Source organism: Hemicordylus capensis, chromosome 1, assembly GCF_027244095.1.
Source record: "Hemicordylus capensis ecotype Gifberg chromosome 1, rHemCap1.1.pri, whole genome shotgun sequence".
Classification (NCBI taxonomy): Eukaryota; Metazoa; Chordata; class Lepidosauria; order Squamata; family Cordylidae; genus Hemicordylus; species Hemicordylus capensis.
This window is the reverse complement of record NC_069657.1, coordinates 375,497,160-375,641,338: the sequence shown is the minus strand read 5'-3', so window position 1 is coordinate 375,641,338 and position 144,179 is coordinate 375,497,160. Positions and strand designations below refer to the sequence as shown.

At 43.7% G+C, this 144,179-nt stretch overlaps 1 long non-coding RNA gene across 1 annotated transcript; it reads left to right on the top strand.

The window, feature by feature from the left end:
- The first annotated feature begins 72,530 nt into the window (after positions 1-72,530).
- Positions 72,531-142,912, top strand: LOC128340990 (uncharacterized). The gene is made up of 4 exons (XR_008314130.1): positions 72,531-72,697; positions 139,465-139,562; positions 140,889-141,014; positions 142,719-142,912. It is a non-coding gene; the product is annotated as an uncharacterized LOC128340990 (long non-coding RNA).
- The last annotated feature ends 1,267 nt before the right edge of the window (positions 142,913-144,179 follow it).

Sequence of the window (144,179 nt, the reverse complement as noted above, 5' to 3'; positions counted from 1 at the left end):
TTACCACCACACACACACACACACACACACACACAAACTGGGCTTGCAGGTCTGAAAGCATTTCTCATGTAACAAACAATAACCATGCCCTCTCTCTCCACTTGTTGCTAGTTCATGTCCAGAAGAGATTATTATGGGTTTAGAAAAAAGTATTTACATCTCTAGCACTTAAGCATTGCAGTGTTTTTCGCGTTCTTAAGTCATTTTTGTCTAAATGTGACGTGGATTGTAATGCAGTGAACTGGGAAAATATAGCTTGTTCATTGCTTCATAATTCAGTGACAGTCCAGAGTTTGTGTCTCTCATTCTCCATTGAGAGTTTTATAATAAGAGAGTTTCCCCACATGTTCTGACAAATTAACCAATTTCTCCAGGATTTTTAAATTTTCTGGTAATCTGGGCGAGGGCTGGAACCCAGCTATAAAACGGCATGCTTCTGCCTTTCGCAGTTTGGTCAGTGAGTGAGTGAGTGTCAGTCAGTCAGTGACTGAGGCTCAAGAAGCTTTATACACATGGTGCAGTGGGGAAATGACTTGACTAGCAAGCCAGAGGTTGCTGGTTCTAATCCCCGCTGGTATGTTTCCCAGATGCTGGGAAATACCTGTATCGGGCAGCAGCAATATAGGAAGATGCTGAAAGCATCATCTCATACTGCTCTGGAGATGGCAATGATAAATGGTGTCTGAAGGATGCATACTGGTTACCTTGGATGTAGTGTCACTGTATTCCAACATTCCTTTGGATGAAGCTAGGATTACTATTCAAAACTTTTTGGACAAACGGGACAACATGGACCATCTCTCTTTCTTTATTATGGAAATGGCAGTTATTGTTTTGGAAGAAAGTTTTTTTAGGTTTAATGAACAATTTTACCTTCAACAGAAGGGGGTTGCTATGGGTAATACAATGGCTCCCAGCTTTGCTTGTCTCTTTATGTCCGAATTAGAAGAAGTCACTATTTTATCTTGAGAGTGCAATCCTTTTTTTGAGTATATAATTTTTTATAAACACTTTATTGACTTTTTTATTTTATTTTTAAAGACTGCAGCAAACTTACTGAATTTGATAAATGGATTAATTCGATTCATTCTTCCATCAAATTTAGTTTGGCTTCAGATCCTTACAGAATATCATTTTTGGACACTTACATCAGTATAGGATGTGACAGGTCCATTTTTTCCCAACTTTTTCGTAAACCAATGGATAAGAACATGTTGCTCCACTATGATTCTTAGCACCCTGACCATTTGCGCAAAGGACTTCCGTATGGTCAATTCTTACATTTAAAGAGAAATGCCACTCATGGCTCTGATTTTGAAAAAGAGGCAGAAAAATTTATGGAACATCTATTAAACAGAGGCTATCCAAGACAAGTGGTTGCTGCAGCCAAAAAGAAAGCATGCAGAAAAAGGAGGAGACAGCTGTTGGAAGAGAGACCTCATAATAATAAAAAAATGAACCGCCTTATATGGTCCTCAGACTTTACACCTCTGAGTTTTAAGATCAAAAATATTATCCGCCAGGAATGACGTATTGTTAAAGATATTCCGGGGTGTTCGTTACCACCAATTTTTGCTTTTAGGAGAACAAAAAACATCAGCGACCATCTTGTTAAAGCAGATATATGTGTTACCCCATCACTGCCTGTGACTCCAACAGGGTTTTAACGTTGTGGCCATTGTGCCGCTTGTTCTTTGGCTATGGAAATCAATGAAGTATACATTTCCAGGGAGAAACAAATGTCCAAGCTATTATTCTTTGCCAATTGTTGCAGTAAAAATATCATTTACATGATCACGTGTCCCTGTGGTTTAAAATATGTGGGTAAAAGCAATCGGGCAGTTAGGACTAGAATCCTTGAACATCTCTCTAGAATTAAACATGATTTCGGAAGCACCTCTTACTGAACATTTCAGGAGTTTCCAACATTCCCCTGAAGATATCAGGTTCAGTGTAATTTATAAATACCAACCAAAGAAATTTGGGCATGAGAATGTTGAACAATTATTGTTAAGAATGGAATCCACTTTTATATACAGATTGAATACAATTATCCCGTCTGGGCTTAATTTGGCATGTGACATGTCAGTGTTTTTGTAATTCTTTCATTTTGTTATCTTATTTATGTAATTAGCTGTTGAAGGTCGGCTGTACACATCAGCTTTATTGAGAGGAATTTGGTTGAGATCTACCATCCGTATATAGGAGGTTTAGGTTTTATAATTGGGGGAAAGGTGCTTACATTAAATGTGCAGATGTATTTGACAGTATTTGAAGGAATTTACTTCAGACTTGCTATTGTAGATAGTGGTTTCCGTATCTTATATGGTAAACTGTTTATGCCGCTTTAGCAGCATTACATGTCAATAATTTGAAAAGCAAAAAAGCTGCATTTTTTAATGAATAGACTGCCTCAGCAGCCTTAGCAGCATGACATGTCAACAATTCTAAAAGCAAGATAAAGCTGCATTCCTTTGGAATATGGTGATATTGTACAGCTGGTGCTTAAACGCTCACATTCATTTTTTGTAGATCTAATTGGAGGTGGCCTTATCTGGTATGGAGCATCTTTATTGGTGCTGGGCTATATATCTTCAAGCCCTTGGGGCTGGATAGTTAGTACGGTAAGCTTTTTTCCCCTCAACAAGGTATAGGAGGAAAGGCTGCCTCCATAAAGATTTGGTTGTTGAGCTATTGCTGTTTGAGCTCAGGAAGGAGGAAAAGTGGTATGTATTGGTTTGTGCATAAGGGGGAAGATGTTATTCATATTATTACGGTTATCTATGTAAGTTGTCGGGCAGGAGATTTGTTAGCGTTTGTTTTATTTTTACAGATTATTTCAGTTCTCTGAGGAAGGACTATCCGAAATGGGCTCAAGAATCCCGGGCTAGCCTATAAGGACTCTTTTCATCTTGGCAAGACTTTACTCTTATACACAGAAGAAGTTTCTGTCCAATTCACTGAGATGCTGTATTCTTTACATATGCATGTGCGGATACTACCTGCAAGATCATGGTCATTGTTACTCAATTAAGGATTCTTTACCATTGCAAGACTTTTTTTCAATCATTTTTGTTACAGATTTTTTCTCTATACGGATAAGAACAACATTTTTTCACATACTCGTGTTGCTTTTTCTAATACATATATGTTCAGGTTGAATTTGTACCTATCTTTAACAATGACTTTTGTCCAATTTGTTGAGATGCAATAACTTTGTCACATGTATGTGCAGATACTATTTGCATGATAATTGTTATTGTTATCCATTCATTCTAGACTATTATTATAGCATCTTCAGTTACAGACAAAACGGAAATATGTGTTTTGTTTATTACCTCCACATATATCCTTAGATCTTTAGATGTAGCACAGTTTGTGCTTTTGCAATTATTGGTAACTTTTTCATGGCCCCTCTGTTTCTACATTTTGCACGGTTCTTTTTTTGTTTTTCCTGTTGATTTGGCATAAATACCTATATCAGGCAGCAGTGATATAGGAAGATGCTGAAAGCATCGTCTCATACTGCGCTGGAGATAGCAATGGTAAACCCCTCCTGTATTCTACCAATGACAACTACAGGGCTCTGTGGTCGCCAGGAGTCAAATCAACACCAACCCGACGGCACATTTTACCTTTTACACGCAAAATTGGGAAACTTGTGACAGAAGTTTAAACATAGACAAGCTAGTATTAACCAAGAGAGACAGAGGCAGAGTGAGTCCATGGTGTCTTCTTCCACACTGTTAGGCAGTCCGACCAGGCCATGGCCAGCACTATGGATGAAACCACATTCAGTGTTTATCAAGGAGCCTTTCCAGACTGCCAGCTTTAGTATGGGAGGAAGTGGAGTCCTGAAGACTTAGGATGAGAGTAGTCAAAGCAGAAATAAATGGAAATAAACATTTTCAGGCATAATTAGGAGCAAAGCTAGGGCTGTTCATAGTCCTCTATGTTATGAACAGAGGCGTAACTATAGGGGGGGCAGGGGGGGCACATGCCCCGGGCGCCATCTTTTCTGGTCACATGGGGGGCGCCGCCATGACAAAAATTGTTTTAAAAATTTGTTTTTAAATTTCTTGTTAATACAAATGTTTCCTGCTCAGTGCAGCAGCGCTGCAGCAGTCAAGGGAGCGCGTCGGCGCCCCCTCCCCCACGAGCAGTCCCTTCCGCGCCCCCCGCGCCCCCCCCCATTGCTTTGCTGGCGCCTGGCGGCCAGTCAGTGGCCTGGCTTGGCGGCGGCGGTGGGCGCTTGTGAGGAAAAACCTAAGTATAATGTAGTATGTGGGGGGGGCGGGGGGGCGCCATTTCAGTGCTTGCCCCGGGCGCCGTTTTCCCTAGTTACGCCTCTGGTTATGAAGTTTGACTCTGGTTCCTTGTGTTCTTTCAAAGCAGGTTATGTTAATACTGCATGTCCTCCCTGCCATCTTTCAAGTCCATTTTTGGCCAATGGGGTTGCAGAGGAAGCCAGTACCCCACCTCCTCCTTTCTATTCAAGTGTGCAGGTAGAGAAGGAGCAGGTATGTTCATGTGTGGTGGAGACCCTGCATTCTTTTAAAGTTTTGCTATTTTTTAAAAAATCATACATGTTTGACGAATTTATTTAAACAATTAAATTGCCTTGGGTCTTGTGCAAGGCTGTCACCAGTGTTTCCTCTAAAAGGGATTCCCAGATATTGTTGACTACAACTCCCATAATCCACAAGCAAAGGCTATTGCAGCTAGGGATGCTGGGAGATGTAGTCAACAGCATTTGGGAATCCCTCTTAGAGGGAACGCTGGCTGCCCCCTGTCTCTATTGCGAGCTACAAGGTATTTTAACATTGAGTTCAATGGAAAATTAGAAAAAAATCATAAGTTGGGAAGGGCTGCCCATGCAGCCATGAAAACAGGCACAGTTGTAGCACAGGATAGTGGAACTCAGTGAACTAAATTTGAAGCTGATTGGTCAATTGGTTGGTTTTTAATAATTGTTTTAGGCAGGAAGGGTATTTCACTTCTTTTGTTTTTTATTTCCCTGTTGATCTTGCACAAGACTGCAATCAGCCCCCAGGTAGCAGCCTTGCACAACATCAATGGGGGAATTAAAAAGTAAAGGGAAGCAACTTCCCTGTCTAAAAAAATATGATTAAAATCCAACCGATTGATCCATTGGCTTCAAATTTAAATCTACATAAGTTTTCTTTGTATGTATGAGGAAAGCAGCTATAAAACATTTGACAAGAAGATTTTGAACAAGCTAATTGTGTGAGCCTGCATCGCTTGTGAATGTTCCTGCAAATTCATTTCACTGCATCACTAGGCCTACATTCCTGAACTGCTGTATTCTACTATTGCAGATGCAGATTGTTTCTCCAGCTTCCTCACCTGCGCAAACCCTGAAGGTACCTTTTCCTTATCAATCCTGGACTCTGTTGTTCCCTGTATGCCCACTGCAGCATGGCTCAGATCCCACCACCACCTTTGTTCATTCATTCATTCATTCATTCATTTATTATTTTACATTCCGCTCTTCCTCCAAGGAGCCCAGAGTGGTGTACTACATACTTAGGTTTCTCCTCACAACAACCCTGTGAAGTAGGTTAGGCTGAGAGAGAAGTGACTGGCCCAGAGTCACCCAGCTAGTCTTATGGCTGAATGGGGATTTGAACTTGGGTCTCCCCAGTCCTAGTCCAGCACTCTAACCATTACACCACGCTGGCTCTGTTCTTGTCCACCGCAGGAGAACCTGCTCTTCCCTGGAAACAATGGAGCTCCTATTCCTGCAATTATCTCCTCACTATACAGAACGTTGATTTTTACTCCTGCAAAGCAGGCGGCTATATTGTTTCATTGCCTGGGACCTGAAGGCCAAGGAATACATAATCATTTGCCTTTTCCTGCCATCTTGGAAGGGGATGCCAACCCTTATGAAGTTGCTCTTCAAGTCTTAGATTATCATTTCCACTCACTTTTAATGTGATTGCTGAATGTTACAAGTTGTATTCTAGATCCCAACTGCCTGGTGAATCTATCAATCAGTATGTCACAGTAAACAGTTTGTGTAAACTGTGAGTTTGCCAACTTTACTGATGAAATGATCAGGGATCAGATTGCTATGGAAACAAACTGCTCCAAACTGTATGAAAAACTGCTACTGGAAAGGAAACCTACCTTGGATAAAGTTATAGAGATGCTAGGAGGGTGGAAAATGCTCTTCAATGTGCCAAGTTGCTATGTGTGGTTCTTCAAATCCAACCTCCTGAAATACAGGATGTTCAGTCTAAATCCTTCCAAACCAAATCTTCTCATATGGCACTGCCCCAGAAAGTGGAAGCACAAGCAAGGAGGAGCTACCAATGCAACCAATGCAGAGAGACTGCATAGAAAGCCAATTTTGCTCACTATCCTGCATGGAAGGTCACTTGCAACAGGTGCAAAAATGGGTAAATATGATGAGGATGAGACAGATGAACCACTTCCTGACCACATTTTAAGTGTGACGGAATCAGAGCCTGCTTCTCCACATTGTCAAGTTAAATTAATGGCCATGAACTGTGAATGCTGAGTGGTTCTGGTTCTCCATACACTATCATTTCCCATTTGATTTTCAAGGAACTCCTTACTACATCAGATCTTCATCTGCAGCCTTCAGACATCCACCCATGAGGATATGGAGGTTTTCCTATTGCCATAAATGAATACTTCACTGCTATCTTGGAATACAAAGGACATAATGCAGAAGGAAAAGTGTATGTGTCACAAAAATGAGTCTCAATACTGGGCTGGAAACATCAGAAAGATCTACAGATATTGTTAGACCCAAATAGCACAATATTACAGATGATGAAGCATCCATATGATTACTGGTTTCTCAGACATTTTTGCTGATATTCCTGGCACTGCCATTCAGATGAAGGCAAATGCAATTCCTGTAAAACACAAAGACAGGAACATACCCATATCATTGCTCCAACCACTTAAAGAGGAGCTCTTAAGACTACAGGATGCTGACATCATGGAGCCTGTTGATTCATCAGAATATGTCTCTCCTATTGTTCTTGTGCAGAAATCAAACAGTACACTTCGAATGTGTGTAGATTTAAGAGATGTGAACTCCAACATGGAGTCATCCATTAGCCAATATCAATGAAATGCTGCTTACTCTGAAAAAGTCCACAACTTTGGACTTGTTTTTGGCCTATCATCAAATTCCTCTGCTCAAGAGTTATCTCAAATACACAGCCTTCAATATTCCAGAGGGTCTTTTTCAGTACAAAAAGATTGCCCTTTGTATTAGCCTCTGCAGCTTCAGTATTTCAACAAATGATGAATACAATTTTTGGGACTATGGATGTCATCACTTACCTTTAGGATGAAATTTTAGAGTATGGCAAAACCATTGAGGAGTGTGATGCTAAACTGACAGACTGATGCTAAACTGACAGTCTTACCAACAACACGGACTTCCTATCTCTGCGGAGAAATGTCAGTTTTGTACATATTTGGTAATGTACTTGCGACACACAATATCTGAGTGGCATACATCCCAAAACTGACTTGGTGAAACCTATTTGTAAAGCACCAGAGACACACAACATGGATGCACTTCAATCATTTTTGGGACTCTGTATTACTCTAAATGTGTTAGACAATTTGCCTCCAAAGTTGCTCCATTGCATCTTCTTTTTTAAAAAGAATGTAGCATTTAACTGGGATGCATCTTGCAAGGCTAGTTTTCAGACTATCAAATTGGCCATTGCTGAAAGCCCTGCTCTCACTTCCTTTGGCACCAACAGGCACATGATTGTAACCACTGATGCTTCTGAATATGGTTTGGGTGCTGTCTAGACCCAGCAAAAAGGGGACAGGGAAGTTACAGTTGCCTTTGCTTCCAGAAGATGTATTCTGTCATTGAAAAAGAAGCTCTAGCATGTTTCTGGGCAGTGAGGCACTTCAGGACTTACTTGTGGGGCAGAAAATTCACTTTACAGTCAGACCAGTTCCATTCAGAAGTCAGACTTCTGAATGGAAAGCAGCCTTCAGTGCTGATCAAGTGCATACGGAACTTAAACCGTACATAAATAATAGATGGCCATGCAAAAACAAGGTATCTGAACTAGACAGGGGGAGTGCATCCCTTTTGGTTCTGCTGGACGTCTCATCAATACCATTGACCATGGTATCCTTCTGGGCTGCCTCTCGAGTATGGGAGTCAGAGATACTGTGTTGCAGTGGTTCGGGTCCTTTCTTGGAGTGAGGGTCCAGAAGGTGGTGCTGGGGGACTACTGCTCGGCTCCATTTGGCCTGTGGGGTCCCGCAGGGTTTGGTCTTGTCCCCCATGCTGTTTAACATCTACATAAAACCACTGGGAGAGGTCATCCGGGGACTTGGACTGAGTTGTCAGCAATATGCGGATGGCACTCAGCTCTATCTCTCCTTGTCACCTGATCCTAGGGAGGCAGTGGATGTCCTGAATCGGGGGCTGGAGGCCGTGATGGGTCGGATGTGGGCTAATAAACTGAAATGGAATCCAGACAAGACAGAGGTAATGTTGGTCAGTAGGAAAGCCAATCAGGATGAGGAGTTTTTACCGGTTCTGGATGGAGTTGCACTCCCCTTGAAAGAGCAAGTATGCAGCTTGGGGGTACTACTGGACCCAGCTCTGCTTTTGGAAGCTCAGGTGGAGGCGATGGCCAGGGGTGTCTTTGCACAGCTTCAGCTAGTGTGCCAGCTGCATCCCTCTGTCGAGAAGGCAGATCTGGCCACAGTTACCCATGCCTTAGTCACGTCACACCTGGATTACTGTAATGCGCTCTATGTGGGGCTGCCCTTGAAGAATATCCATAAATTGCTGCTAGTGCAAAACGCGGCAGCTAGGGCTTTATCCAGAGCTGCCCGATGGGAGCACATCACACTCATTCTGAAAGAGTTGCAGTGGCTGCCTGTTCGTTTCTGGGTCCAAATCAAGGTGCTGGTTCTGACCTTTAAAGCCCTTAACGGTTTGGGCCCAGGGTATGGACCGCCTGCTCCCAAGGGTTGCTGCCCACTTGATGAGGTCATCTGAGGAGGCTCTGCTCCGGGTGACGACAATGAGGGAGGCTCGGCTGTTGTGCACTCGGGACAGGGCCTTCTCTGTTGCTGCCCCCAGACTTTGGAATGCTCTCCAAGTGGCCATTCGCTCCTTGGACTCCATCACAGTTTTTAGAACACTTATTAAATCTTGGCTTTTTATCCAGGCTTTTACATGATTGTTTTCTATTGCTACATCTATGTGTCTTTATCCTTGTATAGTTTTTATGCTTGTATTTTATAGATTCTTAATTAGATTTGTTTTATATGTTTAGCTTAATCGTTTTACTGTCATTTTATTGTATGTTTTTTTTAATTTTTGTAAACCGCTTTGAGAGTGTTTTTAATGAAAGGCGGTATATAAATTCAACAATAAAATAAATAAATAAAATAATTATTCAAACATACATGCACATAGCGAGTGAGCTGTCTCTTCTCAATCGGGCTGTGGTTGAACCAAGGTTCAGGCAGAGGCTCAGTGCTGAATTGGTTCAGGCAAGGTCCAGTGGGGGGTGGGGAGCGGTGAGCAGGATCTTTCAAAATGAGGGGTCCTTACCTTGCTCTTCAGTGCCCCATACAGCTTCCTGTTGCTATAGAGAGACACCCCCCCATCACCTGTGTGTGGCGCTGGCATGTACATGGGATCTGTACAGTGGTCCCTCGACTTACGAAGCACTCGACATCCGAAGATTTCGACATACGAACGACAAAAAATACCGGAAGTCATTGCCGGTTTAGATGCAGCTTCCTCGACCTACGAATTTTTAGATGCGGTTTCCTCGACTTACGAGTGTTTCCGGACCTCCGTGGATGCGCTTTTCGACTTACGAAAATTCTGACCTACGAATGTGCGTTCGGATCGGATTATCTTCGTAAGTCGAGGGACCACTGTATATGCACGGATGCCATGTGCATGGTCAGCAGCACTGTGCCATGTGTGTGTTACTGCTGCATGCAGGTTCTTGGGGAAAATGCTGTCACAGCAGGAAGCTGAATTGGGTGGCGGAGAGCAGGTAAAGACTGGCCCTCCTCCATCCCGTTCACCGCTCCTCACACTAGCAGCACTGAACCTGTGCACGGTCCTCAGTTTGTGCACATCCCTTCTTCTCAATGAGCTCGTGCTGAGGACTGATTGTTTGGTGGTGCCAACCTCCTTACAAGCAAAAATGATCAAAATTGCCCACGAAAGTCACCTGGGCATGAGCTTGACTCAAAGGCAAATCAGAGTAAGTTTCTGGTGGCCAGGTATGAACAAACACATTGGAACTGTATGGCTTGTGCTGTATGTGACAAATCACAGAAGACATTTACCACTTCCTTGACTTCAGTAGAGTATCCCAATGGTCCCTGAGAAAAATTTGCTCTGGATATAATGGGGCCTTTTCATAACCAACCCACAAAAAAGAGATATGTTATAGTGTTGGTGGATGGCCTGAAGTTTCATTCCAGGTGGCCAGAAGTCTCATTTGCTGACAACATTATCACACACAAGGTGATCCAGTTCATGGCTGCAGTTTTTGCTAGAGAAGTTCTTCCTAAAGAACTTGTGACAGACAATGGGACACAACTTACCTCATTTGACATGGAGCAATAATTGCATAACCTTGGAATAAAACATAAGACTCTTTCCTTTTACCATGCTCAAGGGAATGGTTTAGTGGAAAGAATGAACAGATTCGTGAAATAAAGTTTACAACTGGCTACTACATAACAACAACCCTGGAAAGAGGCAATCTGAGAAAGTCTATTTACTTATTGAATTACTCTTCACTCTACCACTGGAAAATCACCTTTTGGATTGCTGAGAGGACACAAAGCTACCTCCAAGCTTACTCAGTGAAAACTTGCTCAGGGCCATCTCACCCTGAGGATGTAGAGATTCATGACTGGGTTAGGAAGAAGCAACAAAAATTAATAATAAACTGTATGTAGACCAGAAACAGGGTGAGAAACACTGAACATTTTAGGTGGGGGACTTTCTTCGAGTACCGCTGCCTTATAAAGTGACAAAGGGATGTTCCTGATGTTCTGGACCAAAACAAATAATCAAAATCTGAGGAGATTCTGTCATATTGTATGTTCGGGGCGAAAGGAACAGTTCAAGACTTTCCAGCATGCATACTACAAGTTAAGAGGGAAGGAAGTCTAATATCAAGAGATGAACTGAAGAGGAATTTGATCTTGCCTCTATTTTTGATCTCATAGATGAGGCTGATGAAAGTGATGGACATGGAAAATCCTCAGTTCCAGAAGAATAAACAGCTCCTGTACAAGAGAACCCAGGACTTAGGAGAAGTGTGCGTGTCAGAAGACCACCTAAAAGACTTCAAGATTTGTTATAAAGGGGAAGAATGTGTTTGTTATAAAGGGGAAGAATGTGTTGTAATCTATCTAGTTATCTTTTGTGTTGTTTGGATGTTTGTCCCAATGGGGATAATGGGTCAGGGTGGATTCAAGTGTGGTGGTGGTTTCAGAAAGAACAAGTTCTAGTAAGAACTAATCAGCCTACTTTCCTTTCACTGTCTCTACAACTGGACTAAATTTGGTTCAAATCAAGGTTCACAAGTTAGATCTCTTGCACCTCAAATGTTCATGCATCCACCATCTTGGTTCAGGGTGGATGACATTATTACAAACTATACCATTGAGGTGTCCCTGTGTGTCACTCACTACAACTGTATCAAATTTGGTTCAAATGGGTTAGACAGTCCTCAAATTAGTGCACTTGCACCTCAAAGGTTCACATGTCCACCATCTTGGATCAAGATGGATGACATCATCACAAACTACACCATTGGGACATCTCTATGTGTCCATACAGCTGTAGAAAATTTGGTTAAAATCAGTCAGACTGTCCACAAGTTATTGCACTTGCGCCTCAAAGGTTTATGTGTCCACCATCTTGAAGTGGGTTGGATGACATTGTCATAACCTATGCCGTTGAGGCAGGCGTGGCTTGTGAATGGGCCTCCGGGGGTGTGGCAGGCAGGTTCTTTAAGGTAAATGTAGCCAGTGCTCCATGCTGCCCAGCAGCCCTCGCCGTGGGGAATCTCCTCCGCCACTCACCTGGCTCCCGCCGCAGTGCACACGCAGAAGGCTTCCTAAAGACTTTTGCAGACGGCAGGGAAGGGGGCGGGAGGACATCCCCCTGCCACCCGCCCGTTTCTAGAGAGCGAGCGGTTGGATCTGGGGTGAGATTTAAGGGGGCGGCAGGGGGCTTCAAGGGGGCGGCAGCAGCAGGATCTTCAAGGAGGCTTCTAGGGGGCGGCAGGGAAGTATCCTGCCGCCCGATTTTTTTTACCACGGAGGAGCCATCGTCGTCGATTGAAGCGGGTGGCAAGGGATCCTACCGCCGGGATTTTTACAATAATTACGGCGCCAAAGGTGGAAAGCGTGGGAGAGGTAAGTAAAGCCCCCCTGCCCTTAATGGAACCCCCCACCCCAGTGCCGGACCGCAGCTCCGCGGTTCCGTGCACACCCCTATTGAGGTGCCCCTATGTGTCCCTACAACTGTACCCGATTTGGTTCATATTGGTCCAGGGGCATTGCGAAGTTGATGGGGGGACACACGGACACACACACACACACGCACACACACACACACTGCTGGGTGATCTCATAAGCCTACTGGAAAGTAGGCTAAAAAGGGAGGAAAAGAAGGAGAAAATGGTGTTGTCATGGAATAAACCTTTAGTTAAATCTATATAAGTTTTCTTTGTGTGCAGGAGGGAAGCAGCTATAAAACAGATTCCTTTCTCTACACTTTTCACAACTATTTATGTCTCACTCCCTTGCAAGAGAGGGAGATTTGTGAGGGCAGGAGGGAAGCCCCATCCCCATTTTGAAAGGGGTGTCTATCATTTCAAAGGCAAATGCTGAGTGGAGGAGAGGAGTATCTGCAAAGTTAAACATCCTGGCTGACATGATAAGGAAATTACTCAAAGTAGTCCATTGACATTTAAAAGTGATGTCACCTCACCAGCATGACCACACTGACCCATGCCAACATGAGAACAGGACTGCCTTAAATGGGCTCACTGGGATGGGACAGATCCACTTGGAGAGTGCTGGGTGTGGGTGAGCGGCAAATACCTAGTGCGGGGTGACGGTAGGAGGGGGTGGGAGGTTAGGGGCTGCATGCAGCACTGTAACCAAACCAGATGTGGTGCAATGACATTGGTCACTTGCAGCAGCCTCCAGGGTGCAAGAATCCACAAAACATGAGCAGAGCAGGGACCAGGGGTGGCACCCAAACACCAGTAGCCAGAAGACATTAGGGACTGGCTCAATCTCGAACTGGTCCAACATCGAATTGGCCTGACTCAAGCTGGACCGGGCCTAGTTCAGCTCAAAGTCGAGGTGGACCCAATGGGCCGGGCCGGGGCCAGTTCAAGTTCATTGGTGTTTTTTAAAAAGAAAAAAAATGCAGACTTACTGCCATTGCCAGGCTCCGAGGGTGCTGTTGCAGCCACTTGGGTCTCCTGAAGTCCCCCCCTTCCCGCTGCCACCCCCAGTCATTTTCTGCCCATTACAGGCCTCTCTGTGGTGTTGGTGGCCATTTTGGAGGCCACGGTGCATACTCAATGGCCATATGCATGACTGGGTCATGACCCAGGCCATACAAATGGTCACTGGACATGCGCAACAGCCTCCAAAATGGCCACTGTCACCACAGAGAGGCCCATAATGGGCCAAAAAATGACCAGGGTTGGTGGGGAGGGGGGATATCAGGATACCCCCTCACATGGCCACAACAGTACCCCAGCAATGGGGGATATGCCCACCATTTTTGTTCTTAATTTTTTTTATCCCCAAACCCATTTGGACGGGTCCGGCTCTAGTGTGCTTAGAACTGGACTGGACCCAGTTCAGTTCGAGTCTGGTTCTTCCTGAACTGAATTGGGTTTTCAGGGTTTGTGCACACTCCTAGAAGACATTTGTCACCCCACCCCCACAGCTCAATTGTACCCCTGCTGGGGGGGGGGGAGAGATCACCAAAATTGTCCCTCACATGTGATTGAAATACTATATTAAATAATTCAATGTGATTAAACTGTGGAATAACAGTGCACAAGTTGCAGAGGGACACATGTGTGCACATGATCCTCTTCAACATGATTCCAAGGAGTCAGAGGATGTATATCATCTAAAGTAGTCCCTTGTGTTGTTAAGAAATCATTTTAAATTAGAAATACAGGAAATACTTTGCAGTCATTTAAAACAGAAAGTGGCACCACCAGTAAACCATTAAGATTATGAGGTGTATGCCGATGACATAGTAAGTGGGAAAATATGTAATAATAGTTGAATGTATAATATTGCAATACAATATTTTGCAAAGAGAAAATTAACTTTTCTCTGACTTCTTGCATGAAAACAAAAAATCAAGCAAGGTCATTTGGTTTTCCTTTATGAAAATAAGACTGACTTGAGAAGACATTATCATCTTAGCAGGTGTAATAACACTCTGTGTTTGTTTTTAGGGATATGATTGATGTGTCATACATTTTGCGAAAACCTCAAGCCATTTCCCCATCTGACTTCCTCAGCATGACGAATATGAGAAAGCGCTAAGCACTGAAGGGTTAGGCAGGTGGTTAAGATGAATTCTGTAGGCCAACCTCTTAGCTGTGGCTTTATTGACTCTCTCCTCCACAAGAGGACTGAACTATTTTCTGAGGAGTTGTTTTCAGAATAGAAGGCTTGCTGTATTGAAAAATGGCTGTATATGCCATGATGTTTGGATACTTCCCCTCCTGGTCTTCTTTCTATATGAGACTCTGGGACTGCTTCTCAAGCCCAGTGAAATAAATTTGCTATTTCACTGAAATGGTTAGCACAGATCTTATAGCACCTTTACATAAAACAGTGCTTCTCAAATGGGTCCCCAGATGTTGTTGGACTACAACTCCTATTATCCCCAGGCACAGTGCTGAAGGCCATTGTGCCTGGGAATGCTGGGAGTTGTAGTTCAACATCTGGGCACTTTCCAGATTAAGCGATATAACAGAGTTTCTTCATGTCTTCCAAGTGTGCTTCCATACTGCCTGTGTGTCATCACAGTCTGTGCTCTTTCAGTAAGGTGCTGTTCACATTTCCAATGCCTTCTTTCAGGTTTTATTGCTGCGTTACAGTCCTATAACATTGCATGTGTGGCACAAAAAATTAGCTGCATTTTCCCGTTGTAGGAGTTTTACGCAAGGTAGAAAAGACTGCTCCCCCCGCTGGTGGCTTTGCGCAACAAACAGCTTCCACCCTTTATTTATGTTTTGAATGTGACCTGCCAAGCTGAAGCATTTTTATAAAAATATTTGTATACTGACCAAAATGGTGGGTGGTTTACAACAAAACAATAAAAACAACAAGTAAAACGGTTAAAACACTACAACAATTTAAAATTTAAGACAACGTTAAAACTATTAAAAATCATCAAACTATTAAAGGGTATCTAATTAAAAGCCTGGGTGAACAAATGTGTCTTCACTGCCTTTTAAAAAGTTGTAATGGATGGGGAGGCTCTAATTTCAGCAGGGAGTGTGTTCCCAAGTCTCGGGGCAGCAATGGAGAATGCCCGTCCCCGAGTAGCCACCAGATGAGCCAGTGGCAACTGCAGCTGGCTCCTCTGCAGCTGCAGCGAGAAATCTTTTACCACAGATATAGCGGGTAATCTGGAAAGCACCCTGGGGACCCAAATTTGAGAAGCCCTGCCTTGAAATGTGAAGTGAAAGCTTTCTGATGATTTCCTCAACTTAACACGCAAGCCTATTAAGCTTCACTGACTGGATGCAATTTTGGTTCTGTGTTTCATGAATATCTCTGCAGTCATGTGGAGTGAAGTGATTTGATGAAGTGAAGTGTGGCATCACATGGTCTAAATACATGGGAATGTAAAATAATCAGTCTTTGCATTCTGGTATGATCTGTTGGACCACCAGTCATTCTGGTGTTTGCCTGTGTGATCTGGTTATTTCTTTATTAGTCTTACTCTTTCTTCAGAGAATCCAGAGTGGCTTATCTAAGGCTCCCAGGGAATCTCCGATCCAGGCACAGCCCAGGGTGCAATGTGCATAGGGTGAGGAGCGATGGTATATAAAAATGAGAATGCACTGGAGTGAGGCAAGGTTCATTCTAAACATGGTTTCCTACTGCACTAGCAGAGAGTTGCAGCCTGTCCCCTTCCACAAGCATCCCTTTACTCCAGAATTTTCTAATGAAAGGAAAGGAAGGAAGATGGAAGGGAAAGTGGGCATGTATAGAAAAAGACAGACAGACTGGGAGATAAGGAAAATAACAAGGGAATGAAAGAAGGAAGGAAGGTAAAAATGAGAAAGACGGAAAGGAGCAAGAAAAATGGAGGAACCTTGCAAAGAATGGGAGAAAGGGAAGACTCGGATTTTATCTATCTATCTATCTATCTATCTATCTATCTATCTATCTATCTATTTATTTATTTATTTGATTTCTATACCACCCTTCCAAAAATGGCTCAGGGAGGTTTACACAGAGAAATAACAAACAAATAAGATGGATCCCTATCCCCAAAGGGCTCACAATCTAAAAAGAAATATAAGATAGATACCAGCAACAGTCACTGAAGGTACTGTGCTGGGGGTGGATAGGGCCAGTTAATATGTGCTTTATTGACTACAGAAAACCCTTCAATTGTGTCGACCATGTCAAGTTGTGGAATATCCTTAGGAACATGGGCATCCCAGAACACCTCATTGTTCTCATGAGAAACCTATGCACAGGAAAGGAGGCTGTACAAACGGAACATGGTGAAAGAGACTGGTTCCAGATTGGCAAAGGAGTAAGACAAGGCTGTATACTTTCTCCTAATTTATTCAATTTATATGCTGAATATATACTGAGAGAAGCTGGATTGGAAGAAGATGAGCGTGGTTTTAAAGTTGGAGGAAGAAACATCAATAACCTGCGCTACACTGATGACACCACTCTGATACCTGAGAATGTGGATGATCTGCAAGCTCTAGTAATGAAAGTCAAGGAGCACAGTGAAAAAATGGGACAACAATTAGCTGTAAAGAAGACTAAACTAATGATATGGTACAGAAACCAGCCTCAGAATTGACAATGAAGATATTGAAGTGGTGGATAGCTTCTGCCTTTTAGGATAGACCATCAACAGCAAAGGATCCAGCAGTCAAGAAATACCCCGCAGACTAGCACTTGGTAGGGTTGCAATGAAGACCTTGGAAAGGATATCTAGATGCCGTGATGTGTCTACACCTACAAAGATTAGAATCGTTTAGACAATGAATGTACCACTGAGAGTACTTAAAAGCCGTTGAAGATAGATCATCCTGGAAAGAATCTATCTTTGTGGTCCCTAACAGTTGATACTGACTTAATCAATCAATCAATCAATCAATCAATCAATTAATTGCCTTTCACTAGTATAACTTCCCTCAACACATATGCATGCAGAAAAAGATAGCATTATATTATGAAATGTGGGTACCTAGCACCCTCTGGTGGACTGATATCACAATTATTGGAGATTCTGATAAAACAAAATGAATCATTTCAATGATTTATTCATTTTCAGTGTTATGTTTTTATTATTCAGAGTTTAAAAGAGAACAAAACTTTTTGAGAATTGATTGATTGATTGATTGATTGATTGATTGATTAAGTGCCGTTAAGTCAGTGTCAACAATTAGCGACCACATAGATAGATTCTCTCCAGGATTATCTGTCTTCAATTTGGCCTTTTAGGTCTCTCAGTGGTGCATTCATTGCTGTTGTAATCGAGTCCATCCATCTTGCTGCTGGTTGTCCTCTTCTCTTTCCTTCAACTTTCCCCAGCAATATAGACTTCTCAAGGGAGCTGGGTCTTTGCATAATGTGCCCAAGGTATGATACTTTGAGCCTGGTCATGTGTGCCTCGAGTGAAAATTCTGGATTGATTTGTTTTATGAACCATTAGTTTGTTTTCCTGGCTGTCCATGGTACCCTCAAAAGTCTCATAGCCAAAACTTATATTATGATTGAAGGCAATGAATTATTTTTACATTTCCCCTGATACTTATAGAGACAATAATAGAATCAGAGAGTTGCTGGCGGGGTGGGGGGCTGTCATTTAGGCCATCTAGTCCAGCCTCCTCAGGATCTGCAAAGCATCTCCCAGAAATGTTGTTCCTCAAACACTTTAGATTTACCTTGAAATTCCTCAGAAGTTTTGCCTGAGGAAAAAACTCTCACAATTTGCTTTGAATTTTGCTTCAGGAACCATTTTGCAACAACCTCGGGATGTACCAAACTCCTGGAGCAAGTCCACTAGATCATGCTATTTTCTTGCAAAAATCCCCTTCTGTTCAGCCACTGCATCTCCAAATATTTTCAAAGACCAGTTCTGAAAAGGCCATTACTTTGGGGGGGGAAATAGACTGCAAACTGGCTTTATATGTACAGGCTGATATCCAGCTGAGTGTTGGGAGGGCAGAGCAGGAGCTGCGCCCTCACAGCAAGGGCCACTACGAGCTCAGCCAAAGACTTGTTGAAAAGCAGAGCCCGCTGCAGGGGGAGCAATTTCTGTTGTTCTCCCCTCCCTCCAAAAGTGTTCTTCAGCTTCCATGAATCCCTGAGAGTCACACAGTACTCAGGGACATATTCTTGGAAGTCAAAGAGCACTTTTTGAGGGAGGGGAAAGCAGTGGAAATCACCCCCTCCCCCTGTGGACACACCCTGCTCTGCCTTTCTAATGCTGCGCTGGATGCCAACCAGGGTCTGGATAAAACTGATTCTAACCTGAGTCATGCTACCCACCCTTTGAACTAACTGATATTCTCCCTTCCTGTTGGCCATCCTCCTACACACACACACACACACACACACACACACACACACACACACACCTAAAATGGCCTTTTTCTGGCACAAACAATGTATGGCTTTGTTAGTTCTTTAAAGCTGGAGCTCATAGGAACATAGGAAGCTGCCATATACTGAATCAGACCATAGGTCCATCTTGCTCAGTATTGTCTACACAGACTGGCCATGGCTTCTCCAAGGCTGCAGGCAGGGATCTCTCTAAGCCCTATCTTGGAGAAGCCAGGGAGGGAACTTTGAACCTAGATGCTCTTCCCACAGTGGCTCCATCCCCTAAGAGGAATATCTTACAGAGCTCACACTTCTAGTCTCCCTTTCATATGCAACCAGGGCAGACCCTGCTTAGCTAAGAGGACAAGTCATGCTTGCTACCACAAGAACAGCTCTCTTCCCTAATTTTAGAAGCCTCTGGATCTAGCTGCATAAACCAGAATTTTCATTTCTGAAAGGAAAGGAAAAGAAAGGAAGAAGAAAGAAAAACATTTCAGCAGCAGATGGAAAATTGCACCTTCTGTTCATCCTCCCATGAAGCTGGGGGAAGCAGGCAGTAGGATTGTGGACCAGTTCTAAGGTGCAGCACCGCAGCATATTCAGGAGTCTCTCCATGGGTAGCCCACAGAGGAAGGCAAAATGGTGCCGCACTGCTTTTCCTCTTCTTCTTCGTCTTCTCCTCCTTCCTTCATTTTCTGTTAGGAAGGGGGAGAGATTTGAAAGGAGGAAGGAAATGGAGCAGGTGGTTTTAACGGAGAAAGAAGAGCACTGGGTGCTTTGCTTCATGGACCAGCAGTGCCATAAACTGCAAGGGCCTTGCATGCCAGATCTTAGGCCAGCAAGTGGGTTGCAGTGCATTTGGTGTAGATGCATAGCCCCTTTTGTTTCAAACATTTTAAGGAACATATTGTCAGAGCAACAGGAGAGAACAGAAGATATGTTAAAACCTTCTGGTATTTAAAAAAGTCAACAGCCAGTAGGTGGCAGGCAACACCACAAGAAGACCAAGGCCTGGATCATAGGGGCCTGTACATTGGATTTCTCTTCACCTAATTACTGTACCGTTGAGGCTGATCACTTGATTAAAGAGACAGAGGGGACTTCTACCTCTGATCAGAACTATTGCTTCTTCTGAGGGTGAAAGCATTTTTTAAAGTGAGCCCAGGTCCTGCTGCAGAACTACAGGGAGGCTTCTGGTGTAGGAATGGGGAGAGGTTTTGCCCTTTCTCTGTCAGAAGAAATGGGGCATGCACAGCCTCCTGGGCTGCACTAGACCAGAGGCAGGCAACCTAGGCTCTCCATGTGTTGTAGAACTACAGTTCCCATCAGCCCCAGCAAGGCTGCCTACCCCTGCACTAGGCCCTCCTCACCCTCTTCACAGTCGTCCAACATTCTCCAACCTAGCAATGAAGGGGGTGGTGTCCCTCTCTCTCTCCCCTCCCTTTCACTGGATCAGAGCCTTTCCTTCATGGGGATGCAGAGTGCACTCCAACTCCGAGGAGGGAGAAATCTGTGATGCAGTGTGAGGCCAGACATTTTTCTCTGGCTGTACTACAGCATTGCCATCAGAATGCAAAGCAGAGTTTTAGCACTACCTCACGTTCTTCACATCCATCTGAACCAATGAGGGGATTGTGTTTACTCCCTCAGCATTGCCTCATAAATAGACTGCCTCAAGGTCTGCATCCTGGGACAGCCTGTCTGTGCGGCAAGAAGGGGACAACATTTCTCATTTTAAAAGGTATTGCAAAAGCAATTTTGGCGTCCATGATCCACTCTGGGGTCCGGAGTGGAATGATATAATCCCCACTCTGCTCAATTCAATCAATTAATTACAACCATAGGCCATACAGAGAACATACAAAGATTAAAACAAGATTAAAAGCAAAATATGCCAGCACTCCCCACTCTACTCAAATTCAACAAAACTCATCCTTTTGATGGCTCTGATATGAAGTGGTGATTTGCAGGTGCAAATTAACTCTTCCCTTGCCAATCCCCTGTCTTTCTGATACTTATTCCACCCGCTTTCCCCACCACGTGGTTCTGGACCCATATTTCAGAGGTGAATATGGATTGGGAACTTCGGCAGAGGTAAAAGTAGCTGGGGGGACTTCAAGGGAAACCAGCTGGAAGGAAAAAATATTAAGCACTCTCTCTTCCCGCTGGTATGTTTCCCAGACTATGGGAAACATCTATATCGGGCAGCAGTGATACAGGGAAATGCTGAAAGGCATCATCTCATACTGCATGGGAGGAGGAAATGGTAAACCCCTCCTGTATTCTACCAAAGAAAACCACAGGGCTCTGTGGGCTCCAGGAGTCGACACTGACTCAGCGGCACACTTTACTTTACTTCCCAGACTCCTTTTCTGCTGTAAAACATTTTTCTTCTTCCTGAGCTAGATTCTTGGGAGCTAGATTCTTAGACTGCTGGCCGCTGCTTCTTATCTGTCTGCATAAGCTTTTTAGCTGTGGTGTTTGTTTTACACATTTTACTGCAAACTGCTTTGAGAATGCTTGTGTGAACAAGTGGTAAATAAATACATCCGTACGGAAACAGTGGAATACACATGACTCCTTGACACAGACAGATGCATCTACAGCCAAGCACAGGGGGATCATTGCTCTGGAACCACCACCTCCCTCCCTCCCTCCTTCCCTCTCCTATGTAAACTGCTTTGAGAACATATTGTTTAAAAACATAACAATAACAATATACTGTGGTATGTAAAGCCACTTAAACTGTGAGTAGGGAAGGAAGGAGAAATAGGGCTATTCATACATGATGTAGTAAGTGAATACAGGTGTCTGTATGTGTGTACACCAGTGCAGCTATAATTGAAGGGTACAAATGTCCCAGGGCCCCCTGAAAAACTGGGCAGGGGGACTGGATGACAGCTTGCTCTTTGCAGTTCTTCTGCAGCAAAGATACTGGCGGAGGCTAAGAAAGTTACGGGGGGCGGGATTTTCACTTCTTGTCCCAGGGCCCACTGAAACCTTGCTACATCCCTATGTGAAAAGGGCTGTGTCTGGCATATACTGCCGACCTCCATGCTAAAATATGTAACTTATCCCTACGATCAGGCTCTGTACCAGAGGACTAGAAAGTAGCCAATGTAATTCTGATTTTCAAAATGGGATCCAGGGGGGAATCTGGGAAATTACCAGACTTAAGTTAAGTTACCTTAACATCTCTGCCAGGAAAATTGATGGAAAGCATTCTCAGAGATAAAATTGTCAAGCACATAGAAGAACAGGCCCTGCTGAAGGAGATCAAGCACAGCTTCTGCAAAGGTAAATCTTGCCTCACCAACTTTTTGCAGTTTTCTGAGAGTGTCAACAGGTGTGTGGATAAAGGTGATCCAGTTGTTGATATAGTCTACTTGGACTTTCAAAATGTTTTCGACAGAGTTCTTCATCAAAGACTCTTGAGAAAACTTAGAGAAAACATGGGATAAGGGGACAGGGTCATGTTTGGATTGGTAACAGGGTTACCAGGGAGCTGTACTGGGACCAGTGCCTTTTAATTTATTCATAAATGATCTGGAAGCTGGGGTAAACATCAAGGTGGCCAAATTTGCAGATGACACCAAACTATTTAGGGTAGCGAAATCCAAAGGAGATTGCAATGAGCTCCAAAAGGGTCTCTCCATACTGGGGGAGTGGGCAACAAAATGGCAGATGCAGTTCAATGTTAGCAAGAGTCAAACGATGCATATTGGGGCAAAAAATCCCAACTTCACATATACGCTGATGGGATCTGAGCTGTCAGTGACTAACCAGAAGAGCGGTTTTGGGATCATGTTGAATGTGTCAATACAATGTGTGGCAGCTGTGAAAAAGGCCAATTCCATGTTCATAATCATTAGGAAGGGGATTGAAAATAAAACTGCTAATATCATAATGCCCTTATACAAATCTATGTTGTGGCCACATTTGGAGTACTGTTTACAGTTCTGCTCACCATACCTTAAAAAGGACACTATAGAACTGGGGAATGTGCGGAAGAAGGCAACCAAGATGATCAGGGACCTAGAGCACCTTACTTACGAGGTAAGGCTACAACACCTGGGGCTTTTTAGTTTAGAAAAAAGATGATTGAAGGGTGACATGTTAGAGGTCTATAAAACTATGCATAGTGTGGAGAGAGAGATTTTTTTCTCCCTCTCGCATAACATTAGAACCAGGGGTCATCACATGAAACTTATTGTCAAGAAATTTAGGACTGAAACAAGGAAGTACTTTTTCACACAACACATAATTGTAAACTGTCTAGAGATGCAAGTTTTGGGTGGTACAGAGATATGTTAATAAAATAAAATAAATAAATAAAACAATCAGTCTATGGAATTATCTGCCACAATACGTAGTGGCACCCAACAGCTTAGATGGATGGCCAGCCAACAACTTGGATGGTTTTAAGAGGGGTTTAGATAAATTCATGGAGGACAGATCTATCAATGGCTACTAGTCTGAAGGCTATAGAGTGGTGTTTCTCAACCACCGGTCTGCAGTTGTTGAACTACAACTCTCATCATCCCTAGCATGATTGATGCTAGGGTTCTCTCTCAACCCTGTCTAGTTGCTCTAGGAAGAGAAAATGCACACAGAAGGTTCCAAGTTCCCTTTCTGGCATCTCCAGGCTGAGAGAGACTCCTGCCTGTAACCTTGGAGAAGCCACTGCCAGTCTGTGTATACTGAGCTGGATGGACCAATGGTCTGACTCAGTAGAAGGCAGCTTCCTATGTCCCTAAAGTCCAGAAATCTTTGTTTTGAGTATGTTTAGAGTGTTGGACTAGGACTGGGAAGACCCAAGTTCAAATCCCCATTCAGCCATGAAGCTCACTGGCTGACTCTGGGCCAGTCATGTATCTCTCAGCCTAACCTACCTCACAGGGCCATTGTGAGGATAAACAGGTATAGAAATCTGAAACTTAAACTTGAAACCCCTTTACTAACTGCTGGTCCAGGAAACTGAGCATGAAGAATGTACCGGTCCTTGACTCCAAAAACATTGAGAAACACTTATATAGGGCACCTCCAGCATCAGAGGCAAGATGCCTCTGAATACCAGTTGCATGGGGAATAGCAGGAGAGAGGGCATGCCCTCAGCTCTTGCCTGTGGACTTCTCAGGGGCATCTGATGGGCCCCTGTGTGAAACAGGATGCTGGACTAGATAGGCCTTGGGCCTGATCCAGCAGGGCTATTATGTTTATCTTTGGAACAGCCAAAATATAAGATGCAAGTCTGCACAGTTCAGAAACATTCATTCTGCAGATCTACCACATATGGATGCAGGATGAGATGTTCAAAGACTCTTCAGATGTTAAGAAGAGACATGCATTGGCAGATTTGTTATTAAAAACAGGAAAAAAGGAATATCGGCATTTCAAACTAGCAGGAAAGGGTGGCCAAGGGTCAACTAGCAATATGTTATAGTAGAAATCCAGGTAAAGTAGGAAAGGTGCCAAGCTCTTTAATATAGTGAAGGAAGATCCTGTGACAGCCGGAGATGGAAGAAACACTTTAGCAGCTCCTATAAATCAGCTAAACTTCTTATGTGTCTGTTGGCTACCCCTAAACCTTTATACAAAATGCTGAATCCCACTGCTTGAAGACCATTTGCTGGAAAGTGCTGGCTTCTTTGCCTGGGTAGCAGAAGAAGGAAGACATCTTGTCTGTCGATCACATTACAGCGCTGGGAGGAACCATGCCAAGAGCTGAACCTGGAAAAGAGCAGCAGATTTCCAAAGGTTACAGAAAAGTCCAGGATGAGTAAATATAGTAAATGAGATTAAATGTTCGATGGATGTCAAAAAGCGGGGGAGACAAAGTAGTAGTGGTGTGGGGTGAATGTGCCCTATGGGACCATTCTGTCATTGCAACTTTATTGTACATAGTAAGGCTGGACTGAATGTTCTCGTAAACATTCATATCCACAGTATTCGCTAATTTGAGTAGACACTGATTATAAATCCATACCTGTTTTAAAAACACTTTTAGGCAGGGAGAAATCCATCTCAATTAGACCCTGTTCCAACACAGGGAAAATAAATACAGCTTTCAGCTGCCAGAATTGAACCATAGTAGACTGTAATGCTATGACCAGATTTCAAAGAATGGCTAATGTTTAGAGCAATAGAGTCTAGCTGCCCCAGATCATCGACCAATCCCTTTTGTATCATCGTCTTTCTCAGTTTAAAAGAAGAGTCTTGGGCTGCCTTGGGACATAATATTGGTCTGTGGTTTGCAAATCAGAAGAGATGCCTTGGGAATGCATGTTCCCATCTTACATATCCACCTTCATTTAGAAATATTTTCCCTCCCCTCCCCTCCCTTCCCTCCATGGTGTTAACCATGACACTGTCTACAGATGGTGAGAAGGTCTACAAATCAACTGTAAAGCTGCACATTCAGAATTACTTGGATTACACCAGCACCATGACAAGTACTTAACTTTTCCAATCAGTAGCAGCTGGGTTAGCTGAACTAATCAGTCATTAAAGTAGATTTTTTAAAAAACCAGGAGTTTTTAGTCCAGGAGTAGCTGGACTATTCAATCATTAAAGTAATTGCTTTAAAATATTCATATTATATAATTTCAGTTGGGTTTTTATTTATAACAGCTAGACTTGCAAGCACCAAATAATGTTTTGTGTGCACCACAGGGCAAGGGCCATTTCTACCTCTCCTCCCTTCAGTCTGCAGTCCTCTGTGTACTCTGAAAATATGTCCCTGAGGGTCCCACTGCCCTCAGGGACATATTTTCAGGAAGCACAAAGGGCTGCAGAGGGAAATGAGAATCAGGGGGAATTGTGTCTCCCCTACTGCATGCACAAAATGTTATTCAATATGCATATTGTTAGGCAGGATGTCAGTCACTTATTTTTAAAGCTTTCAGTCATAGAGTTTCTTTAAAAATAATCTGGTTTCAAAGGAAATCTAAATTTAATTTTAAAAAATAGGTTAAAAGCCTACCATTATAGTCTCTTTAAGCTAAATCACAACCATCTATCTAACACTATCTAGACGGCTTTTCAGTGGAGGAAAATCATAGGAGAAAATTATCTGACTTCTGAAATTAAGCATGATAAGTCATGTATTGTAATTATTATTTTGGGCTTCCTTCTAGTCACAGGGACTATCAAGCCATCAGAGGTGCTAAAATCGAGCAGATGCCATCCTGAATTTCACAAGGATCATTTGCTGAGCCTGTATGGCTGAATTTATACTCATGTTTTATGCTTTCTCACTTTCTGAGTTTTCATTCCTTTCCATCTCATAGAGAAACTATTTCTCTCAATAATTACCAGAATATTTGGTAATGGCTTGGGCCCTGGGTATTTAAGAGAATGTCTTCTTTGTCATGAACCCCACCACCCATTGAGATCATCAGGAGAGGTCCGTCTGCAGTTGCCACTGGTTCGTCTGGTAGCCAGACATGGGGATGGTCCTTCTCCACTGCTGATGTGGCTTTTAATTAAATACTTTTTAAATAATTGCTTTAAAATTTTAAATTGTTATAATGTTTTAAATTTTTTGCTGTCATTTATTTTAACTAATGTTTTAAATTTTTAAAATGTTAAATTTTTTCTATTGTCATTTATTTGTTTTAACTAATGTTTTAACTCTTCTGTTGTCATTTATTTTGTTTTGTTGTAAACCTCCCAGAGACATACGTTTTGGGTGGTATAAAAATGTGTTAAATAAAATAAAATAAAATAAATAAAATTTAGCAGTTGGTAATGAAAAACTCTGGACACCTTGCCTTCAAGTAAATGACCTTGTTCAGTATTCTTACACATGCACAGAGCGAGCCAAACAGAAATATATCTTTTGTCTCCGAACAGATATAATTCTGCTGTGCAAAAGGTATATGAATTGAATGACCAAAAGTTTTATATTATGCTCCTAGCCTATACAAAGAGTCAGTTTAGTTGTGAGCCCAAATGTTATAGCAGTATGCATACCTGTTCAGGAAATATGTGAATTTCAAACCTGAAAACATGATCTAAATAACTGAAATGTGTATTTTTTCTTGAAGACTTCAATAATGATGTAAATCAATGACATATACTGCCTTAATTGAAACCCATTCATTCTGCATCCAAGTCAGTAGAGAGTGGAATTTTTGTTGATGCTTGCACTCTAAAAGCCCCACTTCCCAGAATGGAAACCACAGGGGAGTTGAAAAGAGTTTTCTGTTATTTGTACAGCCTAGAGGCAACTACAATTCAAATATAATTTATGACACCTGGTTGCACATGCAACTCTCTGACATGCATGCATGGTAAAACCTTGCTGGATCAGGATAAGAACATAAGGACAGCCCTGCTGGATCAGCATCCTGTTTCACACAGTGGCCCACCAGATGCCTCTGGGGAGCCCACAGGCAAGAGATATGTGCATGCCCTCGTGCCTGCTTTTGTTCCCCTGCAACTGGTATTGAGAGGCATCGTGCCTCTGAGGCTGGAGGTGGCCCACAGCCACCATATTAGTAGCCACTGATAGACTTGTCTTCAATGAATCATGATAGACCTGCTCTCCATTATAGACCTGTCCTCCACGGATCATCCAGTTACAAGTATATGCAGACCTGGGAATGGCTTTTACACAACAGTCATGTTGGAACCAGTAATCGGTCATATGGTGTGCATTTGCTCAAAGGGGATACTGAGTTTTCAAAAACTTTTCAATAAACTAGACAAGATATTTCCAGCATTTCTAAAACAATCTTATAAATATATACACATGAAAGCTGAATAACCTGAGATGCAAAGCCTCCTCCTACACATTTTAGGGAAGTAAAAGGGTTTAGATAAATGTGTATGATGCATATTTTTTCCTAGCACTTATATATTCAAACCGTAAGAAGAAAATGTTGACAGAGTGACTAAGCAACCTGTCATGAGTTGGTGGAAAACAAATCTTGAATTTTATTCAAGTTATTTATGGATCCACTGTAGTGCTATGCGGTAAAGTCCATGAAAGAAGAAATATAGAATTGGCTCCATTTATATTCCATGGGAATGGTCCCAACTGTAAATCTTGAAAATGAACAGGTTGATTGACCAAGGTGGCACAAAGTATGGAGAAACTGAGCTGTTCCCACAAGCAAATGTCAGCAGGCATGATTCACTAGCGATGGGGTTACCCTGTCTTAACCACTAATTGATGAGGTGCCAGCACACACCTTGTGAATATGACCTTGCCTGTGTCCCAGAAAACACTTCCTGGAAATTCAACAGCCACATTGTAGGTCAATTACAGAGCAACGCATAAATAATGGTCACCATAAATGTGTTTTGCTATTTACAGTCAATGATATTTCCCCCCGCAAATGATAAATCCAGTCATTCCAGTCAACGGCATCTTTGTTACTCGGCGACCAAGGTCCGAAATGAAATAAGTGTAGTCATGTAATGCAGTGTAATAAAATGCCCTAAATATAATGCTATTAATCATACATAAATACAGGACTTCAGACCTGCTGACTGAAAAAAATGCCTTTTCAGCAGCATGAGTGTGGCTTTTGTTGACTAAAATGTTGTTGTTCCCTAAGCCAAAAATGGACTAGTGTTGCCATTTTGAAAGCTGTGCTATTAAATGAGCTAACAGAGTGACAAGACGCAGGCTCAGCATCAGGAACTGAGGTGGCTCCTAAGGGCCCAGGGCTCTCAGAAGGGCCCACTATTGAATCCTGAGATCATTTCTATGCCCACAGTCTTTGTGTGGTGGCAGCGATGTGACCCTATTGCAGAGTCTAATCTGGAAAGTGCCCAATAGAATATAATCCCAGTAAAAAGTAGGAAAGGCAAGTAGTTTTTAAATAGCCTGTGCTAATCAACATGATCCCATGAAAAGAGGTTGCATGTGATGGTCTTGCTTTGTTCATGTACGGCAGTTAAACGGTCATATGAGCCAATAAGAGTCAGTATCGTGTCGTGGTCAGAGTATCAGATGAGGACCAGAAAGTCCTGGGTTCAATCCCCACTCAGCCATGAAGTTTACTAGGCGTCTTTGGACCAATCACCTCTCTCAGCCTGACCTACCTCATAGGTAGCTTACCTTGTTATGAAGATAAGATGGGAGTACCTACCTCCATTTGCTGGAGGAAGGGTAGGATAAAAATGCCAATAATAGTAATAGAGCTACGTAAGTACAAGTAACCAAGTACCATAGGCAACATCATCATGCCCCACTGTGACAAAACTGCACAAGGATGCATGGATGCAAGGTGAGAGCTCAAAAGGTTTGGGGAAGTTACAAGAAGAAATTGTGAACTATATTTGTCAGTAAGCATAGTAACTATCCTGAAACTCATTGTTTAACTTTCACTTTATTTATGGAGCCGACCTTTTATTTTCATTGTAATAATATAAAACAACCATGTATAAAAATTAGGGAAGGAGTGTGAGTATCTGAAATGTCTCAGAGACTTTGGTCATGAATGTAATATATCTTGCATTTTTTTTCATATGAGCTGTATCAGAGGTTGGAGATCCTGTTAATAGCTTATATATGGTGAACCACAAGCTGAGACATGGGACCACTATTGTGCAAAGGAAGTACCATGCCACCAGGTGTATGTTCATATGCAGAAAGTTACCTGGTTTCCATTTTCCTTTCAGGAGGAGTTAGGAAGTAATGTTTACTGTATGGAGACACCAGAGGGCACTGTCTAGTTGCAAAATGATTTTTTTTTTAAAGCTCCACACTTCTTTCCTTTTTTATCAGTAAGTATCTAAACACTGCAGAGCAACAAAATTGTAAGAGATGAAAATGAGCTAAGCTGTACACATATGTAACCTTTTTTGTCACACTGTGTTTTACTTTTGTTAAATGGAATGTAGCTACATTGAATCAAGGTTTAAATTTAGCTGTATTTAGAATGAAAGCCCGCCCCCCTCCCCCCCCCCCCCACACTTGAAGGTTATAACAACCTGTTCCTTAAATATCACAACATTGCAAGACTTTGGTACATTTTGAAATGGTGTCATCCAAGAGTCCCTGCATTAATTTTTCTTCTTTGGAACTGTGAAACATTGGTGCTTAAAGTGAGCTGAGCTGGTCTTGTGGTAGCAAGCATGAATTGTCCCCTTTGTTAAGCAGGGTCCACACTGGTTTGTATTTGAATGGGAGACTACATGTGAGCACTTGAGATAGCCCCCTTAGGGGATGGGGCCACTCTGGGAAGAGCATCTGTATACTTGCATGCAGAAGGTTCCAAGTCCCTTCCCTGGCATCTCCAAGGTAAGACGGAGAGAGACTCCTGCCTACAACCTTGGAGAAGCTGCTTCCAGTCTGTGTAGACAATACTGAACTTGATGGACCAACGGTCTGACTCAGTATATGGTTGTTTCCTATGTTCCTGTGTTCCTAGAGTGCATAACAGAAGAGTTCATCCTTCTTTATCATCTTTTCCAAGGATACTCAGATTACACCTAAGTATGTTTACTCACTAGTAGATTCTAGTTTCAATTAGACTTATTCCCAAATAAGTGTGCTTGGGATTGCAAACAGGCACAGCTCACATTACTTGGGAGCAAGCCCCATTAAACTCCAGGGCCTTCTGGGTAAAGATGTATAGGATAGGATAGGATAGGATAGGATAGGATAGGATAGGATAGGATAGGATTGGGTTGGATGCAATGTGTTTGACCCTTCCCAGTAAAGAACAAAATCAATGGAATGTTGAAGATGCAGTTATCTTCAGTGATCACAGATTTCCTGAGGGAGGGACCTAGGGAAACCAAATCCTCCTGAAAAACTTGGTGTCACCTCATTCATTCAACACAAGCTCCAAGGCTCATGACCTTTGGGATATTACCTTCTTCATAAATGAAGCCACAATGAAACATTGTATTGGGAAGGTCATAACTATGAATATAAGAACAGTCCAAGCTGGGAAGAACATTCTTGACCAACAAAGCCCCGCATCTCACCTTAAGCATTGCTTACCAAATAAGAATGACTCAGTTTGCCAATGACTCAGTTAAGCCCTACCCCAGATTTATTTTCAAATAAGCAAACAAACAAAATCCCTCTCTTTCCCAGAATGCATTCTCTTTCCTGAAGTCAGGTCATAGCATCTGGACTGCTTGCATCAGGCCTAGATTAAAAAAGAAAAGAAAAGAAAAAAAAATCACCAAACCCACAACTGGATAGAAATCAGGGGTATTTGCTCATCAGGACAGGCTCTATTCCTTAAGATGCTGGACGAGGAAGTAACTAAATTCATTTTTAAATTATTGGGAGTCTAAGAGATAGCCACCTAATGGCGCAGCGGAGAAATACTTGACTAACAAGCAAAAGGTTGCCCATTCGAATCCCTGCTGGTACTATATCAGGCAGCAGTGATATAGGATGAAGCTGAAAGGCATCATCTCATACTGCATGGGTGGAGGCAATGGTAAACCCCTCCTGTAAATAAAACCACAGGGTACTGTGGGTGCCAGGAGTCAAAATCGACTTGACGGCACACTTTACTTTAAGAGATAGTAATGTATTTCATGGATCCAGGAAGAGATAGCTAGTACAAACTGATAGATTTTATTGAAACAGGCCCAATACAAACTTGAAATAAAGAGGCCTACAAGAATTTTGCATTACTCTCTGGCGAGATTCAGCCTCTAGAGAGAAGCAGATCAATTGATAACAATCTAAAAACAACAACAACCCAGTTTCTGGCACATATTACCACAAACATAGAAGCAGAATTCTTACAGGAGATTTATAACCATTACACGGTCCTCACCCTGGCTTCATGCACTGCAATAGTTCCCTGCTCAAAAGAGGGACACTTGTGTGTACTTGTAGCACTGCTATAAAGATCACTCCCTGAGCATTCCCCTTACTTGTTTCTAAAGACTCTTCTCTATATTGTTTCTAAAGACTCTCCACCGGTTATGGTTGCTGCCTCCTCCAGTTATGGCTTGTCTGGTGGTGACCCAGGACCGGGCTTTCTCTGTGGCTGCCTTGCGGCTTTGGAATATGCTCCCCGCTGAAATAAGAGCACCTTCTTCTCTGTTTGTTTTCAGGAAGACCCTCAAGGCTCAGCTGTTCTCGCAGGCTTTTAATTTGAATTAATTTTAATAATTTGTTTTAATAACTGTTCTATGCTGTTGTTTTTAATTTTGTTTTGTGGATTCTAACCTGTGACTCTTATATTGTTTTTAAATTTTGTACACCACCTAGAGAGAGAGAAAGAGAGAGAGAGAGATCAGGCGGTATAAAAATAGGCGGAGTCGCGAGCTGGGATCAGGAAAGGGAAGTCTTCCCACATCCCAGTGTGCCCTGCACAAGCAGTGGAGTGGCTGCTCTCAGTAGAGCAGCTGTTCTGATCTTGCAGCCACTCCTTCTCTCTGGTTCATTGCCCAAAATGGAGGTGGTCCAGGGGGAAACCCAGCTACCCGGTGGTGATTATACACACAATTGTCTGCCAAGGTAGAACGAACAGACAGTTTATTCTACCTCAGTAAAACATTGGGTAGAAAAGGCGGGTTACCCAGGGTTGGAGCAGCCTGGAGTGAAGGACTACGGGTGCTCCAGATGATATGAGCTGTCTGGGGAAACCCCAGCAACCTCACGTCATGAGAATAGCCTCAGTGTCTGTCAAGCACTGTGGCAATTTCTTTTGAGGTATCTAACTAGATTATCTGTGGACTACTAGGGAATGGAATTTCCAAATGTTAACATCTGTGATGTGTAAAGTTGCTGAGTAAGATTACGGTAAAATGGCAAACGTATGGATGTGGTAAAAATGGAGGAGAAGGGTTACATGAAACTGCGAGCTTCAGAGAGTCTTGAATGCAAGTTCTTCTGGGAGATGGGATATAACTGTCCCTTGGGCCACCATCTTTCCCATAGCTCAAGTAGCTACACTGGCCCTATGCTTTGCTCCATGTTTCCATCCCCATGATTGGTCACTGTCCTCCCCTTCTCCTTTATAACCTTTCCTTACTATCTGTCTATGCATCCAAGTGCTTCCAGTGCATTGTGTCCATATTCATGTCCAGCTCCACTCTTCTCCACTCATGTCTCAGCAACACTCCATATTCATGTCCAGCTCCCTGCCTCTTTTGGATCTCTTCCTGCTCTGAGCCCTGCCAGTCCCCTGCCTTCCTGGACTGCCTTCACAGAATAATAATATTTGTTATATCACAGGAAATTTCTGCTTCAGACAATTGTGAACTTTGTGAAGTTCCCTTACTAAATTTGTATTAGTTATTTTAATGTGGGGCAAAGCAGTTGCTTTAAGTTAGTTTCATGTTCCTTTTTGTATATAGTTGTTGTTAGTGATATCCAGGCAGGAGCTAGAAGAGACTTGTTCTGTTTATAATAAAGTTCCAAACCCTTTTATACTGGGTGCTTGTGGATTCATTGCCATATTAATATTTAAGTGCTTAAAAAAACAAGTACACACATAAAATTAACAATTACAAGACTCTGTCCAAAGGCTTACATGCTAAGTAAACAGAGAGATATGGGAAAGGAAGGAAGAAGGGGTAAGAAAAGACACATAGCCTTGATCTTTCTGTCTGACCACAAACCTGTATAACTCCCCAACAAGATATCTTGGCATCATCCTTTTGCCCACAAGAAGAACCTGGTATTGTTGTCGATCCCTACTGTCTGATCTTGAAATATCCCACCCTTCAAAAATTTAGATCCTCCCTGAAAGATTCTGATCCTGCAGAGAAGTTCCAGATTCACTCAAGGCATTATATACTTTCCCATTCTAGTGTCATAGTTGAGGAGCACTGAAAGAGACACAAAAGAGAACAACACAAAACAGAACAAGCAGATAATGACCAACATCCAGACTGATGATGTGCTAGCAACACCATGGGGCTATTCTTGCGATCATAAAAATCAGGCTAGGAAAATCCTAGCCCGATTTTTGTGATCGTAAGAACCACCGGGCTTGCAGCCGAGACCAGTGGTTCTGGAGCGGCTAACCCGCTCCTGTAGCCCGCCCCTTAGCCTGGGTTTGCGGAGCGAGCGCTCCGCAAACCCGGGCTATCTGCTTGTGAGTAGCCACGGCGCGGCTCCATGCAGCAGCTACTCATGAGTAGACCCCCAGCCAGGAGGTTTAAAAGCAGCCTCCTGGCTCAGGGGTCTCCCCAGTATGCCCTGCGCACTCGCGCAGGGCATACTGGAGCTTCCGGGGGGCCGCGCGGCCCCTGAGCTCCCCAGCCCCCGCTGGCTCCGTCACAGAGCCGGCCATCATGTGGGCAGCTGATCCAGAGGAACCCCTCCCTCTTCCTTGTCCACCCAGGCTGCATCCCAGCAAGCTTCGGTCCTCTCACATCACCAGACTATTGGCAAAATGTCAGCATGCTAGTGAAGCTGCAACCATTGCCCGTGATTTTAGAGAGGGCATACTCAGCATGATTGTGCCTCTTCAGCAGTGTCCGCCTGCCCCTGGCAGGGCAAAGACACTTTAACAATTACCTCACAGCGCTCTTAGAATGTTTCAAAGAAGATTGGAAACCATTTTTGTTGTATTTAAAGAACTATTTTCCTACCATGGACTATACAGCAGGGTTTGAAATTTCGTAAAAATTGCAGGTTGGGTAGACTAACTGTGTTTGTAAGGGTTTAAATTTATGTTTTGAATTATTATTATAGCAAGGGTAAATTTTATAGCTGATGATTCACGAAGAGATGTGTGCGGGAAGTCCACTTTTGTTTATTTGTTAATGATAATATTACTATTGTTAAAATCAATAAAAATTGAATTTAGGATTAATTACCTCACAGCGCTCACACCATTGTCTTCTGCAGTTGGGGATGAAGGGTGTTGTAGCCCCTCTCTTCCCTCCCCTGTGAAGAGAGGCTTGGGCTCCTCTCTTCCCACTTGCACTGGGGGAATTTAATTTTTTTTAACCAGCAATGGCCATTTGTGACACACCCACACTAGCCCATTCTCCAGAAGATATTCCATGAGATGCATGACCCCCCCCCATTTCTCCAGGGGCTTCTATCCTCCCCCAGACCCCCATCCCTATCTTATGCATGAGTGCTTATGGATAGATGGCCAGGATGAGACTGCTAGGAAGAGGGTAAGATTACTTAGGATTTGCCCCTTCAATATTTTGTTGCATTGCTCTATTTTTTGTACAAGTTGGTAGAGGGAGGGAGCCCAGTCCCTTCCCCTGGGTGCAAGCACGCTTGGTCTCAGCCAAACCTAATGAGAAGAACCATCCATCTTGATCAGGATTAAATCGCATCAGGAATTCTTCTTACGTGATGAAGACTGATCCTGCTCTGGAGCGGACCACTCTCTCATGAGAGTTCCTCACCATAGAGACACACATGCAGGCTGGAGAGCTTTTACTGCCAGGCCTGGTTGACCATTCCACCAAAGCCCTGGGAAGGGTCTCTCAGCAATATCCCTCCTGGTCCCTATGACTGCTGGGAACCAAGAATATAAACACCCATTAAAAGAGTCTGGTCTCCCTGAAACACATCTCTATGCTTGGTTTTGCTGCTCGAGGTCATCGTTCAAATCCATGGGTGTCCCATCCCAGAGTGCCCCATGGTGGCTGGTTTGCATTCACTGCAGTGTCAGGTCCAGCTAGTACTGATTATCCTGGCCCATAGAAGTCATCCCCAGTCTCACTTTGTTTGCATATCCAGCCTGGAACTGCTCAAACACCTGAAGCAGCCCAGACCACCTTTAAGTCCAGAAGGGTTGGGTGGAAGGTGGAAGATGTGGAGTATGAGTTCTATTGTTAACCAGTTCTATTGTGGAGCCCCACAATAGTGCGGGGCCCCTAGAATTGGAAGGTTACCTCATGAGTGTGCAGTCAAATGGAGAGCTGAAACATATTAGCGTTTCTGTTTTCTCTCGTGGACTGGCACTCTCATGAGGAGGCTAACCCCCTGACTGGCAAGCTGGCTCGAGGAAGAGAGTGTATTGGGTTTTTCTCACTGCTTTGCTTGGGTCTGCAAGCCTAGTGGAACCCTTGGTTACAGTGAACCAAAGTGAACCAGTGAACCAATGACTGCTTTATTATACATATACTCTCCTAGAAAGTCAATAAGATCTGTTCCCGGAGTACCAGACAAGCGGCCCTGGCCCTTCTGTGGTCTGGCAACTGGTGTCTTCCCCCAGGATCCCCTTGGTCTGCCCCCCCTCCACAACTTTGTGTACAGTAAGGTCAAAAAAACCACACCACATAGATAAGATGTGAGAGCCCCAGGAATTGGGCTAGATCAGGTCAATAAAAGGGCTTCTTGCATGCGGGTCTATTCTCCTTTTATTTAAAGTGTACTATCTCCAATGCTGTTGTGTCCCTTTAAATGTTGGAACTGTAGGGAGGCAGCAACAGGAAGAGCAAGTGGATGGCAGAGGGCGGGGAATCAGCTCTGAGAGGCGACCAGTCAGAAACGTGGCCATCCTAGAACTGACACATTTATGGGCTTCTCTGAGCCAGCCTCTCTATGGTAATGTGAGGACCTCATGCCTAAAACCTAGGTTGTGGTGGCTGGCAGAATTCGGACAATGCTTCCTTCTAACTGGGGGTGTGCATGGTCCAGTGGGCCCCCGGTCCGGCATGGGGGGGGACTGTTTCTTTAAGCGGGGTGGGAGTAGTACTTACCCCCCCCACCGCTCTTCCCCCTCCGGCGCTGGTCCATTTAAACATCTTCTTGGGGCGGCAGAGTTCCTCCCTGCCGCCCCTGCCCCTGTCGTTGTTTGTAAAGGCTTTAAAGAGACAAGCGCTAGCGGCGCGCATGCTCCCTCCTCAGCGTGCGCGCTCGTCTCTGACACTGCTGCGCGCACACTGCATACGTCACGGCACGCGTGCGTCAGCGTCAGAGATGAGCGCGCACACCGAGGAGGGCACATGCGCACCACTAGCGCTCGTCTCTTTAAAGCCTTTACAAACAACGACGGGGGCAGGGGCAGCAGGGAGGAACTCTGCTGCCCCAAGAAGATGTTTAAACGGACCTGCGCTGGAGGGGGAAGAGTGGCGGGGGGGGTAAGTACTACCACCACCCCGCTTAAAGAAACAGTCCCCCGCCCATCCGGACTGCCGGACCTCCGGACCGGTCCGGCGGTCTTTTCTATTGTGCTGGACCAAAACCGTGCACACTCCTACTTCTAACCTCAGGTTTCAGCAGCAAAACTCACTACAAACTGAGGGTTCAAATTCAAATTCATGGTTGGGTGACAAAACCGTGGCTTCATGCTTTCAGACAATCACAAACTCAAGCCTCTGGCCCGTTTACTTCTGATTTGGCATTATGTCCAAATGGGGACCTAACAGACAGTCAGGAACAACTTAATCTTCCTGTTCCTTCATATTCTGGACTTTCAGACAGAAAAACTATTCCCATCTCTCAGGCCAATAAACAGCCTTCCCTAGCAATTCAGATCTGAGATTCTTCACCAGACCAAATCCTGTTTCCTGGCATGTGTGTAAATCTGTTGTGCAGAGACTCCAGAAGAGAAACACCAATGACTAATGATGGGATTGTATGGCATCCTAGTTCCTCCTAGTACAAAGGAATAAGTTACTTTTGCACAGTAGCTCATAGGACAGGGTGGTAAATAGGTTTACATCTCTATATTTCTTTCTAACTGGATTGTGGTTGGGCTGTTAGTAACCACAACAGGAAAAATCACATTTGTCTCTGAAATCAATAGTCTCAGAAAGTCTAACAAGATTTATATAAAAGAGAATGTAGACTATTCTTTTGCATTTCACATTTTCATGTTTACATGCAAGTAGTCATCGAAGAGAGAATGTACTGTTCCAGTAAAAAGAAGAGCTAACAGAAAGCAGAAGAGATATTTGTATCCTCCACTGAAAAACAAGGATTCTTTGGCAGTTTGGAATAATGTTCCACTTGTTTGTAGGTGTCTGTAATAAATTCACGGACTACATAATTTGTCCATGCTGTTTAGTTTTGGGCAGTTTATTCTGACTAACAGGAAGTAACAAATGTTGTAATTGAAGAGTAATGGCTTACACATAAGGAGACTTTGAGTCAATCAGAATCCAGGAAAGCCAAACATTACTTCTCACAAGAAAAGCTAATAATGTAGGGAACTAGTTCCCTAGTAGGGCTGTACTCAGTGGATCAGTCAGCCCTTTGTGCATATCCTGTTTTATTAGTACTTCAAAAGGCTTCTTTCTTTGTTAGCACACAACTGAAACTTAGACACAGGGCCTTTTTGGAGGGTGGGGGCGGGGGGGGGTGGCCCCATCATTCTTCCATGGCCAGATTTTGGATGTGCTGTTCTTCTTCCTTTGATTTCTCACATTGAAACTGAGGCTATTCCTATGAGTTAGCATGTTTGATCCCAACGAATCACATGCTACCAGTGCAAAAAATACCCACGGTATTTAGGAGAGTGTCTTCTTCTGCACGATCCCCATCGTCCACTGCATTCGTCAGAGGAGGCCCATCTGTGGCTACCTTCAAGTCGTTTGGTGGCCACTCAGGGACGGGCCTTCTCAGTTGTCACTCTGAGACTTTAGCATGTGCTTCCTGCTGAAGCACATGGAAATCCAGATGTGTTTCTGTGGCCACATCTGGATTTCCAATTTCTTTGTAGTGTAGCTTAAATTGTACATCACACAGTATACTTTCCTCCAATTAGCCAAATAATATACATTTAAACCAAGCACTGGATTTTGTCCCCCTTTTGGGTTATTCATCTTCCTGTTTTCACAACTGCAACAAATGTATTATACAAAGAAATATTCTAATATGTTATGATGAGCAATGTATTACCACTCAAGTACTGATGGAGATACCAAACAAAAATGACTTCCAGATATGATAACAATAAAGATTTCCTTTGAAGTCAGGGTAACAAGGTCATATTGCTATGCTGCAGATCAGAAGTTGAAAAGAAATGCTGAGCAACATTTCCATTTGTAATGGAAAATGGTATAAAGTTTTGCAAGTTCAGGTCCATTTGGAGATTGTAACATTGTGTTGATAAATGAGGAATGATTCTAATGTTTACCTTAAGTTCCCGTTACCATGTGTTACTAGACCTACAGAATATAATCTATAAGCAGGAAATATGAGAATTGTATAATACTTACAAATGGTAGAAGATAGAGTGTGATTCACACACTGTGTAAGGAGGACCACATGCATTTATGCCAGCTGTGTTCCATTGCATCATTAGGAAGTAAATCTGAAAAATCTATATATTGCATGTGCTTTTAATACCCATCAAAGGTACCATGTGGATCTTTAGGTGCATCTTATTAAGCTCCATAAGAACTTTTTAAAAAAGTAACTGTTAGAGAAAGAATTGGCCTGATTTCCAACATGGATTATAAAGCCAATTAAAAACCTTAAACTTAGGCAGCAGAATTGCTCAGGGTTGAACGACTAGACATTATGGGAGCCACATGGCTGTCTTCAGAACCAGCAGCCCCACTTCCCCACCTCTTTTCTCCCCTGGAGGTGTGTTGTAAAATAAAATGCATCAAGTGACATCACCGTGTTTCATGTTTCCTCACCCCCTTGAGCTAATTAAGTGGAACGGGGGTGGGAAACTCAAAGTGTACTGATGTCACCACACATTTGGTTTTCCTACACACTACTGGGGAGAGACGAGAAGGCAGTACAAGGCTTCTGTGTTTGGCAGCCACCAGATATAAGCCTGTGATGGAAGAAAGAATGCTGAAAAGACTGTGGACTAATTTGGTCCTTTTTTCTTGTATGATGGGAGGACCCGCGAGCTCAAAAGTGCTAGTGGATACTCCCATCATAGATAGAAACAAGACCATGTATGAAAAATATGAGGAATTAATGAGCTTTGTAATTAGAAAATATCCCAAACTAATACTATTGCAAATTGTTGAGGATGAGAACCTTATGGATTCCTGTAAAAAAATGTTCCTAAAAATACTAATAGAGGCCAAGTTAGCTGGCGCATCCACATGAAAACAAACCTCTTCTCCAGCAAATAGTGAATGGATCAATAAAAACAGTGATGCTGCTACCTCCCAAATGAAGGAATTTAATGTATGATGTCTAGTTTCCATTGTCTGCATTCGCACGTAACACAAAACCGGAGGTGAAGGGGCCACAGGTTTCAATTTGTGTATGTCCGAATATGGACCACTACAGTTCCAGCAGAAAATAGACCCATGGTTTCCCTCCCTAGACTCTGATTTGTACCTTCAGTTTGTAGTGAGGTTCACTTGCTGGACAGCTGGTTTAGTGATGCCAGCGTTTCATCCGAACACTGCACCATGGACAGCCTGTTCTGCAACTGGAGTTAAGAGAAGAAGCTCCTCCCTCACCCCAGCTGCTATTGGCTGCCAGGGCTGTCCTTCAGTCAAGAAGGAAGCCCCAGCAGCCAGTTCCCCTGCCTCTCTTCAGTCAGCAAGATTGCAGAGAGGGAGCTCTCCATGACGTCCGAATTTGGATGGGAGAGTGGGAGGAGTGGAATGGAACTGCAGTTCTGCATTATGTGCAAATGCGACCACTGTACACATTTCTGGAATCCACTGACAAGAAAGAATTAAGACCAAGTCCATACCAGAACATCTCATTGCTATAATGTTGGTGAACTTTTACTATATACTCAAATGCGTTTGGTATATACCATGTCATGTTCTTATTATTGTGGGGGGAGAATAAGTGTGTGTGTGTGTGTGTGTGTGTGTGTGTGTGTGTGTGTGTGTGTGTTTTAAAGCAGATTTCAAATGATCTGGTCCAGGAGAAATCATGGCCAAAAGCACTCAAAACACACTCAACCACACAAACTCAGAAGAATATGGCAGACAGAGTATACGGAAGACCAGGGATGGTTAGTTTAGCCGAGAATGGAACGAAAATAAAATGGCTATTGGTAAACTTGAAATAAGCACATGTGTTGATGGTACTGTGCAAGAGGGCAGTACTGGAACTACTGATTTCTTCTGTGATCACACACTGCCTGTACCTTCCATTATTCCCAATGGAAGTAGCACATGACATGTGATTGCACAAGCAGGCAGTAGTTCTTGTACTGCCCTCTGGTGCAGCACTATCATTGCATGTTAGAGCCCTGCAGCAGCATGGGAGGCTCTGCAATGCCCACATTATGATGTGGAACACATAAGCCAGTGGGGGGCGGGGGGTTGGTAAAAGGTACAAATTTACACCACTTCTCTGTCCCCTTTTTTTGTGACAGAGCAATGATGACAGAATGAAGAAATTGCAAGTTTTTTGTGGGTCCAATCCAGACTAGGACTAAATCCCTTTGGAATTATGAATACGGAAAATATTTATATGCTGCTTTTTCAACAGAAGTTCCCAAAGCGGTCTACATAGTTAGACATAAATACATAAAATTGCTCCCTGTCCCCAGAGGGCTCACAATCTAAAAAAAGAAGCATAAGATAGACACCAGCAACAGCCACTGGAGGGATGTTGTGCTGGAGCTGGATAGGACCAGTTGCTCTCACCTTGCTCAATAAACAGAATCTCCACTAAAAAGGTGTGTCTTTGCTCATTTAGCAGGATGGGACTAATGTTTATTTCAACACTGCTTAGTCATGACTAATTTAACCTGGATTCTTTCCCTGTGTGCCAGGTAGTTTGGTAGTCTGTATGAACTAGCATCCCTTTAGAAGGACTGTTTTTTTGTAGTTCACTTCTGTTTGTATGCAATTGCCAAACAGCAGCTTTTAAAGTGGGTATTTTATGTACCCACAGAGTGCTAAAGCAATTGAATCCCAATTGCACAAAGAAATGTACAATTGCACAAAGAAATGTACAGCAGCTATAATTGCTTCTTAATAGTTTACAAGAGACTATAAAATAGTCTTTTCATGGGTTTATAGTTTTATAATATTGGCTAGGACAACATATTTCTCTTTCGCAAACCAACTTTGAAGCCTGACTCCAGAGTTCACTAACTAAGTGTGTGGGGAAACGTCTATTTCTGTACTGCAATAAAACATCAGCAGAGATTTGTAGTAACAAATAATAAGACAAAAGAGCTCCATGTTCCAAGTCTGTGCATTAATCAGCTGTAATAGTTTTGTGAAGACTGAAAGAGAATGGGTCTTCTGTGTTCTTGCTCTCTTTGGTCAAACTGGTATGCTTTTCAGTGTTGGCCTATGGCAAACTATTTAATAGGGCTGTACACGGGCTGAATTATCAGTCCAATCCCGATAATGACCCAGGACATTCTTGCATCCTGCACATGATAGATTGCAACAAGCTGATAATCAGTATCAGGAGAGGGGAGGGGGAATTACTTTTTAATGATGGTAGCAAGTGTGAATCGTCCCCTTTACTAAGCAGGGTCCACCCTTAGTTGCATTTGAATGGGAGACTACATATGAGCACTGTAAGATATTCCCCTTAGGGGATGGGACTGTTCTAGGAAGACGACCTGCATGCTTGCATGCAGAAGATTCCAAGTCCTGTCCCCCTTGACCCATCCCCCTTGACCCATCCCCCCCTCCAAGTCAGGGCTGACAGAGTTTCCTGCCTGCAACCTTAGAGAAGCTTCTGCCAGTCTGTGTAGACAGTACTGAGCTAGATGGACCAATGGTCTGACTTGGTATATGGCAGCTTCCTATGTCCCTATGTCCAGTTTCTCTGAAGGAATCGGCTACTGTCTGGCTAGCCAGTGGTGGCCTTTCAAATTGTTGCCTTCCCTTCCCTAGTTTCACCCTATAATGTACAAAGAAAAGGAGCAATGTCATGATGTTTAAGCACTGTCATTCCTCACAATACATTTCAGACTGGCTATATCATATGTCAACAGATAATCCTCCCCATAGCATCTACTGTCCTCCAAGTGGACTCATGCCATCCTGTGTTTTGGACACTGCTTCTCTGATGCAGAATTTACATTGGTACTGAATGGTACTGGGTGTGAGAGAACAAGGGAAAGGATAATTCTTAGTATATAATGGAGAAAAAGAATATTTGCAGGCATGGTGCAGTCAGAACGTTGCACTTTTCATCTTCTGAGATGCAAGAAGTACAACTTAGTTACACAAATTAATAACAAAGATTTGGCAATAGGAATCTTTACACCATCCATTGTGTATTCAGTTGATGCTGCACAATGTCTTCATAGGTGTTTGTTCAACTTCTTGGAAGGAACATTTATTCCCATGATTGTTGGTCTTTCAAGTAAGTACTGTCCTGAAGAGTCTGACAGAGTTTGATCCAGGGGCGTATCTAGGGGTAGGGCAGGCAGGGCACGTGCCCTGGGCGCCACTTGAAGGGGGGCACAATTTTGTAAAATTAATTTTTTTAAAAAAAAATGGCTGCCAAAAACAAAATGGCCACCGTGCATGCTCAAATAGCCTCTGTGAGGCCCTAGGTCATGCCAGGCCTTGCAGAGGCCATTTCAGCATGCGCTGTGGCCATTTTGTTTTCAGTGGCCATTTTTTTAAAAAGATTTTTTAAAATGGCCACTGCACATGCTCAAATGGTCCCTGTGAGGCCCTAGAGGCCAGTGGGGGAGGAGGAACCTTTGCAAACCCCCCAGCCTTTAGGAAGCCCCCTGAAGTGGCCACAGGTAAAAATAATAATAATATATAATATAAGTCACTGTACACATATTCAGATTGGCACTATGTACAGAGAATCAGGGCTTGTGAATACTGAGCTGATGCTTATGAGCTAGGATTGTATTCATTTGCTCTTACTTTGCTTCTTGTGATAAGTGAGTTAAATGTGATGTCTTGCTAATATGGCTATTAATGGTGAATTTGTCTTTGAATCAGTGTGAAATCCTTAATATTAAGGCCCACTGGGAGTTTCTTGCTCTCTTTCTCTCATTTTAACTGTCTTTCTGAAAGACTAGAATATATTCCAAGCAGTGACACAGTTTACTCTGCATATCCTTTAATTGTTTACAGAGTATCTGGGAAAAGTCAAATTCTCCATTTATTTTTAAAACTTATGTAATGGTGATGCTACAATACATAGTAGAGAATTAGACAGGCACTTCTGTTTAGTTTTCCAAGTATACCTCCACATAGTATTTGGGTATTTCATGAGCCCCAGCATACTGAAATTTGTAGTTTTCCAGCATTTTTTGGTCTGGCTACATCCATTTTTGAAATATTAAAAGATTAACGGGCCTGACTTGTATTTTTCAGCTGATATTATGGTAAAGTTATCTGAAAGATGGGGGTCAGATGCTTGGACAGGGGGTGCAATTTCAGTGCTTGCCCTTGGCGCTATTTTCCCTAGATACGCCTCTGGTTTGATCAACACCAGCAGGTCTTATGGTCTCTTTTCAGCATGGCTTTATGGTGCAAAGCAAATGTTTTAGGTCTCAGTTCTCATAACAGTTCATTTGAAGAGTATGAAATATTAAGACTCTATTATTAAATTATTGTTAATTATTATTAATTGTTACTGCAAACTTTAACTGCATGGAAATTGGTATCTTAGTACTTCTGATGGCTTATCCTATTTATTTCAATAGGGCTGAGCCAGCATATGAGCCACATTTAACTAATTTGTCAAGTCTGCCAAGTTGTTCTTTGTTTTATCAGTCATAGCAGTTTTGATCATTGAGTTCATATGTAACATGTTCATCCTGACTGGCTTATCCAAGACCAACAAGACATGGGCATAGCTAAAAAGAAGTAAAATGGCCACCTAAGGTAAAGGCCAGCATCAAAATGTTGCCCCTTGGAGACAATTTTAAATGATTCTGCATTGCCATATGGCAATTTGTGTGCACATGCACATCATGTCAGTGTGGTGTAGCAGTAAGAGTGTTGGACCCAGTGAGACCCAGGTTCATAGGAACATAGGAAGCTGCCTTATACCAGGTCCATTGGTCCATCTAGCTCAGTATTGTCTACACTGACTGGCAGTGGCTTCTCCAAGGTTTCAGGCAAGAGTTTCTCCCAGCCTACCCAGAAATTCCAGGGACTGAACCTAAGACCTTCTACATACAAAGTAGATACTCACCAGCTATTCCCCCATTCCCTAAGGGGAATATTCTACAGCACTCACATGTAGTAACCCACTGAAATGTAAGCTAAGGTGGACCTCACTTAGAAAAATGGACAATTCATGCTTCCTGTCAAAAGATCAACTCCCTCCTAAGTTATGACTTCCACTTAGCCATGAAGCTGACTGCATGCCATTGGGCCAACAATGGCTCGAGCACTGATGCCATTGAAGTGATGTCCACGTGCTGCTGGCCATGCCCCCGCCCCCCCCCCCCCAATGTTGCTGGCAGCATTGGAGGGCAGGGCCAGTGCTGGCTTCCTTGTGCACTTTCTCCCTTTCCTTATAATGGGTCTTCCAACTTCTGATTTGACACTGAGAAGGGAGCTCCTTCCTCCTTCGCTGCCAAATTTCAAGTTGAAAACTCATCACTGGCAATGGGAAAGGGTGGGGTGTGTGGGACCAATGGGACCTCCCTCATGCACCCCTGCCACCCTTGCTCCCCCACACTTTCCCATCATCAAAGCAATGGGTTTCCAGATTCAGATTCTGCAGTGAGGAAGGAGGAAGCTCCCTTCTTGCCACCCTCACTGAATCTGCAGTCTACAACTCACCCTCATTGTGATGGGGGAGGGTGACCACGAACAGGTGAGGTGATGTTCTGGAGGGGGGCAGGGTGAGATGCCCACACTTGCTGCCTCATTGTACCACCTGAGGCCACTGCTTCAGCTATCTTCATTGGGGAGCTGAAGGGGTGTGCACAGAACTGTTTTTGGCAGATCGGTTCAAATTTGAACTGAATTTGAACCAAACCGCTGGTCTGCAAACTGGTTCATTTGAAATGGCCAGTGGTTTGGTCCATGTGTACAAACTGGTTTGAACAAGTTTGGACCAAGTCGATCAGCTATGCTTGTAAATGGGAATCTGGTGAGGATTCCCCTTTACAAGCAAAGAGAAATCCTACCTTTAAAAGGATTCTAAGGGTGGCTGTGGAGAGAAGCCAAAGTCAAGAAAGATAAAGACCTCAGGAAGGAACCTAATAGGGAATATCAGAAAGCTGTTAGAAGAGACAAGGAGCAATACTACGACATCTGTAAAGAACTTGAGGATGGAAAAAAACATGGAAAAACAAGGAAAGTTTTCCATAAGATCTCTGAACTCAGAGGGAGGTTCCATCCTCGAATTGGTATGTTAAAGGATGCCAAAGGACAGATACTAACTGATACAGAGAAGATCAAACAGAGATGGAAGGAGTAAACTGAAAATCTGTACAGCAGGGACATCAGCATCCAAGATACTCTATAAGATATTCCCTACTTGCAAGAACTTCTAGTATGGGAAGATGAAGTTAGAACAACACTGCAGTCATTACCAAGTCGGAAGGCGACAGGAACAGATGGAATAGCTAAAGAATATGGGAGAAAAAGAATCAGTCAAGGCTCTAACCAAACTATGTCAGCAAATTTGAAGAACACAGTGGCCAACAGATTGGAAGAAGTCACTCTACATACCCATATCAGAGAAAGAAGAATGAACAGATGGTGCGAACCATCGCACAATATCCTTAATTTCACATGCTAGCAAAATAATGCTCGGAATCATCCAGTGCAGATTAGAGCCCTATATGGAAAGGGAAATGCCGCCGGCTGTCCAAACTGGTTTAAGAAAAGGTCGAGGAACAAGATACATCATTGCTGATGCACGCTGGATAACTGAGAAAGCCAAAGAATACCAAAAAGAAGTCAATATGTGTTTTATTGACTACAGAAAAGCCTTCAATTGCATTGACCATGTCAAATTGTGGAATATTTTTAGGAAAATGGGCATCCCAGGACATCTCATTGTTCTAATGAGAAACCTATACACAGAACAGGAAGCCACAGTCCAGACAGAACATAGTGAAATAGAGTGGTTCCAGATCGGGAAAGGAGTAAGACAAGGCTGTATACTTTCTTCTTCTTCTTCTTCTTCTTCTTATTATTATTATTATTATTATTATTATTATTATTATTATTATTATTAAAACTTTTATACCGCCCTTCCAAAAGGCTCAGGGCAGTTTACATTAAAACACCATTAAAATCAGTTAATAATTAAAACAAAAATTATAAAGCATAAAACAATGATTGACCATTAAAAAAAAATAAAACAACAATTAAATAATCAGAACAATTTAAAAACAAGTATTAAAAAGCTGAGAAAGCCTGGTTGAAGAGATGTGTTTTCAGGTGTTTTCTGAAAATTGCCAGAGATGGGGAGAATCGTATCTCAGCAGGGAGCGCATTCCACAATCTCGGGGCAGCAGCCGAGAAGGCCTGTCTCTGTGCAGCCACCAAACGGGTTGGTGGCAACTGGAGACAGACCTCCTCAAGTGACCTCAACGGCCGGTGGGGCTCATAGCGAAGAAGATGCTCTCTTAAATACCCAGGGCCTAAGCCATTTAGGGCTTTATAAGTTATAACTAGCACTTTGTATTTTGCCTAGAAACCTACTGGCAGCCAGTGTAACTCCATCAACAGAGGAGTAATGTGGTCTCTCTGAGATGACCTAGAAACCAACCTGGCTGCCTCATTCTGAACCAACTGAAGTTTCCGGACTACGTACAAAGGCAGCCCCACGTAGAGCGCATTACAGAAGTCCAATCTGGAGGTTACCACTGTTTTGAGGTCATTGATCTCGAGAAACGGGCTCAGCTGGCGTATCAGCCAGAGCTGATAGAAAGCTCCACTGGCCACCCCCTCAACCTGAGAAACCAAGGAGAGACGTTGATCCAGAAGTACTCCCAGACTGCGAACCTGTTCCTTTTGGGGAAGTGTGACCCCATCTAGAACAGGTAGATTAAAATCGTCTCTAGAGTTCTGACCCCGCACAATAAGTACCTCTGTCTTATCTGGATTCAGCTTCAGTTTATTCTCCCTCATCCAGCCCATTACTGCTTCCAGGCAGGCATTTAGGGAGGATATGCCAATTCCTGAAGAAGTTGACATGGAGAAGTAGATCTGGGTGTCATCAGCATACTGGTAACACCCAGCTCCAAATCCCCTGATGATCTCTCCAAGCGGTTTCATGTAGATGTTAAAAAGCATTGGAGAGAGTATGGAGCCTTGAGGGACACCATACTTAAGCTCAGATTTTGAAGAGCAACAATCTCCAATCGACACCATCTGGAATCTGTCCGAGAGGTAGGAGCGGAACCACTGTAAAACAGTGCCTCCCACTCCCAGCCCCCTCAGACGTTCCAGAAGGATACTATGGTCAATAGTATCGAAAGCTGCCGAGAGATCCAAGAGGACCAACAGAGTCACACTTCCTCTGTCAATTGCCAATTGGAGATCATCCATCAGGCCGACCAAGGCAGTCTCCTCCCCATAGCCCGCCCAAAAACCAGTTTGAAATGGGTCTAGATAATCAGTTTCCTCCAATACCGCCTGGAGCTGAGAGGCCACCACCCTCTCAATTACCTTGCCCAGCCATGGGAGATTGGAAACTGGCCTATAATTGCTCAACTCTGAGGGATCTAACGCAAGCCTCTTTAGAAGAGGTCTAATAATTGCCTCCTTAAGACAAGGAGGCATGCTGCCCTCCCTCAGAGAAGCATTTATGATTTCTACCAGGCCACCTACAACAGCCTCCCTGCTAGATAGAACAAGCCATGTTGGACAAGGATCAAGAGGACAAGTGGTAGGCCTCACCGCTCCAAGCAGCTTGTCCACATCATCAGGAGTCACAAACTGAAATTGATCCAGTCGAATCATATAAGAGGAGTTGTCGGACACCTCCAGTTCAGACATCAAATTAATTGTGGAGTCTCCATCTAGGTCGGCCCGAATCCGAGAGATTTTGTCTGCGAAAAATTCATTAAACACACCACAGCGGGTAACTGATGCCTCCAAATTCTGGTTCAAGGGAGAGGGAGCAGATACTAGTCCCCTCACAACCCTGAACAACTCCACCAGACGTGAACTCGCAGAGGCAACACGGGCAGAAAAGAACCACTTCTTTGCCGCACGTATCGCCTGAGCATAGATCTTTAAATGTGCTCCATGTCGTAATCTGTTGGATTCGAGTCAAGTTTTTCTCCACTTGCGCTCCAGTCGCCTACCTTGCCGCTTCAGCCCCCGTAGATCTTCCGTATACCAAGGGGCCAATTTTGAAGCAGGTCGGAGGGGACGCTTAGGCGCAATCGTGTCTACTGCCCTGGTGAGCAAGTTGTTCCAGTTCTCAACCAGGGCATCAAAAGGATCACCAGCAGAGCCAACATTAAATCCCTCCAAGGCTTCTTGGAATCCTACTGGATCCAGTAACCTCTTCGGGTAGAATTTATTCAATTTATATGCTCAACATATACTGAGAGAAGCTGGATTGGAAGAATATGAGCGTGGTTTTAAAGTCAATAACCTGTGCTACGCTGATGACACTACTCTGATAGCTGAGAATGCTGATGATCTGGAAGCTCTAGTAATGAAGATTAAGGAGCACAGTGAAAAAATGGGACTATGACTAAATGTAAAGAAGACTAAACTAATGACAACGGGTACAGCAACAAGCCTCAAAATTGACACTGAAGACACTGAAGTGGTAGATAGCTTCTGCCTCTTAGGATCTACCATCAACAGTAAAGGATCCAGCAGTCAAGAAACATACTGCAGATGAGCACTTGGTAGGGTTGCAATGAAGGCCTTGGAAAAGATATTTAGATGCCATGACATGTCTACACCTACAAAGATTAGAATCATTCGGACAATGTTTTTCCCCATGACACTTTATGGAATGTGATAGCTGGACTTTGAAGAAGCAAGATAGAAAAAGCATTGATGCTTTTGAACTTTGGTGCTGGAGAAGACTTTGGAAGATACCATGGACAGTCAGGAAAACAAATGGATCATAGAACAAATCCATCCAGAATTTTCACTCAAGGCACAAATGAACCGGTTCAAACTGACCCAACTCGCTTGAGAAGTGTATAATACTGGGGAAAGTTGAAGGAAAGAGAAGAAGAGAACGACCAGCAGTAAGGCTGATGGACTCGATTACGACAGCAATGAATGACCACTGAGAGACCTTAAAGGCCATGCTGAAGACAGATCATCCTGGAGAGAATCTATCTATGTGGTCACTAAGAGTCAACACCAACTTGACGGCACTTAAGCAAGCAAGCAAGGGTGGCTGTGGGGGTGGTAAGAGGGCACCTTACCGCCGGTTGCAATGTAACAGTTGTGGTGTGGTGATGGCTATTTTTAACCCTGCCAAGTGCTGCTGCCCAGCACTGTGGCTTAGTTCTAGCCTTTGCGCATGCACAGAGGCCATTTGTGTGACCTCCGCACATGCACAGTGGCCAAAACACGGCTGCTGCCAGCCTGCCGGGCTGCTGGGGGAGAACACCAGTGGGGTTTAGAGAAGGGTTTAGAGAGGGCAATAAGGTGCCCTCTCGCTGCCCCCCCCCGCCAGCTGCCCTTAGAACCCTTTAAAAGGTAGGATTCCCTTTGGCTTGTAAAGAGGATCCTCACTTGATTCCCCTTAACAAGCATGGTTCCTTGAACCAGGTCAAACCAGCTCAATTTAAACTTGGCTTCGTTCAGTTCAAACTTGGACCAGCCCCCTTTGGGGGGAGCTGGTCTGGTTGAGTTCGAACCAGTCAAACCAGGCCGGTTCGAATCAAACCTGGTTTGATTTGAAACAGTTCCACACAGCCCTAGAGAGCTGCCCTTGTCTTGGGCTAATCACCTGCTCTTAGCCTAACCTACATCACACATGGGTGTTGCAAAGATAAAATGTGTGTGTGTTGGTGGTGGTGGTGACCATGTATGCCACCTGAGCTCCTCAAAGAAAGGCTGGAATAAGGTTGTAATAAGTAAGTACAAGTGAATTCTTCTCTATTCCACCACAGATGAAAAAAGTCCACATAGTGAACTAGTACATTACAACTCCTCCTCCTCTTGCAGTGACAGACCTTCAGGGAACAAAATCATCACATGCAAAATAGTTCATATGCACAGGTCCTAGCAGGTGGCACTCTGTGTTGTGAATCCCCACCTCAAGAAAACATGGCGGTGCATTGATGAGTTACAGAGGAAGGCTGAATGTGAATTCAGAATCAGTGTCAAGTAAATAGGGTGAGAAGAGAAGGATCCCAGTTTGCTCCCTGTTCCCCTCTAACTGCATGGTTGTGCGAGTGGAGTGTGTTAAGGTTGAATGCCTTCAAACAAAACCTGTATTTATCCTTCAGAGCATAGGACCTATACACATCCTATAAAATTTACACCCATACTCAGCAGAGCTGTCAGCAACTGGTTTAGCAATTGGTCTCAAGCATGACTAAGCTGCCAGGGGATACAAGGGGAAATTGTGCTCCCAAAACCAATTGGATAACGGTGACACTGTTGCCTGCTGCGCTCAGGAGCTGCTGCTCGACTCATTGGTGTTGAGGTTTGCATATTTTTTTTGACTACATGTGGGTTTACAGTTACCATCACTAGAGTATAGAAGCTCTACAGGTGTCATCTACATCTGTCTGCACCTAACAAATCCAGTATTCTCCCACTCAAATAAATCCTTTTGCTGAAATATTGGTTTATACATTCCTAAGGATTAGGGTTAACATTACAACTTCATCAGTCCTTGTGCTTATAAGCTATTTAAGCAGCAAATTAAAATACACAGAGATTTAATATCTCTCTGTCTGTCTCTGTCTGTCTCTCTCTCTCTCCTGCTGCTGATGCTACCCCTGCCATTGGTATTCAGAGGCAACTTGCCTCTGAGACTGGGGGTGGGGCGAATTTGCTATAGCCACCAGACTAGCAGCCGTTGATAGATCTGTCCTCCATGAATTTGTCTAAGCCCCTTTTAAAGCCATCCAAGCCAGTAGCCATCACCACATCCCGCGGCAGAAAATTTGATAGATTAATTATGTACAGTGTGAAAAAGTACTTCCTTTCGTTGATCCTTCATTTCCTGACAATCAGTTTCATGTGATGCCCCTTGGTCCCAGCATTGTAAGAAAGGAAGACAAATTTCTCTGTCAACTCTTTCTATTCATTGAATATTTTTACAAACTTCAATCATGTCTCCTCCAGAGGCGTAACTATAGGGGGGGCAGGGGGGGGCACGTGCCCCGGGCGCCATCTTTTCTGGTCACGTGGGGGGCGCCGGCATGACAATTTTTTTAAAAAAAATTTTTTAAAATGTTTTTTGTTAATACAAATTTTTCCTGCTCAGTGCAGCAGCGCTGCAGCAGTCAAGGGAGCGTGTCGGCGCCCCCCCCCCACGAGCGGTCCCTTCCGCGCCGCCCGCACGCCCCCCCCATTGCTTTGCTGGCGCCTGGCGGCCAGTCAGTGGCCTGGCTTGGCGGCGGGCGCTTGTGAGGAAAAACCTAAGTATAATGTAGTATGTTGGGGGGGGGCGCGGGGGGCGCCATTTCAGTGCTTGCCCCGGGCGCCGTTTTCCCTAGTTACGCCTCTGGTCTCCTCATAGTTGCCTCTTTTCAAAACTAAAAAAGCCCCAGATGATATAGCCTTACCTCATAAGGAAGGTGCTCCAGGCCCCTGATCATCTTGGTTGCCCTCTTCTGTACCTTTTCCAGTTCTACAGTGTTAGTGACCAAAACTGTACACAGTACTCCAACTGTGACTGCTATCCGAGGCATTATATTAGCATTATTATTATTATTAGCATTTTTATTTTCGATGGTATTTGCCTTATTCATGACCCCAATACCTCTTTCCTGGTCAGACACTGAGCCAGGTCTCATGATTGGTGAGACCCGGTTTGGGGCGGTGAGCAGGGAGGGAGCCCTGGGTGGCCGGATCAGCCACCCAGATGATTGCCGGCTCCATGACGGAGCCGGCGGGGATTGGGGGGAGCGGAGGCCAATCGGCCCCCGCAAGCTCCAGCATGCCCTGCGTGAATGCACAGGGCATGCTGGCGAGACCTCCGGAGCTGGGAGCAGGTCTCCTCGCTACTCACGATCTACAAACCTGGTTTAGGGCATGGGTTCTTGAGCGGGTTACCCGCTCTAGAACCACTGGGCTCGCAGCTGAGCCTGGTGGTTCTTACGATCTGAAAAAATCAGGCTAGGCTCTCCTAGCCCGATTTTTGCAGATCGTGAGAATACCCCATTGACAACTCAGACCCCATCAGTGTATATGTGAAGTTGGGGGGGGGGTGTTGCCACAACATGCATCACTTTACACCTGCTTACACTGAACCACGTTTACCATGTTGTTGCCCACTCCCACAGTTTGGAGAGATCCGTTTGGAGCTTTTCACAATTACAACGCTTTGTGGGACTTTACAGATCAGGACCAAACTCACCAAAACATGTGTAACTCCCTTTGTTTCCCTCCTTCAGAGAAAGCAGTTTTGGGAAGGGATTATGGAAAGCAGAGGACTGTGCATACATGTGTGAGAGGGTGCTTAAGCTGCCATTTCTCCACTTCATATCACCCTTTAATTCATTCCTGACCTCCATCGCACAAAGTTGCGAATGCATATTTTCCCTCACAAGCTGGTTTGGTCCTTAACTGGTTGACTGTGATACTATTGCCAGATAGGTTTTCTTGGCCTTTAGTTGCTCTCTCTTTAACAGTATTTTCCCCAATGTCTTTGCCAGCTGAGTGCAGTAGTGTAAGTGTTCCCTTATACCACAAGGATTTATCATCCAATAAATCATGTTACAGCACCATAAAATGCTGCAGAAGAACTTGGTATTGTAAATATGTCCCAGTAATAATACCCAGCTTTAGCCACCAAAATGAGATCTAGGACTTACAATACAAATCCATAATTCTCTCTTGGAATCAATAGCATTGTGGTCATTCCTTCTGTGGATAATTTGGCTTGGGCTTCTCTTCTGCTTTTCTGTTTCAAGCTTAACATGTCCTAGTGATCAAGATAGATATTGTGGTCATGTAATGTCAAAGGCTATGATAAAGCTACAGTAGTTGCCCGTCCCCCTCTTCCTGCAGTAATTATATGCTATCCGAGGCAGAAACATGAGTAGTTTAGAAACCAGATAAATGAAGGGAAAGTTTCCATTTCAGGTAATGGGGGGAGGGGTGTTTTCTTTTGGTGGTGCAGGCTGATTTGTTGTGGTTTGCAGTACAAACAGTTTGAGCGGCTGCAGCATTCCTGTCCTGATGATCTATTTGTTTGTTTTGGATAGTCCACGGTGATTTGCATTTCATTGTTGAAAGCGGTGCGCTTGTTTTTGTGTAAAAGTCTTCCAGTGTAACTTTGTTATGTATTTCATAAAATGAATGTATGCGATACTCTGGTGCCATTGCCCACAAAACAGTGCTGATCCAGGGAAGAGCAATCAATGTGCAGAAAGGAGGTTCCATTGGCAGGATGGCCTCACTGCACTCACAAGGGGCTCTGTGGACTGAGGAAAAATATCCAACCGCCTGATTTGTGTTAGTGGATCTTCTCCTGTTAATACACAAGTGGCTCCCCCCACCCTCCCCCCACACCCCTAGCCTGCCCACTTGCTGCTGTCATTATGCCTGCTAACCCTGATAATTGAACAAAGAGGCATCTTCTTAAGGGTGGTGATTCTCTTTATTTGGTGGGGGAGAACAACTGGCCCTATGCATCTGCAGCACAGCATCACTCCAGTGGTGGCTGCTGGTGGCTGCCTTATGTTTTTTTTTTAGATTGTGAGCCTTTTGGGACAGGGAGCCATTTTATTTATTTATATCTGTGTATACCACTTTGGGGACTTCTGTTGAAAAGCGGTATATAAATATTTGTCGTATTATTGTTAGAGACATTAGGAAGGGAGATTTCTTTATCTGCCCCAGCTACAGTGGCACAGGTAAGCACACACTGCTAATTAAGTTAAGTTAATTAACTTAAATTAAGTTAATTTAAATTAAATAAGTTAATTAAATTAAATCCATTACATTAATTAAGGTAAGGGGGCACTGCTAATCTGGAAATGCAGAGTTAGAGTATTAAATAAAGTAGTTCATTTGGGAAATCCATCAGGGAGATAGATAAGCCTGCACACCTTGCTGCTAGTTACATACAGGAAGAGGAGAGGGAGAAGGAGGAAGACTCTCTCTGCAGGTGAGAGAAGGAAACCTGAGACTATCAGACTACCAAAAGGGAAGTAGAATAGAGAATGAGGTTACCACAATCAGTAGGAGCTGCCTGGGGAGGGTTAGTGGGAAGAGCAGGCTTAGCCCACTCTCCCTGCACATGAGCAGGCAGTCTGCTCCAGGTGGCCAAAGTGACCACCCATACAATTGCCGGCTCTGTTATGGAGCACGCAGGGCATGCTGGAGAGACCCCTGAGCCGGGAGGTGGCTTTTCGCCTCCCCTCTGGGGGTCTCCTTGTGAGTTGCTGCAGCACAGACCATGCTGTGGCAACTCAAGATCAGAAAAACCATGTTTGCGGAGTGCTCGCTCTACAAACCCGGTTTTAGCACTGGGCTGCTTAAGTGGGTGACCCGCTTAGGAACAACCGGGCTCGCAGCTGAGCCCGGTGGTTCTCATGATGGGAGAAAATCAGACTAGCCTCCACTCGCTCAATTTTCTCTCATTGTGTGAATAGCTTTGAAGTGTAGTCAGAGAGGGAATGACAGAGTCTTCCCGTGAGGCGGGCTTCTCCTGCATCCTGCGAAGAGTCTGCCCATTAATACAATGTTTGTGTCTGCGGGGAAATTCTGTGACCATGGATTTTGTCTGGAGCACATCAGTGTGGGCCTTCCGAGCACATTTTTAGGAATGCTGGATGCAAACACTGCATCTCAGAGTTTAATAGCTTCTGAACAGGGTTTTTGTTGTTTCTGTTTTGCATATTGTAAGCTGCTTTGAATAAAATCTCTTTTATGGAAAGGGTCATACTCAGGGACATGGAAACAACTGTCCCTCGACTGCCAAGGACTGGGGGCCACCAAGGCACCTCCTCGTCCTCAGCCAGGGCAACCCCTTGCCCCAGCCATCAAACAAAGTGCAGAGGAAGGGAAAGGAGATCCCAATAAACCACTGACTGGGGAAATTCTAAAGGGGCTGACTGGCCCCATTCTTCATAATGGAATATAGGAAGCTGCCATATACTGAGTCAGACCATTGGTCCATTTAGCTCAGTATTGTCTACACAGACTGGCAACGGCTTCTCCAAGGTTGCGGGCAGGACATTCTCTCAGCCCTATCTTGGAGAAGCCAGGGAGAGAACTTGAAACCTTCTGCTCTTCCCAGAGCGGTTCCATCCCCTGAGGGGAATATCTTGCAGTGCTCACGCATCAAGTCTCCCATTCATATGCAACCAGGGCAGACCCTGCTTAGCTAAGGGGACAATTCATGATTGCTACTGCAAGACCAGGTCTCCAATGGCCACATCTCCTGCATCTGACTTCAGATGCAGAGGGTGTGCCTTGGGGTGCATACATGCAAAGCACGTGAGATTAAAAATAGAAAGCAGTGGGCAAGCCACCTGCAGGACTTCATCCTCCTGCCGCAGGCAAGCTCCCTATGCCCTTGATCATACTGATGAAAAAAAATACTAATTTAACCTTTTTTTAAAACAACAACAACATTTCCTGTTCCCTTCAGCTATCAAGGAATTCTTGTAAAGTTGGGAACCACAATATGAAAAAAAGTCAAATACAATCTTATGATTTTGTGTAATGGCCGAGGGGCTCAGTGAGTGTGCATCTTAGGATTAAGTCCAATGTTCCAAAATTATACAGCTTCAGTGATATTTATATCTAGATTTCTTCTGCTTTGAATACTCATGTCAGATCAAGTTTTGATGTTTCACAAAATTTATAAGGGCTATTCCCACGAGCAGCAAAAATCGGGCTAGGCCGCTTAAGTAGACCGCCCCTTAAGCAGCCCGCCCTTTAAACTGGCCTTGCGGAGCGAGTGCTCCACAAACCCGATTTTTAAAATCGTGAGTAGTTCCACGCCGCGGCTACTCATGAGGAGACCCCCCGCTGGGAGGCTTAAAAGGAGCCTCTCGGCTTGGGGGTCTCTCCAGTATGCCCTGCAGTCTCTCCAGTATGCCCCCTCGGGGGTCTCTCCAGTATGCCCTGCTCGCACAGGGCATACTGGAGCTTCTGGGGGCCGCGCGGCCCCCAATCCTCCCAGCCCCCGCTGGCAGTCGTCATGGAGCTGGCATGTCGTGTGGGCGGGTGCCCTGCTCATGTGCAGGGTGAGTGGGCTAAGCCCGCTTTCCCCACTCACCCTCCCCAGGTGGGTCTCTTGGATCGTGAGACCCACCTCGTAGTATTCCAAGTGGCTAACTGGCTCAATAAAAGAAATGGCATTATTGATCAATGTTTCTCAGGCTAGAAACAGAAGATGAAGTTACTTTTGAAAGTGACATCCCTGTGGCAACTTCCTCCTCTTCTCCCAATAATGTGCCATTAAGGAAACCTCTGAGGTGATGTTATTATGAATTTGCCCACCCCAACTCCACATTAATGGCTGACACTACGAGGAGCAGTTTCTGTCACATTCCACATTTTTATAATTAACAAGATATAGATGTTACAGACTAGAGAGAGAAGGATGAACTCAATACAAATGCAAGTTTTGGTGACAAATGTGTGCTTGTCATTACATTTATTCTCCCTCATCATTAGAACATTCCTCTTCCTCCCTCCTTCATCGATTCTGGTCTTAACGTAGATAATGCCACTAAGCCATTCTCTCTTTTTCTGTACAAGATTTCCCCATGCTTCTCTCTTCTCCTTTTCACAGAAGAAGAATGAAGCGGAGGACCTTTAAGATTATCTGCACCCTACCCTTTTGTATCTATTCAGCCAGTCCCATAAGCCAGCAACAAAAGGAGAATGCGGGTGGGCCAGGAGGGGCCTAGACATTTTCTCTCCCCCTGGGGGAGTGGCAACCACTGTTTCTTGGCATCAATGTAGCTCTCCTGTTTGGCATAATCAAGACCTGGAAATTAACCATGACCAAGTCTTTTTTATATCAAATCAAAACATTCTTGTCAGTGGCAGGACTCAAATTGCAGTACTGATGCCAAAGTTTGGAGGACTAATTCAACCTCCAGCCTCCTAAGTAATTTCCATAGCCAAAGGGGGAGCCTTTTCTGGTTAATTTGATTAAAATACCAGTGGACATATTTAGAATACTGTGTGTGTGGTTTCTATAGCATTAGCAACAAAAAGGATTAAAATAAAAGCTCATTGAGAGATGATTTTTCCTAAGGTAAGGCATTATGTCAAAATGGCACATTGGGATCTTGGGACTGGTTCAGACGATACATCTTCCAGTCCTTCTTAAATTCTTGGGGAAGAAGTGTGTGCATACATGTCTAACCCTACCTGGCATGTCATCATAGGCACAGAGAGGTTGGAGCAACCCTGGGGCAAACAACCCACTGCCTGCCATTGTGCCCACTGCTGCTACAATCCCCACTGCCTGCTCACCAGCCCAATCACTTTCAGCCTGCCTTGGCTGGGCAGTGCCTACCCAACACCTCATCAGCTGTGCCAACATGGTCTGATGATGTCACGGTGGCAACACATGGTCCCATGCCAATGCGAGAGAACAGGTCTGCCTTAAAGGGGCCAACTGTTCTCACTGGGATGGGGCAATCCTGTGCTGGCTCAGCAAAACAGATAGTGCTGCGTAGGCAATGGGGGGAGTGGCCAGCAGGCAGCTGCCAGAGACCAGGGCTTTGGTCCCCCTAGTTCAATGGTGGCTGGGCCTCTCCATGCCATCCTGCAGCCATCTAATGGTGCTGAGGTTCATCAGAACCACTGCTAAATGCACAAATCAAATATCACATATAGGCTGGGTTCACACATAGAGCCCTTTCTCACTGTTACAGAGAAAGGGCTCAAGGGAGAGTGGGGAGAAAGGCTTAAAATGCTTACCTCCCCACAGATGATCTTTGGCACCTTGCTGGGCGTGAGGATCGCCTGCCCAGATGATTGTTGGATTCTGCTGGCAGCAGAGAGGTTTGCAGGGCTGGGAGGCCACTGGACTCCCATAAAGCACCGCACGCGTGCATTATTTATTTATTATTATTATTTCTTGTTTACACAGTCAGACAGGTGTTATTGACTGGTTTGTTTTATCCAGACATCGAGTCCTTCCCAAGGACCTGGGATGGCTGAATTTTGTTGTTGTTGTTGTTGTTGTTATTGTTATTATTATTATTAATGCATTATTTATAGAGAGTCTCCCAGCCCCCACTGCAAGCAGCGGGGCTGGCAGACAATCGGAAAAATGAGGTTAAGGGGGCACTTGCTCCCTTAACCTCATTGTGAGGCGGAATCTGGGCGGATGTGGTGTTTGCTGCTGCACCGCCGGTTTTGCCTATGTGTGAGAATAGACTCATAATGTGGCACCTTAGGAACATAGGAAGCTGCCTTCTACTGAGTCAGACCATCAGTCCATCTAGTTCAGTATTGTCTACCCAGGTTCACTTGAGGTGCTACAGCTTTGGGAGCACTGCCTCTACTTCCAGTGTAGATTCCATGCTGCTGACATGGGTTGTGTTATGTGAACCCACCAATCTCGGCAAGTCCTGCTCTACTTGCTGCAGGGAAAGTGTCATCTGTAATGTAGATTTGTCTTGACTGCTCTGAAAAGGTTCACTTTCACTCACAGATCTGTTTTTATGTATAGGTCTTTGCTTCCATACATACAGCCTCCAACCGCACAGTACGTATGTATCTGAAGGTAAAGAGCACCTATATAACCCAACTGGTTGAGACTGAAGGCCCTGGCCAACTAGAAATTAATCACATCATTCATTGGCCTCAGCAGTCTTTGAAGTGATCCTCATGATCGGGTAAGGCAGCTACCTTGTTTTGCAAGGAGGAAGCCCGAAAATGCTTACCTCCCCGCAGACAATTGTAGCCAGGCCTCTGCGTGGGCAGATTGGCGGAGCAGAAGAGCAGCGGCTCTCCTGCTGTCCACCCCTGCCTTGCTTGGCAGTATCGGGGTCGGGCGAAGAGAAGTACCGCCATATGGTGCCCTGCCCACCAGAGTCCCAGTAATGCACCATGTGAGTGGTGTTGCTTGCTGGAATCTCCAACGTGAAGAGTGCAGTACCCTTTAGGTACCTTCCCAGGTGTTTTTTTTTACTGCAATCCAATCATTGTTGGTTGGTGCACTTACTTTTCTGCTCCGGATTCCCACTGCTGAAGCAATATCTGGCCTTGTTTCTGTAGCTATATACAGAAGCTTTCCAATTGCCTTTCTCCATGGCTCGCTGTCTTCATCTTGCTTTCATAAATTTGCATCCATTGGTGTACTGACTTCATTGGCATCTATCAGTCCCACGCATTCTAGAAGATCCTTTATATTCTGCTTCTGGTTGAGAAGGAATGTCCCATTCCCTTCTCTTTGTATTTGGACGCCAAGGTAATAGGAGATGCTTCCGAGTTCCTTCACCTCTATTTCCTTGTTCAGGTGCTGTACAATCTCATGGCTGTCTTGTTTTTCCTCATATGTAATAATCAAGTCATCAATGTCAGAATGTAAGTCCATCTATTGTCTCTGAATCTTGAATATAGGCAGGGGGCAGTTTTTTTCTCACGTGAACCCCAGCTTAAATAGCAGTTGATTCAATTTCTCATTCAATGCTCTGGCTGCTTGTTTTAAGCCACAGATGCTCTTTTGTAGCTTGCAAAAAAAGCCCCTTCTTTCCAGGTACTTCAAAGCCTGGTGGCCGTTGCATGTAGATGTCTTCCTCGATTTCCCCATAAAGAAAGGCATTCTTTACATCCAAGTGGTCAACTTGCATCTTTCTGGCTGCTGCCACACTGAGCAGTGTCCTAATTGAAGTTTGTTGCACAACTGCTGCAAAGGTCTCATCGTAGTCCTCACCATAGATTTGGGAGTATCCTTTTGCTACTTGTCTTGCCTTGTAGCGCTGCACATCCTCTTCTACATCCTGCTTGACTTTGAAGACCCACTTGCATCTCACAGTCTTTCTTCCTGCAAGTAGTTCCACAATTCTCCAAGTCTCATTTTTGTGCAGGGAATCAATTTATTCTAATGCTGCTTTTCTCCATTTCTCAGCTTCATCAGCTGGCATCTTCTCTATATTTCACCATATGGTAGGTTCTTGTATCTCTCCTCCTTTGGTCATGAGAGAACCTTTTGGGTGGAACCCTTTGTTGCACCTCTGTGACCACCTCAGTTCTGGCTCAGGCTGTGCAACCCTTTCTGAATCTGTAGCCCCTTCTGAACCTGCTTCTGGCACAGATTCTTTGGGTTCACTGTCTGGCTCTTGCCTCAGGAGAGTCCGCTCATGTGGTTCCTCTTTCTCCTGGATCTCTGGCACAAATTCTGGTACATCACCTCTAGTTGGCCCTTGTCTCTCATCAGAACACACCACATTGTGAATTCTGGCTTCTCCACTTGCAGACTCAAGGATTCTGTGTCCCTTTTGGGCAGGTGCGCATACAACCAACTCTCCCAGTTCGCATCTGCAATTGAGTTTGGTTCTCTTGGCCTTTGGGCTGTATGCATAAGCCTTTGATCCAAACACTCTGACATGGTTTAGAGAGGGTTTGAACCCATGCCATAATTCAAAAGGTGTCTTGTGTACTGCTTTGATTGGCAATCTGTTTTGCAAATAATTTGCAAGTCATCACTGCTTCTCCCCAGAATTTATTTGCCAAGCCAGCATCATGTCACATGCATCTGGTCATTTCTAGTAGACAGTGACTTTTCCTCTCTGCCACACCATTAAGTTCAGGTGTGTACGCGGGAGTAGGTTCATGTGAAATTTCATGTTTCTTTAGAAATCTTTTTCAAGTCATTTGTATTCACCTCCATTGTCTGACCTTAGTCTCTGAGGCTTTCTTCAAATTTGTTATTGGCCAGTGCAATATATTATTTAAATCTTTTAAACACTTGACTTTTCTCTCTCAGAGGATATACATAAGTAAATCTTGAAAAATCATCAATAAATGTGAGTATGTAGTGATTGCCACCCATACTATTTTCAAGTGGACCAGAGACATCAAATGTATTAGCTCCAAGGTACGCTGTGACTCTGTGTCTGTCCAGAAAAGCTGGGTCTCACCCCTTTATTAAGTAAACAACACTGACATCTTGTGGCAGCTTCTCTGAATGACTCTACTTTAGTCCTTAATTAGTACATTTTCCCCAAGCTCATTTAGCACATTTATTTCAGACAGGGTCGCCTGTGTGTGATGTGCATGCGCCTGCCTGGTATGTGCATGCACACCAGCTACTTCTGGCCACTTCCGGCCAAAGAGGGGAAGGGGCAGCAGGGAGATATGCTTCTGCCCTGAATGATTTTACAGGAACCAGCGGGGGAAAGCAGGGGGAGGGGGAAGTGCACCCTCCCCTGCCCTTAAAGTCTGACACCCCCTCCCCCCACCATTGAACGTTTGAACCAGCCAGTGTTCAAACCTGTTTGGAGACCCATAAAAGGCCCTATTTACCTATTTTATAAGGTAAAATCCCTATCAGTAACTACCTCTACTGCCAATGCCCCTAGTGGTCAGAAGGATCATTGATGCAAAAGGTCGATGCACTGGAACTCCATCTCCAACATTCAAGATGTAAGAAATAAAGATATTCCATACTTTAAACTTGAAGAACCACCAACAGCTACACCAACTAACCTGATTATTATGTTGTTTTGTAAATTGCATATAAACCACCTTGAGAAGCTTTGCCTTGAAAGGTGGTTTACAAATGAGTACAGTGACCTCTAAGAATTCAGATGCTGGTCATCTCTGAATGGAACCAGTAGGTCCATTCTGAAAAGTTTTTGTGGAATATGGAATGAGTCTATTCTGCACCACAGAAATCCTATTGCAAAGATCCTTGTCTGTGGATCCACAATAGATGTTACAATTGATTCCAGGAAGAGATGCTCCAGGAAGGGATGTTCTATTGGCATGTGTTAAGTTGTTCCTATGTACTATGATGAGACAGTGCTGAATAATCAGTTCTGTCGTAATACACATTAAGGCCTTCTGCACAAGGACCTGGGGGTGGTTTGGTGGGCAGGGGAAGAGCTCCTACTCTGGTTCTGACTGACAAGCAGAGTCCCCATTTGGCTCTGCAAGCCCTGCACAAACATGAGTAATACAGATGCGACCTCTGTTTTAGAATCCGGGAGCTGGGTCCTCCAAGGATTAAAAGAACTATCCCAGAGCTATCTTAGGATGCTGGCTGGAGACCCTCATTACAGCATCAACCACCCTATGGCCACTAGGGAGCAGGAGGCAGGCCCAGCCCTATTCAAGCCATTTTGAAGAAAGGATCACAGAGCATTCTGTGCAGAGTGGAACATACATATGTATCAGCTCCTATAGCTGCTGCTCTCTATTACAAACATGGCAGCCAGCTGCCAGGAGCTGCTGCAAATGGGAAAACCCCACACATGATCAAAAACATTGAGGTATGGGAGCTCACTTTCCCTCCTACCTTGGTAAAGAAAAAGGTAGAGAAACTTGGCTACCCACATTTAAGCAAGCTAAGTTGGAGGGATTCATGCGGGTTCTCACAAGCATCCAAACTTGGGCTACATGCCTCCAACCTTCATTTTGATAATCATGTGAATATTACTTTATTTATTTGTTTGTTTGTTTATTTGATTTCTATACCGCCCTTCCAAAAATGGCTCGGGGCAGTTTACAAAGAGAAATAATACATAAATAAGAAGGATCCCTGTCCCCAAAGGGCTCATAATTTAAAAAGAAACATAAGATAGACACCAGCAACAGTCACCGGAGGTACTGTGCTGGGGGTGAATAGGGCCAGTTACTCTCCCCCTGCTAAATAAAGAAAATCACCACGTTAAAAGGTGCCTCTTTGCCAAGTTAACAGGGGTTAAATAGCCTATTGTGTGTTTGTTAGACTGGTTACTTCTAGATATATGCGGCTCTTAATTATTAAAGATAATTAAGAGTACTTTTAAAGTCTTTTTGGAAGGCTTATTAAAAGACCTTTTGAAGAAGAAAAGGAGCTTGTTGAAAGATTGAAACACGATATATCTTTGTGAGCATCTGAGATGAAACAGCTCCTTTCCCTAGGAAGGTTTCCCTTTCTTCTACTGCCTCCACCCACCTACTCACCACATGGCTTCCGAGCTCATTCTTGTGGCCTAAACCAGTTCTGTCCAATGGTTCCATCCTGTTTATGCCAGCACTCAGAGGTTGATCCCTGTATTATTTTATCTGTCACTAAACAGAATACGAAGCCTTGGATTGCATTGGCTTTGTGTGTGACTACCTTTGTGATTAGAGTTTGCAAACCTTTAAACTCTTTCAAAGTTCTTTTTTCATTCACATCCACAGGAACTCTTCAGTGACCTTTTAGCACTTTCTCACAACCTCTTTGAAACTCACGGAAGATTTCTCAGATCCAAAGCTTATTTATCAGGAATTGTGTGTAAGTGTGGTTTTAGGTTTCCTAAGTGAGCTGCCCACAACTCGACTTAGAACATGTCTCTACTAAACAATTTTAAAAATAATTGAAGAGGGGAAAATACTTGACAGCATAACAAAAAACCTCAAAGTAGACAAATCATTTGTGATTCAAAACATGGTACTGGAGCTTTATATGCCATATCAAATTGTTGAATAGAAGCCAGACTTAAATCATATTTATAGATTTAGGTTAAAACAAACAATGTTGCAGCTGACAATGGCATATTCTCACTTTGCTGTTTATAGCTGAGAAAAATGTAGAGCCTAACCTTGTGGTGAAGAATGGTTTGCTTACCAATCCATTTCTTTCTTCCTTTGTTTTACATGTTTGCATAGAGGTAAACCACTGTAGATTGGGCTAAAGTTGGCTCTGAAATCTAGAAGATTGTCCAATGAATTCTGCACAATGAAACCAAGTTCCATAGAAGAGGAAATGTGTTTCATGCTACTGCTTCTCCTAAACGTGGAAAATTCTAGGTAGCATTTATTGGATCAATTTCGTTTGAGGAACAGAACAATGGAAGACTTATAGGGTCTCTGACATAATGAGGGCAGCCAAGAGCATGCTAAGGCAGCCAAGCCAGGTCTTGTCTGAATGTGAGAACTGCCGGGAGCCACACTGCTGCCACAAGTGGCAAACCCACTTAGGGAGCCCACAGCTTAATTAGGATTAAGGGTGTGAGGGCATCCTTAACTTGGGCTAAGTGCGTGTGTGCTGGTGCCACACAGCACTAACACAGGAGCAGGGTCCCGGCCAGTGCTGGGGGGATCCCCCAGCGATTCCCACAATGCACCATACACTTGTGCGGTGCATTGTGGGAGTTCCAGGGGCTGAGGTGATGATTCCCAACCTACAGCACCTCCGTGCTGCCCAGGGAAATAGCAGACTGTCTGGGCATATGGGATCACACACCCTGACCTTCCCAGCCCTGGCAGCCAGATCGTCCATGGGGAAGGTGAGCTTTTGCTGCCTTCCCCACCACCAAGCCCTTCTCACTGATCGCGAGAAAGGGCTCAATGTATTACTTTCACATTTCAAGGCTGAGCAAGTATTACAGAAATGCAGAAGGAAGCACACAGGCAGTCCTAGATTTACAGCAACAGAAGTGCAATCCACAAAGTTCAAAGTCAATTCTGCTTTTCAGCCATTTCCAAAAACTGGTGCTTTCAGCCACACCAAGACTAGGGAGTCTTTGCAAATAGCATCACTACTGTTTTAATTATTACACTTACAACCCATTCTTCCTCTGAGGAACTCAAGGCTGTACAAATGGGGATTAACTTATTTTATCTACACAACAATCTCGCAAGGTAGGTTTGACTAAGGCAGTGACTGCTCCTCAACATTCACATGGCACATGCATTTTTGTAACCGTTCAGATGTGCTTTTTCTATGTGTGCAATCCCCATAAGTCATATGGTACAGGCATTACAGCCCATGCTTGTTCCCTTCCCCTACCTTCTCTGCTAGAGCAGGTCCCATAGTTTGCACCACTAATGGCAATGTGGGATTTTCTATCCCACTAAAAGGAGGTCTGTGGAGAGAGGGGCTTTGACCCACACTCCCTGCAGACGATTGCTTGCCCTTCCTCAGGCTTAACCTGAGTTAGGCAGCAGGCTACTAAAGAGGGCTTGCTGCTGTGCCACCACCGGAAGCCACATGGCTCCTAGTGGTTCTCATGCACAGCAAAAGCTGGGCTGGGCTTCCCTAGCCCAGTTTTTGCTGCTCGTGAGAATTATTTATTTATTTATACATTTATATCCTGCTCTTCCTCCAAGGAGCTCAGAGCAGCATACTACATACTTGAGTTTCTCCTCACAACAACCCTGTGAAGTAGGTTAGGCTGAGAGAGAAGTGACTGGCTCAGAGTCAGCCAGCTAGTATCATGGCTGAATGGGGATTTGAACTCAGGTCTCCCCAGTCCTAGTCCAGCACTCTAACCACTACACCACGCTGGCTCATCAACAGCTTCATTGTCTATGAACTGGAGGTAGGGCTTTCCCACATTTCTGGTTTAGCATGTCCATATGCTTGGAGGATGCAATCTAAGAAATAAACAGCATTATAAATGGGAACAATTTTGAGAAAACTGAGAATTAAATCTTCACATATGGATGTAAACATTGAATATACTCTGAAGCCACATTGCAGTAGTGTGCTTTAAATAGGGTTTCTTTATTTCATAGTTTTGTTATTTAAAAAATCAGGTGGGGTTTAAAAACAAACATTCATTATTGGCTACACAGGCCATTTCAAGAATGAAAGACTTTTTTATTTGGAAAAAACCACGGATTGTTGTCTATTTTCCTAACAATTATTGGATTCGCATCACTTGCTTTTTTCAATGCTTTACCATTAGAAATAAAAACTCCTTCCTTATCAGTTAAAGAATTATTCCCCCCCTGCCTTGATTCACTAGAGATTTCTGGCCAGACTTCCAGCTTGACTCACTCTTTAGGTGAATAGATTCTCCCACCAATGCAAGCAAACGTGGAGCACTTTTTCATTAGAATCAGGAGTGGCTGGTCAGTGATTAACCAGCCTGCACAGCTCTACCTGAGGGATGGTCAGCCTGCAGGCAGTGGCTCTAATTAATGCTGGGGCACAAGGGGGATGGGAGAGAGAGGGGCAAATGGAACTTCGAGATGGAGAGGCAGCTGTGTCTTCTTTGGTGCCCCCCCCCACCCGGCCACCCCTGGCTTGTTAGGATAAGCTGCTCCTCATTATAATTAGCCTAGTTTATAAACAGCTGGTCACCTTAAGTGGCACAGTGGGGAAATGCTTGACTAACAAGCAGAAAGTTGCCAGTTTGAATCCCTGCTGGTACTATATCAGGCAGCAGCAACATAGGAAGATGCTGAAAGGCATCATCTCATACTGTGCAGGAGATGGCAATGGTAAACCCCTCCTGTTTTCTACCAAAGACAACAGGGCTCTGTGGGCACCAGGAGTCAAAATCAACTTGACAGCACACTTTACCTTTTACCTTTATAACTAGCTGAGAGGAGGCCCACTTCTTGTTGACAGGGCTTGTTCTGCTGCCGATTTCAGCTGACCTGCACTGATCTCAACAGCCATTTTCCAGTGGGATAAAGAGAATAGAGTACTGTATCTTTTGTTCTGAGTACCTCCACATAGGGAACCTGAGCAAATGCAATATCCAAGCTTGATACTTACAGAGGCCAAGACAGACTGGAGAGTTAAATGTCTAAGGTTCCAAAATATGCATAGAAAAAGTACTCCCTAGTAATCTTTCCAAAGTGTCTGGGCGAGACAGCGACTTTTCGGTTGTGGCCCCTCGGCTTTGGAACACCTTCCATGAAGGGTGTCGCCATGCACCCTCCCTCAGTGATTTTAAAAATCAATTAAACACACACCAAGGTTGTACACACAACGAAATGAGCGGGTGGGCAGAGGGCTGGTGGGAAAGTCAGTATTGCCTGCCTCCCCACTCAGAAGCGATTTTGTTCCCTTGGCTCTGCTGCTCACCTGACACATGATCGGTGCTACAGCAAGCAGCAGAGGAGGGAGCTGGAGGAGGAAGTCCTCTGGAATCCCTCAATGTACCATACCAGGAGAGTGATGCTTTGAGGGGACCTCCCTCAGCCAGGTTCTCTTGCTGCCCAGCTCTGTGTGTGAATGGGCTGCCTGCAGCCCCACCACACACAACCACAAACTGGGGGTTAAGGGTGCGCTTGTGCCCTTAAACCCAGTTTAAAGTCTGGAGTAAATTCCCGAGCTTGGGGCAGAGGCAGCTCTGGAATGACAATAATGACAAAGAGGATTGGGCTCAATCCTGGTGGTGAACATGGGCAGCCAAGCCCAGGCCAGCCTGCCCAACTCTGGGCTTGTCTGCCTGTGTGAATAGGCTCATCTTTTTAAAGAGGCTTTCAAATGTTTCATCTGCTGCTTATATTTATTTTATTTTATTTATTTATTTTTGCATTTTTATACCGCCTTTCGTTAAAATATAGCCCCTATATGTGGTAGGTTCTTTAGTTTTTGTAGTTCTCAGTTTTTAGCTTATAACTTTGATTTTTTTTTAAAAAATGTGGTTTCACCCTGTTCTTTTAACTTGTTTAACTTTACTACTCTTTTATTTTGCATTACATCTATTTTATTGATGCTGTGAGCCACCCCAAGCAGTAGTGTACTGGAGGGTTGGGGTATAAATATTTTAAATAAATACAGTCATCCCTCGCCTATCGCGGGTTTGCCAATTGCAGATTTGGGTATCTGTGATTGGAAAATTGTCACCACCCTCGCCAACTATGACCCAAGTATTCGTGGTTTGGCACCATTTTTTCAAATTTTGGGTGGTTTGGGGGGCCAATTTCTGGGGTCACTGGGTCATTCTGAGGGCCAGGGGGTCATTTCCAGAGGTCAGGGGTGGCTTTGGGGTGGTTTGGGGGGGGGGTTGGGTTCAGGGGAGTGATTTCTGGGGATTTCCCCACCACGCTTTTTTTATTTGGGGGCACTTTCCCTCTCGTGATTCCCCATATCCCCTGTTTCCCATTAAAGTCTGTGAGGCTATTCACATACACAGTGGAAACCGGGCTAAGGGAGTCCAGCCCAGTGCCCACCACGCATGTGAACTGGCAAGCCCGCTTAAATCCCCCCACCCTTAAACGATAGTAAATTTGTAATATAAGATAGTAAATTTGTAATATCATAACCTGTGGTCTATAGTCTTCTTGGTCCACTTAAAGCCACAATGTTTATTAGTGATTCTCTTGTTTTCTAAAACACAATCCACAAATAATTGATTTTAAGGTGAATCCTCAAACTATTGAGGCTGCTACATTTAGAAAATAATCTCAATCTGTTACCTTATAATTTTAGAGACCTGTCATTTCTGAGATGTTCTCTTCACCCGTGCTTCTTCTGTCGTGCCTATAGAAGCCTTACTCTAAGTCTTAGCCTTACTTACCTTACTATAGAAGCCTTACTCTAAGTCTAAGCCTTACTTACAAAGCTAAGCTTTGTAATCTTTGTAATTGCACATCTGCAATTGTGAGATGCCCAAACAACTGCAACTTTTCTGGTTGTCAGAGATGGACCCAACACTCTTCTTAGCTGTGACACAGCACTTGCTTGATCATGCATCTATTTTCTGTGGCATTGGGAAACATAAGACTTGTCAAGTCAAACTCCATATTGATACCTCAATAAAACCTGCCATGTTGCCACATAGATGCACTCCATTCCATGTAAGAAAGTTAGTTGAAGAAGAATTAGTACATCTAGAAAAACAAGACATAATTGAAAAGGTAGAAGGTCCAATGTTGGTTTATCCAACTGTGGAGGCACCCAAACCTAAAAAGCCTGGAAATCTTTGCCTTTGTATTGACATGTGCTCACCCAATCAAGCTATCAAATAAGAATGCCATCTCATACTCATGGTGAATGACATTATTGCAGATCTCAATGAAGCAAAAATAAGCTCTCCAAGGTTGACTTGACAGCAGGATATCATCAACTCAAGCTTCACCTTGATTCAAGATACATCATTACAATCACCACTCATGTTGGTTTGCAATGATATAAGCAGCTTAGCTTTGGCATCTCATCTGCTGCAGAGATTTTTCAAAATGTTATCTGCAAAACTCTGTCTGGGCTGAGAAGAGTGCTAAACCTTAGTGACGACATTCTCATTTTTGGCACCACACAAATAGAGCATGATGAATGGCTTGCCTCTGTTTTGGATCGCCTGCAACAATACAACCTTACTTGTAATCCTGACAAATATGAACATAACAAAGACAAACTTGAGTTCTTTGGAAGTTTGGATATGTTTTCTCAGCTGATGCTATTTCCCCAGATCCAAAGAAAGTCACAGCCATTAAGAATGCAACAGTTCCTAAAAATGCAACTGAACTTTGTAGTCTTCTTGGGCTTGTTACATATTGTGGTTTTTCATCCCAAATCTGGCCACCATCACTCAACCTCTCAGGGAACTCATCAGTAAAACAAAAGTGTGGGAATGGACACCTGCACATCAAGACACCCTATTGCATTCAAAAGCATCCCTCTCAAGTGACACCATCATGGCTTATTTTGACCCCAAGAAGAATACAGAACTCATAGATCAGGCCATGTTTTCACCATTGCTTATGCAAGCAGAGCTCTCTCTGCAATTAAACGTCACTATGCACAAACAGAACTAGAAGCTCTTGCTGTTGTGTGGGGTTGCCTGCATTTTCATCCATATTTATATGGGCATCACTTCACAATAATCATAGATGGATTACTACAGAGGCAACTGCCTACAGTGGCGAATTCTGGGAGAGCGGCAGATCCTGGGGTGGGAAAAAGTTGTTTCTTTAACAAAAACCATTTAGAACAGCTGCTGCTGCTGGTGGCAGCGGGAGATCTGCCCTACCACCACAGTGAGGAGGGTAGGGGTTGCCAGTGGCGAGGATGAAGCCTCCCCCACTTTTAGACACCGTGGCAGCGGTGGGACAGCAGCCAGTGACCACCAATTGCACAGCAGCAGAAAGTAGCTCTCCCTTGCCGTTCATCCATTTGTCCAGGCAGCAGAAGAAGCTGCTATAAGGTAAAACAGTGGGGGGACTTCCTCCCCCACCACAACCCTCCCTCCCAGTCCCTGCTTTAAGCCGCTGCATGGCAGCAGGATTTTAATGAAGAAGGGGGACTTGCCTCTCATCCCCTCAGTGCTCCCCAGCCCTGTAGACAGCTGCCACTATGCGGTTGCTGGTCACTGGCTGCTGCCCCCCCCCACTGCGGTGGTGTTTAGAAGTTGTGGGGGGCTTCATCCTTGCCACCAGCGACCCCTACACTCCTCACTGTGGTGGTGGGGGGCTGAAAATCCTTGGCTGCCTACAAGCAGCAAAAGGGTCAATCTGCCCCTGATGTTCATTACTGATCACAAGCCTTTGCAGCCTACATTTACCAATACTTCAGCCCAACTGCCAGCTCACATTAAACAATGACTTTTGTGTGTCCCCCCCCCCCCCCCGGGCCTATAACTATGCACTAATCTATCACCCTGGCAAGAACAATCCTGCTGTTTATTTTTCTTGGCAACCATTCGCTCAAGCATCCACTGGAACTGCGTTGGCAGAAGCACATGTGCTCTTCCTCACTTCTCATGCCGTTCCCAAAGCCATGATGCTTAGTCAGGTACAAGAGGCCACAGCCACAGATTCCTGTCTGCAACATGTCATAGCCACAGTTTGGCATGGACAATGGCCTGAATTCCTAAAAATCATGGATAGCATTTCTTCTCAGGACCATCTTTTTTGCAGTCTTTCTACATCAGACAGCAGGGGCATAGCTAGGGGAGAGGGGGCCCATGTTCACCCCTCTTGGGTGTCCCCTTGGAGTGAGGAAAATAATGAAGAAAATAGGGAGAGGTGGAGCTGGGCCCCCTGGTTCTTTGAACCTATTCGCTCAGTTATAGAATAATAAGTCCTGTCAGACAGGAATTAACTGCTACAGATGCAAACCTCCTTCTTCAGGGCACCAGGACTGTAATGCCTCATGGCCTCTGGGCTCATACCATAAATCTGGTATGGACATCAGGGTATTGTGAAAACTGAACAGCTACTTAGGGGGAAGTCTAGTTTCCAACAATGGGCAAAGCAGCAGAAAACTATATCCACTCTTGTCTCTTCTGCCAGTCAAGTTTGCCAGATGCCACTTCAGTTGATTATTTTGCCCTCACACTCCTGGCATGATGTCAGTATTGACATTTGTACCCTGCCCTCTGGGAGTCTGGGCAGTATCTTCTCATCATGTTTGAATATTATTCTCATTTTCCAGTAGTTGAGTTGGTGTCCTGTCAGCAAGATGTGGGTGTATACTTATCAGATTAGAGCAAACACAGGCAGTCAGGCTTGCTGGGCTGGTAGATGGTCAGGCTCAATTGAGGACAAGGTGATGCTGAGATTTGTTCACAGAGAAAGAGACTGGAGAGTAATTCAACAGTGGGGCTGGGAACAGGGTTCAGGGGACTGAAGTTAAGGAGCTGGAGAATACAGCAAGCAAAGCTGTTGTACCAGTAGCCATCTTGAAACTCATAAGAACAGCCCTGCTGGATCAGGCCCAAGACCCATCTAGTCCAGCATCCTGGTTCACACAGTGGCCCACCAGATGCCACTGGACACCACAGGCAGACACTAAAGACATACCCACTCTCCTACTGTTGCTCCCCTCCAGGAGGCTTTTAAAGGGTTTCAGCTGATTTCTGGTCTCTAGCTCGTTAGGTACAACAGATGGAGCTGGTCCTGAGATTCCTCCTGAGTAGACCTCTTGCTCTTAAGGAGGATATTTCCTAGACAATGTTGCTATGTGAAGACAAGCACTTCTCTGCTACTCCTGCAGGAGGGCTCAGGCTCAGAAGTGAAGGCACTGCTGGGGGTTGGTTAGCTCCTCTCCATTGGACTCACCACGATCCCCCTGGGGTTCTAGAGATGGTGAGAAACTCCAGGAGGTAGATTGCTGAAGATCCTCAACATCTTGGCTCAGGTTGGTCTGAGGTGGGGCTCTGTTGGAGATTGGATCTCCATGGAGTTTATGCTATGGTCTTTCTCAGGGGTGCTGTTGGGGTCCTCTTCAAGCTGGGGTTCTTCCAGTGCCAAGCTGGAGTCTTCCCTGGTCTGGGGTTCTTCAGGGACCATGTAATAATCCTCCTCTAAAGATCCCCTTTGGGCCATGTTGGGATCCTCTGAGGATTCCACAGAATTAATTAAATATTGTTTTAACAGTTTTAGCATTGTTTTAAAATGTTGTTTCAGAATGTGAGTTGTTGTAATGTTTTAACTTTTACTATATCATTTATTTTTTAAACTACTGTTTAAAGTTTGTTGTCATTTGTTTTAACTTTTTGTTTGTTTGCTTTTGTAACCCACCCAGATATGTCAGTTTGGGGCAATATAAAAATATTATTATTATTATTAATTCAATTTCTATACCGCCCTTCCAAAAATGGCTCAGGGCGGTTTACACAGAGAAATAAAAAATAAATAAAATGGATCCCTGTCCCCAAAGGGCTCACAATCGAAAAAGAAACATCAGATAGACCCCAGCAACAGTAACTGGAGATACAGTGCTGGGGGTGGATAGGGCCAGTTGCTCTCCCCCTGCTAAATAAAGAGAATCACCACGTTAAAGGGTGCCTCTTTGCCAAGTTAGCAGGGGATATATTAGATAGATAGATAGAATGGAGTCAGGGCAGATCCTGACAGTTGGTTGCCTCCACCTCAGCCGTTACTATCATACCTCACTTTGACAACATTTTCTCAGCTTATGGCATACCTAACACACTGGCCTTCCTTTCAATAGCACATATTTTTCACAATTTTCTGCCTATTTAGGTTTTCAACATTGTAAAATCACACCTCAAGCCAATGGAGAGATAGATTCATAACAACTCCCAAGAAAGTGTTGCAAATGCAGTGCGAGAGAACATCAAACAAGAGCTTTGTAGATTTCTGTGGAATTACAGAGTGACTCCTCATAGTACCACAGGATTTCACCCTGCAACTATTCTTTTTGGGCATCCTATGCACACTAAGCTGCCACATGTTCCCACGGTGCTGGAGGGCCATGCCAACATTCAGGACAGCAAATAAAACAAAATGTAGAACTGCACAGTCATGTCAAGACAGCCCACTCTTACATGTTCTTACATGTACAGCCCACTCCCATGTTCTCTTGAAGAACCAACACTCACAAAACAAGTCTTCTCCACTATATTTGCTTTTTCCTTATTTTATTATTAATGTAAAAGGAACTATGGTCACTGCCCAATGGGGGCAAACATAAAATGTCTCTCATTTCAAATGCTATCAGCTACAGGGCAATGACTGGGAAGAGCTGAATGCAAACACATCCCAAGATGATACGGTGGTTCCTGAATCATCAATGTGCCATGAGCATGGGGATGCTGCCAATGAGACTCTCAGATATCCACGCTGTGTGCATTGCAGATGTCCAGAGAGTTTCAAAGACTATGTCATGGATTGACACTTTTTGGTCGGCACCAACTCGACAGCACAACTTCACCTTTACTGTATAATTAGTTTGTGTATGAGGCTATTCCGGGCCAAGTTTTGCAAATGACCCAGTGTCAAAAACTAGGCTTCCGCAGCCTGGCTTTTTGTGAGTCTGAATAAAACTATTTTCTTCCAACTATTATCAGTACTTTCTTCAGACACCAGGAAAGAACTTGATAGCTCACAGTAGGCATTTCTGTGATTGGCAGGATTGGGTACCCCAGCCATAATGGTTACGGCATTTTCCTCTTTGGACAAATGCTTTGGTAACTCTGACAGGAGTGGGTGAGAGGCATGTTGGGCAGGACTTCCAGAACACTCCAGCAGGGCTGTTTTGTTCTTACAGCTTTTTTTAACATAACGTCTGAATAGGGTTTAGGTCCCACAGTTATGGCTCATTTAGCTACTTCCTGTTCTTGAATCATTGTTCTAGACTCTAAACATTCCTACCTTCTGTTCCTAGATCTCTTCTTTGTGTGGAAATGTCTCCAAATTCAACTATTATCACTACAACTACACCCAGATTGGAATCCACACATTCCCCCCCCCCCACCTTCAAAGTCCCAGTCTACATTTCCGATATGCTTTTACAACAATCAGTTTTGCAAAGAACAGTCTAAGTATTTATTTCATGTCCTTTATCAGGCTTGCTTGGATGTATGGGGAAAGCTATACATCCAAGTACATAAAAACATCCACGTCCCAGGATGTAGATACTCCCTCTGCATCCTTTCCCCAAGTGTATTTTCTTTTTGTGACTGATGCTATTTTCCCTGTTAAACATACAATTTAATACTTCCACATAAACACCAAATAAAGATCTAGCTGTTAAGTACATTTGCTAAGGATCTTCTCTAAATAATGCAAGATCTAGATCTCCATTATCTTTACTTTCTGCTGCAGTAACCCTATCTTCGGATCATATTATTTTGGGCAGAATCAATTGCATTGTTTCAAAGATGAACCACACAAAAAAGCAGTATTCCATCAAAGAAATCTCTCTTGTGCCTTAGCAGTTGAATACTGTACCTTTTAGACTCAAAATTCCTGGATTTCATCCTGGATGTCACATGTATACGGTTAGCTCACAGCCTTTGTGTCTCTATGTGGTCAGCCCATGGATTTGTTGCAAAATGGAATATGACAAATTAATAATTAAGCTAAACAGTGCCCACTGGGTGGATTTTCCCCTCATCTGCGTTTTGATGTCCACATCACTTTGCGTGGTCTCCCCCCACCCTGCATCTTTCTATTGTCTACTAAAGTAAACCCAAAGAGACGTCATTTATTTTACCAAATGAATTCCATGGTACTATTCTATTACTTTCCTCTTATTTCAGATAATTGCAACATTGTATTTGTCTTTCCTTCAGGGGGATTTTTCTAGCCTTGGCATTCATTCTAGGAGAAACTGGGCTCTCCCCACCCACCCCCCGCCCCCTTAGACAATTTAAAAATTAATGCAAAAAATCTGTTAGCTCATGTTTTGCATTACAATTGCTTCAGGCTAGAGCATTTAGGAAGTCATAGAATTCCATGGGGAGTTGTAAAATTATGGGATTAACTTCCATGAAATATGCCCACAATCTCTGTTGGTTATCATGGAATTATTCATCATAGTGCTTACTGTACATAGGAATGTGGGGGTTGTTCTATCCTGTGAAAACCTGTTGGTGGCCTCTGAGATTATGGAAATACAGTATAGTTTAAATGCCCAGGCTTTGCCATTGTGTTCATGGGTGCAGCTCCCCATGTAAGTCTCTCTTGCTTATTAATGCTGTCATTCTTCATTGTTTGTACTCTTCATCCCATCAGCAGGATTTGCTGTGGGCTAGTCATTTTCCAGACATACAAGAGACAGTCCTTGCACAATTGAGTCATAAACTTATCCCTCAGAAATCAGAGGATGTGTTTGATTTCCATAACTTGGCCAGGGAGTAATCCAAGTATTCTTTTTAGCTGATTCCAATTATCCCACTGCCCGAATCCCCAGGCTGCAGAATTTTAAAGGCACATTGCATTGCATTGTTAAGCAAGCCAACTTCATATACTTGGGGGAATCCAGAATCACAGCTTTCTCCAGGCTAGTCTCCATCTCCTCCTATGCCTAATAGTGTTTTCAGTGAAAGGATGCTGAAGGCAAACAAAGCCATTTAAGCCTCCATTTCTTCCTCCTCCACTCTCCACAAGTTATTCTAGCTTGAGCATCAGATAACAGTGGCCATAGGAAAATGGCTCCAAACTCATCTAGGAGTCTTTCTGGATGTAGCTCTTTATCTAAAGCTTAAGTATGGCTGTGATGTCTGACACAGAATTATTTATTTAAACTTATAGCCCATTCTGTCTCAATGGCTTGCAAGAGTATACAGATATTAATATTGATATGAGTCTCTGCTGCAAAGACTCAAAGTGACAAAGGCAGTTAGGGAATTCTGAGTCTACAAAGGAAAGAGAAACATTTCCAGAGGGGGAAACTTGTCAGTCTATCACAGCAAAAACTTGCTTACCTTGGGGAGGGGAAGGCTCCTGTGCCAACGTCCGACAAGGAATCTACAATCTCCACAGTCTAGCTCCTCCCAGCCACTAGAATGCATACCTGCCAACATGTCTCTATTTCCTCATTCACTGGAATGGGGGGAAAGGGGCATGTTGGCAAGTATGTAGAATGCATGTGCATGCTAAGAGCTTAATGGCTTGATAAACATGACTCAACATGGCTTTTAAAAATGCTCTGAGCAGAATTGTACAGGCTCATCCTCTGTTTATGGTAGTCCCCCAGGCTTTGGACTTTCACTTTTGGACTTTAAGATGGGCAGATATTTATAATTTCTTCCTAATTGCCTACTTTATCATTAGCAAAACAAATGATGGTAACTGCAGACAGGCTTCTTGAGTGTTGTCATATTAAATTTCTTCACCAAGCTGTCACTCAGCATAGAGAAGAAAATGTTATGTTGGATGAGGATAGTAGCGAGGATATGGTAGGAAAAAATAAAGTTGTTGGGAATTGGGAATAACCCAATTATTATCAAATGACCATGGGTTTTTAAAAAAGTGTTCGTGAGCTGACTCTGTTTGATTTAATTGAAAAGGCAGCTGGAATTATGTGCAGACACATACAATATGATCTTATTAGCCTTGAGCCAAAAGAAGAGGTCATTTTCATGAAAATTGTAGACATCCCTATTTTCAGTTATTTTTGTAGGGTTGCTCAAAAAGGAGGCAAAGGTATTTGCCCTTTTAGAGTGATAGCAATGCTAATCCAAAAAGCACTGGCCTCTTTTTTAATTTTCTTTGTTTACCCACAGTAATATTGCCATGTAGCCAGATCTGATTGGCTATAAAGCATCATAACAGCATTGGAATTGCTAACTGATTCACAATTGGTTGGGGTCACTAATTTGGCAATTCCCAGAAAGACAACTCAGGGGAAACGTTGGTGCAGGATCAGAGGAAAAAGAGGGGTGAGCAGGTATTTTTAAAGGTGAACATTGATGTTATCTGGGGAGGAATGGGCTGGCTTGGAGAATCATTTTGCAATCCCTGAGAGCACTATGATTGGCTTCAAGAGCAAAACAGGTGAACATTTAAGGCACTTCTAGCCTCTGAATACGACTTGCATAGACAGGATGCCATACTAGTGGACCAGTCGCTGATTTAATATGGTGGTTATGAGGATAATGGCCTTGGATCCAAAATTCAGGCATCCAGTCATCCTGGTCCATGAAAAAATTGGGTCTGACAACTGATACCATGACTGAGAAGAGGGCATTAAGCATGTTTCTCCTGCTCCTTTGTGTGTTGCTGTGTGTACTGTACTTCTTAATGCTCCTTCTTCTCATTCATGTAGTCCTGGCTGGCTCCCTCCTCCTTCCCTTCCTTTCAGATCTATCATTTTCTCACTGTGGCTTGGCTTAGCACTCTCTGCATTCTTCCTGTGCTCCAGAGTGGAGTTGAACTGGCAGCAGAGAAAGGCTGCCCCCTCTTCCTTTCCCTTCCTTAGTCCTGTCTTCTTTTATATACCTTTCTTATATGATTATGGTGATGGTGATGATTATGAACCTCTCTTGATCTGAACCTAAACTGCCGCCGCCTCCACCACCACTACTAATCTGAACCTCCACTCTTTCCCACTCACTATTTTATTCTCTATTATTTCCTTCTCACTCATTCCCTTTTTCTTCCTGCACCTTTCCCCTTATTTACCCCTTCATCTCCCCCTCCCCATTCACTTTCATGAAAGTCGCTTTCATGACTTGATTCCAACTAGGGCTTTCCAGGGCTCTAGAACCTCTTTCAAAGGAAAATATGAAAAAGTACCAATATGAAGTGTGGCTGTGGGCATGTGCAGTGTGCTTCTCACCACTGAGTAATCACTGAAACCTGGCCACTTTATGCATTTTATGCTTTAGTGTGACTTCCAGATAATGCATTCTCTGTGGGACTGCCCTTGAAGAAGCTGCCACTTGCCAGTTAACATGGTTGAGCCGCAGGGGCAGAGCCACCATTGGGCGAACGGGTTCAAAGAACTCGAGCCAGGATTCTTATATATCACCTCTCTTAAGATGACAGTCTTAGCATGGCTGGCTGCCAGTTCATTTCCTGGCCTAAATCAAGATGCTGGTTTTGAGTGCAAAGCTGTAAATAGCCTAATTATCTCAGGGAACATCTCACCTCATTAAAAAAAAGTGAGGGTCTGCTGAAACTTCCATCATATGCAGAGGCTAGATTGGCCTTCACAAGCAAGGCTTCTTCAGTTGTAGCCCCAGGAGTTAGGAAGGCCTTCCTTGGGAAAGGCTTATAGCTCTTCCCTCTTGTCTTTCTAAAGGCAAGTGGAAGAATTCTCCCCCACCCACAGTGTCTTGGGTAGCTGAGTTACTAAAAAGTAGTATTCTGCTGTTTCTTTGATTATTTATTTGTTTTTTAAATGTGATTTTTTAAAAATAGTGTAAACAGCTTGAAATTAACTGGTAGGTGGTATTTAATTTAATAATAATCATCCTAATAAGGACCCAGTGGTTGGAGCATTGGACTAGGACTGGGGAGACCCGAGTTCAAATCCCCATTCAGCCATGAAACTAGCTGGGTGACTCTGGGCCAGTCACTTCTCTCTCAGCCTAACCTACTTGACAGGGTTGTTGTGAAAGAGAAACTCAAGTATGTAGTACAGTGCTTGGGGCTCCTTGGAGGAAGAGCGGGATATAAATGTAATCATCATCATCATCATCATCATCATCATCCATCAAGTGGAGGGACATCTCCCAAGGGCTGGGATATCTCAGTCCGGCTTTTAAAAAGGAAGGCTGGTTGTGGGGTGGGAGGGAAGAGTGAGCAAAATGCACCTGTGGGGTTGCTGCATTGCAGAACATTAGCACAATTGGAGCCCCATTCTTCCAAGGTGGCTCTTAGAAAATCCGGCCTGATGATGATATAATATTAACAAGACAATGGCTGCACAGAGTTCTGCAAACTGAGACCGCTTTACACTTTATATGTGTAAATTCAATTCAATTCAAAATGAAAACAACTGTAGCATTTCAGTTCTGTCCACTGAAGTGTACCATCATCTGTCTCATCTCATTTCTAACATATAAGTTTTTGGTGAGCATTTCAGGTGGTCACTACAGGATGGCATAGAAAGGGTTAAGTCTGTTAGAATGCTGGAAGGCTGTATCTTTGTTCAGTCCTCATGACAGCTCTGACTTTTATTTATGGTAGCTGGGAAATACTGGTGTTCCATCAGGTCACCTGTATTAACATCTGCTTTCATTTGGGTAATTTTTTTCCATCAAAGGAGTTAATAATTTATTTGACTGTTTGGCATAGGTCAGAAAACATTTGGTTGTCAATATATTGGAAGATTAATGGTACAGTGTAGATTAAAAGGAGAAAAATAGCAAACCTACCCTTGCAGACTTTAAAAAAAATCTATTTTCTTGCTAGGAGCTCTAGCAATTCCAGGCAATCTTTTTCATCAGTTATACCATATGTGTGGGCCTCTTGGCTTTTCCGTATTTCATGTACCATATTTACAGGAAACCATATTTCATGTACCATATTAACATGAAACCATATTTCATGTAAATATGTTTACATAAAAACTGTAAAATGGGGAACAGAAACCATATTTTTCAAACTCGCTTCCCAAAATGTTCCATTTGTCTTTTGTAAAGAAAATATATTTATTTATTGGTTCAATATAGTCCAATATAGTCCTCAAGAACACCTGCATTTCTAGCCAATTCATTTGCTCTACACCTTGAGTAACTATCATGATAAACAATAACAGGGTCAATGTGCAAGCCATAGGCACAAATCCCTTTGAGTATAAAAAGGCGAATGACTGTTCAGCCTGTGAAGATAACATTGCTATTGTTATTGTGAGATATTGAAAAGGTAATCACAAGAAATCACCTTAAAATGCATGGATTTCCTGCCTGCCTGCCTGCCTGCCTGCAATGTTATCTTGAATACATCTAAGAGCAATCTTTGGAACTTGTTGAGCATGTTGTCTCATTGCTTACTGATATCTCTTTAACTTCTTTCTCCCTGCGCCCTGCAGCACTCAAGTGCAATCTGAAATGGCAGTACTGGCTGAAAATAGCATGCTGTTGTATATGTATATGCTGTTCTTGGCCCTCCCGGAGAGATTAAACCAAAAATCCAGAGTATCGGGAAATGAAGGGAACAAACCAGAGTTGCTTAGCCATGCTACTTCCCTTTCCAGATCTTAAATGTGATTTTTTTTTTAAAGTGTAAACCGCTTGGAATTAATTGGTAGGTGGTATTTAATTTCATCATCATCATCATAGCAAGGATCTATCAAGTGGAAGGACATCTCCCAAGGGCTGGGATATCTCAGTCCAGCTTTTAAGAAGGAAGGCTGGTTGTGGGGTGGGAAGGAAGAGTGAGCAAAATGTACCTGTGGGGTTGCTGCATTGCAGAATATCCATGGTTTTGACATGCTATTTTAAATTTAAGTGAAATTCAACCTCCACCCAAATATACACAGCATACAACATATTTGGCCCCTCCCTGGTTATCAGATCTACTGCTGAAATCCCTACAGACCTCAAAATACTGGGTTTAAGCAGGTCTTGCAACAATGAGCATGAATTGTCTCCTTTGCTAAGTAGGGTTCACCTTGATTTGCATGTGTATGGGAGACTATATGGGAGCACTGCCTGCTGTGAGATAGTATTCTTAGCTCACTGGGAGAGCATCTGTTTTGCATACAGAAGGTCTAAGGTTCAATCCCTGGCATCTCCAGGTAGGGCTGGGGGAGACTCCTCCCTAAAACCCTGGAAAGCTGATGTTGGTCAGTGCAGACAGTACTTAGCTAGATGAACAATAGTCTGACTCTGTATATCTGTCTGACTCTTATGTTCTTATGTTCGTATGCTGCAGTTGCACTGAAACATTTTACCTATGTTTTCTCCCACCTTGCTATCTTCAGTTGCTGGGCAAGTATATCCTGACAAATGCCTGGCTCCAAATAACTGCACAATTAGTCTGTAAACTAGTTCTGTAAAGATCTCATCTTTAATTATATCCAAGGTATATCATCTTTTTAGGTATTTTCACAGAGGAAAGCTCTGAACTCCTCTTGTACATGTGTGTAAAGTGTGTGTGTGTGTGAGAGAGAGAGAGAGAGAGAGAGAGAGAGAGAGAGGTTCTGGCTGGACTATTAATGCAAACTCATTAGGGCAAGTTGTCAGTCTGAATGATGAGTGAGGAAACTTGCAGTTGAAACATTTCTCATGGCTAGAAACAGGGCAGCAGGTTAACCCCTCGCTGAAGGATTAACTGTGCATCTGTAATGTGCTGACATGCCTTTAAGAACAGCCATCATTCCTGATGTTGGTTTGCTTTCATTTTTGTCTCCCTTGCCTGCCAGACAAGTTGCACTCCTGGAACTACTAAATTTCCGGTCCTCACAAAGCATCTTGCCTAGACAAATGGATAAAACAGAGGTTCTCCAATGGAACTGGGATTTTCCACTTTGTCAGATCTGGAAGAACTTTGCACTACCTTGCAGGAAATCTTTTTTTCATTCACTGGCCTGAAATATCTTTATGATTTAATCCTTTTGACTTTTTTCACTTGTTACTTTTTTATGGTGTAACAAGTTTGCATTAATGAATGCTAGCTGGCCTATTCTTTTGTTAGGTAGGTCCCAGGCTAATAGATCAAGAGGCCAATTGATGTTTCTTACAGTGAGCTAAAGTTTGAGAGATCACCCAAGAGAAAGTCATATGAATCTTGTAAGATGGTACATACAGCATATTCCACCTGATGGATGGGGTTGATCTGAGAGTATAAAGTGACCCATCCACCCCACAACACCAAAATCCCGGGGTTTGTATGATCACTGCAAAGAAAAAGCAGCTTCTGTGTAAGACAGAGAAATAGGCAAGAGTTTTGGAGAGGCAGCAATGGAGAAGTCAGGCAGAGAACTGTATGACCACCCTCTGGGAACCCAGAGAACTTCTAATTTGAAGATCCGAGAGCTATTCTGAATTTGTTGTGTGACTGTGATTCAACGTTTTATCAAGATTATATGATAAATAGTCATATCATCCACCCACAAACCTGAACCAATTTTGTGCAGGCTTTTGGGTGGATAATCCCGTCTCATATTAGGGATGGGATTATATGGCATTTTGGACACGTTCATTTATTTGATTACATGAATTTAGGGTTTCTCTCTACAAAACAGCAAAGGAAATTCAGTACTGCATAGTGCATAATTCATGTACTTTAGAAATATGACTCAGCTTTCCATGCATAATTCTGGGATCTGCATTAACTGTTATAGCACCCGAGCGAGTCACTATGGCTAACTGACTATAAACACTCACTCACAGAGCAGTAGTATATTCAGAAAGTCAACAGGATAAATGGAAGTGCAAGTGCAGGCTGCAGAGATCTGGGAAGCAGAGGCTAAGGCTTAGGTAGTGAACCTGTCTCTGGGCTGTTTTCCTTCAGACTAGTGAGGGGGGCTAAGTGTGCAGGGGGAGGGGAGTTCAGGATGCAAACTCGCCCACTTCAAAATGCCCTATTCCAATATGAACATAGCTCAGACATTTTGAAATTTGGGCCTGGGCTCATGTTGCATCATTTTGGAGTTACCCCCCCACACACACCACCACCACCAGTCAACCCTCCCTTCTTTTTCTGCTTCTCTTCTCCCAACCTTACATGGCATTGGGAAGAAGGCAGGCAGGCAGGCAGCAGCGAGGTCTATATCTCTCATCATTCCCTCCCTCTTTCCCTTTATCCATTCTTATTTACAATATCTAGGATGCAATGACAAGAGCACTGCAGGTGTTGGGAGTTCTGGGAAATTAAATAACTGCACTTCTCAGGGCTCTCTGAAGCCCCTGCCGGCTCCGTGATGGAGCCAGCAGTCATGTGGGCAGCCGATCTGGCCGCCCAAGGCTGCAGGCTTGCTCATCTGTGGGGAGAGCGGGCTAAGCCTGCTCTCTCCACCTAACCCTATTTGGCAAGTCTCACTGATCGTGAGACTCTCCTCATGGAGAGAGGTAGAGGTAGAGGAGGAGCTTGCTTTTGCTGGCCATACTCCATTGCCAGATAAATTTGGGAAATGAGAAGGGGAAAGTGTAGGGTTGCCAACATTTGGCAACCCTGTGAGGGTTATAGAGATTTACAGAAGTGGGGAGATCATCGGATTCTTTCTCCCAAGGGAATGCAAACAGAAGGTCAATTAGATGACCCCCCACACACACACACACTACCATGAATCTTTAGACTCCCATCATGCCATCCCCTTCCAGACTTATCTGGCAGTGGGACAGGGGCAGCTATAACTGTCTCTCACACACCTGTGTAGGAAAATATCACAAAAAGCTGATGAAAATTAAGGTGAGCCAAGTGAAGGAAAACCTGTCGCTACTTTGGACTGTAAATGGGAGGAGTCATATGATTGAATGTTTTTCCATACAAAACCCCTCCCCTCCTCCTCACCAATAAAAAAACCCCTCTGTACATAGAAAACTAGTTATTAGGCAGAAGGCTAGGTTAAAGCCCTTCTCTCTGATAACTGGTTTTCTGTGTGGAGATGATGCTCTTTTGTTGTATGGAGGAACGTTCAGTCATTTGAGCCTCTGCTTACAGTATGAAGTGGTACATCTCAGACACAGGTTTACCACCTCAGTGAGGATTAGACCTTAGTAGTCTTGTTTGCAAACATTATCATGTGTATGTATTGCTTGTCTGGGCAAGAAAACACTTTTGAACCTCGTTGAGCATAGAGCATTATATGATCTAACTTGGGACAGCAGTCAAGAATAAAGAAAAGGGGCCTACTGAGGGAATGTACTTTCTTGATCTAGCGCCAAATCAAGTGTATGTTGTGATGCTGCGTGGATAAAACTGGGTTATTTATTTCAACACATGTCGATCCTCCAAAAAGACCTAACCATTTTCTCACAGATCATTTGTTAAAGCATTTGTATTCAGTTGATGACAGCTTCCTGAGCTCTGACTGGTATTTTGCGGTTTATAGATTTATGTGTTTGTGATGGCAGTGAAACCTGCAGTATGTCTTTGTTTCAGTAGATGCACTCATCTGTCAAATAGTTGTTTCTTCAGATCATATGTGGTGTTGTTTTGCTTTTGGCTAATGACTAGGGATGAGCAGACCAATTTGGTCCTGCTCAGAAAAGTTGGCATGCTGTGGAATCGATTTATTCTGCTCTGTCCAAACTCCAGAGGACTGTGGAATTCCACAATTCATTCTGAGCATGTGCGGAGGCCTAGTGTGGTCAGGCCTCTTTGTGCATGACCCAAAATCTCTGATGTGGCATAGAGCAGAGTTATTACCACTCCCTCATTGCATCAAAGCCTATAGCCATAGCAATGGTTTCTTATACATGTTTTCATCTTAAAACCCACCCCCGTATTGTTTTCCAACTAATCATTGTCTTAATTTAAAACACCCTGACACAGCAAAGGTTTGTCAGTCTTTCACACATTATGGCTTTATCTGCATATTATACTTTTAGGTACACGATTATGCTATCAGAACAAGTCTGGAAACTTTAAAAATACAACTTGAAGGCTTCATTCATACACACACACACATTTTTTGAAATTACCCTTAATTCATTCCTGAAAAGGGGCCTGCTCTGGCATGCCACCATCAAAAAAACAGAAGGAAATGTTGCGGGTGGGGTGGGGTGGTGAGGAGGAGGCAGATTCAACACAAGCTATTCTTAGGTTGCCATGGACACTGGATGGCCTGGAAAGCACAATGAAAACAAAAAGGTATCATAGAAACCATGACAAAAGCTTCTCAGTCCCCATGCACAGACATGGCTGTCATACAATATCTCTATCTATCTATCTATCTACACACACACACACGTATATATTCCAGGTTTTGGCCCTGCGGGTCCTTCTTTCTTGTGGCTCGAATGCTGGCAAATCGCACTATGGAGCCTTAGGTTCTGCCAGCGGGTGGCCACTGTGGCAGCACAGAGGCTAGTGGAGCTTGTGCTTCTAGTGGAGCTTGTGTGTTTGTGAAGGCATGGGTTCCCTTGCCACTTGAGCTGTCTATTGTGCTGTGTGGAGCCGGACCTTCTTTGCATCTGTAGCCTGCTGGATGATGCCGATTGGTGGAGTTTAGCACTTATTTCTACCTTGGTCTTTGGACCTGGTGTCGAGCATGTCCTGAGGCAGCTGCATGCTGCAACTTACACAGGATTGATGTGTGGTGGCCTTGCAGAGCAGGTGGGCTACTCCTGTGCACAGAAGATACCTGAGCAGTTTGAGCTGGACCCCCTCCCCCCTCCCTTTCTCCCTATTTTACTTCCTTTTATGGTGGCAGAATCAGCCTGGATATCTGGTGTCCCACCTCTGGTTGCTAGTTCAGGGATCATGGCTTGTGGGTTGACCCTTTTCTTCATTTCTGATTTTAGAATGTCAATTTGATGGTGCCTGCCCCCACCCACCCACCCCTCCCCTATTCTCCAAGAGGTGTGCCTCTTGCTTAGTTGTGGCTTTGCCAGTTGGCATACTCAGAGCAGATGCAGTCAGAGCTTATGGTTTCATGCCTTCTTTGTTACAGGAGTTCCTGTAAAAGGGATTGGGGCAGTTTGCCTCTTCAGGTATTGGTGGATCACCTGACCCCGTTTTTGTTCTTTTGTTGTTGTTGTTCCTTTATTGCATTTTTCTGCCATCAGGTTGCTAGGCATCCAGGCAGTAGGGAGCCCTTTTCTTCAACAGCCATTGTTCCTTGTGTCGTTGGTGGATGTAGCTTCCTCAACTCTCCATTTTTCATTTCGCAGGCTCTTCGATGCTCAGGAACAGGCTGCTGGGTGGCACACATTATCCTTTTACAGGTCTCTTTCTTCTTTGGCCTCAGTGGTTGGTATGCAAAGTTGACCAGGTGGGGCAAAGACTCGTTTGCTGTTCAGCTAGGGCCTCAGTAATCGAATTTCCCCCCATTCAGCCATCTCATTTCCTTTTGCAGCATCCTTTCACATGCTTCTAAAGTATACATTTCTTTTTCTGCCTTCCAGATGTCCCTATTAGAGCCAGTTCCACTGCGATTTGGATTATTGGGCACAATACCCCTTGGAGTGCATTGTGGCATTGTAAGGATCCCCACTTGGGCTCCTAGTCAAAATCAGACATATGGCCATGTTGGAAGGGTACATGTTGGGATGACCTGCTTCTTGCTTTGGGAGCCCTTCTGTCTTGGAGAGCTCTGCCTCACCTTTTCCTGGTTCACCTTGGTGAGAATGATCTGGCCCAAGTGACCAGCCTGGATTTTCTGGCATGGGTGGCAAAAGATTTGAATGGGATATTGACTCTGCATTCCAGGACTCACATCGGCTTGGTGGAGATGTTGGAGATGTTGCCACGATTACACTGGCCTGGGGCACAGGATGTGCAGGCCCTCAATAGATCACGCAAGAAGATCTACACCGAACTGGTGAAGATTCGTTCTTGGTGTGGGAGGATCTTTATAGAGCAACGTGATTTTCATTCTCTCCACAAAGAACATTTTGACCAGGACAGCAAGCAGTTGTCTTTAGGGATGTGCACAAAACCGGTTTGCTCGGTTCGAGTTCGAACCAGGAGAGGGTGGTTCGGTTTTGTTCGAACCGGTTTGAACTGGTTCAGACACCCAAAAATTGGTAGGATGGTAGCTGGCATCCAGGGGTACCTGCCACCCAAACCCCAAAGCAATCGGACACTTGTACGATTTTTTATGAATTTTTGAAAATTATTTTTATTTTTTTCTCATAGGATATAATGGGACTCCAACCAGCCCATTATTCCTTATTGTGTAGCACCCATGGGTGCCAACCATCCAAACCCTGAAGCAATCGGACAGTCCTACAATTTTTTATGAATATTTGAAATATTTTTAATTATTTTTCTTATAGGGTATAATAGGACCCGAACCAGCACCCTTGCTCTGGGCCACCCCGGCACCCCCCAAGTGCAGTTATGGGACTGCTGAAACCTCCATTCTTCCCTATGAAGAAAAACCTTAAAGCCACTTGTGGGGTGCTGGGGTGGCCCAGAGTGAGTGGTGGTCTAGTGCAAAGAGGGTTCCAACCACCCCCATGGGTTGCTAACCCATGGGGTACTGGGTTTTGTTGTTTCTGAAGTGTTCTGAGTGTAGATTCTTTGGCAGCATATAAGATTTTCAATGACAAACTATGAATCCACTCTCATTGCTAACCTTACAGACACATAAACTTCAAAAATCACTTAAAAATCAGCCCTTTGCCCAATTCCTTTCAAATAATTCTGATAGCTACCTGACCCCCCTTGGGCACTACCACCCACCACACTCTGGTTCGGTTCAAATTCGAACCTGCAGCTCGAACCTGATGGCTGGTTCGGTTCGAATTCGAACCTTCGAACCACCCTGGTTCGAATTCGAACTGGTTTGAATTCGAACCGGTTCGCACATCCCTAGTAGTCTTCATTGGGTGGCAGAGCTTAAGCCAGTGCCTTAAAGGCCAGCATCACTGGCGTTTTGGTCTGGCATCTGAGTGGCAGGGCAGGCACATGAAACTGGAGAGCAGAGGTGGTCTGGGTTTTTAGAGATAATCTGGCTAAATAATTTTAAACCAGTTATCTATCTTTTATGAAGGTAGCCCTGGTTTTAGTTCAGGGGTTGTGGGTAATTGTTTTAGAATTTAGTGGGGCTTAGGAGGTTTGGGTCTGTGGACAAGTTTGCACTTGCTTACTCTAGTGCCCTTGCATGCCAAAATGTATGCTCATCCTTTCTGGCCGTGCAATGCTTATGCACTGCCAAGCCATGGGACTGCCACTTCGTTTTGAAGGTAGGTAGGTTTCTGCTCTCCAGTTTCCTATGGTGCATTAGGATGCCTGTTGAAGCCAATTTATTGCTTATAAAGGTTTTAATAAAATTTGGTCTTGCTGTTCCCTGTACCCATTTAACTCGTATTCTCTGTCCAGCTCCTCATTTTCTCCATGCAATGCCCTTCTGCTGTGGTTCAGTGTATGCCCTGTACAGGGGTTTAGCTATAATTGAGTGGATAGGTTCAAAGAACCTGCCCACTCCCCAGCTCCATCCCTCTCTATTTTCTTCATTATCATCCTCACTCTGAGGGGCCACTGGGGAGAGGGGAGAACATGGGCCCCCTCTTCCCTATCTATGCCCCTAGTCCTGTATGATATAATTTGAAATGCATTGGATGTTCATAAACATTCCAGTAGTATGCTTGGATTCTTTCCAATTTTTCTTGAATTTAGGCCACACATACCAGAACAGTGTCTCTAGGAAGGTATGCCAGTCTTACACAATCCTAGGCTCTGAAGAGGGGAAAAGAAGCAGAGTCCTTCTGGATCTTCCTAGCTATGCAGGAGAAAAGACCTCACTCTGGGCAGTGAAATATGAAAGCTTCATTCTTGTAGGCCTCACCAGCTAAAGTGGTGCTACTTCAGGGACCAGGGGACATTGCAGGTGAAATTAGCGATGTGCACGAACCGGTTTGCAAGCCATGTTAGAGGGCTGCGAACAGGTTCGCTGGTCCGGCAGTCCAACAGACTGTTGCCGGGAGTGTGTGTGTGTTGCTTTAAGGACAGGGGGGTTGTACTTACCCCTCCCGCCGCTTTTCCCCCTCCGGCGCTCCATTTTCAAGTAAAATCTTCAGGGTGGCAGCAGTCCTCCCTGCCGCCCCTGCCCCCTTGTTGTCTGCTAAATGCGGAAGTAACTTCCGCGCATGCGCCTGCTGCCGCCGTGCGCATCACACATGTCACTGTGATGTGCACAGCGCGTGCACACACGTCGGCTGTGGGTACATGTGTGGAAGTTACTTCCTCTTTTAGCAGACAACAAGGGGGCAGGGACGGCAGGGAGGACCGCTGCTGCCCCAAAGATTTTACTGATTGATGGCTGGTCAAGCCATCTGAAGATTGATGCTGGTGCCTTCTAGAGAAGTGCATGAAATGTGATTTGAACACCAAATCACAGCACATCCCTTTAACATGAGAAATTACACATCCCCTTTAACACAGAGTAGAGCAGGTCCATACCTCCTCCTTATACAGCTGCTTCACACCCTCGGTGTACATTCATACAGTATGTCAGTGCTCCTTCCAGGGCTGTTGCTGTTAGGGCAGAGAATGAGGACCCAATGTCAATAACTCTGAAGAAGATATACTCTACCTAAGTGCCTCTCTGCACTTTTGCACAAGCATTCATGTATTCTTCATACCTCACTGAGGACTAGAATAAAAAGTTTACAAGTTACTGGAACAGAGGAGTATGTATTTGCAGTTCTTCTTTATTAAATTAGGGCAAATTGGATCTAAATGTTACATATGCTACATGAAACACTGGGGCCACTCACCCAAGTGGGCCGGGGAGCAGTCGGCAGGTGGCGGTGGGAGGAAGGCTGGTCCAATTCACCTTTCCCCCTGATGATTGCTGGAATGTTTCTGGGAGTGTGGACCATGCTCCCAGATGATCCGTGCTGTGTGGTATAGCATTCTGGAGGCTGGGAGGATGTGTCCCGGCCTCCCGATATCCCACAATGCTCCGCATGACATGCATGGTTCATTGGGGGATCGCCCCAGGAGATGGGCACTCTAGGCACCCATCTCTGTGTCCATTGGGGCTGAATGCAGCCCCAGCAAACACATGATCCTGGAGCCTGGGTTAAGGGCTTGCCCCAGCCAGGTTGAAAAGTTGGTCTCATCTTCAGCAGATTGCAGGCAGTGAGTCCTATCAGCCTTAATCTGACCTTCGGTGACTCTGGGCAGGCCCTACAATTGCTCACGCACCTCCCTTTTACTGTTCCTTATAACCTTTAATCTGGCTGTTTCTCAGTTTTATTACTTAGGCTTTTATGTATTTCTGTCTTCTCATGTATTTTAACCTTATTTTTATGCCCCCCTTTCCTCCACCCCCCACTTTTTAATGCCTTTCATCCTTATACTTTATGCTGGTCTATGACCATAATAGAGATTGATTGAAGCTGGGCTAGGTAGCTAGGATTGGGCCCAATCCCGGTGGTTCTCATGCACAGCCTAACCCAGGCTGGGCTTCCCTAACCTGGGTTAGGGTGCACATGAGAACAGCCTCATAGTCAGTATGATGTCTGATTCATGTCATGACTGAAACATATTCAGCGGCTTGACTCCATCACGTGGATAATTTCCTCACCATAAGCAGCTATTCTGAAATGGCTGGTTGTGGCACAGAAACTCTCCATGCAATGAAATGATGGTTTATAATTTAGAGACATTCTCTTATTAGTTAACCATGTTCTAAAGATGGTATTTTGTGGACAGACTTCAAGATCAAAGGTGCTTAAATCAATAAATGTTGCTGGGCCCATCAGGGAGGAGTGTCATTGGCTAGGCAACAAGCAGCTCTTCATTCTCCCCACCCAGGCAAGCTGCTGGCTCCTCATTAGAGTGGAGAGTGAGTGTGATATTATTTGCATAGGCAAGAGCCTGCTGATAATGCCTTGTTTTCCACCATTACTTAGTTCTTCTGCAGCAAAGGCCATGGTGGGGTTGGGAGAAAGAAGGCAGTGGCGGCAGGGGGCCCAGTGTCCCATCTTCACTTCTTGTCCCAGAACCTACAGGTAAAAGCATTGCAATTCACATAGGACCAGTTCCGATGATAATTTTGTAGGCCCATACAATTAAGAGTGGCACATGTCAAGAGCGTGCCCAATCCTATCTTTCTCAGATGCCCTGACATCCTTCTGGGACACTCCCTTATTGCATGTGGGGGAAGGGGTGGTTAATCTAACTTGCTGCTCTATACACAACCCAAATATTAGTTTAAACTAGTATTTGAGTGGTGTGTAGAGTGGCAGTTTGGACAAACTGGCTCCCACAAACAATAAAGGAATGTGCTAGGAGGATGTCAAGATGCATATAAAAGACGTCGGGATGGGTGTGTTCTTGGCACATCTTCCTTTTAACTGGGTGGGTAGGAAAGGTATTGTCTGAACCAGCCCATGATAAGCTGCTTTAGAGATAACAGCTGGGGGAATGGATGGGCGAGTATTTGCCACTCACTGGCATCAACATAGTCATTGAGGCTGGATGAAGTTTTAATCTGCTGTAGAACCTTAAATTATAATCCTTTCAGAAACTGAGTGTACAGCATTTAAGATTTCTTGTAATTTTTTAAAAAATTGTGTGTAATTATTTACATACTTAATATTGTTATATTTAAAAACCACATTGCAAATATTTTCTTATAAAATCTATGAAAATTATTAATGTCTATATACATTTTCTACAAGAAGATCAGTGTGTTCTCACTAAAACAGTTGCATTGAAAGTCTTTGGCTTGTTTTTAGAAAAAACACTTAACTCATTTTTTGAGGTCTGGCCATCCATACATCCAAATAAAAAGTGCTTTCTGAAGAAATATTTGTCTTAAAATATATATAAATAAGAGAGTCCTTGGTTAATATTTAGAAATTCCACGCAGTGCAGGTGTATAGGAGCCTCCAAAACTTGGAGGCAGAGGGGAGATTAATTTCCCCACTTGCCTTGCTTCATGCCAGCATTTATTTTATTTGCAGTTGTCAGAGGAGCACTGAAATTGCCTCCAGGAGCTCACTACCTTCCAAGAACAGGGAATATCCAACAATCCCACATGTATTTATGTATCTACCACATGAGTTCTATTCACATCCAAAATGGCATCTGAGCCAGAGAAATCAAACCCTGCTGATGGGATTCAAGCCCTACAGCACTAAGTTGACTATCTGAATCGAACTCTGCACAGAAACAAGAACTGATTCTTCTTTCTGTAGTGGACTTCCATTATTTAGGTGGCTTGAAGAATGAAGGATGAAGGAATGAAGAATGAAGAATATAGATGCTAAGACTTGGTCAACATGGCAGGTGCCAGGAAAAACAATATAAATGAAGCTCTATTTGGTAATTATTTATTTGGGTCAACTGGTTTTTTTAAGCCACATAGACTTGTACTTGGCATCAGTTCCTACAGTTACCCGAATCCTTCAAATAGTCCTCTCTGGAACAGAACCAGATTTTTAATTCCAGTAATTGAACTAGGAGAGTTGTTGCTATTATTATTATTTAAACTGAAGTCTCTACTCTAGGATGGTTGCGAATCCACACAGATATGTTCTTTCTCTCTTCTAGGCCCTTTTCATTTCATGTGTTTTGTGGAGGAGCAGAAGGCATACAGGAAGGAATAAGGCACAAATAACAGTGAAACAGAAGCCTACTTCATAATGCCTCAGGCTTCAAACCTATGCACATTTGCTTGAGAATTAAATCTTCTGAATCCAGTGAGACTTCCTAGGAAACATGGATTGGATTGCACTGTATGATACACATAAACAAAAATACATATATTTGAAAATAATTAGCCTCAGGTAGCAAAGCCCCCTTAGAAGGTTCACAAATAATACTGAGCCCTTTTTACTTCCCCAACAACATTCCTACAAAAGTTTTGCCTCAACAAGCCCCTCCAAATTAATCTCAAATTTTCCTTTAGGCAAAATTAAGTGGAAGCCATTAGAGATGTATGACCTCCTTGCTCCCTCCCAAGATATTTTATCAAAACTTTAACCTTCTCTTGAAACTCCTATGAACTCACATCTCCCTTCCTGCTTCTATTCCTTAGACATGTTACCTCAGAAGTCTGTGGAGCTTCACTCCATTGCTTAAACAATACAAACAATACCATGTCCAGGTCTGATTTCAGTCAAGTTGGTGGGAATTACATTCAGTAATTTGCTATGCTAACACTAGGCAACTAAGTACTCCCAATACTTTGAGTACTTTAAATATCTCAAAAGTACATATTTAGTAGCAATGACCTGGGATAACCTTGGGTCATCAACATGTGCACTTGAATGGTCACTCCTTGTCAGATGGTCAAGAGATATCTCTGTAGCATTACCTTGCTTCCTGTCTTTAGGATACAATGCAGATAGACACAGATAGACAGACAGACTTTATTACAGTCTTTGACCAGTACATAGGATACAATGTCTGAAGACTGAATAAGTACAAAAAATATTAGAAGAGTATCTTCCAAAGGACAGTTCTATGAAAACAGAGACACAGAGGTGAAAAATTTTAACATGATGTAAACTGACCAAAGTAGGTGTAATTTTGTAGAGAAGTGTATGAAGATTAATAATTCATGTATGTTTAACTTGTGCTCTGGCCACACTAGCCCTATATAGAGGCTGTTCTCGCGAGCAGGCCCACTGGCTAGCTGAGGTTAAGGCCGTGAACATGCCCTTACTGCTCATGTGTCAGCACCGGCTGCTCCCAGCTGTTACTGGTACAGGAACGGGCTTCGAGCTGTTACTGGGGGATCCACACAACACACTGCACACTTGTATGGTGCATTGTGAGATTTCTGGGGGCTGGGATGATGCATCCTGAACCCTGCACCTCCGCGCTGACCATGGCAGCCGTAGACGGTCTGGGTGTGCTATTAGTGTGCCCCAAAAGTCCCAGAGGATCATCTGTGGGGAAGGCGAGCTTCTGTTGCCTTTCCCACCATGCGCTCAAGCCTTCTCACTGAAGTAGGGTTGAAGAGGCTGTGCAAGGGCTTCGCTGGCAGTGATTTGATGAAGGAGTTTAAATGCCCCTTCCCTCCTTAAGGCAGCCAACCAATGCTGAAAAGGCATTATTGTACTCGGCATGCCCCCCTTGAAAATCATGACCAATGGTTGCGGCTCTACTGATGTGCTGAAGACTTGCCCACAGTCTGGCAACATGAGTGGCCCATGGTTAGCTTGGATTTGGATTTGACAAACCAGGAAAAGGAAAGAAGAGGCTCCTCTGCCCAGAAACCAAAGGTCGCTAAACCACGGTTGGATTATCATCTGCAGGACGATTCCTGGATCCAAGAATTAACCTCAGAATCGTCAATCTGCAGTTTCACACAGTGTCCAAAAGCTCCCAGTGTCATCTTCTGTATTTGACCATAGATCATATTCTGTATTTAAATACAGCAAACCTACTTCTAAGTATATTTTATAATGAGTTACGTGGCACAATCAAAATGATTAGAATTCTGGTCTGTCCCAGTCAGAACCCTATCAAGTGCATCAGTTTAATGAAGTATGTCCTCATCAGATCAATCCAATGTAAAGGGGGATGGGAGGATTACCTTGCAGTAACACAGTCCTTCAAAAACCTGCTGCCTTGATAGGCATCATCATTATCATCGTCGTTATCATAATCAATCATCATCATCATCATCATCATCATCATCATCATCATCATCATCATCATCTCCATCATCATCTCAAAATGCTGCTTTCCTTGCCTGGCAGCCACGGAAGAATACATTATTACAATGCATCCTTTTCCTGAGAATTAGTGACCAGCTGCTGGGGAAGAAAAGTGGTATAGGAACATAGGAAGCTGCCATATACTGAGTCAGACCATTGGTCTATCTAGCTCAGTATTGTCTTCACAGACTGGCAGCGGCTTCTCCAAGGTTGCAGGCAGGAATCTCTCTCAGCCCTATCTGTGAGATGCCAGGGAGGGAACTTGGAGCCTTTTGCTCTTTCCAGAGCGGCTCCATCCCCTGAAGGGAATATCTTACAGTGCTTACACTTCTAGACTCCCATTCATATGCAACCAGGGTGGACCCTGCTTAGCTATGGGGACAAGTCATGCTTGCTACCACCAGATCAGCTCTCCTCTCCAAACTGTATGTTTAAACAGTTTGCAGCATTTTGGCAGGAAGACTGGTGGTTGGCCCAGTGGCCTGACATTGGTCAAGTGGTATTCCACAGCTAAATGAGACATGGGAGTTTCTTTTCTTTGGAAACATGACATGTGGGATGGTATTTCCCTTCCCTTGGTAGAAGATCAGTGTTGGTTGGGGGAACAGCAAGTGGTTCAGAAATTGCCAGATCCTGTTATTGTTTTCAGGAATCATTCCCATTTTTTTGACACCCATCATGCAAACTGTATGAACTGAACTGCAGCATGCTTTTCTAAACACACTATCTCAAGTTAATGTTTTAATGTTAATGAAATGCTAAATACTGTATTAATGTTAATAAGTAGATGTATGTGCTTCAGGAATTACCTGCTTTTCCCTCTATTAATTATTATTTTTTGCCATTTTAAATTTTTATTGGATTTTACAATAGCTTCATTTATCTAATTGTACACATAAGTAATTATTGACTTCCCGCTTGCCTATCTGCACAGTTCACAATAACTATACATATAAACCATTGCTATAATAAGTCAAAACATACATACTCCACAATACTACTCAATTTTACCCAACCCAACCTGCTTTTATTACTATATTTCAAACGCTACTGAAAAGTCCATATTAGATAAATAATTCTTTAAGTAAAGCAAAAATGGTTCTTTAAAACATCTTTAAATCTTTAAAACATTCCAAATTTTCATCTCTTATAAGTGCTGTAAGCTTTGCCATCTCGGCATATTCCAAAAATTTTATCAACCAGTCTTGAGGGCACTTTAGTGTCTTTCCATTTTTGCACATATACTATCCTGGTCGCCGTGGTTGCATACATTAAAAATGTTGAATTTCTTCTGGAGAACTCTCTTTCATCTATTCCCAGCAGGAAAGATTCTGGCCTCTTAAGAAATGTCACTTTGAAATTTTTCTTCAGCTCATTGTATATCATATCCCAAAAGGCCTTTGTCTTCCCGAATGACCACCACATATGGAAAAAAGTTCCCTCACATTGCCCACTCCCCTCGATTAATTATTGACCTTGATGGCAAACAAAATTGCAAAATGATTTGTGTTACTATACAAGGTGATTCCATTAAATGTATGTTTTCTTCTAATTAAATTAAAATTTGCAGAGAAAGAAATGAGTGCAAAACTTTGAAAAATGAACAATGAACACTGAATTTTACAGGAAAATTACTGAGTGCAGAAAGTGATGTCCAAAAAAAAGAAAGAAAGATCATTCCATCATGTATGTATTTTTTGAATGCTTCAGGCCCTGGCTGACATACAGACTAACAAACCGCTGGTACTACAGGAGAAATCCCAGTTTAGCACCAGTGCTTCTGAAGAGTTTCAAACTAACACTATATCGATACTTTTGACAAACTTCACTTGCCTCAGAGACACTCTGTGCCACCTAAAAAAAGATGTCCTTGCACAATCCTCAGGGACATATTTTTGGGTTGCATAAAGTACTTCCAAGGGAAGAGGAGGTTGTCCAAATTCCCCTTCCCATTACCGCATAAGCGATGGAGCTGTTAGTTGAATTCTTCAGAATTCCCAATGCTTTGTAAGTCTCTGTGTCAGCCACCATCTATAATATTGAATGATTCTTTTAAAATATCATCTTATAGTAGATGATACTTGCCTATGGGTATTTATAATAGCAACTTAAAAATCTGGTCATAGTTACAGTCATTGAAATGTAGTGTGATACACTTGTGATACACTACAAATGTAGTGTGATACACTACATGTACTTGTGATACACTACAAGTATAGTGTGATACACAAGGGTGATACACTTGGAAATGCCTTAATCCAGTTTTGGGCAACGCATCACCAAATCTGGCCAGACTTGGCGATGGTTGCTGGAGGGGTCCTCTCATGCCCGCCAAGCAGCTTCCAATGTGAGAGGGTGTTCTCCATGGCTGGGGGTGTGGTGACACTCCATCACTCATGCTTGGATGCTGAGATGGTGGAGCAGCTGCTCTTCCTGAAGGCCAGCCTTCCCCTGCTGGGCTATCCAGAGCTGGCCATGGAGGGTGAGTGACTCATGGTCACCCCCTGCCCTCTGCAACACCTCTGGCAGCTCGCCCCACTCTTGCCAACCCCCAAACCAGATGTGTCACAATTTGCTCATTAGTGCTGCTGACACATGCAGACACACATGCCATGGCCAATGATGAGATGATGGACTGGTGCCCTGACTCATGTGTCATTCTGTCAGCCAGGGCCCAGCACCACTCTGAGGCCAGACACATGCAGGCAGGCAGGCAGCAGTGTCATCGAACTCCCCCCGGTCTGGTCCCAGACCAGTCCACAAATTTTTTAAAAAAATTAAAGTAGATATTAAATACCTTTAGCCCCTTTGGAGGGCTTGCTGAGGCGGGGGGGGTCCCCGCGGGTTCCCTCTCCCCCCGCCGGCCTTCCTCATCACTGCCGCGGCCCACCGTGGCCAGATAACTGAACATTTTGGGCCCTTTCGGGCCTCCGTATGAGCACACGGTCGCCATTTTGGTAGCTGCCACGCATGCGCCAATACCCTCTGCGAGGCCACGGACCCCTCCCCTGTGGCCTCAGACCCACTTATGCACAAAGCAGGACCCAGAACCATACAGAAGGCAACACATTGCTGTTGCAATGCTAGGAAGTAAGGAGTCATAATTGTGGCTTTTGGGGGTTGGGTGGTAGGTAGCACCCATCACCCAACCCACTTTGGTGTTCCCTAGGAGCTACCCATGGGGAACAGTGGGGTGTTTTGATTGCCCCATTGTTCCCTATGGCTGGAATACTTGAAATAGTTCAAGTTTGTTCTGTCAAAGTCAGCTGCTTCAATGGAACAAACACGAACTGTTCCAGCCATCTGCATTTCATTTCAAGCTTGAAACGAAACATGGAATCCGTTTCATGCACATCCCTAATGCACAGCATTGTTATGTGAGGACATGGGTAAGTTTCAGTACATATAGAAGAGAGGGAGGAGAGAATTAGACATATAGCTGCCAACTTAAGTGGCCGCCTCATGTGTATCATCTCTAGTTACAGCCTTATAAAAATCAGCACACTCTATTTGTACCTGATGTGAGCCTCAGTTCAACAAAAGAGGCTCTGTTAAGCAGATGCAGAATAACTGGCTCAGCATACACAAATATATCCAATAGGCTTTACAGTTAGCAACTCATTTCCGACACAAGGCTTTCCCCATGTTTTGAAGCATATACCCATAACACTCTGCATTTTGTACCATTATCAATTGTTTCCCTGTGTAATGTGTGCATATGTTTAAAAGCACATAAGAAGAAAAAAACTGGATACATATTGCAGTAATTAGAACCAGATTATAGTAGAAAGTACAGTTTGAAAAGAACATCTTTCCCTTTGATTTGGCTGATTTACTGAGGGTTATGAAACCATTAAAGAAGCAAAATGTTTCTTGAACATCAGAACTCCATAAAACAGCATGATTCCATTGCTTCCTAACAGTTTTGGGTTCTTCAGTGGTAACGTAACTGTGCACATTTTGACAAATTTTCAAATTCAAAAAAATTAACTAGAATCATAGAGCTGAATGGAACAGAAGTTCATCAGCCCCATGCCCTGACACCTGCCTGCCTCAAGACAGACAGTTGCAATCTAAACCCTGGCAATAAAGATCAGGTACCCTACAGAAACAAATTGTGGGCAACATTGCCCTGCCTTCAAATGCTCTGTATGCCATTAAAAAGTAACTAATCCTTTGCTTTAAGTGTGAATATGTAAGATTGGCACTAAGCTATGCAGAAGCTAGTTTCACACAGTGGACCCATTTGTATAATACTGCCCATTGGCCCCACCCACCATACAATGATTTAAACATATTAAAGTAGTATTGAAATAAAGTGTGTGAGGGGCAGTTTCGATGGTTTGCCTCCATGTAATTATATGGGGATGGAATAGAGTACTGGGAGGGGCTCTGATGTGTTTGCATATACCCTCATCCGTGAATTAAAAGGGCTGTTTGGGTGGTGTTGCCTAACCTGCTGATAATGTGGTAGCAAACCTATGTTTTCAACCCAGTATTGAAACACCAAGAAGTTGTGGTCATAGTGTCAGGCTTGGACTTCTGTCTACCTTTCTTGGGCTATGATGCTGCCTGCTCCCTGCCTCGGCAGACTAGAGACAGCACCACTTCAAAACAAAAAAGGGTTGTATTTGTATCATATTGCACATTAGAGTGGCACTCTCTTATTCACATATGTCAAACAGTTGGCTGACTTAAGACATTCCTTCTTATTTGATTCCAATAGGGGTGTGTTTTCTGCCATCTGTTTTAATGGGATCAGGCATACAGCACTTGTATGCTGTTTTGGGGACACTTAGTTCTTCTGCCTCTCACAACTACCCCTGAGAGCATCCTTGTAGTGGATTAAAGCCTTTGTCTCAGAGCAAGCTCGCGTGAGGGGGATTAAAATGCTGAATCATCCCCTCTGAGCTTTCCAAGCAAGGCTTTTCTTCAAACTTTCCTGTAATTTTTGGTAGGTTCTAACTGCTGCCACCAACACCCATTTATCAACAGAGCTTAAATGTCCCCACCTCACCCCGGGCTTGGGGTGGAATCCCAGGGAAAACTCTCTTTCTTTTGCTTTTGGAAAAGTACAAACACCTTCCACATGCAAGCTTACACATGGTGAGAAAACTGATAGCTGTTGACCACCTGGGGCGTGTTGCACCAGAGAAACGCCCTTTCAGCCCCTCCTTCTCCTGAGTTAAAAATCCACTCGGAGAGGCTTGTAAAAGAAAATAAAAAAGCAAAACAGTTTTTATTCAAATGCTACAGACTGCTTCCGTCTGAGGCTTTCTCAGCTTTTTGTTACAGACAGGTAAAAAGAACTCAGTAGGTTACAAGAATACTTCAAAAATGCACCCTGAATAATGTTGGGGCAGCACGCTTTTAAAAATCATCGTTATCCAGTTGCAAGGAACAGGTATGTAGGAAAATACAAAAGCTCCTTTAAAAGCTTACAGAGACTTTTTCAACACCCTGGCTGGATGGGCAAAGGCTAGTGTTTCTTAGTTTAATCATGTTGCAGGTAAGCAATCATAGAACAGTTTCAGGGATATACAAAACACACTGCAAAGAAACAGAAAGTCTATGCCAAATCTCACTAAACAAACCTTTCCCTAGACTAAACTTCCCGTAGCCAAAGCCCTGGCTTCCTTTGTCTTGAACGCACCCACTCTGGTTGAGAATTCAAGCCCTTGCAGTTCTGTCTTCCAAGAGCTGCAGCCATTCTCCCTGCAGCCATCCTCCCTGGCTACATATGTTCTTCTCTTCACCCCCAGCCTGCTTCTTCTAACAAAGAAACTCTCTTCCTCCCAATGGCTCTCTAGGTTCCCCCCAGCTGGTGTGCTGATTGGCTGATCCCTGGAGTTCACCAGCCTGTCAGTCAGAACAGGGTTCACTTCCAGTTAACTCTTTAGGGGAGGGGTGGCTGATCAGTACAATCCTGTATTAGATATGCCAGTGATGTTCTCTTGATGCAAGCTCAGATAATAGCTCGGAGGCACAGAGAGGACAACCATTCTTCCTCTCTTCTCATGTTCTGCTGCCCTTGCTACCCTCACCACTCAATAGATGAGTAAAGGAAAGGGGATGGAGAGTCTTTGGCAAGGGCTAGTAGAAACACAGGAGGGGATTTTTCTGAGTTTATAATTGGCTCAGAAAAACAATCCAAGGTCGTCTTTTTTAAACTGTGTCCAATTTAAGGTGAGTTTGGGCAAGCTCACTCATATCATATTCAGCATATGGTATGAGATGTTGGTTATTTTATCTTACCTGGCCGACTTTAAAGTATAAAGATAAGCAGACACTGACACAAAGTTATCAATGCAATTTACAAAACTAGGCACACATTTGATAAAGCGGGGGAAGTGAGCTCCAAGTTTCTTTTTATTTATTTTTCTAAGCCCTCAAACTAAAAGAAAAAGCTTCATTTGAATTTTGGCTGAGACCTCACTGTTTCTTTTATGTCCTGTGTTAGCTCCATTGTTTGCATCAACCATAAGAAAGCAAACATACATTATTAGATGCACAGGGTTCGCTTGAAATCTGAACAGCATTTCATGCTGCTGCTGCTGCTTTGCTTGAGCAACTTCTCCCCAGTGTAAACACTTTAGATTGTTTACTCAAATGAAACATCAGCCAATACTAAATGCATTTAAAGTAAGAAATGTACTGAACCAAACTGACAGCAACTATCTTTGTCAAAACAAAAAAGAGCCTAAGTGGCAGAAAGAAAACAACCCATATCCATTTACTATTAAATTATAATGTGTGTGTGTGCCACTATTCCATGATTGCACCGGCACCATGTTAGACATTCAGTATCCTAACAATCCCAGTTTTTGTATGTATTAAAAAATATGGTTATGACACAAAGATAGAAAATGTATGAGGCAAAGGGAGTATTTACCATATGACCTGGGATAGATATAAGCTAACATGGCCTACATAGCACTTTGCACCTCCCAATGAGTAGCAGAGCATAAACAAAATAAATTATGTGAGGTAATTACCTATATGCAAATTTGGTACTCTATAAATTATTTTTAATCTGGAAAAAAACCCCAAAAACCAAAACCAACCCACCCTGAATTCTGCAACCTTTATATGTGATGCAAATTAAGCAAACTATATTTCTGTTTTTCTTAATGGTGGTTTTTATCTTTTTTATTCTATAATTACCCCTAAGCACAAACTCATAGTATTAAGCATAGTACCATGAAAAACACACCACTGTATATATTACTGAGATTTTCTTGCCATATGAATGGTGGCAACCGTGTCAAGCCACATTTTTCCAGCCCCAAGTGTGGACTGCTAGGAGTTAATACAGGACCCTAGTACCGGAATAAGCATGACCAAACTCCCCAAAAGACTCACAACTAGAGATTTGAAGACCAGGTAGTGGGAGTTGAAAAATTCAGGAAATAAATCACTTTGTTTTGTTGGTTTTCCCCTCCCAAGACCAGAGATGGAAATGTTGGGAATTTTAAAAAATTATCATGAAATATTTTTGTTCTCATGAAATGCTTTACAAGGCATGGTTTTAAAATACTGTTATCACTTTCTGCCCATTAGTATTTCAGAAGGCTATGTAACAACTATGTAATATGAAGATGTTTTATGTAAAACAATGAAAAATATGAGATAATAAGAACTTTAATCCAGTATACTATACTGTTATATATAACTCTCAAACCCTAGATGTCTTTTGGCCTTTGCTCCTCATAGGACACACTGTTATCTTTGCTAGGGGAACACACAAGGCCCTCCTTGGGTCCTTACTTGTTTGTGAATTGTTGCCTGCTTTCCTCTGGCCTGCCTTGCTCTTTGATCTGGAGAGTGGCGGACATACCATCCTAATTAGATTATGGCCCCATTCACATGGAACAGGAAACTGGAGTTGGATGGGCCCAAAGTTGAATTTGCTGTACATCCAAATGCATGCAACCACAGTTCGGACACCAAAGCAACCCCAGGTTTCCCTACCCAAACTGCAATATGAACCTTCAGTTTGCAGTGAGTTTCACCGCTCGTACCTGAGGTTTCATGGCTTGCCCATTATGTCCAAATGCTGTACACTTCATTAACCAGAGCTGAGGGAGGAGCTCAGAAGCTCCTCTCTCACTCTGGCTCTGATTGGCTGCTAGGGCTGTCTGCATTCCAGAAGGAAGCCTGCACAGCCAGTTACCCCTCTTCTCTGAATTCTCCTTGATTGAAGAGAGGGTCCTGCCAGGTACATCCGAATGCAAACAGGTAACTGTGTTGGTGGATGGGCAGAACCACGGATCCATTGGACTCATCATGCATGCAAAGATGTGCCCTGCCCTGCCTAGATGTGCAGAATGTGCTAAACTCACTGAGGAACAGCAGTTTGGAAGGGGGAGGAGCCACATCATTTGGCTAGCCCATGTACAGATCCATGCCTTTCCAGACACTACCAGAGGAGCATGGGGCCGGGCCAGAGGGCAGAGGAACGTATGAATCAGGCCATTGATTCCAGTAACATATGAATCAGGCCATTGGCAGGTGATCATTCAATAAAATGCACATTGTTGCCACCTATGCGAAAAGATGAAGCCATAATTGGTCAGCATCTTTATTCCTACACTTCACCAAACCCTTTGTTAACTGCTGTGGAAAAATATGGCATAGAGGCTGCAAATGCCCTTCTTCTGACCACACAGGAACAAAAATCAAATGTCTAGGGTTTGGCTGTGGTCAGAAGAACGCCTACATGTTGTCAGGAGATCACATACCAGCAGTGTGAATGAACAAGAAATTTCACTTAACACTATTAGATCTTTGTCTTTCACAAACAGAGTGTGCATTGAACAAAAATGCAACACACAAAAGGTCCTCTACTATGTGTTCTGCAGTAGCCCCCCCGCCCCCCGCCACCATTTGTTTTCAACTGCATGTAATGGGCCCTCTCAGTGAGTGGAAGTCTTTTCAAACTGAATAGCTATGTTTAAGAAAATGTATTCTGAGCAGCAATGGGTGAACTTTTGGAATTGTCCGTGAGACTTTTTTGTGAGTTTAGATGAAAGAAAGCACCTGTATGGTGAACTCTCAAGTCTTTCTCAGTTTTCAGCACATGTGCCTCTCCAAAATGCATTTGGGGAACAGGGGAAGGCGCATGATGCCATTGTCAAGACTGCTATGCAACCATGCTTTCCCTCCCACTGTCGTCATGACGCATCCGCTTCTGATTAGACAATATCCCATGTCTTTTTGCTTACAACTGATGGAAACATGGAGCTGCATGTGGAGGCTGCAAAGGTGGCTGTGAGGGAAGTAGCAGCAGAAGTAGCAACACTTGTGCTTCTTTATTATTTTTATTATTTACTTAGCATATTTGTATACCACCCACAACCGAAGTCTAAGGCAGTTTACAACATTAAAACAAATTTTTAAAACAACTTAAACCATATAAAAGTTCAAATTAAAATAGCTAAAAACCTTGGCTGAAGAAATGTGTCTTCAGTTGATTCCTAAAGGTCAACAGAAATGGAGCAGCTCTAATCTCAGCAGAAACGAAAGTGTGTTCCACAGCTCTGGGGTAACTACAGAGAAGTCTTGCCTCTGAGTTGTCACCAGATGAGCCGGTGGCACCCTCAGACAAACCTCCCCTGGAGATCTTAACAGGCGGCAGGGTTCATAACAAATAAAGTGTTCTCTTAAATACCCTGGGCCCAAGCCATTAAGCCATTATAGTAATAACCAGTACTGTGTATTTTGCCTGGAAACCTATTGGTAGCCAGTGTAGTTCTTTTAAAACCATAGTAATATGGTCTCTTCGGGATGACCTGGAGACCAACCTGGCAGCAGCATTCTGCACCAACTGCAGTAACATTCCAGATGTTGTGAGCAGCCTTCCAGCTTTAATAGAGTTAACAGGAAGTGAACCCCTGATTGACAGGGTGGCAACCATAGGCCTTAACCATTCAGTCAACCAGGTGGGTGGGACATGAGGGCTCCTGGGACTGCTGGAAGGAAGAAGGAGAAGGGGTTGGCGGAGAGGAACCTAGAAGATGACCATGCTATCTCTCTAGGTGAGCCTGCAGATTCTTGAGAGACAAGATTGCAGGAGCTTGATCTTGCCAGGGCTTTGGGGAGATTAAGCTGCAGGAAGCCAGGCTGTGGCTTTCGGAAGTTAGCGCAGGGGAAAGTATGTTTAGTAAGATTTTGTATTAGCAGTTATTTAATTTTCTGTGTGGTGCTTTGCAATTCCTAAATGTCTGTTTCTAATAACCTAGTAACTAAGATTTCAATACGTGCCACCTACAAAAGATCTGGGCATTTTGAATGTTCTGGTAACCAAACTAAGCATTTTTAAGTGCAACCAGAAAGCTGAAATCTAATCCCAATCTAGTTTGCAGCAATGTAATAAAATGTTTTCCTCCATTTTCTTTGTCAAGCCTCCCAGAGTTGTTTATTGACTCAGCAGGAGAAAACGGGGTGGGGGGGTGGAATCCTCTAGTGCAAAATGTCTTCAAAAAAAGCACTGCTAAGCCAGCTCTCCAGCTATCGCTAGCAATCACCATGTGCAGGCATACACATGGGGAGCAGGTTTAAAAAAAAATTTCCCCACTAATAAGGCAAAGAGAGAATCCTGGACTAAAGCATTCTAGCCCAGGCAGTTCAATCTCTAAAAATTTTGAGTCCTTGGTGGCAGCGAAGTAATCTACTGGAAATATAGAATAGTTTTTATGAGGAGCCCACCCAGGCAGCTCAACAGGGATGGCTTAGCAATCATTCTCCTCACATGAGCTGGTCTGAGTAGGTAGGCTATTGTTCCTTAGGCAGCCCATCAAGCATGGAGGTTACCAGCATGTGAACTGCTGTCTTAAGGTCACTCACTTCCAGAAAAGGGCACAGTTGGCGAACCAGCCGAAGCTGACAGAAAGCACTCCTGGCCACCACATCAACATTTGCTTGAATGCAAATGGTGAAACTTAGGAGAAGGAAAGAGAATGTGGAAGACTCATAGCAGGGGCAGAGCTGTAATAGTGCAGAAGGCTCAAAGAACCCATTCTAAGCTGCTTCCAGGGCCACCTCAATAGCTTCTGGGGCTGCTCGCTTGCCTCTCCTCCTCCTCGCGCACTGCTCACCTCTCCACCACAGGTACCTCTCCTCTGTGGCAGCAGCGGCGGGCTTCTTCACACAGCAGCTCATGGAGAGGCCACCCTGCCCTGCTGCTTTGCTGGCCCCTGTGCACGTGTGGCAGCCACTTGAGTGGTTGGCACAGTACTGGGCTACTGTGGGGCAGGACTTCCAACCCACTTCCAGCCCTGTAAGGCTCTTTGCCACATTCTCTCTAAACTTCTGAACAGGGCTATTCTATCCTTTCCTTTCCTTTCCTTTCCTGCTATCATCCTGCTGCAGTGTACATCAGCTTCAATAGACAACACTATTTTGTGGCGGGTGGTGGGGAAAGCACATTTGTTCCTTATGCACTGTCCCCCCACCACTGATGAGTTTATAAATGATCATATTTTTTTCTCCAATTAGCTTTCTTTCAGGCTATAAACAATCCCTCCTCAATAGTTTAAGTCTTTCATCTTAAGCAAAAAGTTCTATCCTTGGATACTTTCAGTTGCTACTAATCCACTGCAGTGTGCTGGCTGATGGGGGAGCTCTGATGAGTTGTCCCTGAATAGCAATCTAGTAGAGGGGATTGCCCGATGCCCTCAACAAGGAGGATTATGAGATGGCGGAGGCTTGGGGATTTCTAGGTCGGCATTGTGCAGGTGCATAGCTGTTAAGTGACATAGCTCTGTGTCAGCGTGGCTGCCACCAGTGATATAAAGGAGACCTGCCCTGGACACTGTTGGACATTCAGTAACCAACTGCATGCACTGTACTCACCTAGAAATACCCATAATGTTACCACCCTCTTCAATATTGTTCAATGGCAGTATTTACTTTCAAGCACATCAAATCACTACCTTCCAGAGGTGATATCACTAGAAACTCTTCCACCACATGGAAGAGTTGCAGGGGAGTAACAGCAGGAGAGAGGGCATGCCCTCAACTCCTGCCTGTGGCTTCCAGTGGCATCTGGTGGGCCACTGTGCGAAACAGGATGCTGGACTAGATGGGCCTTGGCCTGATCCAGCAGGGCTATTCTTATGTTCTTATGGACTTGTTGGAGATAGAGTTCCAGTGCATCGACTTTTTGCATCGACTATCCTAATGACCACTAGGGGCATCAGGAGTAGATATAGCTAATGAGGGTCTCCTTATCTGTCCCAGCTTTACCTCTACTCTATGACCCTTGCCTTGACTCCTCAGGCATTTCCTGTGGTGAGTCAGAATCCCTTCCTTTCCTCTTAGAAAGCAGATGGAAACATCTCTCCAAAGTGTAAGGTAAAGTGCGCCGTCAAGTTGATTTTGACCCCTGACACTCACAGAACCCTGTGGTTTTATTTGGTAGAATACAGGAAGGGTTTACCATTGCCTCCTCCCACGCAGTAGGAGATGAAGCCTTTCAGCATCTTCCTATATCCATCTTCCTATAATCGCCCAGAGATGAGAGTTTGGGGCGGTGTAAATAAATAAATAAATACCGCTGCTACTGATATAGTAGCAGTGGGGATTCAAACTGGCAACCTCCTGCTTGTTATTCAAGCATTTCCACGCTGCGCCACTTAAGGTGGCCTCCAAAGTGTACTTCACCAATAAATCTACTTAGTATTTTGATTCTACAAGAATGCCCCTCCGCTTGGCCTCGTGCAGAGGGGAGGGCGATTTGTGCCAGCCACCCCTGCATGAGGCCAAAAAAGCAGCCTCATTGGCTGTTTCAAGAAAAGGGGGCAGAGCTTCCACCGTGGTCCGACGGCGCCCGCCCCAAACCATTCAGTTTGGGCCCGGCATGACCCACTCTCCCATTCCCTGGTACAGAACGGGTCTAGCGACTGGTCGCCTTGGGGCCGAGTAGGAATTTTTTACCTTCAATGCATTGGCCACTGTTGGGTTTTTTTTCGCCTACTCCGTTCTGTTCTTCAGGTGTATAGCTTAGTTAGGCAGGTCATGACTGAACAGGAACAGTGCGGGTTGGGGGTAATTTCAGGAATAAGCTTTGGTGAGCACCTTTGAATAATTATCAGGTCGATTGGTCAATCGCTCCCTTGTGGTTTGTGCGGCCCAGGGAGATTGATTCACCATGGCACCAGCTTCAGGAATTCACCGGTCCTTGGGCTGCGCGGTCCGGGACTGGTGAAGACCTAGAAGTATTCAGGCCCCCTCAGGAGAGGGGGTTGGCCTTGAAGGCGGAAGGTAGGGTGTACCTGCTTCTTGCCTGAGCCAAGGTGTGTCGCCCTTATAGGTTTGGGAAAGGATGGTGGAATCCTAACCCGACCTTAGCAGACCCGCACTGTTAATTTAGGGTGATTGATCACCTATTGGTTTGCTAGTCTGCTTTACTTTAGTTAAATAAAGTCGTGGCCCTTTACCCAAATAAATCTGTGTCCGTGGCTTTTTTGGGCTTGGGGTCTGGGCACAATTTCCATGTGTCTTCTCTAAATAGCTGCAATAACTAAACTCTGCATTCTACTTTGTAACTGGAGTGCGTAGCTTCTTTAGTGCTCTGCTAATTAATCCCAAAACCCATCATGAGTAAATTACACCCTCCAACAGGACTAGGCTCATTTTCCCATTCAAGAACAATACATATGGGCCCACCACCATTTGCTCCACCACTCCACACTGCAGTGATGCACACTTCAGTGATGTCGTTGCTCTTCTTCAGATGCCCCAATGATCAAAGCTGAGGTAAGGAGCTACTAGAGAGTTGGCTTTGTTAACTCTGGTGCCCTGCCTGAGTAGCAGTGCTGTATGTGTTTTAACCTCTTTCAACTTAAACTAGTCACAACTTAGATTGCTTCTCTTCTGCTTATTGATATAACCATGGTTTGATGAACTGGGTGTGATGTAATTTTTTCTAGAAAGATAATTTCTTTGAATTGTATATACTGAACATGATAATCACATTTCATTATTAATGAATATAACTGGTTTTATCTGGGCCATAAGGTAAAGGTAAAGTGTGCCATCAAGTCAATTTTGAATCCTGGCACCCACAGAGGTCTGTGGTTGTCTTTTGGTAGAATACAGGAGGGGTTTACCATTGCCTCCTCCTGCGCAATATGAGATGATACCTTTCAGCATCTTCCTATATTGCTGCTGCCCAATATAGGTGTTTCCCATGGTCTGGGAAACATACCAGCAGGGATTCGAACCAGCAACCTTCTGTTTGTTAGTCAAGCATTTCCCCACTGTGCCACTTAAGGTGGTCTTGGGCCATAGGTACTTCTCATTAATGAAAATAAGGGACACATGGCACCCTGTTAGGGACAGTCAATTTTGGGCTGAAATAAGGGGCATCCCTGCTAATAAGGGACTGTTGGTAACCCTAGCAGACATTTTTCTACAGCTTCTTGCTGCCCTTGGGCTTTCTCCAGTCCTCTGTTATCCCTTTCTACAGAGAGAGATTTGCTGCTTTCTCCTCCTGGTAGGATGAGCTGGCTGCCTTATATGCTGTTCCGCAGGTGAGACCTTCTCTCTTTCAGGTGGGTGCTCTCAGTGGTCTGCATCGTGCCAATACTTAATTCCAGTGGTAGAACCCCCCGCCGCCGCCCACCCCCGCCGCCACAGATGACAAATAAGCTTTTCTGAAAGACAGCTTTTTCTCCATTGCCAAATTTGCCCAGCAATGTGCAGCCAGCAGGTTCTAGGTTATGTTTTAAGTCTATGTGAGAGAGCAGTCCAGGCCAAGAAGCCTGGGCAGTGCCTCACAGGAACTGAGGGACCACCCTAAGAACATGCTCCAGACTGTGCTGCAATGCACTGAATTTACACAGCAGATGTGCAGGCATTCCTCAGCAGATGAGTCTGAAAGGAGTTCCCTGAAATCTGAAAACTACTGGTCTTCAGTCCTTGAAGCAGTTTCACAAAACTGCATTCTGCAGTTCTTGAAGACATGGCTTGAGGACCGTCTTTCAGCAGACGTGACTGGATCCCTGCAGCACTGCACAAGTGCGGAAGAGCAGAATTTGTTCCAAAGAGAAAAGCACATAGAGAGGCTCTTCACATGAGCAGTGTGAAGAGCCTGAATGGGGTTCAGAAGGGAGCACAGATTTAGACCTGCTTCCCGCCACAGACGATCGCCTAGCCCTGTCTGGGTGGCCAAATCGGCCACCCAGATGATTACCAGCTCCATCATGGAGCCTGATGGTGCGGTGAGGTTCAGGGGCCTAATGGCCCCCGGAAGTCCCATAAGGTTTGGGGAGCCTCCAGACTTGTTGTAGATGCCTGGTCAGGAGGCTACTCGTGAGTCAGTGCGGCATGGAGCTGTGCCGCAATGACACACGATTAGTTAACCCACTCTTTGGGTGCTCTTGCACCCGAAACCCAAGTTAAGCAGTGGGCTACCCAAGAGGGTTTGCTGCTGTGCCGATGCCAGGAGCCCCGGTGGTTCTCACATGCAGTGGAAACCGAGCTGGGCTCCCTTAGCCCGTTTTCTACTGCGCATGAGAATAGCCTCAGTACTTCAGTATGGGTGTCAGTTTGCAACACATTCATAACTGACCAAATTCCTGTTTCTTGGAATGCAATGATGTTGTTTACTTTCCTCTAGATGGGGTAGAGTTAGGCCATTTCTGATAATATCTTCAAATCCTACATGGTGCAAATGACTGAATAGCTAGTAGTATTCCCAGCACTTGATAAATGTTTGGAACTATTAAAATTATTTTTTTTCCTCAACCCTGGTGAGCGGTGGGCCATTTTCAAATACATGCAGCATGAAGTTAATTTGATGAATTTAAGACCTCAAAATATAAATGAGGTGAATAAATGAGTATTACAGTTCAAAGAAAGAATGGCTGTTTATTGGAAGAACAACAGCTGTACCCACTCAGGCTATGACCAAAAAAATCACAATGGTTATTAATGTTCATTCTTCAAGACACAATTGAGCAAGAGTTGGAGTCTTCCTGACTCCCTTTTCTCCCTCATGGCAGTGTTGAACATGTAATATATTTTTGCATAGAGGGTGTTCGGCCTTTGTCTGATGCTTTGGTATTGGCTGTCATCATCATAGAGAGGATACCAGACAAAATGGTTCATTGACTCTTCTGGTGCGGCACCGGCAGTTATTACAGAAGGAGACCCACAGTAACATTCTTGAGCTGTGTCAGGCGTCATGAGGGTGTTAATGGCTCCTTCCTCACTTTGTGTTTTACATCTGCATTGGATATCATGGAAATTCGTAGCAGCTGAGATTAGGGTTCTCCCCAGTGGGCCAGTCGAGGAGGACAGGGAACAGCAATAGACCGTATAATGAACAAAGACGTTCCACAACAGCTTTGCCTTTGTTGGAATTTGCCATCATAGGTTAGCAAAACATACTCAAGTGCCTCTCATGCATTCGCTTGGGGGCCTCAGGCATTCTGGATTCACGTAGGGCAGTGGGTAGCATGATCACAGCAGCAGGCTCAGTGCTACACAATATTCTGTCACATATCTGCAATGTGCCTATGTACACTGTCTTATATCAGTGTAGGCGCTTCTCCCTGCAGTTGGAAATCCTGCCTTGACAGGATTCCCTGTTATGTGGAGAGATGCCTTTGCATGTTCAAATGCAGACTCAAATGGGTAGACATGCTGCAGATATATGATGAAACATGCTTGCATTGGGGGGTGGGGTCAACCATACATATGCTCTTTTAAAAAACCTCAGTCTGGACTAACTCAGAATTTCAAGGTATAACAGCAACAGCAACTTTATACAGCTGCCCCATAACAATTGTTCACCCAGGGGCTCAGAAAGTAAATTAAGATGTACATATGTTCATTCAACAAACATCAGCATGGAGCCATTCAGAGAAAGTAAGGAAGTGAAGGGTTTTCTCTCTCTCAATATCTTATTTTAAACATTTAGGAGCATTTATGGTCTGTACATTTATACATTCCTGTAACTTTTTTTTTTTTTTTGGCTGTCAGAGAACAACACTCATATCACTTACCTCAGAACTTTTTCACTACCCTCCTAATTTGCTTTCTGAAGGGAATGGTCTAAAGGTAAAACTACATGTTACACAGGAGATCCATGATGGGATCTCTCAATTTTTAAAGTTTAAAACAGAATGTGGAGGACAGGATATATAATGCCCCTAAGTTCTGAGTGTGTTCACGAATATGGATAACCACTAAGTGAGGTGAGCTTCAAATTGAGGAAGAATAGTGAATGTATTGAACTGAACAAAGATGCCCAACATGTCTTCAAAGTGTGTCCTTTCAAAGGCAATAGTTCTATTTCTTCCCTTGTTCCAGTGTCATTAGGAAGCCAGGGTGTGAGGGAGCTGCCACTGTCTCCCAGGCCTTGCAAAGAAGGACACTGCCTGAGCTAAAGCAGATACAGACCATCATCTTAGGGCTGGAATGGAAATTTCTCCCAAGTGGCAAGAGGATTTGTGACTTCCTCCAAGGCGAAGCTGAAATTAATCCCAGGCTTCCTCCTCTCTCTTCTTCAAGTTGGTGTCAACTCTTAGTGACCACATAGATTCTCTCCAGGATGATCTGTCTTCAACTTGGCCTTTCTGGTCTCTCAGTGGTGCATTCATTGCTGTCGTAATAGAGTCCAACCACCTTGCTGCTGGTCGTCGTCTTCTTTTTCCTTCAACTTTCCCCAGAATTATGGACTTCTCAAGGGAGCTGGGTTTTCACATAATGTGTTCAAAGTATGATAGTTTGAACCTAGTCATTTGTGCCTCAAGTGAAAGTTCTGCATTGATTTGTTCTATGATCCATTTGTTTGTTTTCCTGGCTGTCCATGGTATCCCCCAAAGTCTTCTCCAGCTCCAAAGTTCAAAAGCGTCAATGCTTTTTCTATCTTGCTTCTTCAGAGTCCAGCTTTCGCATCCATAGTGTGTCACGGGAAAAACCATTGTCCAAACGATTCTAATCTTTGTAGGTATAGACACGTCACGGCATCTAAATATCCGTTCCAAGGCCTTTATTGCAACCCTACCAAATGCTAGTCTGCGGCATATTTCTTGACTGCTGGATTCTTTATTGTTGATGGTCAATCCTAAAAGGCAGAAGCATATTTATATACTGCTTTTCAATCAAAAAAAGTGCTCGTAAAAGTGCCCGTATTGTCATTGTGAGATGGGTGGGATAAATATAGAGAGACTAATGGCCTTCCTTGCTCCATCTAGTGAGTGTGTGAAAGTGAGATTTTAAGCAGGTACAGATTCCCCATTAAAAGCTCTCACTCTTAGCCACTGCGCACCTAAACTCTGTGGGTGTTGGAGAAACCTCAAGTTGGTAGAAATGTTTAGTGTGCAGAGGTGTACTCACATTTTTACTTGTGAATCTTAAACTGATTTTAATGTATATTGAAAGTTGAAAGTTGGCAGATTCCTCCCAAAATTCTAAAAAGGGGGAAGCCCAATGTACTTTATTGTTGCCATTTATAATCTTGTGATTACTAAATATGCCTCCCATGTGACAACACAGTGATAAAGCTGGCCAAGAGAGTGTAATTTTCACCTTGTTGTGGCAAGTAGGATTACATTTGGCTCCTTTAATACAAAAAAAGAACAATGAGATGTTTCTCCATGTATTTTGCTTGTACATATAGCAATATAATTACAGTGTTGTGGTTGGGAGCAGGCCACACTGATGGCTAAATAACAGATTGCAGTGAATACAAGGTGGTCTAAAACCATGCATGACTCACTGAATATTTCAGTAATGCTTTTGGAGTTTCAAGTATTACTGTACATTGTGCACACAAATTAGGTTCAGATCTCATTTCCAGGCATTGAAAGGCTCATGCTCTTGAATGCTTTTGATTTTGTGTTTAATTCTTATCAATTAAAGAGGAAGCATTGAAGTTGAGTAGTAGAACTTAAATGTCACTTTTTACCAGCTTTGAAATCTGGACAGATTTTAAACTTCAAATATGAATGTTTGAATTTTGAGAAGGTTTATATTTTGCTTTTGAAATCTGACTTTGAATTATTCTTAAAGCTAAATCCTTCTGATGGTGAGTTTTAAGGCAACATTGGCCAAATATAATGGCTTGATGCTTTGTTTTCCTAAAGTCAACAGTATTCAAATCAGTTTTTAAAAAATCTGTTGACTGGTCTCCAACAACCCATGAATGGGGTCACACTCCCCCTGAAAGACCAAGTTCTCAGCTTGGGGGTGCTTCTGGTCCTGACTGTCCTTGGAGGCACAGGTGGTGGCACAGGTGGTCCTTGGAGGCACAGGTAGTGGCAGTATGCACGAGTGCAGGGGTGCTCTGTTGAACTGAACGTATACTTTATCAAGAGCATGTTGCATTAAACATATAGTTGGTGCTGCATTTTTAAAAATAAGTTAAATAGCAGCTGCAGAGGGGGGAAATCAGGGTTTGGACCATGGCACATGGGTAGGGTGATAACTCTTTCCTACTCCACTGTGGTCCTGGTAAAAATCATACTCCTGAAGCTGCTAATTGCCCTGGGATAATAATGTGACTGTTAGTGGCAGACAGTTGAATTTGGCACTCTCAGGCTGTGAGGTGTTTAGTGGTTAATTTAATTGAGTCTCCTGGGCTTTTAAGCTTATGGTAAGGCCAAAAGAGCTCCATCTCAAAGTCTCAGTGTAAAATACCAATTAGCTGATTTTACTAGTAGAGCTATGGTAAAAGCAAGAAGTAGAATTAGCATCTTATGCTGAGGCTTTGTGGAGGGAAAGTTCAGAGATTGCAAAGCAATTTGTTCCCAATGTCCTGGGGCATACCTGTCTTGCCCACAATTACCTGAAGTCTTAAAAATCACTCTTCTGGAGGTGTTTATGCAGCGAGCTCTGTCTACGTTGTGATCATGACTTGAACAGTTAAAAATGAAGACAGTGTGATAAATACTTTCACTGTTAGCCTTCATCTTGGAGCAGTTTCTGAATATTATGGCATTAATTGCCATTACAGTGTTCTAATGTGAGATAGTAATATATTGTAATGCATGATACTGCACTCATGGTATATATAATTCTTGTTAAATAGCTGTGGTTTATTATAAATACAGTAATCATGCAAACATTGGGGAAGGTTTCTGTCCAGAATGATGTATGATTTTTTAAAACAACTCATCAAGTTGACTTAGCAAAAGAGAGAATAAGTGTCTGAAAGAGACTTCCAGATTCTGTTGTACCTACAGATATTAAGCCTCTACTGACTGATTAACCCAACAGACCAAACTGACATTGTCATAGCAAAGATAATCTATTTCTGTGAATCATGAAAGGGGTATTAAGTTTTATTTTCAAAGAAAACAGCAAGTGAGATGAAAGGGTAACGCAAAGTCAAGCTGAGTGACAAAGGGGCAGCATTTCCTTTACCATGTGAATAAGATCTTGAAGGCTATGATGCTAATCTTGGAGATGCCAGTAGTATTATATTATCAACAGAGATGACAGGTGAATTCCAGATATATACCTTGTGTCAAATGAGTTGCCTTTTTCTTCATGCGCCTTTAGTTGGTAAAGCATCATTCACAATCTGATTATCACCACATAACATATAAACTGATTAGTGTAGGCATAGCCCTGCTACAACACACATGTGTTGCAAAAATCCCTTTTTGGTCTTATCAGAAATGTTGTAATATAGGACATTATTATTTCTTGTTTACACAGTCAGACAGGTGTTATTTGACTGGTATGTTTTATCCAGACATCGAGTCCTTCCCAAGGACCTGGGATGCCAGAATTTTATTGTCAATTCTTATAGATATCGTCGCAGAATATAGGCTGTTCCCAGAAAAGCTGCTTTTTGTAATTGGCTGATGGTGATTTCTGTGGCTCCTATGGTGTTGAGGTGCTCTTCAAGGTCTTTTGGAACTGCACCCAGGGAGCCGATTACCACTGGGATTATTTGGGTCTTTTTCTGCCACAGCCTTTCAATTTCAATTTGTAGATCTTTGTATTTGGTAATTTTTTCTATTTCTATTTCTTCTATTCTACTATCCCCTGGTATTGCTATGTCGATTATTTTGACTTGTTTTTCTTTCTTCTCAACTACAGTTATATCTGGTGTATTGCGTGGCAGATGTTTGTCTGTTTGTAGTCGGAAGTCCCATAATGTTTTTACATCTTCATTTTCTTCAACTTTTTCAATGTTATGGTCCCACCAATTTTTGGCTACTGGTAGCTTGTATTTTTTGCAGATGTTCCAGTGTATCATCCCTGCTACTTTGTCATGCCTTTGTTTGTAGTCAGTCTGTGCGATCTTCTTACAACAGCTGATTAGGTGGTCCACGGTTTCATCTGCTTCTTTACAAAGGCGGCACTTGCTGTTTGTGGTTGATTTTTCGACTTTTGCTCTTATTGCATTTGTTCTTAGTGCCTGTTCTTGTATAGCCAGTATTAAACCCTCTGTTTCTTTTTTCAAGTTGCCATTCTTAAGCCATTGCCAGGTCTTGGTGATGTCTGATTTTCCACTTATATTGTGCAAATATTGACCATGCAGTGGCTTATTTTTCCATCAACAACAACAATAATAATAATAATAATAATAATAATAATAATAATATTTGCTGAACCAGATACTGTCCAGCTCCCATCGGCTGTTCCCCAGGTGTCATTTTAAAAGCTGCTCTGCAACCTTTTTGATTTTAAGCGCCAGCAGTCTGGTTCCATCTTGGTTCAAGTGCAGCCCATCCATTTTGTACAGGCCTTGCTTCCCCCAAAACATGTCCCAGTGCCTAACAAATCTAAACCCCTCCTCCCAGCACCAACGTCTCATCCACGCATTGAAATCCCTCAGCTCTGCCTGTCTCACTGTACTTGCGCGTGGAACAGGTAGCATTTCTGAGAATGCTACCTTGGGGGTCCTGGACTTCAAAATGCTACCTATCAGCCTAAATGTGGCTTCCAGGACCTCCCGACTGCATTTCCCCACATCGTTGGTGCTGACGTGCACCACGACAGCTGTCTCCTCCCCAGCACTGCCTAGGAGCCTGTCTAGACGCTGCATAATGTCCGCAACCTCTGCACCAGGCAGGCAAGTCACCGTGCAGTCAACACACGGGTCACAAACCCATCTCTCTATCCCTCTAATGATCGAATCACTAACTACAAGGAGGCCCCCACTCCCCAGAGGAGTATGCCCTGTGCGAGAGGATATGGGCTCATCATCCACAGAAGGGGTCCCTTCTAAAGGAGCATTTCCCTCTTCCTCAGACCGATGTCCTCCTTGCCCAAGACCTTCATTCTCCCTGACAGCAGAGGAGCTACCAGCCCTGGAGTGGGATGCCTCTATCACATCCCTGAAGGTCTCGTCCACATGCCTCTCTGTCTCTCTGAGCTTCTCCAGATCTGCCACCTTGGTCTCGAGGGAACGGATTTGTTCTCTGAGAGCCAGGAGCTCCTTGCACCGAGCACACACCCATGACTTCTGCCCATGGGGCAAATAATCATACATGTGGCACTCTGTGCAATACACTGGGAAGTGCCCTTCCCCTGCTGACCTACTATCTTCATACTGTTTTAGTTGGCTGTTTACAGTATTTAGGGATCGTATTGTCCGTTTATTAGATAGTTTATTAGGATAGGTCTCAGCTGTAATGGTCAACTATTTAGCTGTCCAAACAGTCTTTCCCAAGAATATGAGGGATACAAGGGAGGGATATGTACTTACGTTCTCTCCTCCACCAGGCTCCTTGTGATCCTTGTGATCACAGGGGCTTGTTCCAGGCTCCCCCGCACACTTCCCGGTAAACTCCTACAAAACTCCTACGTCCTGTTTGTTATCCCTGTTCACTATGCTCTTGGCTCAGAGAGATTCAGTGTATAGGTGCTTGTATCCCAATGCCAGAAGCCTCTGAGCCAAGATGGGTGAGCTGGAGTGCTTGGTTGCTAACGCAGAAATAGATATAGTGGGCATAACAGAAACATGGTGGAACAGTGAGAACCGGTGGGACACTGTTATCCCTGGGTATAAACTCTATAGAAAGGACAGGGAGGGGCGCCTTGGAGGAGGGGTAGCACTGTATGTTAAAGAAGGGATAGAATCTAACAAGCTAGAAAACCTAGGTGGACTGGAGTCCTCCACAGAAACCCTGTGGGTGACTATACAAGGCCAGAAAGGGAACGTGCTACTGCGGACGTGCTATCACCCTCCGGATCAAAATGCCGACAGTGACCGGGAGTTGCAGGAGGAAATCAGGGAGGTGTCAAGGAGAGGCAGGGCTGTAATTATGGGTGATTTCAACTACCCATGCATAGACTGGGTAAATTCACATTCAAGTCAGGACAAAGAGGTCCTAGATATGCTAAATGACTGTGCCCTAGAACAGTTGGTCATGGAACCGACCAGAGAGAAGGCGACCTTGGATCTAATTCTGAGTGACACCAAGGACCTGGTGCGTGTTGTCAGTGTCATCGACCCTTTAGGGAACAGTGACCACAGTGCCATCAAATTCAGCATACATGCGGGGAGAGAATCACCAAGGATGTCTAACACAGACATTTTGAATTTCAGAAGAGGAAACTTCTCCAAAATGAGGAGTATGGTGAAAAGAAAGCTGGCGGGGGGGGGGGGACTCAGGAGAGTCACTTCACTCCAGAGTGCATGGAATTTAAATTTACTCAAAACCATAATACTAGAAGCCCAGTTAAATTGTATACCCAAAAGGAGGAAAGGTACTACTAAGTCCAGGAGGATGCCAGCATGGCTAACGGGTACCGTCAAGGAAGCCATAAAAGGGAAGAAGATTTTCTTCCGAAATTGGAAGGCCTGTCCAAACGAAGAGAACAGAAAGGAACACAAACTCTGGCAAAAGAAATGCAAGATGACAATAAGGGAGGTGAAAAGAGAGTTTGAAGAACATTTAGCCAAAAGTATCAAGGGGAATAACAAAAACTTCTTTAAGTACATCAGAAGCAGGAAACCTGCCAGAGAGGCAGTTGGACCATTAGACAATGAGGGAGTGAAAGGGATTATTAAGGAGGATATGGAGGTTGCAGAGAAGCTGAATGAGTTCTTTGCATCTGTCTTCATGACAGAGGATACTGAGCATATACCTGTTCCTGAACCAGGCATTTTAAGGATGGAGGCTAGAGAGCTGAGTCAGATAGAAGTGACAAGGGATGATGTTCTAAACTGTCTGGAAAAACTGAAAGCTAACGAATCACCAGGGCTGGATGGCATCTATCCAAGAGTCCTCAAAGAACTCAAATGTGAAATTGCCGACCTCCTTGCTAAAATATTTAACTTATCCCTGAAATCGGGCTCTGTACCAGAGGACTGGAGAGTAGCAAATGTAACACCAATTTTCAAAAAGGGATCCAGGGGCAATCCAGGAAATTACAGGCCGGTTAGCTTAACGTCCATTCCAGGCAAATTGATGGAAAGCTTCCTCAAGGATAAAATTGTAAAGCACATAGAACAACAGGTCCTGCTGGGAGTGAACCAGCATGGCTTCTGCAAAGGGAAATCTTGCCTCACAAACCTTTTGGAGTTCTTTGAGAATGTCAACAAGTGTGTGGATCAAAGTGATCCAGTTGACATAGTATACCTGGACTTCCAAAAAGCTTTTGACAAAGTTCCTCATCAAAGACTCCTGAGGAAAATTAGCAGTCATGGGATAAGGGGACAAGTACATGTGTGGATTGCTAACTGGTTGAAAGACAGGAAACAGAGGGTAGGTATAAATGGAGAGTTTTCACAATGGAGGGAAGTAAGAAGTGGGGTCCCCAAGGAATCTGTACTGGGACCGGTGCTTTTTAATTTATTCATTAATGATCTAGAAGCAGGGGTAAGCAGCGATGTGGCCGAATTTGCAGATGATACCAAACTCTTCTGGGTAGTGAAATCCAAAATGGATTGTGAGCAGCTCCAAAAGGATCTCTCCAAACTGGGGGAGTGGGCGACAAAATGGCAAATGCAGTTCAGTGTTAGCAAATGTAAAGTGATGCACATTGGGACGAAAACCCCCAACTTCAATTATATGCTGATGGGATCCGAACTGTCGGTGACGGACCAGGAGAGGGATCTTGGGATTGTGGTGGACAGCTCGTTGAAAGTGTCCACTCAATGTACGGCAGCTGTGAAAAAGGCAAATTCCATGCTAGGGATCATTAGAATGGGGATTGAAAATAAAACGGCTAACATTATAATGCCCTTATACAAAACTATGGTGCAACCACACTTGGAGTACTGCGTACAGTTCTGGTCACCACATCTTTAAAAGGACATTGTTGAACTGGAGAAGGTACAGAAGAGGGCAACCAAGATGATCAGGGGCCTAGAGCACCTTTCTTATGAGGCAAGACTACAACACCTGGGGCTTTTTAGTTTAGAAAAAAGATGACTGCGGAGAGACATGATAGAGGTCTATAAGGTCATGCATGGTGTGGAGAAAGTGGAGAGAGAGAGATTCTTTTCACTCTCACACAACACTAGAACCAGGGGTCACTCCATGAAATTGATTGCCAGGAGGTCTAGGACCAACAAACGGAAGTACTTTTTCACACAACGCGTGATCCACTTGTGGAATTCTCTGACACAAGATGTGGTGACAGCCAACAACCTGGATGGCTTTAAGAGGGGTTTGGATGACTTCATGGAGGAGAGGTCTATCAATGGCTACTAGTCAGAGGGCTGTGGGCCACCTCCAGCCTCAAGTGCAGGGTGCCTCTGAGTACCAGTTGCAGGGGAGTAATGGCAGGAGAGAGGGCACGCCCTCAACTCCTGTCTGTGGCTTCCAGCGGCATCTGGTGGGCCACTGTGCGAAACAGGATGCTGGACTAGATGGGCCTTGGGCCTGATCCAGCAGGGCTGTTCTTATGTTCTTATGTAAATCAGGCAGAACTAATTTACTGGGATGACAATACTAGTACGAAGTCCATCTTATGATGGCTTATAAAGTGAATGCTCATTGGACAAGCTGCAAAATTAAGCTCTTAGGAAAAACTGACTATGGTTGCCATCATAGGCTGGCCTTTTACAGGAGTCGGGTCCAGTGTTCCTTCTAACAGCAATTCCCAGATGTTGTTGACTGCAACTCCCATAACCCCCAAGCAAATGTCATTGCAGCTGGAGATTCTGGGAGTTGTAGTCAACTCTACGAATCCCTGTTAGAGGGAACAGTGGTCAGGTCCACTTGACTCCCAGCTCATGATAAATAAATAGGCCCATTCCCACATTATGTTCAACATTCATACGAGTGTCTAATGCACATAGGTACAAATCTGCACACAGGCACAGTCATTCACACGTTATGTTGAACACAGGTACAGCAGTACACCTCCTATTTGTTCCTTGCATTTCAGAGGCCTGTACCCAGGTACATTTTTAACATGAACACAGGAACAGTCAATCACACCAACAAATGTACGAGTATATAGAGATCTGTACACTCATACATTATCACTGGGGCTAATGACTGCTTATGTCAGTGCATACTGAGAAAATAACTTTTTGTCTGCTTCCGTCCAAGCAGGACTGGCCTAAAATACTTTTGCACCCAAGAATACAGGTAGGAAAAAATAGTGCTCACTCCCACCCCCGTCTCTGCAATCTGCTGTCCAAAGTGATGGCTTTATGGTATTGCATCATAAGGCCAGTTTTCTCTGGCTTGAGTAGCCTGGCCCATCTCCTCCGATAGTCAGTTGGAACAAAGAATTTCTGGGGAGCAAGGAAGCTTTTCCCATTGCCAAAAACAGTTCTTGAGAAATTACATGTGGTTTTTATAAATATATAAAGCTGTCTGCCTTATATGGAGTCAGCCCATTGGTTCATTTAATACAGTATTGTCTACAATGGCTGGCAGCAGTTCTCCAGCTTCTCGTGGAGAGTATTTTCCAGTCCTGCTACTTTTAATGGGTGATGATGGGGGTTGTTCTGGCACCTCTTATGTGCAAAGCATATGCTCTAACCCAAAGCCATAGCCCCTCTCCTTATTTGTGATTTTTCTAGGTTCCTTACCAGCGTAATTATTAAAGTTAGTGGTTCCTTCTCTTCCTTATCCCTTTCCTTTCCTTACCACTGTGCTCATTTATGCTTCTCATCCCAAAGCATTATATGTGGCAATATCATTCTTGTTGCCAAGTACAGCCATTAGGCAAAGTCACAGATGTGCTTCTGGGGTATTTATTGGCCTAAGCTGCTCCTGCGTGGGAGAACCACATTATCACTATAAATCTGTTTTATAAGCTTCATCTTTGCTTTCTCTCAAGGCCATTGCATGTCAAATTCTCATTTTTTGCTCCTAATGTTTGGCTCCTAACATTCATTAAAAAGCAAGAGGAGAAAGAAACACTTCTGATATCTTATTTCCCTATCTGGACATGCCAAAAGTTTGTATGTATGTATGTATCAATTGATTTTTTTTTTTTTTAAAGAGTACCTCTGGTACTAGCACACAAATCTGTTATGGTTAGTATATTTCTCCTACTCTTTTCCTTGCTCCCCAACCTACAGATGTCACTTAACCAATTATACTTTAAAGAAACATTTCTTTTTCTTACTCTGTAGTCATTATTTTTATCTTTGTCATTTCCCCATATTTAGGTATATATTTTAAATTGTATTTTTCAACATTAGCTATCGCCTTTCACTTTAATTTTTTTTTAAAAAAGAAAATGTTTTAAATGACATACGTGTGTGAGAGAGAAAGAGCGTTGGGGAGGGGGGAAAGCCATTAACAATAATCTTAAAGCAATTATGGTACAGAAAGAAAGAAAAGGAATAAACTCTTACAGTTCCCATGATCATTCATAACAGTTTAGCCCTGAACATCCACCACAAATTATAGAAGCTGTTAAAAAATAAGGGTGGTGTAAGACCTCCTCCCATTTCTGATTGGCTCTAAACATTCTGAGTAAAATAGAATGCATGACCACTGCAAAAATAAATATAAAATAAAATGAGTTTACCTTTTATACCCTGATTTAGTTGCAAGTCCCAAAAGTCTAATTTTAATTGTTCAGACAATGTGACCTTTAAGCTGTTTAGAAGAATGTGCGAAACTCCCACCCCACATTTTTAAGTACATGTGCTTGGGGCAAACATCTGCTGAACTATATCTGCTCTCCTTCTGGTGTATAAGAACCTAGCTACACAAACAGCAGTATCATCAAGTGGTGCAGCACCTCAGTGGATTGCCTCATTGCAGGCTGCAGGTTGGAGATGACTAGTTCTGGGCAAGATATCCTAGACTCAAGTCAGATTGACAGGAATTTGAGGATGCTCCAAAAAAGTTCTTTTTTGCCCAAGAGTTCTAAATACAGATAATTAAGAACTTAAGAAAAGCCCTGCTTGACCAGGCCCAAGGTCTATCTAGTCCAGCATCCTGTTTCACACAGTGGCCCACCAGATGCCTCTGAGAAGCCCACAGGCAAGAGGTGAGCGCATGCCCTCTCTTGTGCTGTTGCTCCCCTGCAACTGGTTGCTCCCCTTCATCGTGCAGTTGTTCCCTGCATCTTGCCTCTGAGGCTGGAGGTGGCCTAGAGCCACCAGACTAGTAGACCTGTGCTCCATGAATTTGTCTATGCTCCTTTTAGAGCCATCCAAGCTAGTGGCCATCACCATATCCCAAGGTAAAAAGTTTCATAGATTAATTATGCATTGTGTAAAAAAGTACTTCCTTTTGTTCTTACTACATTTCCCGAACTTTATTTTCATGGGATGACCTCTGGTTCTAGTGGTGTGAGAGGGAGGGAAATTTATCTCTGTACACCCTCTCTACTCCAAGCATAATTTTATACACCTCTATCATGTCTTCCTGTAGTCGCCTCTTTTCCAAACTAAAGAGCCCCAGATGCTGTAGCCTAGCCTCATGAGGAATTTGCTCCAGGCTCTGATCATCTTGGTTGCCCTCTTCTGCGCCTTTTCTAGTTCTACAATACTCTTATGATGACCAGAACTAAATGCAGTACTCCAAATGTGGCCGCACCACAGATTTGTATAATTGCTGCCATAGCCCCCATGAATTCTTTCATCATTGATATGCACCAATGCAAAACCTGTCTAGTTGCTTCTCCATAGATCCAGAATGCAGCTGTTTTTGCCATTGAACATCTTACAGAAGTGTTTCCTGCATTTGGAAGATGAACAATAATTTGTGCACATGGTAAAAAACTAGATTATTCCCTAGCAAGATTCTGTGCTCATCACTCCACTCAGTAACCCATGGCTCATGCAGCTGAATTGTGAATTAGGCCTCTCTCCCTGTTTCCCTAGGCAGGGGTGCTCTTCCTTACCATGTATGGAAGAAATCTAGAGAAACCTGGGTTAGGTAGAGAGTAACATCCCTGCCAACATGTCCCTATTTTCCCATTTAGGTGAATGGGGAAACAGGAATATGTTGGCAGGTATGGAATAAGAGCTTTTTGTTGATAGAAGCTCTATTTTAGAGCAGACCTTTGGTTCATTCTGTGGTATTGGCATATACCTGCTGCATCAGGAAGAAATAAAGTTCACAAGATATGTCTTAGGTTATTAGATTAAGTTATTTTTTCATGCCAGGCTGATCTGATTATTAGAAGTACTACTGCTACTACTATGGCTACAACGACTATTACAAAGTAGAGCTTGTGGTCAGTTATTTAGAATCATGCACACTCTTTAAAAGAAACAGTAAGATTCCAGTCTAAAGTACTTATTTTGTGTACATATTTTTGGCGTCCCCTCTTATGCTTTTCTTTGAAATGCCTATAAAAACCTCTGACCTATAAATGTAAGAGTCTGAGAGGCTACACTAAGGTTGTAGATGAATACATTTTTAAAAAACCTGGCTAATTTCCTTCTCCAGGTGTTCTTGATGTCTGTCATTTTCTGGCAGTGCTGTGGTTTCTACCTCAAAATGCTCTCTGAGAAAGACCCACTGGGGGGAAAATCCCTCACAGTATGAAACAAGTTAGAAGAACGTTTGCTTTTATCCACCTGTCAGTCTCTTTATTATTTCAAAGCTGACTGTTTAAACACACACACACACACACACACACACACACCAGAGTGAACAATGAATAGACTTCTTAAAAAGGACTCATTGCACCTGCTGAGAGGACCAGATGGCCATAACAAATTTGTCAGCGGAATATCCTAAAGTGCATTCCAAGAGGCCAACAGCCCCCTAATCCTCCTTTAGTATAAAAGGACTTTGGTACAGGGCTGAGGAGAGACTTGAAGGAGGTATTGTAGAGGTGCAGTTTTTATGAATGACTATTGGCAAAACAATCTATAATGGCCATATCCATTTGACTCCCCATTACTCTATGCTTTTCTGTACATGAATCTTATCTATTCAGATCTTCAGGTTTGCAGACATAGATTTCAAGTGTATTTGTTTGTTGCAAGACCTTATAAAGCAAAATAAAGCTATTTCCAGACCAGAATGTATCCACAGTCCTTTTCTTTTAAAAAGGCAAGCACAATATTTCCCCTCCACAATAGTGCACAGACAATTTAGTTTCTAGTCAAGCCCACTGAGTTAGAGTTCAATAATCTTAATCCAGACTGCAGAAACCAAGGACGTTTTTATTATGCATCAACATGAAACAGTATCTTTGGGTGACAAATTCAAATTTCCTGTTTTCCATCTTCAGTTCAGAGCTGGACTGCAAAGTGCTTTGCTCTGATGCCAGAATCCCAGTCCTGAATGACTTAATTACCAGTAATATTGATTAAGAAAGATCTTGGCTGTGGTGGTCAGAAGTGATTTTGCCCAGCTGCTATGTCTAACTGAGGCAATTTCTGAAAAAGGCATATCTAGTTAATTAACACAAACCTTGGTTAATTTAGCCTTATTTAAGCATTAGGAAATGTGGGAACTCAGAAACTCAGCCCCCACACTGACTCGCTCAAAAGCTCTGCCCTCCCGCTGACCATGGTTACAGTGTTTGTCTGCAGAGACAAATGCTATATTCATGGACAGATTCTTTCCATGACTGAAACTTCAGCAGAACAGGAAGAATCTGTCCATTAGTAAAGCGTTTGTGTTGTGTGTAGCTTCTGAGCACATCAGCACAGATGCAGGGCGTCAGAGTGCATGCTCAGGGATGCTGCACATGAGCATCCCCCCTTGTTATAATGCCTGGAATAGGGCTTTTGATTATTGTAACTCACTGACACTTGCATAAGGGTATTCACACACACAAACTAACCCAGGCTAAAGCAGCCCAACCTGGGTTAGGCTGTGCATGTGAAGTGCAGGGAGCGAGGTCACTCCTGGCGCTGCACCCACGCCAAAGCCCCACTTTCAAATCTGGCATTTAGCCAAGATTAAGCAAACATGTAGTTTGCTTAACCTCGGCCGGTGATTGTCTGGGCAATCACCGCTGGGTTAAAATGACCCCCCTGCCCCACCGACCCATCGCCATTTCCAGCAGTGAGCCGGGGAGAAGAAACAGCCATGCCAAGGGGCACCCCGGGATGTAAGAGGGGAGATGTCCTCCCACTCCCAGCATCTCCCTCTACCGCACAGCTGCTCGTGTGGGCAAATGGTGCGGCAGACGGGAGGACGGTGGCTGCTCGTCTGTCGGGGAAGGCAGGTGAACTCCCGCCTTCCCTGCAGCCCTCCCCCCCTCCCCCGTGAGGTTGTGTGCATGACCTCTATGTGTGACTGCCTCTGAAAACCATCCAGAAACTGCAGCTAAACTGCTGTTTGGAGCCTGTTTTCTTTAATCATGTGACTCCAATTGCACTGACTACAAGTCAGTTTCTGGGTAAAATTCAAAGTGCTGGTGGTTATTATGTATTTAAAGTCCCAAACAGCTTGGAACTGGCTTACCTAGAGGACTGTCGCCTTCCATATAATTCTGTCTGGCCATTGACGTCTCTGGGACAGGTACTTATACGTATCCCGCTGCCATCTCAGGCAAGCTGGAAATGGCTTTCTCAGCTGTTGCACCCCCTTTGGGGGACTCCCTGGACTGGGAGGTTCACTTGTATCCTTCTCTCATCATAAAATGTTTTTTCAGGCAACCTTTTGACCTTTCTTGCCATTTCTCTTTTCACTTTGATTTAATTATTTGGTTTTTGCCATTTTTATCTGTTGCTCATGCTTCTTCTTCTTCTTAACTGATTATGATTAAGACCATGTTTGTGGCTCACCTTGAGTGGTCCAGTTTGGAAAGAAAAGATGGTACAGAAGTATTCCAAAATTTAAAAAAATCAATAAAACCTATTGAATAGTAATGGAAAAGCATCAAAGTAGGAGAGAAAAATAATCAGATTTCAAATCAGGAAAGTATTTCAGACCATCCATAAAATAGGATGTCTACCCACTTAAAGTAGAAGAGCTAGGAGATCTGTAATGTTGGATGGATAACGCCTTATCTAGACTCCCTCTGAATTCACTTGGATAAGGTTTCTGTCCAATATTTAGCAGTGATGCATCTCACATTCAGAACAGGGGTGTCTGGAATATGAGCTTCTTCCCAGGCTAATTATGAGTCAACCCAAATCTCCTCAACATCAGCCTTCCCCACTTCTGTAGCTGCCTCTTTCTTCCCTTGCCAATTGAAACTGACCTGGTCATGGTGGTAGCCATGGGAAATACAATTACTATAGGCTTCATTCACTTCAGAAACACTGTGAGATCCAAGAATCCTCAAAAAAGTAGTTTCCTAGGGCTTCTTGGTCCTTAGGAAGAACCCATGAGATCTTAGAAATGACAATTAACCAGCTATTCTGCCAGTCAGGAACATGCTCAGAAGCTTCCTGGGAACAACCATCTCTGAAAATTAGTTTTCCATGGATTCTTAGTCCTCAAGCACCCAAGTGCCTCAGGCGTTGTTGTACCATCAAGGCTGTGTTACTGTTCTTGTCACCACTGCTAGTGCTAGGAAGGTTTTAGGGAAAACAGCAGGGGACAGTGGGAATGTGTTTGTGTGAGCGATTGAGGAGATCTTCAGGCCTTCTGTTTCTCCATGAGAGCTGTGGTTGTGAGGGGAGGCCTCCAAGTTTTGTCACATTCGCAGTGACATCAGGAGTGTGACAAGACCTGGGGCTCAGAATGGACCAAGCTGAAAATGAAGTAAGATATTATCCAAGCTCACATTAGCCCATTTTAGGCAAGTCAGGGGTTCTCAAACTTGGGTCCCCATATGTTGTTGGACTGCAATGCCCATCATCCTCACCCACAATGGCCGTGAACTCCCGAGGTAAGTCCATTCTGGATCAAGCCTACAGAAAGGTTCCCATCACTAATAGTTAGTGGATTCATTCAACCATTCAATTTTATTAAGGCATATAGGGAACTTGTCCGAATGGGTCAAATAACAGGCATGATTCAGGGATAATTAGGCACTTAAAGCACTGATTTCAATGGAAGAATTAAGCATGTATTTAAATGTTCCCCACTGAAATTAGTGGTCTTCAAAGTGTTTAAATTTGCCTAAATCATGCTTATTGTTCCTTCATCAGACTTTGGTGTCCCTTTAGCAGTGACAACATGTTTAACATGTTTAGTATGTTTAACAGAAATCCTCCTTCCTTAGGCCCCAGGTAAAGAATACTTTAAAAAAACCAAAAACATACAACCCACTGCTGGTACTCAGTCAAACCACTGAACTTAGAAGCTGCTGTTCCATTACTGAATAGCACTGAGCATTGAAGCAAGATTGCCAGAAATAGTTTCCCAGAAAGCATAAATATTAAGTATGTGTAAAAGTAGGTCATTATAAATAAAAAAAGATCTACAAGGCTGCATTATAGAATCATACATTGCAAGTTAAACATAGGGAGGTTCACAGTGCTTCTTTCATTCTGTAATACTATGAAAGATGCCCAGGAAGTTTTCAGAGGCCATGATCTTTGCTGAATTAATAAGTGTAATGCCAAATGTTCATGAGGCTTGATTTATGCCAGAAATAGGCTTCCAAAGAGTCAGAACTCCTTATCTCAGTGCTCTTTTTTCATGCTTGTTTATGGCCCTGATGAATTTTTAGCCTACTTTCCCTATGAGGTCTCCCAGCTTTCTCTGTCTGTGTGTGTCCATGTGTGTGTCTGTGTGCCCGTGTGTCCTCCCCAACCCAATCAACTTTGCAAAGCCTGGACCAGTATGAACCAAATTGGGTACAATTGTAGGACACATAGGGACACCTCAATGGCATCGTTTGTGATGAGTCATCCATCCTGATTCAAGGTGGTGGACGTCTACACATTTGAGGCACAAGTGGGCAAACTTGTGAACTGCCTAACCGATTTGGACTAGGGATGTGCACAAATCATGATTCATGCACTGATTCAAAAGGCAGTTGGGGCATCTTTAAGAGCGAGGCAAGCAGGTTTGTACCTGCTCCTCCACCACTTGCTGCAGCTTCCTGCTGTGGTGTCACACTCTCCAACACCCCTCACACACTGCCCAGCACACCTCACATGAATGGTGGTGGCATGCACATGGCCTCCACAGATGCACATGGATCATAGAACTGAACCACCAAAGCTGGGCCATTCTTTGAGTGGGCTTGTTATGGGCTAACCTCTGCACCTAACTGACTTGGAAAACACAGTGCTGCCTTTGACCAGGGGTCAAAGTGCTCCCTTTGGCTGGCTGTGGGCATGCAGAGTGCCTTAGCCCTTGAAGCTGGGTCCCAGTTTCCCTTCTGAATTTTCTATATTTTCTTGCCTGCTGCTCTGGCAGAACCTCTGCGGGCAGGACCCTTTGTATCTGCATGATGATATTCACTCTCTTGGCTCCCTTCACCAGACAGCAGACTAAAGGGCAGGTGTAAATGTTGCTCTTCATTCTCCTCCACACTTTCCACCCACATTCTGACTCTGGCAACCACTAGGCTAACCAAGCCTCTGTCCCCGCCCCCACCTGAAGGTAATGACTTCATTCCTGGTATTACTAAGGTTGCCAAGTAACATATTTTCACATTGTGCCTCTGCTTAGTGCAAAAATAAACTGTATGTATGTATGTATGTATGTATGTATGTATATATGTATGTATGTATGTATTTTCAAAAGCCTTGCCTCTGAGTCTGATTGCTCCTATGGGATATCTTTTTTGAGCAGGCTTGGCTACAAATACAGCTGTCAGACCTGCTGCAAGGTCCTTCATTTTTTAAATGTTGATCTCATTCAATTGTGAGTAAATTAGGTTAACTGTTTTAGGTGTTCAGAAGTATTGTTCTGCAAGATCTGGTCACTTATACCTTGAAAGTGTGATAATTGAATGGCAGGGTCATTTTACAGTCCAAACCATCCAAACCCCCTTGATTCAAATTGTCAAAGGGATTCTTAGCATTAGGATTAAGAAATTAGGATTTGAGAAATTGAATAAGGGAGGGAGTATAAGACTCATGAGGGGAAAATCAAATGAGGAGGGCTGGCTTTCTTTTCTAGATATGGACATAAAATTAAGAAATAATTGTTTAATGACCAAATGGTACAGAAAATCAGCCAAAAAGGACATTTTATTAAAGAATCAATCAGCACATCCCAAAATAGTGAAAATACAAACTATAAAAAATGTGATAAAGAGGGCAGAGGATGTCTCCACAGCTGAACATCAAAAGGAATATAGAGAGAAAGCTGAAAATCTAATTAGGAAGAATAGGAACAAATGGCCTGTTTCAAAGAGTTGGAAAAGAGCTAGATTCATTAAGGGTTTGCCAGTACTTAAAATACCATTCATTACTTATATATTTACATGGCAACATTCTTTATCTTTCCAAGATTCCCAGCGAATCTTGGGAAGACAAGAAATTAAGGTGAATGTGGTTTGTGCAGCACCAATGACACTTAAACAACTCTAGATTGTATGATAGGAGGTGTTATGTACAAGATTGTGAAATTTGTGAACAGGGAAAGGAAACTGTGGAGGGAAAGGTGATTTATTGATTAAGTGCCGTCAAGTTGGTGTTGAATCTTAGCAACCACATAAATAATCTCCAGAATTATCTGTCTTCAACTTGGCCTTTAAGGTCTCTCAGTGGTGCATTCATTACTGTCGTAATCGAGTCCCTCCATCTTGCAGCTGGTCATCCTCTTCTCTTTCCTTCAACTTTCCCCAGCATTATGGACTTCTCAAGGGAGCTGGGTCTTCACATAATGTGTTCAAAGTATGATAGTTTGAGCCTGGTCATTTGTGCCTCAAGTGAAAATTCGGGATGGATTTGTTCTATGGTCCATTTGTTTGTTTTCCTGGCTGTCCATAGTATCCTCAAAAGTCTTCTCCAGCACCAAAGTTCAAAAGCGTCAATGCTTTTTCTATCTTGCTTCTTCAAAGTCCAGCTTTCGCATCCATAGAGCGTCATGGGAAAAACCATTGTCTGAACGATTTTAATCTTTATAGGTATAGACACATCACGGCATCTAAATATCCATTCCAAGGTCTTCATTGCAACCCTACCAAGTGCTAGTCTGTGGTGTGTTTCTTGACTGCTGGATCCTTTGCTGTTGACGGTCAATCCTAAAAGGCAGAAGCTATGCACCACTTCAGTGTCTTTAGTGTCAATTCTGAGGCTGGTTTCTGTACCCATTATCATTAGTTTAGTCTTCTTTACATTTAGCTGTAGTCCCATTTTTTCACTGTGCCCCTTGACTTTCATTACTAGAGCTTGCAGATCATTCACATTCTCAGCTATCAGAGTGGTGTCATCAGCATAGCGCAGGTTATTGATGTTTCTTTAACTTTAAAACCACGCTCATCTTCTTCCAATCCAGCTTCTCTCAGTATACATTCAGCATATAAACTGAATAAAAAAGGAGAAAGTATACAGTCTTGTCTTACTTCTTTGCCAATTTGGAACCAGTCTGTTTCACCATTTTCTGTCTGGACTGTGGCTTCCTGTCCTTTGTATAGGTTTCTCATGAGAACAATAAGATGTTCTAGGACACCCATTTTCCTAAGGATATTTCACAACTTGACATGGTTGACACAATCGAAGGCTTTTCTGTAGTCAATAAAGCACATATTGACTTCTTTTTGGTATTCTTTGGCTTTCTCAATTATACAGCATACATCAGGAATGGTGTCTCTTGTTCCTCGACCTTTTCTGAAACTAGCTTGAACATCCGGCATTTCCCTTTCCACGTAGGGCTCTAATCTGCGTTGGATGATCCTGAGAATTATTTTGCTAGCATGTGAAATTAAGGATATTGTGCAATGGTTTGCACAATCTGTTCAGTCTCCTTTATTTGGTCGGGGTATGTAGACTGACCTCTTCCAATCTGTTGGCCACTGTGTTGTTATTCAAATTTGCTGGCATAGTTTGGTTAGAGCCTTGACTGATTCTTCTTCTGAAGCCTGCCATATTTCTGTAGCTATTCCATCAATTCCTGTAGCCTTCTGACTTGGAAATGACCGGAATGATGATCCAACTTCATTTTCCTGTACTACAGGTTCTTGCAAGTAAGGAATATCTTCTAGAGTATCTTGGATGTTGATGTCCCTGCTGTACAGATTTTCAATATACTCCTTCCATCTCTGTTTGATCTTCTCTGTATCAGGTACTATCTGTCCTTTGGCATCCCTTAACATACCAATTCGAGGTTGGAACCTCCTTCTGAGTTCAGAGGTCTTTTGGAAAACTTGCCTTGTTTTTCTGTGTCTATTTCCATCGTCAAGGTCTTTACAGATGTCACTGTAGTATTGCTCCTTGTCTCTTCTAACAGCTTTCTGAAATTCCCTATTAAGTTCCTTCCTGAGGTCTTTATCTTTCTTGATTTGGCTTCTCTCCTCTTCTGGGCAATTTCCACCATCTGTTCTGACATCCATTTTGCTTTCTTCTGTTTCTTAGTCTTTGGCAGTCTCTTTCCACATTCATCACATTCAGAACTTCAAAGTGGTTCCTGATGTTCTCCTTGAAAATGGTTGGAACATTCTCAAGATCATATCGTGGAAGCTGGATAGCTTTGTTTCTCTGCTTTAGTTTGACTTGGAACTTGCACAGGAGCAGTTTGTGATCGGTTCCACAGTCAGCCCCTGGCCATGTCTTTGCTGTTATAACTGAACTCTTCCACTTCTTTGCACCAATAATGTAATCAATTTGATTTCTGTGTACTCCATCTGGTGATGTCCATGTGTATAGGCACTGCCAAGATCATTGGCTTGGCAGAAACTAATAAGTCATTCTCCTGCTTTGTTTCTGTTTCCTAGGTCATATAGGCCAACTGTGTTTTCTTCCTTACCTTTTCCAACTTTGGCATCGCAGTCTCCAACTACCAGCAGCATATCTTGCTTGCATGTTCTGTCAATTTCAGACTGAACTTGAGCATAAAATTCATCAACCTCCTCTTCTTCTGCACTAGTCATTGGGGCATAGACTTGAAGAACTTTCATGGTTGACAATGGTTATCCACGAAATCTAAATGGTATTTGTTGGTCCTGACCACTTTGTACCCAAGTACTGTCATTGCTATATTCTTTTTGACTATGAAAGCAACACCATTCCTTCTTTGTTTTTCATGTCCTGAGCAGTAAACGGTATGATTTTCTTACTGAAAGTGTCCCATTCCAGTCCATTTTAATTCACTGATGCCCAAAAATGTCAATCTGTAGTCGATTCATTTCATCTTTCGCTGTGTCGAGCTTTCCCATATTCATGCTTCTTACGTTCCATGTCCCCATTGTAATTCTGTCTCTGCAGCTTCAGATTTTCTTTTCCCGCATGGCAACATCAGCCGCTAGACATCCAAAAGGCTTTAATCTAACTGCATCATAAACACCATCGGTACTCTTAGAGATCCTCAGCTCTTTCTCAGCAGCATGTTGAATACCATCCGACCTGAGGGGCCCATCATCCGGCACTACATTGACAATCATTCCATTTTGTCTACCCATGTGGTTTTCTTGGTAAAATACAGGAGTGGTTACCATTGCCTTCTCAGTATGAGATGATGCCTTTGTTGTTGTCACTGAAGTGATCGTCCACCTCCAGCACCTTCCTATATTGCTGCTGCCCAATATAGGTGCCTAATTGCTTTAGCTGGGAGGCTGGGATGACCTTTGTGCTTTGGGTGACCCTACTGGGAGTATACCTCCTGGCGTACTTTGCTCATCCCTCCCAGGAACACACACACACACACACCCGTGCCACAATGAGGCAGCATAGCAGGACTTGAGGGTGGGTGGGGAAAAGGTGAGGAAAGTGCGTGGAGGACTACGGGGGGAAGGTGCAACATATAAAATTCAATGGTTAGGTTGTACTTCATTCTATATTGGGGAATGAGGTAGATCATTGAAAGATAGGTATAAGGAACATCTAGCAGATATGAGGCATTGTGCACAGAGAACAAAACCCTGGTCCTTGCATATGAGGATAAAGCATGAAGGCCAAATGGTGTCTACTAAAATATCTATTTGGGGGATTGAAAGGAACCTACAAAGAAGGAAATAAAGGAAGCATTATTGATAGAGAAATTGAGACCTGACATTAATGCTCAGGAAGCATTGGCTAATGCCATAAAGTTTATTAGTCTCTGAGAAGAATCCTGTGATTCCCCTTTTCAATCTTTCCCCGACTCCTTGCTCATTATCTCTCCGCCAGTCATGGAACAGAGTGCTATCACGTCTAAAGAATTTAACAGCTGGGGAACAGAGGAGGTTTTTATCTGTGCTTATTTGTGTGTTTAGCTGAGGATGGTGTGTTACACTGAAACGTCTTATGTGTATCAACGTTTAGTTTTTCTTTTTGCGCAATAAAGGATCTATTTGTTGAGAGTTGGATTTAATATGTGCATTGCATTGCCGACATATCAATTTAGTATTAAGAGCTTTATAGTGATTAGCAAAAGGAATAGGGGAGAAAGAATCTGTTTTAGATAGCTTAAACTTTGGGCCCTACAGACTAGCTTCAGGGCTACTTTTATGTTTTGCCCTGTCTGTCTGTCTATCTATCTAGCTAGCTAGCTATTGAATTTCTATACCGCCTAATATAGAAATCTCTAGGAGGTGTACAGATTAAAACATAATATAAAATATAAAACATTTAAATTAATAAAACAGATAAAAATCACAATAGATACAAACACATTAGAATTTAAAAAATTAGGCCCTTCAGGGTCCTCCTAAAAACAAACAGAGAAGGAGATGCTCTTATTTCAGCAGGGAGCGTGTTCCCAAGCCCGGGGGCAACCACAGAGAAGGCCGAGTCCCAAGTTGCTGCCAAACGAGTTGGTGGCAACCATAACTGGACCTCTCCAGATGATCTTAATAGGTGACAGAGTTCACGACAGAAAAGGCACTCTCTTAAGTACCCTGGACCTAAGCTATTAAAGGCTTCATAGGTAATAACCAACACTTTGTATTTCATTTGGAAACATAGCAGCAGCCAATGCAGTTTAGAATTGGTGTTATATGGTTCCTTCAGGTAAACCCAGAGACCAATCTGGCTGCCGCATTCTGTACCAATTGTAGTTTCCAAACTACGTACAAAGGCAGCCCCACGTAGAATGCATTACAGTAGTCAAGCCTAGAGGTTACCAGCATATGTACCACCATTTTAAGGCCATTTGTCTCCAGAAATGGACATATCTGGCGTATCAGCTGAAGCTGATAAAAAGCACTCCTGGCCACAGCATCAGCCTGAGAAACCAGGGAGAGTTTGGAATCCGGGATCACACTCAGACTATGAACCTGATCTTTTGTGGGACTGTAACCCCATCTATTTTAGTTGCAACTATACCACAACACTTATGAAATATACCCAGTATAAAATATACATAGGGAAAATTAAAATCACATTTAAGAAAAAAACATTTCCCTAAAAAATACTCCGTTATGATTAACTGAATTAAATAGAAAGATAGATAAATCATTTTATTGTTCAGCCATAGGCCATTATAAAAGAATACAGACAAACATGCAGCAAATGAAAACAAACACACCTCATGTGAATGAAATAATCTCTGGTATATTCTAACATATTTTGCCACTGTCTGGATTGCAACCCATTTGTTATTCACACTTGTAAGTTTGGTTTGGAGTAATTACTCCACAGGTTAGACTCCAAGCATTGGTGCACATGTGCATAGAATATGGCAACACAAGAGTGTCCTGCATTAGAGATCCTCTACATCTCAAAACAAGGAGGACGTGGCTGCCTCCTCAACTTTGCAAACTGGTTGGATGTGCCAGCAACATCCTGTATCACGCCCCTGTGCTGGCCCAGGTTTTTCATTCTCCATGGAACTTTCCCAGGCAATTCTGGTGATCTGGACAGGTTCCCAGTACACAAAGTCCATGTATTAAAGGAAATGTGAAACACTTAAGATTGGGATTGGGGAGAGGATGAAGCAAAATCACATTCACTTATCCTTTCTTTTCCAAATCTTGCAATTTAAATGGAATGTATTGCATTTTTTGGGAAAACACTTTCACTTATTGGTATGCATGTAATTAGAAGAAAAAATAAATGTGGTGAAACATGAAAAGGCTCTAATAATGAGGGGGAGGGGGTCTGTCCCACCGCAACCTAGGATGATGTTTGTTTTATTTATTTGTCATATTTTTATACTGCCTGATATGTACATCTTTAGGTGGTGTACAAAATTTAAAACACAATATAAAACAGAATGAAAAGAGTTAACATTTCACTGAATTCAGTAAAAACAATCCCATTAAAACCAATTAAACAGTTTATAATGTGTAAATTGCAATGGATCATCCAATTAAAATGTGAAATGCTGAGGGATCACCCGGCCAAAGCAGTCCATGCAGATCCAACAAAACTCCTGCTCCACTTGCAGCTTCTTATGCAAGGGCCAGTCTACTGAGGAGCACCATGCGGCTGTGAGGTCCCCTGGTCTCTCTTCAGACTGCATGCTCACAAGTTGAGCTAACCCACCAAAGGGTTAGTGTGTGGCTCCCTACTCTCCACGGTAAAAGATAGAACAGAATCTCTGCCAAAAAACCAAAAAAAACCCCACCCATGATTCCCCATGAAGCCTTGCTTGTACCCAGAGGAAATATTGATGCTCCATTTGTCATAGCCACCGTGCACAGATGGGGAAACACCAGGTTCTGGAATGGACCTTTAAACCTGTTCAAAATTTCCAGGCCTGATCCAGCCTAGTGCTGTATGCAGATCTGCTTCCATGGGGATTCATGGGAGAGGGGAGTCCTGATTTCCAGGGACCCCAAGAGAGCAGGGTCGCTGTTTCTGGGCACAAGCAAGGGTGCACATGTCCACATGGGCATGCTCTGACAACAACTTGGTCGCAGTCACCAAGACAGGGAAAGCACTTGCCAGGGTACCTGTCCCTGCACCTTTCCTCCATAGAGCACCCTGGCTTGATATAGAGACCCAATGGCCTGACACTCTCATGAGAGAGTGGTCAGTGGGAGAAGCAGTTAATTTTGCAACATGCAACAAAAGTGCCACTGAGCACCTGCTGCCTATTCCTCACAGACGGTAAAAAAAAGCCTGGGTTCAGTCCGGCATAGTGCCATATGCAGATCTGCTTGCATGGGGATTCGCGGGAGAGGGGAGTCCCAATTTTCAGCGATTTCGGGGCACAAGCAAGGATGCACATGTCCACATGGACGGAGGGGCTGGCAGGGGGCATGCTTTGACAGCAACTTGGTGTCAGTTGTCAAGACAGAGAGAGCACTCGCCAGGGTACCTGTCCCCACGCCCTTCCTCTATAGAGGAGCACTAGCTCAATATAGAGTGCCTATGGCCTGTCACTCTCGCGAGAGAGCACCTATAGCCTCTCAAGAATGGGAGAAGGGGATGTTTTCCATCAGGCATCATGACTGCATTTACATGGCAATTTTCTCCCCTTCCCTGTGATGGTCCTTCTCATGAGTTGTGAAGAGGTGTCCCCATGGCCTGGCATTCTCATGAGCAAGTGGTCTTCTTGGAATCAGCATCTGTCGCTGATCCTGCTGCCCGGTTCTTCTCATGAGTAAACCTAGGGAGTGCAAACCCTCAAAGGGGAAGGAGCTGAGGCCCCCTTCCTTAACCTTTCTGTAAAAAACAAACAAACAAACAAACAAACAACTTGGCTGCTTGAGAATCCTTGGTTGGGGCTGCCATTTAAATTTGACCCTGGGTACCCACACCACGCACCATTTGTTTCCTTCCATGGTCCCCTTTGGGATGGGCTGCCCTGTTTATGTTGCCACCTAGAGTGTTTATGCTTGTGAACATACATCATTGTCTCTGTTCTCGAGGAACAAAGCAATTAGTCCCTATCCTGTCACCTCGTCCCCTTTCCCTCCTGCTTGCCAGGTGGGAGGAGCAAGGGACAGAGTGGGAAGAGGGGATGCCCTGTGTGACTGTTCTGCTTGACAGGCTGACAAGCTTGGAATGGGACATGGCGACGTCCTAGGCAACTGCACAGCTGGATAGGTGAGAGGAGGGGCGGGGCTCGTGCTTGGAGAGGAGGCAAGCAAGAAGCACCACAGCCATGGAGCACCCATGATCCTGGGCAGGATCATGCACCACCACCTCTGTGATTGCAATTTCAAAATCTGCATAAAACCATGGTTATAGCAGCACCCAGGTTTGAACATAACCTGGTTTGAACCTTCAGTAGCTGAACCAGCGGTCTTAATGGCGAACCTTAGTGCAAACCAAAGGTTCAATTTGGAGTTTGGCGAGGCAAACCACAGGTCACTTTCAGCCCAAAACCACAGTTTCGCGAATTTGGACATATTGAAGTTCCAACCTCTGCCTTGTTTACCTCTGTGCTACATCTGAACTCCTCCTATGCCTTTAGACCAGGCCTGCTCAACTTTGGCCCTCCTGCAGATGTTGGCCTACAATTCCCATAATCCCTGGCTATTGGCTGCTGTGGCTGAGAATTATGGGAGTTGTAGTCCAGAAACAGCTGGGGGGGCCTAAGTTGAGCAGGCCTGCTTTAGACAAAGCTGCTTTTTCTTTTTTTAAAAAATGCTCTCCCTGGCTGACTGCAGTTTTCCCTATCCTTCATTTGGCTCATCCTTTCACTTGTCTGTTCATATCTACATACACTCAGCAAGCAATATGACTTTGTCCTTGGGGGCTGAGTCCCCTGAAGGCCCTTTTCCTATTACTTGATATCTATGTCTTGCCATGACCAGTTACAGCTGCAGAGGGGTCTGTTTGCCTGGTTGCACCTGTGATTATGGAAATCAGAAGGTGGTTTTAAAGAAATAATATATAATAGGAGAAAGATGTTTTTCCTTGACAATCTTTTGGAAGTGGAACTCAGAATAAGACTTTCAGTGTAGTTTTGTTAATTGATTGAAGCCAGGTGCAGGACAGGTAAATTGGTTCAGTGAGAACAAGAACCAACCTGAAGTATGTACAACAGATGTCAGCCTGCCCTAAATAGGTTTGAATATTTTTTAAAAAAAATTGATAGAAGTGTCTTGAGCAATAGGAAATTTAATCAGTTTTAAAACTGGATCCAAGTGCCTCATGTAAATACAAAAATCCCTTTGCCAGGTCTTTCTGTTTTGTTCATTGGAGTAGATTTTTTTTAAAAAAATATTCCAAGTTTTGTTTTTGTTTTTTTAATTTGGTATTTTAATCTCTCTCTCTCTTTAGCTGTGCACAGAGAGCGTGATCAAACTGTCTTAAGGTGAACTCTTTCATCCTGCCAAGTCTTGAGGAGAATTCTATTACATATTAGATGCAGATCTGAGGTAAAATGATCATCTGTATGGTCTTTTAAACTTGGTTCAGCCAGCCAAACTTTCATACCTGCTCACGGAGCATAGCTATAATTGAACAAGGGGAAGACAAATGTATCTGGGACCCCGAGGGAACATAGAAACATAGGAAGCTGCCATATACAAAGTCTGACCATTGATCCATCTAGCTCAGTTTTGTCTTCACAGTCTGGCAGTGGCTTCTCCAAGGTTGCAGGCAGGAAGCTTTCTCAGCCCTGTCTTGGAGATGCTGCCAGGGAGGGAACTTGGGACCTTCTGCATGCAAGCAGGCAGTTGTTCATCCCAGAGCAGCCCCATCCCCTAAGGGGAATATGGGCGGAGGATCCCCCAGTGGGTGGGAGACAGGGACTCTTTGCTCTTTACTCTCCCCTTGTGCCTCTCTGAAGTAGAAGTGAAGAGGGGCCCATCTTCACTGTATGTCCCAGGGCCCATTCCAACCTTGCTACACTCCTTCCTGCTTGCATGAGATGTTTATTCATGCAAGCTATGCAATGTTGGATGGGATTTGTGTACATTCACAATACCTTTGTCTTATTGCCTGACATTGCCCTAGGTCTCATTGCCTGACTTTCCCTCTGGCTAGACCTATGTACCTCCTCATCAGCTAAGAAAGGGAGGCAGAGGTGCTCTTACCTCTGGACTTCGGGGCCGAAGTCCAGGACCTCCATAGCCCCAGGGAGCCCCTAAATCCTCTTTAGTCTGTCCTGGGTGGTGTGGTCACCTGGAGGAGCATGATGATGCTTAATTTGCAGCAGGCGGGGGTGGGGCTCCAAAGGCCTTTAGGTCCAGGCCCCAAAATTACCTATGTGCACCCCTGAGGGGAGAGGATTTTCATCCACCTGAGTCCTCCTCATAGTGCTGCCTTGTTAGTGGCTGGACTCCTCTCCTGCGACTGGGAGACATTGTCTCCTCAGTATTAACCCCTGCCTGCACGAAATATCTCAGCACAATTTTGACCGACTCATGAGAATGCTCAGAGCTCTCACAAGTGACTGAGCATGCTCAGCAAACTCTTGTTGGGCCTTCTAGTCTGACACCAGGCCAGAATATGCTTCCAAGTTCTACCCCCACCAAATCTCTGCTTGCTGACTTCTATGCTCCACTGCTGGAGCCAGGTAAGGTGGTTTGTCTCATCAAAGCAGTGATCCCCAATGCCCAGTTATTACAAAACCTGCAGAAATGAGATAGATAAGGTGTGAGTTGCAGGTGCTGAATTTTGGTTTAGACAAAGTATAACTGTCTGTCTAGTACAAATATTAGCAGCAAAATACAGCGAAAATGAAATCTCTCTATCTTCAGATCCAAGATGCTGAAAATGCCAGACTTCTCAACTGAGTTGAGATACATGAACGCCTGCAACTATGGTTTCTCTGTTTTGTAGCAGGTGTTCATACCTGCCAACATATCCCTATTTTTCCCATTCAGGTGAGAAAATGTATGGGTGTTGTGATGGTTCTTGTTTTTCTCACACAGGCTTCTGTTAGAAGTACTTGGTGTGCCAAAGCCCCACTTCCCGAAGCAGCAAAATGTTCTAGTGGTTCAGTGCATGCAGCTTAGATTCTGGCTTCCTCTGGAGTTATCCCTGGATAACTGGAGGGTTATAGTACATAAAAACTGTCCTGCTGGATCAGGCCCAAGGCCTATCAGGTCCAGCATCCTGTTTAACAGAGTGGCCTACAAGATGCTTCTGGAAAGCCCACAAGCAGGGGGGAGCTACCATTGGGCGAATGAGTTCAAAGAACCCGGGCTGCGCCCAATCAGAATGCAGCGCCAGCCTAAGTAGCTCCTGAAGGGGCTGCATGGCCCCTTCAGGAGTTAAGAAGAGCCCCTGGTGGTACAGTGGTAAAACTGCCGCCCTGTAACCAGAAGGTTACAAGTTCGATCCTGACCGGGGCTCAAGGTTGACTCAGCCTTCCATCCTTCCGAGGTCGGTAAAATGAGTACCCAGAATGTTGGGGGCAATATGCTAAATCATTGTAAACCGCTTAGAGAGCTCTGGCTATAGAGCGGTATATAAATGTAAGTGCTATTGCTATTGCTATTGCTAAATGGCTGGCGCTGTGTTCCCCTGCGTTCCTCTGCAGAGAAGAGCTGCTCCTGGCTGTGCTGCAAATGCAGCACCAGCCTAGGTAGCTCCTGAAGGGGCCGCATGACCCCTTCAGGAGTTAAAACCAGCCTTTGTTTAGCTCTCAAAGGGGCTGCATGGCCCCTTCGGGAGTTGGACTCCATCTCCCAAATGGCTCCGTTCAGGAGCCAGACCATGCCCCCCGTGTCTGATTTGTCCCTCTCATCAGTTTAAGGTTATGTGCCATCTTACAAAACTCTTTATGGCTTCCCATAGCAGAATATGTCAGGGACATTAATGCCTCATTTGGAAACATCAGATGACCTTCTAGATGACAATGAATACTACTACTTCCAGGGTTTTAAAAACTGTTTTTATTGTTTTAATAATGGTTTTATGTTCTTTTTATAGTTTTCGATTTTAATCATTAATTGATTTTAGTTGGTTTTTAAAAAAATGTAAACCTCCCTGAGCCATTTTGGAAGGGCAGTACAGAAATCAAATCAAATCAAATCAATCCATTAATCAGTTACTACTACTACTACTACTACTACTACTACTACTACTAATATACCACTTTTAAATAAAAAAAGTTCTCAAAGTGGTTTACACAGAAAAAGAAATATGATAGTTTCCTGTATCAAAAGGGCTTGCTGTCTAAAAAGAAACACAAGGTCGATACTGGCAACAGTCACTGAGAAATGCTGCACTGGGGTTAGATAGGGAAGGTTACTCTTCCCCTGCTAAATATAAAAGAGTCACCACTTTAAAAGGTGTCTCTTTGCTCAGTTAGCAGGGGCTACTAGCCAGTTCTCTCTCTAAGAAAACAGTTGGCCAGCTAGCATTCATGATAACAAACTTGCTACATCACAAGCCAGATCAGCTCACTTGGATAGCAAGAAGCCATTTTGTTCATTTTCTTTTTAGTTGACTTCTTCAATTTCCCTGAATCCCTTTGCTTGTTTTAAAATTCCATTGTTTTAAAATATGATGTGCACTGTACTCACTGAGTGCACTGTTTACATTCCATTGATAATTTGTTCTTTCTTATGACTGTTTTACAGAATGAACTTTTTATTGAAGCATGCCTGTGTCCAGTACTGTTTCCAGAAGGTTCTGTTCCTTCAGCCCACTGAAGGCTATTGGTGAGCCTGCTGACAAGGTGCAGTTGAGTAAGCTGATGTTTGTTTCTAAGGATATTTGTTGACTGTGACCAAGATGGTCCTAAAACTTGCTTCTGTCAATAAATCTATGCTACTGAAAATCTTTATTTGTTCTATGCTACTGAAAATCCATCTTTATAAAATATCTCCAAATCAACACATCAGAGCATGTGAAATCAGAATTTCCACATCACCTGTGGGGAAAAGTAGAGAAATTCTGGTTTTGCTTTCTCCAAGGATTTGTAACTTCATCTGCTGTTTCCAGTTGTTCTGTGGAGTGATAAAATTTGAACCCATTGCCTATGATAGATGCACAGCAATTTGGGAGATTTGTTTTCTTTTTTTATTGGCTAGTGCTAGTGGGAAGTCCTTCTCTCACTGATTTTTCAAAATAAAGAAGGAAAGCATATTTGTATTATATAATATCTTCAATTTTCTTTGCCATTACTCCTGCTAATTCATCTCTCATGCCATTATGAAAAACAGAGAATAACAAGAGGACAGGAAACCACCAGAGGAAGTTAGTGGCAGAAGTGCTGAAGTATTGGCATTGGGGCCAGGATTATGTGAGCCTACTTTTAAAACAATTACAGTTGTGCAGCAAGACAGTCTAGTCTCAAGAAAAAGCTGTATAGCCCCTGATCATATACAGTCCACCACCTGCAGGGGTGGTGGACCTATTAGGATGGTCCGACCGAAAAGGCTGCTGGACCCAGTGGGATTTCAAAAGGCCTTGGAGGAACATAGGAACATAGGAAGCTGCCATATACTGAGTCAGACCATACATCCATCTCGCTCAGTATTGTCTACACAGACTGGCAGCGGCTTCTCCAAGGTTGCAGGCAGGAATCTCTCTCAGCCGTATCTTGGAGATGCCAGGGAAGGAACTTTGAGACTAGATGCTCTTCCCAGAGCGGCTCTATCCCCTAAGGGGAATGTCTTACAGCTATTTTGACGTTGGTGCGGCTGGTGATTCTGTTGATGCCCTGGTGGGAACTTGGAACAGGGAACTCATCAGGGCAGTAGACATGATTGCTCCTAGGCGTCCCTTCCGACCTGCTGCAAAAATGGCCCCTTGGTATACTGAGGAGTTGCGGGGGATGAAGCGGTTGGGTAGGCAACTAGAGTGCAAGTGGAGGAGAACTCGGTTCGAATCTGACAGGATACAGCATGTGACCCATTTGAAGTCTTATGTGGTCACGGTGCGTGCAGCAAAAAAGAGTTTTTGGTCTGCGCGCATTGCGGCTGCAGGTTCGCGCTCAGCAGAGCTATCCCAGGTTGTGAGGAGTTTGATTTCTGCTCCTTCTGCCTCAAATCAGTCCCCAGGGTCGTTCTGCTGTGATGCCTTTAATGGGTTTTTTG